This window comes from Hibiscus syriacus, unplaced genomic scaffold (assembly GCF_006381635.1).
Source record: "Hibiscus syriacus cultivar Baekdansim isolate YM2019G1 unplaced genomic scaffold, ASM638163v2 tig00116959_pilon, whole genome shotgun sequence".
Classification (NCBI taxonomy): Eukaryota; Viridiplantae; Streptophyta; class Magnoliopsida; order Malvales; family Malvaceae; genus Hibiscus; species Hibiscus syriacus.
Window position 1 is genome coordinate 4,682,448 of NW_024063485.1, and position 144,179 is coordinate 4,826,626.

Genomic DNA, 144,179 nt, shown 5'->3' on the forward strand with positions numbered 1-144,179 from the left:
CGCGCATAGTCCTTCCCGAAACGACGTCGTTCGGGAAGGCCTATAAAAGGTCCAAAACGGCTGGCCGAAGGGCCAGCCTTCATTTCATTCTTTTTTCTTTCTCTCTCAAGCAGAGAGAGCTCTGGCTTCTCTCTAGCTTCCCTCATCGGAGGGAAGCCGGTCACCGGACGGCAACCGTCTGCCGCCGTGACCGTCACCGCCGGCCACCGCATCCGGTGGCCGGAAAATTTTATTTTTACACCGTTAAATAGATCGGGATGTCCTAAGGACGTTTCCGGTGTTCTTTTTCCTTAAAAGGCTCTTAATCGGAGCAAATCTACAAAATTACCTTCGGTGTTTCGAAGGTTTCGGTGAGATCCGGTGATCAGGGTTTCCTCGATAAGCTTCTCTCCTTTTTCTTCTATTTTTGGTTGCTGGTTGTGAGATGTTGACTGAGATCGTTGGTAGTAGTTTTTTTTTATATTGTTTTCTCTGTTTTTTTTCTTTCTCCGGCTCTGTCTTCTCTCCTTTTTGCTCGCAGATGGGGTGATGGCTTTATAGCCATCACCGGTGTGGTCATCGGACCGGTCTGAAGAATTCCCCTTCGGTGAGTCACCGGACTCCCAGTGGTGACTCACCGTTTGGGGGAGACGTGTGCGGTTACGGCCGGCCTTCTGGAGTCTTTGGTAGACGTGGTGGAAGCTGGAACGTTGGTGTGGCGGTGGAGTCTTCTGGAAGCAGCAGCAGCGGCGGCCGCGTGGCCCTAGGGTATCATACCCTAGGGTTTGTGCTGGATGAGTGTGGGCCGTTGGATCTCTCAGATCCAACGGCTGTGATGATGAGGCGGCTAGGGTTAGAGATCATACCCTAATCTGGGTTTAGGGTTTCTGAATGGGTTTGGGCCATTGTATTTGGGTTAACTGATTGGGCCAGTATATTTTTTATTATTATTTATATATGTATTTAATAATAATAATAATAATAATAATAATATTTATAATAATTATAATAATAATAATTATAATTATAATAATAATAAATTAATATGGGTAAAAAATTAGTATCTTCACTAGGCTTTTAGAATAGTCTCATGGAACTTTGAATAACTCTTAACTTTTATATTATTTCATTAACAAATGTCATTGTGGACTTCGTTTCCATGCTATCATCACATTTCCTTAGCTGAAATAGTTTTTGAACATTACACCTTTAATTTGTGATGATTATTACGGTTATCATGGATGTATGTTCTCAACCAGGATGACATACATGCATGAGTGGTTAGTGACTAGTTTATAGGAATTAGGAAATGGATCAAAATGTGAAATTCAAATGATTTATTTGCAGGAAGAGTTGGATAGCCTTGTCACCAATTACCCCCGGTCGCTTCAATGTCTACTATGTTTTGAACCAGGTTTGTCGCCTTTCTTATGTGGCTATCACCTAACATGTTTTCTTTCATTCTTATTTGGCCTCATCTTCCTGTAAATCTCATAGGAGCCAAGAAGCTTTATTGGCATCTGAAGTGCTAATATATTATGCTCTTTTTTCATGCATAGTAGCAATACTTGTACAAATATGATGGATGATACTGACAAGCTTTAGTAGAAATAAAGGATACTTAAAAAAATGAAAATGTGTCGCTTTGTCACTTCATTTAGCTGCACAGATACTACTTCCTCAGATTCGGTAATGCAAATGGTGTGTGGTTTGAACTACATGAACAATTTCATATGTCGCATTGTGTTGAAAATTATGATGGTCTTAGACTAATAAATGGTTATTCTTACATTCACTGAACTGTTCTGATGTGTTATATAACCTTCAAGTGCATTCCATATACATTTTCTTATAAATATTTTCCATTGGTGCATCTCTTTCCATAAACTTGCAACCTTAAAGATAATCGGTTGCAGTTAGCCTCTTTTTACATATTGCATGTTAACACTAATTGGCATTTTATTAACAAACTACATTATGATGTTATTTCCTCAGCCTCCTGAAGCCTGGGATGGCGGTGTCGGCTTTGTGTCAAAGGAAATGATTCAGGCACACTGCCCAGCACCCGCTCCAGATATAAAGGTACATTGCTTGTGTACATTATTTAAGTATTGCTTCATAGACAAACTTTTATTTTTGACAAATAACAAAATACATGAACTTGAATTTGATATTATGCCATGTAGATTCTAAGGTGTGGTCCTCCACCCATGAACAAGGCCATGGCCAGCCACCTTGACGGTCTCGGCTATTTACCTGAGATGCAGTTCCAGTTCTAATCCCTCTCAATTGAGGTTAAGCTGGACTCGGACTGCAATTGATCTTCATTGGCGAGGGCATCACCCCATTGTAATCGGAACTATTTTAAGCATTGGAATAAACTGGCTTATTATGATTCAGATGTTTTGAACTGTAATTAGAAAAGGTTGATCCGTGTGCTAAATTGAAGCAAGTAGACTTTTTCTCTTGTTTAACTCAGTAATCCTCATTTTGCAGCTTAATAAGTTTAACTTGTTATCCAAAGAGCTTTATTTATTTACTTTCTAAAGTTTCATTTTCTTGGGGTTTTTTTTCAGTTTTTTTTTTTTAATTTTAAATTGTAATTCTTATAGAAAAAGTCAAAGCTTTTATTTCATTTAGCAAGGAAAGCTAATTTCCATTACAACGCATAATTACATTTCACATTTTCAGTTGTTTTAAGATATTTATGAAGAGAGATGATTTCATTAAAATTGTTCTTGAGCGTGTGAAAAAGAAGACAGAACTTCAATATCAGTTACACCGGTTAAATATAGTAATATTTGATAATATGTGTATATATTTATAAAATAATGGGAAAATTACATCCCTCGATGAATTTTAGGGCCTGTCTTTTCTCTGTCATTAAACTACAATTTTTTAATGGGATAATTGCAAGAATGCCTACCAAGGTTTGTCAAATTTATCAATGTGGTGCTTGCATTTCCAAAACGTTCAGTGTCCCCCTTGAACTTTGCGTTTGTGTTGAGAGAAACGAATGAGAAGATTTGGGCAAGAAAATTCGAGTAGCAGATCGAGATGTTCAAGCTCCCATACAAAGAAAATAAAATGCTTTTGTGGTGTTAAATTTGATGTTTGTGTTTCAAAAACCCAAGAGGATCGTAGGCTATTATTCTACGTTTGTGGAAAACATAAAGAGATCAATGATGACGCTAGCTTGAAATGAGTATTGGGTAATGCTTGAATTGTTGTGTTCCCCTTTTACAAAGAAATTTATATATGGCTAACGACATTGGTTTGTTTCGTAGGAGACGAAAAAGTAGATAATTTTTTAATAGAACAAGGTGATTATAAGACGGCATTGTTTATAATCTTTTTTAACTATTGACAATGCACACTCTTACAGACGTAACTGCTCGAACCCAAAACCTTTAGCAAGAACAACACCTTCTTTAATCATTGAGGCCACTTAATGGGTTCAAGAAAAATAATTTTTTTGAATGAATTGATTCATTCAGTTGTTTTGACGACATTCAATCTGAAAATTACTATGAGAAATGTGTGTGAAGTATCCGAGCTTTGGCTTCAATTTTTAGGTCGTACTCCATTAATTTGCTCAAGTTTGTCCTGGTTATAAATCAAAAGCAAACAAAAATTAGTAATTTTGGCGAAGTCCCCGGTAACAGTGCCAATTTGAAAATTGTCGTTTTGATGTCAAAATAAATTCCTTATTCTCAATGAATAAATAAATGAAATACGTAGTAAAGAGAAGTAAGGGTCGATCCACATGGACTTAGGAAAATCCCAAATTTCAGTTTGAATTGCCTTGACCAGGCGATATGTAGTAGATAAAAAAAGGTTTTGGTAAATATATTTAAATAATAAAAAGTGATATAAAGTAAAAATAAAAAAAATAAAGAATGTTTATTGTTCCTCGTGCGAACCATTGCGAGCAGTAACGGATGGGTAAAAGTACGTTGGATCAAATGCAACGGCGCGGTAAGGTCGGCGACAATGAGCACGGCAGAGAGTAAACAACTATGGATGGGTTTTCGAGGGAAAGATAACTGATTTGGGAAGATAAAGGAATTGAGTTTAAATTGAAGGGCATGTGGGGGGTGGGGTATTTTAATTTGAGTGAAATTGGTTAGGTAATTAAAATAAGGGATAAGTGATGTAGAAAAAAATGGTTTTAAGTTCAAAAAGTGAAGCTGAGGAAGAGATGGGGGCCCATGTGAAAGGAGACAAAGAAGGGGAGAGGCATATGCGGAGGCATAATGGTAAGTTTGGGTTTATGTAATGTGCACCGGCCAACTTAAGGGGAATGCTAACGTGCGCCGTTTTTAATGAAACGGTGTGCACGACACTGGAACAAATTTTTTCATTTTTTGCACGATTGCTACTACTCTTGGCGTCCGAATTTGTCACGATCGAATGAAAATTTTGAATATCTTCCTCGTGTAAGCTTGATTGAAAACATTTCGTTCCTGAAAATTAAAAAGATATAATTAAATTAGATTTGCTTAACCGAAATAAAATAAAATAGAATAAAAATGAAATTGAAATTAAAAGCAACGGGTTGCCCCCCACGAAGCGTTTTTGTTTAATGTCGTTAGCTCGATAACCTGGTTCAGACTACAGGTTCTAAGAGAAATACTTTATCCACTTCATACACTTTTTCTAACTAAGAACTTCCTCAAGAGAAATTCTACGATCGTATAATTATTTTATTTTCTCCTTGTAGAATTTGGCATTCTCACAGATTTTTCTTCGAATCATTTTTAGCTTTGAAAGCTTATCCGAAATAATAACTTGTGAAGTATCATTTTCTCCTAAAAAGGCATTCTTTAAGTGTTTCGACATTTGTTTCAGTTGTAGCTCAGGTGCCTGCAAAACAGAAGGCAGAACTTTATACTTGGAAGAAATCAATTTTAAATCGGCACAAACTGAAAATATTTTTTCAACTTACTGATTCCCTCATCATGATCTTTTACTGCATAGATCAAAAGAAAAATTATTTTATACAAACTCATTTGCCAAAGGATCGATAATATCAACATAATTTATGATCGCTACTTTGTCTAGGTGATTGATTTCATTATACACATCAAATTTAACGATCTCACCATCAAACTCCATGATTGAAATCCTATTTCTTACGTTAATTTTTTGTGCACTGTTCTTATAAAGGGACGCCCCAATAGAATATCAGAAGAAGTACTTGTGTGATCATTCTCCATTTCAATTACATAAAAAACAATAGGAACTATTAAGCCGTTTACCAAGAGTCCTTCCGGGTAATGGCATACTTGTCGATAAGTTGAATTGATATTTTTATATTCTTCAAGGGCTCATTAGTAATCATATTGTAAACAGAGAGAGGTATTACATTAATAGAGGTGCCAAGATCACACATGGCTTATTTTATCCCAACTTTTCCAATTTTACATGGTATTACGAACATACCCTGGTCTTTCAGTTGTGGTGGCAACTTTGTTGGAATACAGCTGAGACATGTTCTCCTAGATTTACCTTCTCGTTCCCGATAATTTTTCTCTTTGTTGTGCAAAGGTCCATAAAAAATCGGGCATATCTGAGAACTTTTCGGATAACCTCAAGGAGAGGTATATTTAATTCCAGCTTCCGAATTACGTCTTGTATTTCCTTTTCCTAAGCTTGTTTATCCCTTTTTACTAACCTTGATGGAAAAGGTGGTGACACGTTATAGGAAGATGGCGTTGGATCCGTTTATAGTTCGTTGCTCTTCTTCTGGGATCTTGAGTCAACAATCTTCTTTCTTTTTTGGATTGCCTCATCTTCTGGAACAGGTGTCGCGACCACTGTATCACTCTGAAGAGTGATGGTGCTGACATTTTCCCTTAGATTTACCTTGGTTTGAGATAGAAGTTTACCTTGTGATTCCAAGCATCATACGGTATGAGCCATTATGCTTATCTTCTTTTCCATGTCTTGGAAGTGGGCTTCAGTACTAATCTGGAACTTTTCCTGGGAAAGAGCTAATATTTCAACAATTGATTCTAACGATGACTTCTATGGCTATTGGGGCGGTGGAGGTGGCCTTGGTTGATAAGCTTGATTTGACCTTACGTTTTGAGCGTAATTGAAATTTGGGTGATCCCTCCATCATATGTTGTAAGTATTGTTGTAGGGATTATAAGCCCTCTATGGAGGTCCTGGAAAGTTTTGTACTGTATTAACTTGAGCTGATGTGTCATCTTATATCAGTGGACAGTCGTCCGTTGGATGATCAGGTATTGCACATATTCCATATAATCTGTTGGGTCATATTTTTCCAGAAACAATAGATTTAAATACTTCAGTTAATTTACCTATCTTACTTTCTAAGGAAGATGAACTTATCTCTTGAACCCTCCGAGGAGGTTCATTAGTTGGGTGAAACTGTTGAGAATTTATGGCCATCGTGGAAATTAAATCCCTAGCCTCAGTAGGAGTCATGTTCACTAAAGCTCCTCCACTGGAAACATCGATCATCTTCATTTCCAGGGGAGTTAATCCTTCATAAAAGCATTGAAGGAGTGTTTTCTCAGTTAACCCATGTTGTTGACAACTAGAACATAACTTTTAAAATATCTCCCAGAAGTAACAGATTGAGTCTCCCTCTAGTTGTTTGATTCCAATTATTCTTCTTCTTAACTCGCTTGTTTTCTTGTAGGGAAAAACATGTCAAGAAAAAGGCGAGTCATTTGAGCCCATGTAGTAGTAGATTTTGGGGGTAAATAAAATAACCATTCCTTTTTCGAATCAGCTAAGGAAAAACGAAAAGCTCTAAGTTTGATTTGGTCCTTAGTTACTCCCTGTAGTCTCATGCTGGAGTAGACCATGTGAAATTTCGTGAGATGTTTATGTGGATTCTCGTTTGGTAATCCACGAAAGGTAAGGAGGAGATGAATAAGACAAGTTTTTAACTGGTATGGAGTTTCTCCTTGGGGAAATTCAATGCACAAAGGCTCTTGTTCAGTAGGAGCTAGGACTAACTCTCTGATAGTGGGACCGAGCATTTGATTTGGTTCTGTATTAATAGATTCTCTTGAACTTGATTTTGAATTAAATTCTAGATCTGATTGTTATCTCATTCTTTCTCAAAGTGTCAGTGCTTGAAGTATCTGAGTTGTGGCTTCAAATTCCAAGTCGTACTCCACTAATTTTCTCAGGTTTGTCCTCGTCATAAATCAAAAGCAAACAAAAATTAGTAACTTTAACGAAGTCCGCGATAACGACGCCAATTTGAAAATAGTCATTTTGATGTCAAAATAAATTCCTTATTCTCAATTAATAAATAAAGGAAATACCTAGTAAAGTGAAGTAAGGGTCAATCCACAAGGACTTAGAAAATTCCTAAATTTCGGTTTGAATTGCCTTGACCAGGCGATATGTAGTAGATAAAAAAAGGGGGTTTTGGTAAAAATGATTAAATAATAAAAAGCGATTTAAAGTGAAAATAAAGCAAATAAAGAATGTAGAGTTGAAAATAAATATGGTAAAAATAACCTCAAGCCTTGCTTTGACTCAATTTCTTTCCGATCATCAAATTAGATTTTCCTTTTGGGATTCAAGTCGAATACTTTGTCTAGAAGGGAAATCCTCGTGGCTTTACTTTGTATACCTAATAACCAAGGCAATCTTTGATTCCGGCTTCAAAAATTAATCTGATCAACATCAATTGTCGTAGATCAATAACCATTTAAGTTCGTAATGACTCAATCAGATTGTTGTTTCAATATTACTAATTCCGATCTCAATTTCCTCTTAGCAAGCCAATTATCTTCTCAGGAAGTCGAATATGCTTTGAATAAGTCGATCCTTCCTCCCACTCATTTAATCACAACAACATCTTTACCAAATTCAATCTTTGATTTTGAAAATTGTTTTATTTTGAAAATTGTTTTGATTTTGAAAATAAGCGTAGAGATCGAGAGAGATATTTCGAAGTTATTCAATTCTCACATTGGAACTTGTCATCGCTTTAGCCCTTGGCTTATGATAAAATTAACTAAGCATGACAAAAGTCATATTTAGCATGTATAAAAATAAAACTTAAAATAAAAATGAAAACTTTAAAAGAAAATAAAACAAAAAACTTTATAAAACTAGAAATAAGAAGAATAATGAAATATGAGTTGTGTGATTAGGCTTACCCCAAGAAGGTATTAATAGCCTCTAAAGTCCTAGAGATAAACATATAAATTAAAAGAAAAATAATCCTAAAGATAATTTCAAATGTTTTCTAAATTCAAAATTTAAAATTAAAAATAAATATCCTAAGATATCTCTGTCTGTCCACCTTCCAGAAGGGTCTGACTAGATCCTCTAAAATGCTGTTGATGGCTGGACCTTCTAGAAACTACCACGTTAGACCATGTCATGCCCAAAGTCGTGCCCATGTCTCCAACATTGACCAAATAAATAAAAAATGCATAATGGATCCTTTTTACTGCTAATTCTGGAAAATAAGATCCTGGACGAAAATATGCATAATACAACCAAATCAGCAATAATAAATCCATAATATTGAAGAATAGACAAGAAAATATTATCAAATTAGAACGCTCATAAACTATGTAGCCATAGTTCATAAGCCAGTAAATCAATAAATTAGTAATTTCATAAAACCACGGTTTAAAAAAGGTAAAACATTTACATATCACTTAAGGAACACACTAGAGGATCCATATATTCTTCGAAGGTACTTGGTATTTATCATGTATGGAACCATGAAACTTTTGTAGATTGTTTGGATTTCAGAATCAATATCATATAGTAGTCGGGTATATTTGGAGGCATTAAGTAGTCAGGAAGGTACTCAGAATCTTTTGCATCAGAGTTACTTAAGATTTAAAGCATATCAAGAACGATTCCATTATTCTGACAAATAGGGGTATTTCAGACATTTTGATTCTTGGAAGATTCTCAGTAATTTAACTCAATAAGGGTAGAGAAATGATTCCTGGTAATTAAGATTCATGTCGATTTATCAAGATATCGAGTCAGCTCGAACTGAACAAATCCTAGCATTGTATACCTGCCAACCAGTCAAACCGATGCATTTCAAGAATATTCACATTTTAATACTGACATCACTAGACGAACTGATCATCTTCCGAATCATTGTTGAATAGATCTTAAGAAGACGAACACGTATTCCCTCCCCAATACTGATTGCATTAGTTGAACGAACCTCCTTTATAATCAACATCGACCAGATCTTCACATGATGAACAAATATTTTGGTGATGTTTAACTTATTCATGAATTGCAACAATAACCACTTATTTTCAAGTCGTTACAAAAAAATAGGCCGCTTCAACAGTCGAGGTTAATTCGATCATCTTAGACTTCAAGGTATTTTGGTTCCTTTAGAGTTCAGGGTATTTTGATCATTTGAACATTGGAGGTTATTTTAGTTATTTCACAACTTGAAGACATTTCAGTAATTATGGTCAATTCAAACATATGAACCTTTTTTTTGGTAATTTGGTCAGATATATTCATTCAACGTTATTTTTCGCTTATAGGGGTAATATTGGTCTTTTAGTAGTGCAAGGGAATTTTGGTCAAATTATAATTCAAGGGTATTCCAGTCATTTTCTTTCGTCCAATCTTACCATTTAATTCAATTTTTCTGAATAATTCAAACATGAATAATATTTCCAATATTTTAGTCTTTACGTGCTTGCTGAAAAATCAACAATTATAGGTCTTGTACCTTCACGAATGTTAGGATTCAATTATCAGTGACTATCCGAGCAAATCGGGAATTTAACAGATGAAACAATGATTTATCGAATTAAAATACGAATTCTCAAGGTACTTTCGCTCTTAGGTCAGTCTCGGTCATTTTTACCTCATAGGGACAATTTCATAATTTTGTACTCAGGTAATTTCGATATTAAAGCTTTTAGCGATGATAAATTGAATTTAGAGATTCTAAGGTTATTTGATCTTTAGACCAATCACTGTACTTGAAATAATTTTTTATCAGTCTTCCAATTCCTTTATGTAATTCAATCGAGTTTGAGCTTTTGTTTTGTCTTCAATTGGAAGTCATATAACTAGGTTTTCTGCAAAGATAGCAAAATGTTGTTATATATGGTAATTTAATCCTTTTAAGCTGGTCAATACTTCAAAACATTTCCACAGACTATTTTTAATTCATAGGTATGATTATTTAAGGTTCTTTGTTTGGTATAGAATAAAAAGCTATTGGCACGACGAAAGATCTCAACGTAATTTTCTCACTTAATAGATGATCTCTAGTAAGAAAGAATGGTTATTAGATGAATTGAAAATTTTTCCACAAAAACTATTTTTAATTCATAGGTATGATTATTTAAGGTTCTTTGTTTGGTATAGAATAAAAAGCTATTGGCACGACGAAAGATCTCAACGTAATTTTCTCACTTAATAGATGATCTCTAGTAAGAAAGAATGGTTATTAGATGAATTGAAAATTTTCCACAAAAATGTAGATCTTTCACTTAATAGAAAACCTCCTGTATTTCTTATAGAGAAAATCGCCTCAGTGACCAAAAATGCCTTATAATATACGATTTTAACCAACTTTTTTTGGATTTGCCAAAATGACCAACAAAATCGCAATGCGATCGCTAATTCGCAACGCGATCCCCAGAATCGCAAATCAGTTTCAAGAATCGCAACGCGAATCTGGAAAATCGCAATGCGAATTTGTACTATCGCATTGCGATTTTCCAGAATCGCAACGCGAATATGAAAATCGCAACGCGAACATATAAATCGCAACGCGATTCTGACTATCGCAACGAGTACTCGTAAAAATCGCAACGCGTATCGTAAATCGCAACGACAATACGTAAAATCGCAACGCGTATCCGTAAATCGCAACGAGAATACGTAAATCGCAACGCGATTCTGATTATCGCAACGAGAATACGTTAATCGTAACGACAATACGAAAAATCGCAACGCGTATCCGTAAATCGTAACGCGATTTTTAAAGCGCCATTAGAATCGCTACGCGTATTTTATTTTCAAATTCCAAACACGAAGATTTTCGTCCCCATCCCTCACAACCATTCACGGTCAGAAATCCCTCACAATCATTCAGAAATGGAAAATCAACCTCGAAGGTTAGTTTTTTTAATTATTTTTATTTTGAAAATTTTGCATTATTTTAGGTTTTTCATATTGAAACTTTTGATTAGTTTACTAGTAATTTCAATAATAGATTAACCATTTCACTTAGATTTCTTATTAAATTCATTCGATTGCTGCCAATACTGCTAAACTGTTTAGTCCTTAACCCTGTGAAGTTAATATTTGTCTTTGTTTTGTCTTTTGGTTGAAGTAATGCAATCCATTAAAGTTTAAATTTGCAGAAGAATCGCAACGAGAGAAATGAAAATTGCAACAAGAGAATCTAAACGCGAAAATGACTATCGCAACGAGAGAAATGAAAATCGCAACGAGAGAATCGCAACGCGAAACCAAAATCGCATTGCGATTTTCATTTCGCGTTGCGATTCTCTCATTGTGATTTTCATTTCGCGTTGCGATTCTCTCGTTGCGATTTTCATTTCGCGTTGCGATTCTCTCATTGCGATTTTCATTTCCGCGTTGCGATTTTCATTTCCGCGTTGCGATAGTCATTCTCTCGTTGCGATTTTCATTTCAACCAAAAGACAAAACAGTGTTGCAAATTTTAGTTTCAAGAATAAACTACTACTCTTTATCTTCACAGTGTAGTTTTTGGTATATCTAACTTGGTATGTTTATTGTTTTTGTAGAAATTTTTTTCGGCTTCATTGACATTAAGGAATAAAGTTAGCCTAGCCACTATAATTGCTTCGAAGCTTTCACCTGCACAAAGACAATTGTTTGAGGAAACCTGCTTCGGGCCATGGCTGAGAGTACAACATCTGGGTGGAGATGCTAATTTGACCCATTTGTGGCTTCACACCATGACTAGCGATCTACCCGACAGTATACAACGTGGTGAGGAAGAGATATGGTTTCATTTTCCACCGGCGTATACTTGTTTTGGGCGGAATGAGTTCTGCTTAATTACTGGTCTACGATTCGGACACGATGATGTAGGCCGGTACACTTGTCATATCGCCCGCCCATCATGGTTATCCCGGGTTTTTCCTAATGAGTCAATGGAGAAGCCGAACTTACATGTGGACGACCTGAAGAAATTGTTTAATAAGAAAGATGGTTTTACTCGGATGGATGACGTCGATGTTGTCCGAGTATGCCTTCTAGTACTTTTGTATGCCGACTTTTTAGGCAGAGAGGCCAGACAACTAATTCCTCAGGAGCTAATATTATTGGTAGAGGACCTAAATGCATGGAATCTGTTTCCGTGGGGTTCGTATATATGGAAAGCTACCTGGACTAAGTTGTCTACTGCCTTTGATGACCGCAAAAGTTTGCGTGGCGACGGGTCGAAATACACTTTGTCAGGCTTTGTTTGGGCCTTTAAGGTAAGAATTTTGTATATAATGTTTCCACAATTATAATTAATTATTTAACAATTACTAATGTTTGTTATTATATTGTTTGTAGATTTGGATATTCGAGGCTTTCCCCAGCATGCGGACATATGCATTAAAAACTTCAGATGATATTCCTAGGGCTATTTCCTGGAAGAGGAAACGTCTGTTGGATTGGGAAGACTTAATACCAAATGCGACAATAAATAATGTAAGTTAACACAAATACTTTCATATATAAGCAAGTTATTAATAGTAGACGTTTAATTTTGTTTGAGTTTTTATATTGTTAGGAGGCCAACACTCCATTACAAAGACTGACACCCACGGAGGATGAGCTTGCCACTGATTGGTGGCAAGCTAGTCAGCGTTTTTTTGATGGCACGGATGATGAGCAGCATCCACTACCTCCACTTCGAGAGCCATCACTTCACCCAGAGCCATCACCTGATCGACCCGACTATACACCTCTAGAACGAGAGCCATCACCTATCCCGTCACATCATCGAGCCTATTCTATACCATCAACTCATGATAGGCGACCGGCAAAGATGCCACGACTTCTATCTCCCTGTTCTCCACCTCCACCTCCACGGGATGAGTCAAGGGAGTTACGTGATGAGGTCAATACCTTGCGTGAGGAGATCGTACTCTACGCGATAACGATGGTGCATGGCGTGTGGAGGTGTCTACTTTACGTGGTGAGGTTGTCGCTCTACGTGAGATGGTAGTATCGTTACAGAATGAGGTTCATACTCTACGCAACGAGGTAAGTTTAAGATTTTCCATATTTAACTTATGGTAAATTTACTCGTAATTTCACTTAGATTAACCATTTCACTTAGATTGCTTAGTAAATTTATTCGGTTGCTGCCAATTCTGCTAAACTGTTTATTCTTTAACACTGTGAAGTTAGTATTTGACTTTTTTTTGTCTTTTGGTTGAAGTAAATTTATTCGGTTGCTGCCAATTCTGCTAAACTGTGTATTCTTTAACACTGTGAAATATATTTGTCTTTGTTTTGTCTTTTGGTTGAAAGTAAATTTGTTCGGTTGCTGCCAATTCTGCTAAACTGTGTATTCTTTAATACTCTGAAGTTAGTATTTGTCTTTGTTTTGTCTTTTGGTTGAAGTAATGCATCCATTCAAGTTTCAATTTGCATAAGAAGAAATAGTTTACTTTCGCAACACGAAACTTAAAATCGCAACGTGAAAAATGACTCTCGCAACGCGAAATGAAAATCGCAACGAGAGAATCGCAACGAGAAATGAAAATCGCAACGATAGAATCGCAACGCGAAATGAAAATCGCAACGACAAAATCGCAACTACCGGCTTATTGTCACAATTTAAAGCTGAAAAATCCCAGTTATTATAGTTGACGGAGCACATTTGAAAGGTCGATACCTTGGAGTAAACTTATTAGCAGTAGCCATGGATGCTAACAATGGGATATTGCCAATAGCTTACGGGGTTGGCAAATCTGAAACCTCTGATTCATGGACATGGTTTATGGGGCATCTTAGGGATTGCATAGGTCCTATTAGCAATCTGACAATCATATCCGATAGGGCAAACTCAATTGACAACGCTGTTAGAAGGTGTTTCCCAGATGCTTTTCATGGACTTTGTGGTGTTCATTTGTATAGAAATCTAAAATCAAGGACGGCTGGTATAAAAAAAGCACAAATGGACATACTGGAAGGCTGTAAAAGCTTATCGGGAAGTGGATTTTAATAAGCATATAAACTTGGAAGATGGTCAAATACTAGAAGATGTCGGGTTTGAAAGATGGTCAAGAGTACATCAACTTGGAGCAAGATATGGTTTCATGACGTCTAATAGTGCAGAATCAATCAACGCTCTAAGTCGTCATTCCCGGAAATTACCCATTACTATGTTAATGGAGTTTTTTCGAGCCTCTATTCAACAGTGGTACTACAAGAAAAGAAACCATGCAGGTATTATTTCTTTGAATTCGTAACTTATCATATATTTTACTAAGTATTATTTATTTAAATTTACAGGAACATTGGAACATCGTGTTACACCATGGACTGAAAAAAAGATAACTAAACGTGTTGTGAAGTCAACGTCATGGAGAGTTGAACCATGTTCAAACACTTTGTTTGAAGTACTGGATAATAACTTAAATGGGCTTGTCGATCTAAATGCAAGGACGTGTAGTTGTATGAAATGGCAAACATCTGGTTATCCGTGTGGCCATGTTATAAAAGTTGCTCTTCATCTAAACCAAGATGATTCAAGCACATACGCTATGGATTGCTACACTACAGAAGTATATCGACAAACTTATGCCGAGATTGTCTACCCTATTCCACATCCTTCTGAGTGGGACATACCAGATGACTTACAAACAGTTTTTCCACCAGCAATGGACAGAAGGCTACCTGGCCGACCAAAAAGTCACGATCGTATACCGTCTAAGGGTGAAGAGAAGAAGAGATCGACATGTAGTCGGTGCAAGGAAAGTGGTCATACAAGGTTGACATGTGGTTCACTAGTGCCATCACAATCATCTTTTCCTCTACCAAAATATGGATCCTCATCAAAATCCAAAGCTCATATGGTGTCAAGCAAAAGGCAATCAAAATCGCAATCATCTTCAAAATCCCAATCACAACCGGCTTCACCTTTTGGGACCGTTAACTTAGGTGATTTTTAAATGCAAACTTTGTATTATGTGTATTTTATGTGTGCACTTTTAACATTTTCAGTTAGGCATGTATTAGTAACTTGAGTTTGAACATTGCTATGATATGTTCAGTTGTTATCACTTATTAGACATTTATTTGACTATCGCAACGCGAAAATAGATATCGCAACGTGAAAATGGCTATCGCAACGCGAAAATGGCTATCGCAACGTGAAAATGGCTATCGCAACAAGAAAATCGCAATGCAAAATGAAAATCGCAACGACAAAATCGCAACGCGAAATAAAAATCGTAATGCGATTTGTGTTTCGCGTTGCGATTTCATTTCGCATTGCGATTTTGTCGTTGCGATTTTCATTTCGCATTGCGATTTTTTCGTTGCGATTTTCATTTCGCATTGCGGTTCTCTCGTTGCGATAGTCAGTTTCGTGTTGCGATAGTCTGTTTTGCCTTCAACATAATGCAGATTGAAAATCAACCAATCAACTATTACATTTCAATCAATTAAACAAGCACAAATAAGAATTATGTACACATCAATTAAACAAATCAACATTTTACAAATCAAATTTTACAAATCAAATAAACAATCAAAAAATAATAATAATTCTTATTTCTTCATCAATTATTGAATCAATGAATCAACAACTTTGTGACCCCGTACATCCATTTCACGCAGCTCACTTAAGGATTAACCTGCAGAAACCAAACATTTGCTCAAACAAGACTTCCTACACATCTAAAACCTACAAAGAGCAAATTATTGAATTCTAGGTACTTAACCAAACATTTTCAAACCAAAAGGAGTATATATGTTAACAAAACCTGCATTTGACTTACCAATTAACAATGGACACTTTCATAACGTGGATGCAGGTAGGCAGCATCTCGAATATATTGCTCTAGCCATATAATGCCGAAACCACAAGCCTACTGCAGCTCTATCTCTATCGGTGGGAGGTAAAAACTCTGTGCTTCCCGTCGTCAAACGCGCCAAGCACAAGCATACGAGAGGACCACAATCCCCTCTGGCTCTCGACGATTGCTGTGGCACGGTCTCGTCTCTGACAACTATGACATTGAACTTCTTTGGCTTCTTGTGTCCAGAATGAGTCCAATAATTAATCCCATCCAAGAATTTAGCCAAATGAGAGCTCCATCCCTTGATAATATCTCTCAAATCAGACAGTGATATGTAATTGATCATGCTGTCATACACTATTATCTTCAGGGATGGGAGCTGAAGTTGGACGAGAAGCCAGTGACGACGTTCCAAAACAGGGATAAACACCTGCAATCACAAGTAATAATTCATTTATTTGCGCACTTATTTATGAACACCTTTAAAAAATTTAAAAAATTAACACTAACCTTATCGACCTCCCACCATGCAGGATAAAGTTTAGCTTGTCCATTGCCCAACAAAAATGATTCATCTCGTTGATTCTTCAAGTGAACTGCATGAAAAGCCGCCGGCATTATTGTATATCGCGAATTTTTTTTATTTTTCCTAAGCTTCCTTATTATTAGTAGACGTGACACCCACGCATCGATATGCTGTTTTACAAAAAAATACATATATTAGTGAATTACATTAATTTTTAAAAATATTAATCAAAATCATATATAAGACAAATATAAGACTTACCTCCCCATCCAAATAGCCACTGCCTTCAACCCCTAATAGCACACCCCACCAAGACCGATCAAGCAACAAAAACATTTCATCGTTGAGTTTGCTTATGTCAGTGTAACACCCTTGGCTCCGCTCATGTAGATAAAAATCAACTGTGGTCTTAGCCCAAAGGGTATTATCCACAATTGTTTCTGGTAGTTGTCTCATCTCCACTTCAGATACCGGAAGGGTACTAGCCGGTAACTCATACGAGAGCCAACTCTCATCCATCATGTCCGGAACCGGTGGGGGTTTCTCAATACTTCGATATATTACCCCATGTGAATCGGGCTCTGGAATGGTGGGAGGGACCTCTTCAACGATGACAGTGGCCTCTTGAATGGTGGGGGGACTCTTGAGGGAGGACAGGGGCCTCTTGAACGATTGGAGGGGACTCTTGAGGGATGACCGGTGAGTCGGGCTTCTTCTTGCGGAATCTTCGCACCATTGGGGTGAACGGAGACGTAATAGCACGTCCACGCCGTCTGATGCGTGAACTCCGTCGTGCAAGGAAAACCCGACGTAAAGCATCCACCTTATCGGGCCGATAAAAAAATTAATACATAAATCAGTAAATAAACAAACATGATATTAAACAAAGACAAATATGTTTCAAACTAGCATTGTATTCACCCAAGTCATTATTCTATCATAGTTCACAAAATGCTCAGATAACATTCCAGAAGTAAGCACTTATATAAACATTTAAAATGACAACATATATAAACATTCCAGAAGAAGAATAGTTTACTTTCGCAACACGAAACTTAAAATTGCAACGCGAAAATGACTATCACAACGCGGAAATGGCTATCGCAATGCGAAATGAAAATCGCAACGACAAAAATGAAAATCGCAACGACAAAATCGCAACGCGAAACACAAATCGCATTGCGATTTTCATTTTGCGTTGCGATTTTTTCGTTGCGATTTTCATTTCGCATTGCGATTTTGTCGTTGCGATTTTCATTTCGCATTACGATTTTTTCGTTGCGATTTTTATTTCGCATTGCGATAGCCATTTCCGCGTTGCGATAGTCATTTTCGTGTTGCGAAAGTAAACTATTCTTCTTCTGCAAATTGAAACTTGAATGGATTGCATTACTTCAACCAAAAGACAAAAACAAAACCAAAAACAAATACTAACAAAAACAGTTTAGCAGTATTGGCAGCAACCGAATGAATTACGAGTATGAAAAATCTTAAACTTACCTCGTTGCGTAGAGTATGAACCTCATTCTGCAACAATGCTACCATCTCACGTAGAGCGGCTACCTCACTGCGTAATGTAGACACCTCAACACGCCATGCACCATCGTCTTTGCATAAAGTATCGACCTCCTCACGCAAGGCATTGACCTCATCACGTAACTCCCCTAACTCATCCCGTTGAGGTGGAGGTGGAGAAAAGGGAGATAAACGTCGTGGCATCTTTGCCGGTCGCCTATCTCGCGGTGATGGTGGAGAAGAGGCTCGATGATGTGACATAATAGGTGATGGCTGTCGTTGTGGAGGTGTATAGCCGGGTCGATCAGATGATGGCTCTGGGTGAGGTGATAGCTCTGGGCGAGGTGATGGCTCCCGAAGTGGAGGCTGCTCATCAACCGTTCCATCAAAAAAACGCTTACTAGCTTGCCACCAATCAGTGGCAAGCTCAGCTTCCATGGGTGTCAGCCTCTGTAGAGGAGTGTTGGCCTCCTAACAATATAAAAGCTCAAACAAAGTTAAACGTGTACTAGTAATAACTTGTTTATAAACATATGGTAGTATTTATGTTAACTTACATTATTTATTGTCGTATACCGTAGTAAATCTTCCCATTGCAAGGTCCGTTTCCTCTTCCAGGAAATAGCCCTGGGAATATCATTTGAAGTTTTTATTGCATATGTCTTCATGGCGGGAAAGGCCTCAAATATCCAAATCTACAAACAATATAATAACAAACATTAGTAATTGTTAAATAATTACTTATAATTTTGGAAACATCATAAAAAAATTCTTACCTTAAAGGCCCAAATAAAGCCTGTCAAAGTGTATTTGGAACCATCGCCATGCAAACTTTTTTGATCATCCAAGGCAGACGATAACTTATTCCATGTAGCTTTCCATAAATACGAGCCCCACGGAAACAAGTTCCACGCATTTAGGTCTTCTACCAATTTGATTAGATCATTTGGAATAGGTTGTCTGGCCTCTCTGCCTAAAAAGCCGGCATGCAAAAGAATTAGAAGGCATACTCGGACAACGTCGATGTCATCCATCCGAGTAAAACCATCTTTCTTATTCAATAATCTTGTCAGGTCTTCTACGTGTAGACTCGGCCTCTCCAGCTCAGGAAAAACCCGGGATAGCCATGATGGGCGGGTAATGTGTCTAGTGTACCTACCTACATCATCGTGTCCGAAGCGTAGACCGGTGATTAAGCAAAACTCCTCCCGCCCAAAACACGTATACGCCGGTGGAAAATCAAACCATATCTCTTCATCACGACGTTGTATAGTCTCTGGTAGATCGCTAGTCATGGTTTGAAGAAACAGGTGTGTCAACATCGCATCTCCACCGGGATGTTGTACTTTCAGCCATGGCCCAAAGCATGTATCCTCAAACATTTTTCTTTGTGCAGGTGAAAGCTTCGACGAAATTGTTTTGGCCAGGCTGACTTTATTTCTTAAGGTCAATTGAGCCGAATAAAAGTTCTACAAAAACAATAAACATACCAAGTTAGATATACCAAAAACTACACTGTGAAGATATACCAAAAACAATAATAAACATAAAGAGTAGTAGTTTATTCTTCAAACTTAAATTTGCAACACTGTGAATTTCGTATTTGTCTTTGTTTTTTGGTTGAAGTAATGCAATTCATTCAAGTTTCAATTTGCAGAAGAAGAATAGTTTCTGAAAATGAAAATCGCAACACGAAAATGACTATCGCAACGCGAATTTGACTATCGCAATGCGAATTTGACTATCGCAACGAGAGAATCGCAACGCGAAACTAAAATCGCGTTGCGATTTTCATTTTACGTTGCGATTCTCGGTTGATTTAATAAGCAATCTAAGTGAAATGGTTAATCTATTATTGAAATTACCAGTAAACTTATCATCAATTTCAATATGAAAAACCTAATAATAATGCAAAAATTTCAAAAAGAAAATAATTAAAAAAACTAACCCTCGTTGGTTGATTTGGTTGATTTTCCATTTCTGATTGTGAGGGTGGCTCTGAGAGATGGAGATAGACGGATTTCGCCGGAGATGGGGACGGATTTCGTCGGAGATGGGTGAGAGAGTGAGAGATGGAGATGGGACTGAGTTGTGATTTTAGGTTTTAGGTTATGAGTTGCGATTACGGGATATACTGTGGACGGTTCAGTGTTCCAATATATTAATATTCGTGTTTGGAATTTAAAAATAAAATACTTGGCCAGATGCTAATGGCGCTTTGAAAATCGCATTGCGATTATGTATTATCGCGTTGCGAAAGTCAGAATCTCGTTGCGAAAGTCAGTATCTCGTTGCGAAAGTCAGTATCTCGTTGGATTTTGTATTATCGCATTGCGATAGTCAGTATCGCATTGCGATTTTCCCAATTCGCGTTGCGATTTACTTATTCGCATTGCGAATTGGGAAAATCGCAACGACACTGTAGACCATCGCAACGCGATTTTCAACTATCGCAACGCGAAATGCAACGCGAATTTGCGATAATGGAGATCGCGTTGCGAATTAGCGATCGCATTGCGATTTTGTTGGTCATTTTGGCAAATCCAAAAAAAGTTGGTTAAAATCGTATATTATAAGGCATTTTTGGGGCGATTTTCTCTTTCTTATATGCTACTACGAATTGTTTTTAGCATGCATTTCCTTCACATTTCTTCAGCATTGTCTCATTGGTGTATAACTAACCGGAAGAAGGCAAAACAGATTGTTGAAACATGGGACAAATTGTTTAACTCTTCCCAGAAAGAACGGTGCGTTTCTTTTCTGTATTTAGCTAATGACATTTTGCAAAATAGTAGGCGAAAGGGAAGCGAGTTTGTAAATGAATTCTGGAAAGTTCTTCCAACAGTTCTCAAACATGTGTACGATGAGGGTGAAGAGTATGGAAAGAAAGCCGTTACAAGACTGGTAAGTTTCCATTCAATTTTGATCACTTTTCTTTCTGTAGCTTTTATCAAATGGGTTAGCTACTTCAGGTTTTGACTTCTGGTCTGGTTCTGTGATAACATTTTCTTTTTTAATGGCTGCCCTTTGTCACATTTCCAGGAAGTTAATGGCTTGAATGTAACAAGATTGTTACTTTTGATTAAATTTGGTCCCTCATCTTGCTTTCTCTTGACATGTGATGCATTGCTTTCAATAGCATCAGCAGTTTATAGTCCACTTTCATGTGCCAGTCGACATAATGATCAATCCAGTCTTTGTTTGTTTGTTTATTTATAATAATCTTGGTTTTGTTACTTAGTGGCGTTCTTGCATTTTGTTTTGTTTTGTGTGTGTGTTTTTTTGAAGTGGCTTTATTTGGTGGAATGGCTATTGTAATAAATTCTAGGATAGTGTAGTTATATGTATGGTGATGAAAATTTTCAGTATAACTTCAAATAGGCAAAAAGTTGTATTTCTAATGGTGATTAATTCCACCCAAAATAGTATTAATGGTAGACTGGTTCCTTGGAGGCTCATTTAGATTATAATTTCTTTGATTTGAAGAATATGATTCTGTGGTCCTTGTGGAACTATTGCCACAATTTTGCTTATAATCTTGGTATTACTAATTGTTGCCTGTGTTAGTTACCTCTCTTCTTAAATGGCAGTAGTAACTTTCCTTGTTGCTACAATAAAGTTTGAAGGACCTTAATTGTGCGAGATGTTTTGTTTGTTTTCTATTATTTTCCTCCATTGCTAGAGAATTTTTCTAAAAAAAAATCAAAATTTCTCTCGTCTAAACGTGCCCATAAAGATATCACGTTAGATATGACATTAGGTTCTTTGCATGCTGGCACTTTTACTGTTCTGGCAGATGAAACGCTTTTTTGGTTTGTCGAAATTCGTTGATTATAAACACAAGGGTCGACCTGGATATGCGTAATAGATTAGAAGCTTTCTCTAGATAGAATAGGGACTCATTTAGGAAGCTAGAGAAAGTTCCAGTGCTTTATTTAGTATTTTGCCCATCTATTTTGTACTTGGGAGTTTGGACGGTATATCCTAGTGTGTTTTAGTAGATTATCCTTTGTTTACTGAAAGTGTTGTAGTGGTTCATGTTGTTTTGTTATTATTATTATTTTTTTTATGATTTTCCCTTTTCTTCCCCTCTTGCTCTTGGGTTTCCCACTTTTCCTTCTGGGGTGATGGTTTTGGGGGCTTGTTTGCATCGTAACTGTTAGGTTGACATATGGGAAGAAAGAAAAGTTTTTGGTTCTCGAGGACAGAATCTTAAAGATGAAATGTTTGGGAAGAATCCTCCTCCTGCTGCTCCTGCTGCTGTGAATAATGGGAAAGGCTCAAATCCTATCAAGATAGTGAAGAGGGATGCTCATGCAGTAAGACTTGTATGAGTTTACTTGTTCAGTTCTCCTTTCTACTTTGATCTATTAATTTGATTCTAACCATTTTATTTATAATCTTTTGACTTTGGACGCTTTCTTGGGCTATTCTTTTGTATCTTTTTGATATGTTTCTCTTTCTTAATCTTCTTACAATGAAAAGATACTAACTGCATACCAATCTGTGCTGGAGGACAATCCAAATGAGGATACTGTTTTAAACAAGTGCAATGCTGCTGTACAAAATTTGAGTAAACTTGGGGAAAATGTTGAAAGTAGTTTACCTCAAGGTATGAGTTATTCTATGAGATTTTTCCACAACTGTAAAAAAGAATACTGAAGCTGTAAAAACTAGAAGAAAATCTTAAATCAACTCTACGTGTGAAATTCTTGTTTTTTTAGATGTATGAAGATTGAAATCTCATAAGTGCCTGGGATTCTTAATTCTGGAACAGAGGTCTATTGGTAGGGTGAATTCCTAGTTTTGCTGGGCATTCAAATTATGTTTGCAGTCGGTCATAAATCATTCTAACAAGATGATACTTCATGGTTTTATTCTCTCAGTCCATTTCTAAAGTTATTTCATGTTAACCCCAAATATTAGAACTGGAACACACGCAGTTTAGTCTAAGGCCCATCTTTCGGCCAAAAGTAAAATCCTAGGAGCACAATTTTTGTGCTTCTCTCACCCTCATCTATTTATGTATGTAATGTTGCTTGAACTTCTTCTCACATCTCAGTGGCAAAAGGTTCTTTTTAGAGTTCCAGGATAGTTAAAGCGCTTAAGGTCTCTTAAGGGTTTTAGTGGTGATACTTGGCTTCACAAATAAGGAGTTGCGCCTTTGTTGACAATTTAATGCATAATACTCTTGATTGATCCAAACCAATCCACCAATGAAGCGTAAGAAATAATAGGCTTGATTTTGGATGCATAGTTGAGGACTGGTGCGGCTCTGTTTTTCTAAAATATTAGTGATTCATATCTCTAATGAACATTTGAAACTGCGCTGAAGGGATAAAAGAATTTTGATGCATAAGATTGTTATTCTTCTCCCCTACAATTGAACTACTACTATTATTATATTTATTTTATTTTTTATGTCTTAATATGTTTTAAGTGTATTAAATCTCTAGTGCAGTTTATCCTGACGAGTCCCTCTAATCAATTGATTCTTCCATTAAGTAGCTATGAAAGAGAACATATATTTGAACTTTTTACTTGCAAAATGTTATTGATTTATAGGCTAAATCTTAGGCATTAGAAGACTAATTACAATAGAATACTATGTTACCTAGTATAGGGTCTCTACACTTGTATATATACCTCCTATACAATTGTAGTAAATAATACAAGAGAAATTATTCTCTCTTTTTCATAGTTCACATGGTATCAGATGATTCATAGCTATATTTTTTTCTTTTTTTCGTTGAGAAATTTTCCTGGGTTTGGTAAGGGAGGATACTGCCCCTTTTCTATGGACAACATTTGGATGCTCCTCTATTGACACTGCCTACTTAGGAAGGTCTGTCGTGTGATGATCGGTTAGTGTACAGCAACCAGTCCTCGGAATCCAAGCATGTACATCCCACGTGACGGCTCGTGAGAGCGCATTGAAGGGTTTTCCAGTTCCATTTTCTTCCTCCGATGTCCGTTTCTGATTCTGACCACATCCCTGTGGTCGGTTCCTGCTTTCGGTTTGATTTGGTGTGGGCTTTTTCTTTTGGTAATGGTTGGTTGTAGATTATGTGGAGTTGCATTTGTTTGGATACTGGTTTAGTATAAATCTGCGTGTGGTTTAGTACCGTTCGATGCAAGTTCTAAAAAGCTATTCCTTCCACTTGGATGCATGATATGGGTTGTTTTAGCCTAGTTCAGCAGTATTTGTCTTGTTTTGCTGTTATAGCATTTGCTACAATATTAGACCAATTTTCGTCCCATTATTTGGAGATCTTTTGCATATTTCGATTTGTATATCTGTTGTTGGGTTGACATTAATAGTGGTGTGGGATTTGCTACAACGTGTTTTGGTTCTTTTGTGCGTGCTCTGTTAATTTTTAGATATTTTTTGAAAGTGTATCTGATACCTTTGCTAAGTTTGTTACGCTATCTGGAGATGGATCTAACAAATTTATTCAACTTTAAGAAATTATGAAATAGTCATCAGATTTCTGTTTTTTTTATAAAGATATAGAAGGCCTCGTTAAAAACCCCCTTCATAACCTCCAAACTACAATTGTAGCTTGACGGACATTAGAAGGAAGAAAAGGGTGCCTCAAAATTTATTAACGAAATACTTATAAAAATACCTGAACAATACAATCAATACCACAACAATACATAATCCGACCAAAACATAAAACACCCACTACATCAATCACAATAAAATCAAAGACTAAACATAAATACCCCGACCTACGGGACAATATCAACCAATTCCAGTCTTAGTCAGCCCATCCGCCTCCCAATTGGCGGATCTCAAAATACGCCTAACTATAACATCTTGTTCAACCACTATAGAAGCAACGTCTTTCACCAATGACTCGAACAAGAGAGTGCAGCGAATTGGATTTCTAATCCACTCCAAAGCAATGGAATAATCCGATTCTAAAATAAGCCTCCCCTGAAACGCAACCGGACTCCACAAATAATATTTCTTGTTGAGTCAGATAAACCTAATATATTTCTGGAATAAAGTATTATCCATTCTGGAAGTAAGGTATTATCCATCATACTTCTTGTGTCAACATCACTTCTCAAAATGAGGTTGTTGAGAAAATATAGGCATCTTCTTGAGACTTTCAGAACTTTGTTATTTCAAATGTAGGTTCCTAAATGCTTTTGACCTGATGTCGTATCTGTTGCTTGCTTCCTAATCAATCATATGCCTTCAATTATTTTGTTCGGTAATACCTTTTTTATGCCTTCTTTTTAAATAAAAATTTGTTTTCTATTGCACCAAAGATATACTTGTTCTGTTCGGGATGATCATCTTCAAGTTACAAAGCTTGATTCCATGTCCATAATATGTGTGTGTTTTTTGGCATTCTTGTGTTTAAAAAGGGTATCCTTGTTATTGTCTAAGCCTTGGTGAGTATCTTCTGTCTGTCGATGTTACCTTTTTGGAATAAACACCATTAGCTTCCAACTTCCAACTCAGGTTCTGAGTTAGAGAGAGGATGAGTTAGCATTTTTGTCAAGTTGTCTTAAAATCAGGTTCACCATTCTCTGCACTAGTTAAGACTCATCATATACACCTACTCAAGTCGCCCACATCCGTCTAGTAATGAGACTCCAAAATCATGTCCTAACTCTTAATGAACCAATATATTTGTCATTAGATCTTATTACCACAAATGATTTTTGATCTTCCTATTGCTTTTCGAAAAGTTAAATGTACATGTGCGTATCTAAATATTTAATTATTTTCTATAACCATTTATCTTCCTCTTATGCTTTTCTTACATCCCTAGATATTGTTTATGTGCCTAAAATTGTTGGTAATGAATTGGTTATTCTTAGATGGCGTATGACTATTATTGAGGAAATGGATGTCCTAGACGTAAATAGTAACTAGAATTTGGTTCCCTTAGTTTTAAACAAGCTATTGGCTGTAAATGGGTGTTTACTGTCAAATTTAATCTTATTGACTCTACTGCACAATTAAAAGATAGACTTTCTGTCAAAGGATTTGCTCAGACTTATGGGGTGGACTATCATGATACTTTTTATCTCGTTATTAAACTTACTACTGTCAGGTTATTTCTCTCTTTTACGAAAACTTATGACTGGCCTTTGCATCAACTAGACATAAAAAATGCAATTTTTCATGGTAATCTTCAAGAGGAGATGTATATGGAGTGGCCACTTAGTTTTGTTTCCCAATAAGAGTATGAGAAAGTATATTGTTTGATAAAATTCGTATGTAGCTTGAAATAGTCTTTGGGATTGGTTTGAGAAATTTAGCAAGAGTATTGAGAAGTATGGGATGCAATTGAGCATGTCAAGCCATTTTGTTTTTTATAAACAATCCAATGGAGGCATTAGTTTGTTGGTTGAATAATTGGATGATGTTGTTATCACTAGTATTTACTTAGAGGATTTTTATCTTTGAAGTCATTTTTCCATACTTAAATTCAAACCTTTAGAGGAAGTTAACAAGAGAGAGAAATGAAGTATTACTATAAGAGTCGGAAAAGGTCAGTGCTAAACCATACAGTACTCCAATGGTTCTCAATTTATCATTAATAAAGATGAATTATTTGTGATCTTGAGTGTTACAGAAGACTCATTGAAATATTAAATTATTTTGTCACATGTCTTGATATTGCTTATCTTAGGAGTGTGTTGAACAAATATGTCATCACTAACTGTTGATGATTGGAAGCTGGTAGAACAAGTTCAATATTATTTAAAAAGTACTTGTGGCCATGTATATCTACTTCAAGACAATGTTTTTGTTGGAGAAAATTTGGTTTGGTGAAAAGTAAGAAACATATTGTCATCTCACGGTCAAGTGTGGAAGTTCGCTAAGAAGCTATGGCCAAGGTTGTTTGTGAAGTCGTATGGATATATTGAATCGTTAATGAAGTAGGATGTGGTCTTAGTTCCTGCAAAGTTATGATGTGATAATCAAGTTTCACTTCACATCGCTTTTAATTTGGTCGTTCATGAACAACCGAAACATATTGAGGTTTATTGCCATTTCATTCATAAAAAGATCCAAAAGGGTTTGGCTACTATAGGATATGTGAAAACTAGATAACAAGTTGGACATAATTAATATTTGTACTCCAACTTTAGGGGGAGTCTTACTGATTTATATGTTGAATCTTAGGTATTAGAAGACTAAATAAAATAGAATACTGATCGCTTGAAAATGTATATGCCAAGGCAAGCAAATATGTGCAAGTATACACAGTCGAATCAAGTAATAAAGGGTAAGTGAGTTATCGTCTCCTCGGGGATTGGTAGGCCTTTTCAAATTTCAGCACAACTAGAACTAGTTGTTATGAGCTAGTTCCTGAAATCTTGTCAAACTAGAAACTTATTAGTAATAGATTAAACAAAATAAAGCAAGAAAATATTATAAAGTATGGTTATAGAAAAGTTTGGTCGAGGTAAAGTAAATACGCAAAACTACCGAATTAAAATAAGCAAGGCAAAGACAAACGTTGATTCAACTATATTCAAAACAACCTCACATATTCAGACTCTTCACAGAGCACTCATGTTTGTCTTTTGGTATGACAAGCAATCATTCTAAGTCTGGAATAATTTGTTAAGATATGCTTTAACTGCCCGACATGATTACTGAGTATTCTTAGACGGTTGTTATGGCAATACTACTCAACGTTAACTACAACCCTTGGTTTGTCAGATTGTTGTTGTAGCAATACCTCTCAGTGTGAACTATAATTGTTGTCTATCCTACTCTAGCATCTATCCCTTTTAGTCGATTGAAACCCTCTCCTTATCTCTAAGGTAGACAGGTTAGAACATCATCATCTCGGATCCATTCTATTGTTCACATAGATCTATCTTAATTCTCTCAAATCTAAGAATCAATATCTAGACAAACGGTAATCTCTCGAAGCTCTTACAATGTCAAGACGTGTTTCACCTAGACCCCATGTAATCTCTCGAAGCTCTTACAGTGTCAAGGAAAAATATTTAAACAATGAACAAAACATACATAAGCAAAATCATAATGCGTCGTTCATAAAACATAAAATAACTGTCTTGGAAAAAAGAAAAACTAACACCAAGTAATGCAGTTCATGGTTTTGTCAAAAAGTCATCCAAAGTATCATCGTTTAATACAACCCCAAGCAAAGTAAAGAAATTAAGAACAAAGGAAGAACGACTCCCAACAGGGGGAACTATCATGATATCTCTGACCAGCACCGCATGTGCCCTGGCGGCCAGCCTCTCTCGAGGCCTGACCGCCGCTCTGCTATAGCTTGGCTATGGAGGACACCAAGGACAGTCGGGTGGGAAAACAATGGAAAAGCACTGCATTTGCTCGCTCTACACTTCAGTTAAAGCTCATATTGCTTCCTTGCCTCATCTCTTTTGACGGTTGTGATTGGGTATTTATTAAGGGAAATCTCCTAGGGTTTCTCATAATTAAAGATTCCCTAAATACCCATGTTTTCTTTTCCAAGTTAAAAAATGAAAGGCGGCTGGCAGTTGTCAGAATCGTGAGGGTTTGATTGCACGTGAGGGTAGTCGTACAACTGGCATGTGACATAAGCAATTCGTCAGATCCGCTTCAGACTCGCAAGATAAACCTTGCCTTGGCGAGATAAATATGCTCCTCACTGTCTTTGTCTTCTATGTTCCACTGGCCCTTGTAAAATACATTGTCGTGACTGAAATGTTCCTTCTTAGTTAATTTCATGCGCACACACAATCCACACAAGCCCTTTCTCCTCAGTAGCATCAGTCAAACCAAATAAATTTGCTTAGGCAAAACTTATCCACCACATGCAATTATAACTTAAATGCAACTAAATGTGACTAATATGCTATGAACACTTTGTTTAGACGAGCAATAACTTAAGTAAAAAGACTACAAAAAGAGTCTTTTTATGGATTTATCACACCCCAAACTTAAGCTATTGCTTGTCCTCAAGCAATGGACAATAGTTAGAGAAAAAATTAAAATTTCATGGCAAAGTAATGTTACGAAAATCATGTGGTTTTAAAATTTCAGCCCTCAGCATGCTTGACTATCATTTAATTCAAGTATCTTTTTAAGTCAGGATTCCTTACTAGTGCGTGTGCGTTATTGTAATCAATTTATGCATTAACATAATTAGAAAACTTCAAGTAAGTACTTCTATTTTGTTAAGGCTTCAAATTATTTGTCAAGCGCAGTTTCCACTCTTATTTATTTATCATTGTTTTTACAGGGAGTAAGCTCATCAGACCTACCCTTCCTGTAACACCCATATTACGTATACATTTTTCTACACAAAATACAGATGTCACATCACTTTTAAAGCATTTTTTTCTTTTGAAAAACCTTAAAAATTTGTTTCGAAAATTCTTAATTTAAACATTTAACTATAATTATAAAACAATCATTTAACTATAATACCATAATTTCACATTACATACATTCCAGAGCAATTTTCTTTTAATTCGATTACATGCAAACAATTGTTCAAAATAAACATGATTGTCCTACCGTTATTGATAAGGGTCAACCTTAATTGATGATATCCATTGCTACTGCTGCACTCCTTATTTGAGTTGTCTCTTCTTTTACCTACGAGTGGAAGCAACACACGTTAAGTATTTACTTAGTGAGGCACAATATTTTAAGAAATCTTTATGAATACATAAGTATGTCATATTTATTTGGTTAATACTAAATTGTATATTCTTTAAGGATATTATAATCCTCCTCAGTTAAACCGTATTCCATTCACAATTGCCTAAATTATTTTTAGTATGCCAAGCATACCTATCTTTCTTTATATTTTTTTCCAATTATCTCTTTAGTCATTATTCTTTATTCTCATTGAAAACATCTATAAAAACACCTATTTTAACATATCATTTAAAAACCCATTTTCTTCAATCTCAATTATCTCATTCTTCTCTTAGTTTTAATCTTATTTAACACCTCCTAAAGCCTCTATAATCCTTAATGGTTCAAAACCAACCAAAAACGAGAGGAAAAACTAACCAAATGAAATCTTCCCTTTGAGCTATGGAGTAGTTCTTCCACTGGAAAGAAGAAGAAAAGAGAGATGAATATATTAGCTTTACTTTCCCCTTTTGTTTTTCATTTATCCTTAAAGGACCAAAATACCCTCTATATTCATTCATTTATACAAATTGGTCTTAAACACTATTCAAATCATTTCCTATCTTTTATCATTATTCAATTAAATCCTCAAATTTTAAATCTTTTAAATGAAGTCACTGGCCTAATATTTGGGGTATTACAACTTAAGAAAATTCGCCCTCGAATTTAAAGACTTTATGTTTTTACCACAACACTTCAACTAGAAGAATCGTCTTGTTACGTGGTTCTTGATTTCTCGAGTCCATATCTGTATTGGTTCTTTTCATAATTCAAATCTAATTAAAACTCTATTTTCTCCCATGTAAGAACATGCGATGTACTTGATCGGTAATTAATAAGCAATAACACACGAAGACATTCTAGGTATTGTCCATTTTGAAAGGCAAAAGCTAACTGATAAAACCTCATTATATTTATCCATCGACTACTATGCTCGTACCCAAAAAGGAAGTGATTTATTTTAGTAAATCTATCAATAATTATCCATATTAAATCTTTCTTGATAAGTGTTAAAGGTAGCCTTGTAACAAAGCCCACATTGACTCGTTTCCCTTTTTTATTCATGAATCGAGATTGATCGAAACAATCCATAAGATACTTAATGTTCAACTTCTCCTCTAATAATACATCAAACTCTTTGCTAAAATTTTCGTGATGGCTCTTTTCAAACTAGGCCACCAAACTAACTCTTTAATTCTTGTCACCTCTTGTCTCCACCTGAATGCATAGTCAACGAACTTAATACCTTAAAAGAATATCTTTCTAAATTCTTAATCATCGGGAATACAAAGTGTCCCACGATAATATGAACATCCGTCGAACCTGACCTCGAAAGTCCTTAATCTCTTTATTTTCTACTTATAAAATTCTTATCCAGAAATTTTCGTTTTCCCTTTATAATTGTTTTTATCAGATCTAATAAAAACATCGTCTTCATCTTTGATTCAGACCACAATTCCATTTTCATTCAACACTAATCGCCTATCCATAGCTTGCAAAATTGTAAAAGGTTTCTGACCAAGTACCTCTTTAACAACATTGGCCTTTCTTGGAAATTAATCAATGATTACGTCATAATCCTTTAAAGGCTCTTTCCTTCTTTTGTGTTTCAGGTTCAACTCTCTTTAATTCCACCAATACTTTAGGCATTTTTAATTAGCACAATTACAACATCACTCACCATACATATAATGGCGTTAAATGCTTTAAGGTAATCTCAATTGCTGTCAACTCTAAATCATGCGTAGGGTAATTCTTCTTGTTAATCTTTAACTTTATCGAGGCATATGCCTCAACCTTACCTTTTTGTATAAGCACCTTTATCCTTCCAACAAAAGACACACCTTTCTTTATAAAAACTCGATTAGCAGCAAAGCTAACGACTAAAAGTTTTTCACTAACCTTAAATAGTAACCAACAAGCCCCAAAGAAATTCGAACTTCAGGATCATTCTTCGGGAGTTTCCAATTTTACCACAACATAAGTTTTTCTTAGGATCTACTCTTATACCTTATTCCAAAACAACATAGTTAAAGGAAACCATCTCTGCTAACCAAAGTTTCACATTTGAATAGTTTGGCAAACAAGTTCTTCTCTCGAAGAGTCTTATTTAACTGTAAAAATTTATGTATAACCACATAGATTTATCTTTATTTTCGCTAATAACACATATACTTTTTAAGATGAAATACTCGAGTTGATAAAACTTTGATCAATCAACTCTTATAATTGAGTCTCTAATCCTCTTGACTCACTTAAGTCATTTAATACTAAATCATAGAAACATGTTCAATACCTTAATGACTATTAACCATAAAAGCTATATGTATAAATATCTTTCTGACATCTTTTTTCTTCATAATCATTATCGATATCATCCTTGAGCGATGATTTTACTTTCTCACTAAAAACACTATAATTTCCATACCCTCCGCATCTTTCTGAAATAACTATCTCTAGAGACAGACAACTTATATTCAATATGATTTTAACTCATCAAATGGTAATTTCATCAAGTTCACTGAGAACATATCCCCTGGAATCTATATCTATTATTTATAACCTGTCCAACTCATCTTTGCACCATGACCCACTAGGGTTTACTGTTATCATCTCACTCGAAATTAATTTAAATAGAATACTTTTATTCTAAAATTTTTCATTTCCTTCTCGAGAAAATCCATGTAACTTTCCAGATATATTTAAAATATTCTTGAGCAATTGAAACATTTTATCTCTTGACTATGAAAGTCTAATTATCCACATTATTAAATAATAAGACTTGACAACTTTGTAGCAATAACCTCATAACAGTTAATGCAAAAATTACATTAGTAACTAAATTTACTCTTAAACAAACTCATAATCACTTGATCCACTAATAATTCATCTTTCTATAGGCTTTTAGCGGTCAATGTATTTACAACTTACTCTTTTCCTCTTACTCAAATTAACAACACTTTGAACAATTTAATGTTTCACTTAAATATTTCTCAATTAATTAAGCTTACCTGAAGAAATTTTGGAATCATCACTATATTCAGAACCTCCTCTGGATCCTTATTTGATTCAACTTCTCTTGTAAACCATTCAAACTTTTTAATAGATTACCCAAATGCAGGATCATTGTTAAACACTGGGGTATTTCTTCCACAGAATGGAGGAAAATCCCTAGCAACTTCTACACTTTTTCGGCATGAAACTAAAATCATGTCGAATTATATTAGGTCAATTTTTATCTCAACCTGGTTTTCAATATTATCTACTTTCTTACTTTTGTCCTTGGTTTCCCGACATATATTAGGACATACATAAGAATATCAATAAAACTAATAAGGAGTGATATCAATCGCCCTCTAATTGACACCATATCAGTAACTTTGACAATCTTAATGGTATGTAATCCTTTTTACTTTAAAAAACATTCGATTTCGGCCGAGAATCGGCTAAACCTGTAGCTCTGATACCAATAAATATAACACCCATATTCCGTATACCTTTCCGTACATGAAATACAGATGTCACATTATTTTAAAGCATTTTGTCTTTTGAAAACCTTAAAAATTTGTTTTGAAAATTCTTAATTTAAACATTTAAGTATAATTATAAAATAATCATTTAACTATAATACTAAAATTTCACATTACATACATTCCAGAGCATTTTTCTTTTAATTCGATTACATGCCAATAATTGTTCAAAATAAACATGATTGTCCTACCATTACTGATGAGGGTCAACCTTAATTGATGATATCCATTGCTACTGCTGCACTCATTTGAGTTGTCTCTTCTTTTACCTACGAGTGGAAGCAACACACGTTAAGTATTTACTTAGTGAGGCACAATATTTTAAGAAATCTTTATGAATACATAAGTATGTCATATTTATTTGGTTCATACTAAATCGTATATTCTTTAAGGATCTTATAATCCTCCTCATTTAAACTATATTCCATTCACAATTGCCTTAATTATTTTTAGTAGACCTAGCATACCTATTTTTCTTTATATTTTTCTTTTTCCAATTATCTCTTTAGTCATTATTCTTTATTCTCATTGAAAGCATCCTTAAGCACAATTATTTTAACATATAATTTAAAAACCTATTTTCTTCAATCTCCATTATCTTATCCTTCTCTTAGTTTTAATCTTATTTAACACCTCCTTAAGCCTCTATAATCCTCAATGATTCAAAACCAACCAAAAAACGAGAGGAAAACTAACCAAATGAATTCTTACCTTTGAGCTATGGAGTAGAGTTCTTCCACGGGAAAGAAGAAGAAAAGAGAGATGAATATATTAGCTTTACTTTCCCCTTTTGTTTCCTTAAATCCCTAATAAGGGATAAATTTTAAATTCATTTATCATTAAAGGACCAAAATACCCTTTATATTCATTCATTTATGCAAATTGGTCTTAAACACTATTCCAATCATTTCCTATCTTTTATCATTATTCAATTAAATCCTCAAATTTTAAATCTTTTAAATGAAGTCATTGACCTAATATTTGGGGAATTACACTTCCACACTCTAGGTGAAAGGGAGCATACCTTCCACCCCCAAGCTAGTTGGGTAGAGCATCCTGTGACTACTTTCATTCACCATATGCCTAGGCAACCCTTAATTTTAATGGAGTTTTCCGGTTATGCCATTACATAGAGGAGTGTCACTGTTATTCAACAAAATTTAAGTACTAAGGAGTTCAACTTTAGCCTTACAATTCTTCGATGTCTCGGCATGCAGAGAGTTCTTTCCTAAAAATTTAGTAATCGCCTTAAACAGAGACGTCATACAATCGTGTTTATCAATTTGCAAAGAATCAAGCCTAAGGTCGGTTCTCTCATTTCGATAGTCTTGTATAATAATTCTGGCCTAGGCAATTAAATTATGCTTTCATCATCTGGCATCCTCAATCTATTCCACTCAATAGACTTAACATACTTATATCATGACAACTAAAATTTGTACCAATTATCATCAATTGCTCTTAACAAAGTGTAAGACGCAATTCCTCTCCTCAATGCATGAAAAATGAAACTACAATAACTAAATGTAAATGCAAATGCAGAGTATATATATAAACTTAATGTGGTGGGGCAGCTTGACTAGACACGTGTGTTCTGCGTTATTTTGGAGTAGGGGGACTCTTAGATCCCGTATCTTCTGATACAATCTGTGAGGAAGAGGGCTGAAGGACACGACCTACTGTTCGCTTAATGCATCACTTAGTGCTTGGGGAGCGTACTAATGTCTTTTGTTCTTCAGCTTAGGTGGGATGTGCAGGAGTTGATCGAGTCTGACCTTGATCTGGTTCAAGAACTGGCGTTTTGTGACGAACGGGGGACTGTTCTGGTGCTTGCTAGATTGCAGGTTAATCGGGGATTAGAATGAAATCATTGTCGAAAAAAATTCGGGTGGAATTTCCCGAGTGCTTCTAGAGGAAGAGAACGAGGAACTCATATATTCATCGGTTTCACTATGGCCTTCTTCAAATACAGGAGAGCCATGAGTGGCAAGTAGAGGGACGTCTGTAGGGAAATCTAGGGGAGCATTTTGTGCCGAGGCATTGAATGTACTGTCGCTTGCAATGTGTTTCAAAATTACAGTAGGAAAGGGCGACAGAACTTCATTGGTGATTGGAAGCAACTCCTTGAAAAAGGCATTGAGTTGTGCATCACTCGCCTTGACATAGCCAAAGAAAATCTCCATGTGGTTTTCCAGGCACTCGATCCTCTCGCGGGTCTCTCTTGTATATGTAACCACGACTTCTATTCTGGTCGTGGCAACATATTTGGCTCCTCTTTCCAAGCCCTCATGTGGGGCATTATCATTGAAGCTCATGAGTTCTAGCACTTTCTTTTTGGTTATTCCTTCATTTGACTTGATAAAGTCCTCGAATAGTTCCTCGGTGACTTTTTTCTTCATGCACAAAGCAGTTATCAGGTTAGGAAAAAGAAGATTACCTCGGTTTCTCTTTGCACAGTTGTAGATTTACTCGAAGATGATTTCTCCCACATCAATTGCTCGTCCATAAATAATCGAATGTAGAAACAAAACCATCCTCCAAACATACTTGCCATTTTTGGAGGTTTATGAATCGTGCTTCGGCTTCAGTAGTCCTGATGATGGGGCTGGATTTTTCTTTGATATAGCCATGGTTTTTGCTGCTACAGGGTATTTTACGGCGGTGTTTATAGGGAAAATATTTAGGGGAAAATTAAAGGAAAATAAACTATGTAGACGATAAGGAAGATGGAGTGTAAGTTGGTTTTTTAGGGAAGAGAATGGGTGGTTTATTTGGGGCAAAACAGTTAAAATGATGGGGAAAAATATGGTATTAATGACACAATATCTTGTTTGACATAAAGTGGGAAAAAGATATCTTTCCCTCTTCACAATTGCCATTAAAACCTTTTATATTAGGGTTTCTCTTCCTCCAATGCGTGAGTTCTCACCCCATATCGCCACGTGTACTCTTGCGTGGCAAAAACAAACAAAAACATAAATAAAATAAAATAAATAACTAGTGCATACAATAACTTAATTTATTTATGTACATAATTTAGAATTTTGTTGCTAGGCAACAAAAATTGTTTAGGTAAGGAAAGCAAAATCTTGGGCATCGTGTTTCGCTGATGCTAGTTTATCACGCATGACTGGTGCTCCTTCGTATTCCTTTAGTCTCTGACCATTCACCTTGAAGATGGATCCATCATCTCGGTTCTTGATTTTTATTGCTTCATTCCTATGGACTTGGTGTACAATGAACGGTCCTGGCCATATGGATTTTAGCTATCCTGGAAACAATTTGAGTCATAAAATGTAGAGCAACACTTGTTGTCCAGAATAAAATTGCCTTGGCAAAATTTTTGTATCATGCCATCGTTTTGTTTTTCTTTGTATTGGCGAGCATTTTCGTAAGCATTAGCTCTGAATTCATCATTTTCCTTAAGTTGCAGGAGTCTTTTTTCTCCAGCAAGATGAGCATCAATGTTCAGTTTCTTGATGGCCCAATATGCTTTATGTTCAAGTTCCACAGGCAAATGGAACTCCTTACCGTAGACTAGTTTGAATGGGGACATTCCTAGTGGTGTCTTGAATGCTGTGCGATAGGCCCATATTGCTTTATCTAGCTTTGACGACCAATCATTTTGGCTTGGGTTGACCACTTTCTCAAGGATCTATTTGATTTCCCGGTTAGAGACTTTGGCCTGCCCATTGGTCTGGGGGTGATATTCCATGGCTATTTGAATCTTTTCAGCGCCTTTGCAATTAATTTGATGTCAAAATACATGCCTTCACCATTGATAATAGCTCGTGGTGTTCCAAAAATGCGTGAATATGTTCTTGTACAAGAATTTCAGCATGGTCTTGGAATCATTTTTAGGTGTTGCGATGGCTTCTACCCACTTGGAGACATAGTCCACTGCCAAGAGAATGTATAGGTCACCAAAAGATGAAAGAAAGGTCCCATAAAATCTATCCCCATACATCGAAAAGTTCCACCTCCAGAATGTTTTCCATGGCATCTTATGTCTATTTGATTGGTTCCCTGTGCGCTGGCATCTATCACACATCTTATAGAATTCATGTGCATCTTTGAACAAAGTGGGCTAATAGAAACCGAATTGAAGAACCTTCGCTGCTGTCCTCATTCTACCCAAATGTCCTTCGTATGGTGATGAGTGGCAATGAAGTATAGTTTTATGTTCTTCTTCTGGGACACATCTCCTGATTATTTGATCGCCAAATTGCTTGAATATGAATGGTTCATCCCAGCAATAGTGTCGCACATCATGTCTGAATTTTTTCGGCCTTGGCTAGATAAATCTGGAGGTATAATACCACTAACAAGAAAGTTCACTATGTCTGCATACCATGGCACAACCGCAACAAATAATATTTTCTCAACAGTGAAATCATCCTGGATGGCCTTCATGTCATGACAAATGTTTTTGTTTTCCAGTCTAGAAAGATGATCTGCTAATTGGTTTTCAGTACTCTTTGTATACTTCACTTCTAAATTAAACTCTTGTAGTAATAATATCCATCTGATGAGCCTAAGCTTTGCATCTTTTTTATTGATTAAATATTTAATGGCAGAGTGATTCGTATACATAATGACTTTAGTTCCTATGAGATTTGGCCTAAACTTATAAAATGCAAATACTACTGCAAGAAGTTCTTTTTCAGTTGTGGTATAATTTATTTGTGTTACTTTTTCGTTGTCCTAGTACTGCCCCAACTGCATAATCTCTAGCATCGCACATGAGCTCGTAATGTGTGTTCTAGTCTGGTGGAATAACGGTTGGTGCAGAAGAAAGTTTTTTCTTCAAATCTATAAAAGCATTTAAACATTCATCATTAAACATAAACGATTGATTTTTTGAACCAAAAGACACAAAGGTTTTGAGATTTGAGAAAAATCATTTATGAACCGTCTATAAAAACCTGCATGTCTAAGGGAACTGCATATGCCTTTTACGTTAGTGGGTGGAGGTAGATTATCAATTACTTCTACCTTGGCTCTACCAACTTCAGTGCCTTGACAAGAAATCTTGTGTCCCAACATTATTCACTCGGTTACCATAAAATGGTATTTCTCCTAATTTAGTGCTACGATGGCTTCTTCACATCACTTCAGCACTTTAGATAAGTTGTTAAGGCATCGGTTGAAGTCGTCGTCCGAGACTGAGAAGTTGTATATAAATATTTCCATGCAATCTTCAACCATATCCGAAAAATGGCCATCATACATCTCTGAAAGATTACTGGAGCATTACATAGCCCAAACGACATTCGTCTAAATGCATAGGTACCATATGGGCATGTGAAAGTAGTCTTCTCTTAATCCTCCGGTGCTATGGCTATCTGATTGTATCCCGAATATCCATCAAGGAAGTAGTAAAATGCTTTTCCTGCTAACCTATCAAGCATTTGATCAATAAAAGGAAGGGGAAAATGGTCTTTCTTTATGGTTTTATTTAGCTTCTTGTAGTCCATACATATTCGTCAGCCCGTGACTGTTTTCATAGTTAAAAGCTCATCATTTTCATTCTTCACCAGGGTCACACCACCTTTCTTTGGCACACACTGCACCGGACTGACCCATTAGCTATTGGATATTAGATAAATTACTCCCACATCCAGCTATTTTATGATTTCCTTCATTACTACTTTCTTTATGATCGGGTTTAGTCTTCTTGTGGTTCTATGAAAATGCTATGATTATCTTCTAGGTTGATCTTGTCCATGCATATGGTAGGGTTGATTCCCTTCAAGTCAGTCATGGTCCACCCGAGACCTTTTTTGTGCTACGATAAAACATTTAACAAACTGGTCTCCAGTTCAGAGGTTAGACTGGCATAAATTATTTCTTGTAAAGTCTCATTATTACCTAAGTATGTGTATTTTAAATGTGATGACAAGGTTTTAAGTTCCAGTATGGGTGATGATGTAATGATGCTTTAGGGGTACTAACTTCATTAAAATCTAAGGGCTCAAATTTCATACCTGGTCTGGCATGAAGGAAACTAGATTCCTCATCTGATATACCTTCATAGTTTGCCTTGGTGTTATTGTCAAAGACTCCATCAATTATTTTATTCAAACAACTGTTGTCGAGGCAATATTTATCAAAATCATCTTCTGATAATTTTTCGAGTGGGCCACGATTGTCGTGTTCATGCGTCAGAGAAATCAAGTCTTGGCACAGAGTGTCGTATTCATTGATTTGTAAAAATTCTTATTGGCCAAGATTTTTTGTTTCCTCTTCCTACATTGATTCCAAGTCTCTAATGTATTGGCATTCTTCTGAATCGTCCATATATTTCATGGAGTTGAAGACATTGATTGGGACTCTTTGATCTCCTGTCCGCATCGTGAACTCTCCATTCTCACAATCTATTAAGATTCGTCCAGTGGCCAAAAAGGGTCCTAAGAATGATGTGTGCATTTTCACCAGCTTCACAGTCTAATATTAAGAAATCAATTGGAAATACAAATTTGTCCACTTTTATAATGACATCTTCAATTTTTCCCTCCGGACGAACATAAGACCGATCAGCTAACTATAAGATAACTGTGGTTGGCAGGCGTTTCACATTTTTAGTTTAAGAAATATGGACTTTGGTATCAAATTTACGCCTGACCCTAAGTCAACAAGAGCTCGTCCTACAAAGTTGTCACCGATTGAACATGGTATCACAAAACTGTCAGGATGTTTTTGCTTTGGTGGGAGTTTGCTTACTGTGGAGCAGATTTCTTTTCTCGTGGAAATATTTTCTATATTCCTCTTTTTTGTGACAATATCTTTTAGAAACTTAGCATATGAAGGCATCTGCTCGATGGCTTCAAGTAGAGGTACATTAATATACAACTGATCCATAACATCAACAAATTTCTTGAACTGAATTTTGTTATTGTGTTTATTCAATCGTTGAGGAAAGGGTGGTGGATGTCTCACGTCATCTGCAATAGTTGGTGAGGAAACTCTAGCTTTGGCTATAAGTTTCCCATGATTTGTTTGATGAGTTTCTGAACCTTCATCATCGTCTTTTTCCTCAGGAAATCCCTCTTGTTCAATAGTTTCAGCTTGATCCTCAAGTTGTATAATGCCTTGGCTAGAATCTTCGAGCTACTTTCCCCTAAACTTGTTATTCTGGTTAATCTATGTACTACTCCTCAGTGTAAGTACGACACACTCTTCCTTTCCATGATGTTTAATGACTTCAATATCACTAGGGAGACTTCCTTATGGGCGAGAATGTAATACCGTGGTGATTTGACCCACCTGGTTTTCCAATGCTCTCAAGCATGAACTATGGCTTTGCAAAAGAGTAGCTTGACTTTGCAACAAATTACCTTGGTTTTTTATTGTTGATGAGTGTTCATGCATCAAAGTCTTTGTTGAAGCCATGAAATCTTTTTTCGAGGCCATAAATTCATGGAGTAAAGCTTTCAAGGAGTTACAATTAGAGTTTGTATTAGTGGAAGAAGTTGTACCTTTAGTGTGTTGCCAGGGCATCTGCAGATGTTGATTCTAAAAATTTTGATGTTCTGAATTACTCTATTGTTGTCTATTGTAATTTCTTGCCTGATTGTTGTTGTTTATCCCTTGATTACCCCATGAAAAATTTGGATGTTGTCGCCATCCAGGATTATATGTATTCGAGTAAGGGCTATTATTGCTTCGGTTGTAGTTGCCCATAAAATTGATGGACTCATGGTTTTCTGGATATTCACTCTCATGATGGCTGTCGTGACAGAAAATGCATGCGTTACTAGTTGTTTTTTTGACTTTGGTCACCTCATTAAGACGCTTCAAAATTTTCAACATATTAGTTATGGTAGAAAGTTGAGCGGCTACTGAATCCTTACCCTCAATTTCATATGCCCCTGACACTTTTCTACCGATTCCCAACCTTGTAGTTGGGAGTTGATAGTCATTATTTGCTATACTGTCAAGGATATCGAAGGCTTCCTCGGGTGACTTATCAAGTAAAGTACTATTTGCTGAGGCATCCAACATCATTCGAGTAGGTGCATTAACTCCATTGTAAAACATCATGACTTGAGTCTAGTCATGAAATCTATGGTTTACACACTTGCTAAGCAGACTTTTATATCTATCCCAACACTCGTACATGGATTCATCGTCGCCTTGGAGAAAACTTACAATGTCATTACGTAGTTGTGTGTTTATATTGGGTGGATTGTATCGAAGTAAGAAACATTTAAATAAATATGCCCAAGATTCCATTGAGCCCGAAAAACTCCACTGAACCCGAAGGAACTCCACTGAGCCAAGCTCTCGCTCTGTCACGTAGGGAATAAGGAAAACGTTTAAGCTTTAGAACATCTTCATGCAGTACTTGTTGCTGGAATGAATCACACACTTCAAGAAAGACACGTATATGCTGTCTAGCATCCTCATTAGGCTATCCACCAAATTAACCGATGGAGTTTATCATGTTAAACATCACCGGTTTAAGCTCAAAATGGGTTACCTGTATTTCAGGTGCCACGATGCCTGGATAAAGATCATCAACAATAGGGTTAAAATGGTCTCGTATAGCTCGTGGTCTTGCAACTTCTCTATGAAAATTATTCACTACTACATCAGGATCTGTCTGATCTCCCATATTGTTATTGCCTTGAAATTGTAGTTGGTTCATATACTCTCTGGCTCGTTGGTTACATCGCCTTTGCCGGAATGATTGTTCAATTTTAGGGTCAAATGTCTCTAATGGTTTACTAGTAGATCTCAGGGTCATATAATGATAAAAACCTTCAAAATAAAATAAATAATAATTAAACGAGTTAAACTACTAAGTAAAATGTGAAAAGAAAAAAATTTGTTATGGAAAAAATTTAAAAATTTCGTCAGTTGCCAATCCCCGGCAACGATGCCAAAAACTTGATCGCTTGTAAATGTATATGCTAAGGCAAGCAAATCTGTACAAGTATACACAGTCGAATCAAGTAATAAAGGGTAAGTGAGTTATCGTCTCCTCATGGATTTGAAGGCCTTTTCAAGTTTCACCACAACTAGAACTAGTTGTCACGAGCTAGTTCCTGAAATCTTGTCAAACTAGAAACTTGTTAGTAATAGATTAAACAAAATAAAGAAAGAAAATATTCTAAAGTATGGTTATATAAAAGTTTGGTCGAGGCAAAGTAGATATGCGAAACTACTGAATTAAAATAAGCAAGACAAAGACAAACGTTGATTCAAGTATATTCAAAACAACCTCAAATATTCAGACACTTCACAGAGAATTCATGTTAGTCTTTTGCTATGCCAAGCAATTATTCTAAGTATAGAATGATTTGTTATGATATGCTTAAACTGCCCGACAGGATTACTGAGTATTCTTAGACGGTTGTTATGACAATACTACTCAGCGTTAACTACAACCCTTGGTTTGTGAGACTGTTGTCGTAGCAATACCTCTTAGCGTGAGCTATTGATAACTCCGTAAGAAGACTATATTTTAGGTATTTTTACTTAAGTTATTGATTGTCTAAAAGCCATTGATGTAGCATTTTAGCTGCATATAGTTGTATTTATGACATATTTTCATGTGGTGGATAAGTTTTGCCAAGGCAAAGTTTATTTGATTAAACTGATGCTGTTGATGAGAAAGGTTGTTTGTTGATTATGATACAGGAAATGACTGAGGAAGAATTTATTTGTCGGAGCAAATTAATTTGATAGGGCCAATGGAACACAGAAGATGAAGACAGTAAGGAACAAATTTTCCTTACCAAGGCAAGGAAAATGTTGCAAGTCTGACGCGAATCTGACGAACTGCTGACATCACCTACCAGCTGCCTAATTGACCTCACGTGCAAGAAAGCCCTCAAAAGTATGAAAACAACCAGTTGCCTTTCCATTTATAGCATGGACAAGAAAAAATGGTTATTTAGGGAGCATTCAATGCTGTGAAACCCTAGGAAAATTCCCATTTTAAATACCAGTCACAGCTGCTAAAAAGAGGAGGAGATGGGAGAATCATACAGAGAAAATTACCCATATTTGGAAAAAGGCGGTTGCGGCGTATGTTTTTCCACAATCCCCACTCATCCGTCCTTGGTGCTCTCTATAGCTTGGCTTCGCCGAGTCGACGGCCAGGCTCTCGAGAGAGGCTGGTGCGCTGGAGCAGTCATGGTGGTGGTCTGATGTCACGATAGAGCTCTGTTCTGGGAGTTTTTCTTCCTCTTGTTCTTCATGTTTTGTTTTTCTAAGTGCTTGTACTTAATGAATATTTTTGGGATGATGTTAACCACACCATAAACTATTTTATTTGGTGTTGGGAATGCTTGAATGATATTTTATTTTACCGTTAATGGATGATTAAGTATGTTTTTGTTAAGTGTTGTTTTGTTCATTGTTTTAATATTTTGCCTTGACATTGTAAGAGCTTCGAGAGATTGCCTGGGGTCTAGGTGAAACACATCTTAACAATATAAGAGCTTCGAGAGATTGTCGTTTGTCTAGATATTGATTCTTAGATTCGAGAGAATTAAGATAGATCTACGTGAACAATGGAATGGATCTGGGATGGTGATGTTCTAACATGTCTACCTTAGAGATAAGGAGAGGGTTTCAATCGACTAAAAGGGATAAACGACGGAGTAGGATAAACAACGACTATAGTTCACGCTGAGGGGTATTGCCACAACAACAGTATGACAAACAAAGGGTTGTAGCTCACACCAAGTAGTAGTGCCATAGAAACTGTCTAAGAATACTCATTAATCCTATTGGGCAGCCTAAGCATAGCATACCAAATCATTCTTAGCATAAAATAACTTCTAGCCATAGCAAAACCAACCTAAGTGCCCCGTTAGAAGTCTTATTGTGAGAGGTTTCCAGTTTATTTATAGAGTTTTGATAACTTTAGCCTTGACAACATTTGTTTGTTTACCTTTGCATATTTTTCTTTCCTCGACCATACTTTTCTCGATCTGTCCTTACTATTTTCCATTGCATATTTTCCTTGTTTATATCATTAGACTTATATACTTAGGATTAGTTAGTGACACCTATTCCTAGTTGTAGCAATCTTTTAAAATCCCTCCAATCCCTGTGGAGACGATACTCACTCACTAATATATTACATGCATCGATTGTGTACACTTACACAGATTTACTTGCCTTAGCATATATATTCACAAGCGATCAAGTTTTTGGCATCGTTTTCGGGGATTGGAAATTGGTGTTTTTAAAAGTTTTTTATAGCATTATTTACTTTCTTAATTATTATTATTATTATGGATTTATTCACTATTTTTGTTTACCCTTTTAAGGTGTTGTGTTGTTTCATAACTTGTAAAAGTCCCAAGGAACCATTATCTCATTTTGAACCTTGGATTGAAAAAAATTTATGTCAAAGAAATTATGTTAAAGGAGCTCAAAAAGATATATACAAAGTTCAAAGTGGAGGAACCTGAAGAATTAAATGCCACAAAAAATAAAAAATGTGAAGAATGTTATGAGACCACGAACTATTAGAGATCACTTAGCTCCCACCTTGGATGACCTTAAGCCTGCTATTGTAGCTCCCAAGATTCAGGAAGACCACTTTAAGCTCAAACCAATTATGTTTGACATGTTGGATTTGATTGAAAAGTTTAGTGGTGCTCCTCATTAGGATGCAAGGCAATATGTTCGAGCATTTTTGGAGGTCCGTGACTCCTTTCAACAATAAGGTGTGCATGAAGATGTGCTGAAATTGAAGTTATTTATGTATTCTTTGAAAGATCACGTCAGGGCATGGCTTAATGGACAACCTTCCGGCTCGATAAGGTCCTGGGTAGACTTGTGCAAATAATATTTTCTACGGCATAATCCACCCAATATGAACAGTCATCTTAGGAATGACATAACATCTTTTTGCTAAGGCAATGAAGAGTCTATGTATGAGTGTTGGGACCGATACAAAAGTTTACTTCGAAAGTACACCAATCATGGATTCCACGACTAGACTCAAGTTGTGATGTTCTACAATGGAGTCAATGCACCCACTCGCATGATGTTGGACGCCTCGGCAAATGGTACTCTGCTTGAAAAATCACTCGAGGAAGCCTTTGATATCCTTGATAGGATAGCCAATGACGATCATCGATTCCCTTCTACAAGGCTTGGAACCGGAAGAAAAGAGTCTGGGGCATTTGAACTTGATGTCAAGGATTCAGTGTCTGCCCAACTTTCTGCCATAACAAATATGTTGAAAAATTTACAACGTTCTAGTGAGGTGAAAGAAGTCAAGGTAACCAGCTCAGCATGCAATTTTTGCCACGACAACCACCATGAAAGTGAATGCCTAGAAAACCAGGAGTCCGTCAATTTCGTGGGCAATTTTAATACAACCAACAACAACCCCTACTGTAATAAATTCAGTCATGGATGGCGACAAATCCAAATTTTTGTGGGGTAATTAAGAGACCAATAACAACCATGCATGCAACCTTAACATGCCACAACAAAATATTTCTGAACCTACAAAGTCTAAGCATCAACAAATTCCCTGGAAAAATATTAACAAGGGTTAACATCTTTCTCAAATTTTAATTCCCTCGAAGATTCACTGCAAGATTTTATGGCCTCGACAAAAGATTTAATGACTTCAACTAAGGGCTTGCTGCATGAACACTCTTCAATAATTAAAAGCCAAGGCATATTATTGCAAAGTAATACAACTTTATTACGAAGTCATAGCTCATCTTTAAGAGCATTGGAGAACCAAGTGAGCTAAATTGTCACGGCATTACATTCTCGCCCGCAAGGAAGCCTCCCTAGTGATACTCAGATCATTAACCCTCATGGAAACGAGCAATGCAGTGCGCTTACACTGAGAGTGAAACCAAATTAATCTGGAAGATAAGTTTGGGGGGATGAAGCAAGAAATTTCACGCCACGACATTACACATGAAGAATCTGAAAGTCAAGTTAAAACTGTTGAACAAGACGGGTTGCATAAGGAGAAGAAAAATGATGAGGGTTCAACAAGTCATCCTAATGATGGTGAAAAATTTATTGCCACGAAAAAAGTTTCACCCCCACCTGCAGCAGATGAAGTCAGGCCTCTCCACTCTTCCCTAAACGATTGAAGAAGCATAACAAAGAGATTCTATTCCACCACAATTCAGATTCATACAGAGAACAATTTAAAGGAGAGAAGACTACAACAAAGGTCATACAATTCATATGTGAAAGACATGAAATGCCAGGGAAAAATATTTTGAAGGTGGAACTGTTATATGTGTGGGGCATATTATTCTATATTGGTGCTCCGATTGAACATGACAAAACTGTCATATCAATTCAGGATGTTTGGAGTTTGCATCCCTATAATCCTTTTTAATTTTTTTGTCATGGAAAATTTATTATTTTTTATGTGTTTGTTTTTCTTTATTTTATTTCTTTATTTACTTTTAATACTAGTTTTTTTGTAAGAACATACTCCCAAGCATGTGGATAAGAGTAAAACCCCTATGGAAGTTGCACCTATTTAGAAAGAAGACTCAATTGTTGTTAGTACAAACGATGACATTACTGATGATGTCCACCCATCTGAACAATTGCCATGGCGAATTGCAACACCTTTGATAAAGCATCACCTGAAGAGGACAACCAACCACGTTTAAACCTCTCCACTTTAGGAATCTACGCAAAACAAATCCACCACCATTAAAGTAGATGTTAGTCAAGGTACCTTGCATTACATTTCATCTTTACTTTAGTCTTCATGCATTGAGGACAATGCATCTCTCAAGTTTGGGGGAGGTATTGTACTCCATACTTAGTTTTTTTTTCATTTTTGATAATAATTTATTGAAATATTTGTTGTCATGGCATGAGTTTCATTAGGATAGTTATTGGAATGAGTTGATGCCCAATGATGAAAGAAAATTTTATAGCCTAGGCCAGAATTATTTTACACGACTGTTGAAGGCTAGAATCGACCTTAAGACTTAATTCTTTGTGACTCTTTGAACACGATTGTATGTTTTCTCTACTTAAGGTGCTTAGAAAATTTTTAGGAAAGAACTTTTTGCGCGTCATGGCATTAAATGTTTGAAAGGATAAATTGAACTCCTTAACGTGTTGAATTACAAATAAATGATCAGCATAACTATGGAGGGACACTCCTCTGTGCGATGGCATGACCTGAAAAAACCCCTTAAATAAATGGTTACCTTGGCATATGAGTGAATGAAAGTAGTCACGGGATGACTCTACCTGACTAGCTTGGGGGTGAAAGGTATGCTCCCTTTCACTTAGAGTGTGGGATGGTTGTGTGATAAACTGACTCCCCTTAAAAAATGCTTAAAAAACTCTACTTGACTAGCTCGGGGGTGGAAGGTATGCTCCCTTTCACTTAGAGTGTGGGATGGTAGTGTGATGAGCTGACTCTACTTGAAGTATGCAAAAAAAAAAAAACAAAAGTTGAAGTTACATGTTGAAAAAAATAGGAGTGAAACTATGCTTGATGAACAATTTGATGTCTTGGAAAAATATAAACGCTTACTTATGAGTTTTCTAACTACGTTAAAGCATAGACTGCTATACAGTCACGCACACACACCGACAAAGAATCCTCACCAAGGAAAGGTATTTGACCTCTTGTACAGCCTACCATGTTGAGGCTAAACTTTTTGCTAAGCGCTGAAATTTTAAACCACATGGTTGTCCTAATTTTTTGCTTTGCCATGGAAACTTATTTCTCAACTGCTTATTATTCATTGCTTGAGGACAAGTAATAGCTTAAGTTTGGGGATGTGATAACTCCGTAAAAAGACTAGATTTTAGGTATTTTACTTAAGTTATTGATTGTCTAAAAGCCATTGACATAGCATTTTAGCTGCATATAGTTGCATTTATGACATATTTTCATGTGGTGGATAAGTTTTGCCAAGGCAAAGTTTATTTGATTAAACTGATGTTGTTGATGAGAAAGGTTGTTTGTTGATTATGATGCAGGAAATGACTGAGGAAGAATTTATTTGCCAAAACAAATTAATTTGATAGGGCCAATGGAACAAAGAAGACGAAGACAGTGAGGAACAAATTTTCCTTGCCAAGGTAAGGAAAATCTTGCAAGTCTGACGTGAATCTGACGAATTGATGATGTCACCTGCCAGCTACCTGATTGACCTCACGTGCAAGAAAGCCCCAAAAAGTCTGACAACAGCCAGTCACCTTTTCATTTATAGCATGGACAAGAAAAAACAGTTATTTAGGGAGTATTTAATTATGTGAAACCCTAGGAAAGTTCCCATTATAAATAACCAGTCACATCCGTCAAAAAGAGGAAGAGACAAAAGAATCATACAGAGAAAATTCTCCATGTTTGGAAAAAGCGGTCACGGCGTCTATTTTTCTACCGTCCCCACTTGTCTGTCCTTGGTGCCCTCCATAGCTAGGCTTCGCCGGGGAGGCGGCCAGGCCCTCGAGAGAGGCTGGTGCGTTGGAGCAGTCATGGCGGTGGTCTGATGTCATGACAGAGCTCTGTTATGGGAGTTTTTCTTCCTCTTGTTCTTCATGTTTTATTTTTCTGAGGTTTTGTACTTAATGAATATTTTTGGGATGATGTTAACCACACCATAAACTATTTTATTTGGTGTTGGGAATGCTCGGATGATATTTTATTTTACCGTTAATGAATGATTAAGTATGTTTTTGTTAAGTGTTGTTTTGTTCACTATTTTAATATTTTGCCTTAACATTATAAGAGCTTCGAGAGATTGTCTAGGGTCTAGGTGAAACACGTCTTGATAATATAAGAGCTTCGAGAGATTATTGTTTGTCTAGATATTGATTCTTAGATTCGATAGAATTAAGATAGATCTACGTGAATAATGGAATGGATATGGGATGGTGATGTTTTAACTTGTCTACCTTATAGATAAGAAGAGGGTTTCAATCGACTAAAAGGGATAAACACTGGAGTAGGATAGACAACTACTATAGTTCACGCTGAGGGGTATTGCAACAATAACAGTCTAACAAAACAAGGGTTGTAGCTCACGACGAGTAGTATTTCCATAGCAACTGTCTAAGAATACTCAGTAATCCTATCGGGCAGTCTAAGCATAGCATACCAAATCATTCTTAGCATAAAATAACATATCGCCATAGAAAAACCAACCTAAGTTCCCCGTTAGAAGTCTTAATGTGTGACGTTTCCAGTTTATTTATAGAGTTTTGATAACTTTAGCCTTGACAACTTTTATTTGTTTACCTTTGCATATTTTTCTTGCCTCGACCATACTTTTCTCGATCTGTCCTTACCATTTTCCATTGCATATTTTCCTTGTTTATATCATTAGACTTATACACTTAGGATTAGTTAGTGACACCTATTCCTAGTTGTAGCAATCTTTTAAAATCCCTCCAATCCCTGTGTAGACGATACTCACTCACTACTATATTACTTGCATCGATTGTGTACACTTGCACAGATTTGTTTGCCTTAGCATATACAGTCACAAGCAATCAACTATAATCGTTGTTTATCCTATTCTAGCGTCTATCCCTTTTAGTCAATTGAAACCCTCTCCTTATCTCTATGGTAGATAGGTTAGAACATCACCATTCCAGATCTATTCTATTGTTCACGTAGATCTATCTTAATTCTCTTGAATCTAAGAATCAATATCTAGAAAATGACAATCTCTCGAAGCTCTTACAATGTCAAGGTATGTTTCACCTAGATCCCAGGCAATCTCTCGAAGCTCTTACAGTGTTAAGGCAAAATATTTAAACATTGAACAAAAAAACATAAGCAAAATCATAATGAGTCATTCATAAAACATAAAATAATTGTCTTGGCAAAACAAAAACTAACACCAAGTAAAGCAGTTCATGGTGTTGTCAAAAAGTCATCCAAAGTATCATCGTTTAATACAACCCAAAGCAAAGTAAAGAAATTAAGAACAAAGGAAGAACGACTCCCAACAGGGGGCTCTGTCATGACATCTTTGATTAGCACCGCGTCTTCCAAGGCGACCAGCCTCTCTCAAGGCCTGACTGACGCTCTTCTATAGCATGGCTATGGAGGACACCAAGGACGGTCGGGTGGGAAATTGATGGAAAAGAACAGTAATTGCTTGCTCTAAACTTCAGTTAAAGCTCTTCTTGCTTCCTTGCCTTCTCTCTTTTTATTGTTGTGACTGGGTATTTATTAAGGGAAATCTCCTAGAGTTTCACATAATTAAAGATTCCCTAAATAACCGTGTTTTCTTGTCAAAGTTAAAAAAGAAAAGGTAGCTGGCTGTTGTCAGAATCATGAGGGCTTGATTGCACGTGAGGGTAGTTGTACAATTGGCATGTGTCATAAGCAATTCGTCAGATCCACTTTAGACTCGTAAGATAAACCTTGACTTGGCGAGATAAATCTGCTCCTCACTGTCTTTGTCTTTTATGTTCCACTGGCCCTTGCAAAAATACATTGTCACAACTAAAATGTTCGTCCTTAGTTAATTTCCTTCACACACACAATATACACAAGCCCTTTTTCCTCAGCAACATCAGTGAAACCAAATAAATCTTGCCTAGTCAAAACTTATCCACCACATGCAATTATAACCTAAAAGCAACTAAATATGACTAATATGCTATGAACACTTTGTTTAGACGAACAATAACTTAAGTAAAAAAAATAGAAATAGAGTATTTTGATAGAGTTATCAAATACTATGTTACGTAGGATAGGGCTTAACACTTGTATATATGCCTAAATAATTGTAATAAATAATACAATAGAATAAACCATTCTATTTTTTTTAGAGTTTATGCAAAATAATTTAATAGGGCATCTCTTGGTTGAGGTTGTAAATTGTTGACTGTATTTCTCGGTAACCTAAAGTTTGATGTGATTATATTATAATACCTCACCTTAAGTTTTGATTTGTTGTGTTCTTTTCAATAACTGTCAGAGATTAGATTCCAAAATTAAGAAGATTAAGTAGGATTTGTAAATATTTTTTATTATTTAGTATCCCTAACTCCAAGGTGAGAATTAGTCACTTACCTAGTTTACGAGTTTCTTAAGATAAGGCATCAGCTTGTATATTTAAGTGTAAGTTCCTTTCATGTTTGATTTATGAGAATGACAGTAAAATTCATGTCATTGAACATGGTATTAGACCCTCTTTTTTTAGGGTCCTGATTTTCGTATTGAGTAGTTTTTTCTTAGTTCTTATCCTCTCATAAGTGAGTATGGTACCTGTTTAGTAAATATAGGTGATGTGGATGATTATAACAATACTGAAACTGCTCATAGAGACACAATGAGTGAAAGAAATCACTCAAACTAAATGAGTGACTTATAATACATACAAGCTTCCGATAGATTGAATGGTAAGAACTACCTTAAGTGGTCCCAATTGGTTCGAACATTCCTAAAGGGAAAAGGTAAGCTCAGTCATCTCATTAGAACGGGTCATTAGGAATGAGATATTAGATTTGAGGCTTGGGTTGAACAAGACTCATTAGTTATGTCTTGGTTATGAAATTCAGTGGTGCCTGATATTAATGATATATGCATATTTCTTAGGACAACCCACGAGATATGGGAGGTTGTAAAACAAACTTATTCGAAGGTTTGAGATGCTGCCTAGATTTATGAAATCAAAAGCAAGACTATAGCCACCAAACAGGGAAGCAAATCAATTACAGAATAATCTAATCTACTGTAGAATCTGTAGCAGAAAATGGACCACTGTCAATGCATCCAAATGAGATGCAATGAGGATGCATCAATTCTAAAGAGGTTTGTCGAAAAGGATAGGATTTATGATTTTCTTACTGGACTAAATATAGAGTTTGATGCAGTGATAATTCAGATCCTAGGAACGGAAGATCTACTCTCACTGAATGGGACTATTGCCAACATTCATGATAAGGAAGGAAGAAGAGGAGGGATGGTTGTAAGTAGTGTTTGAATCAAACTCTGTGTCCTAACTTATCTATAAAACTATCTCCTAATTTATAGAAAATATGACTCATATTTTATCTAGGTCTCTAATTCATGTGTATAAAAATCCTATCTATCATCTTGTGTAAGATGGAATTTTTCTTTGAATAAAGAACTTACTGCCTTCATCAAAAAACCATATTTCACATGGTATCAGTCGCTGCCATCAATCCAAGCTTTGTTGCTGCCGTCATTTGATAGAAATTTAACCAGCAATGTGCTTTACTTGCACAGCCGCTCTCTCGACCATAAAAATCCCCATCGTGAAATTCCCATCACCAGGGTTTTAAATAGTGGTATGCGAGCGCGATAGCACCCGCGAAATAGCGGTAGCACTGCCTTCTGATATACCCATAATAGTGCCCACTATGGTCACAATCGCGGTAAATGGGACATGATTGAAAATGAGACCATGACCGTAATTTGAATCCCTGAACATCAAAAAATTGACCTCCTTGCTGCGAAAATTCTATCGCAACATTACTTTTCTCGTAGTGCCGCTCTCCTCACAGTACTATTCTCCTTAATGTACTACTCGTCATGCCGCCAGGGCAACACTTCCCAATCAGATAAGTTTTCTTCATCGCGGTGTCTCCCTTACAGCGCTATCCTCATCACAGTGGCAACACACTTCGTTTATTACGACCATTCAACAAGACTCATCTACTTCTATCGCTGTTTGGTAATTATCCTGCCAGCCCTGTCTCATCGCCGCACAACCCATACAACACTCATCATAGCACCGATCTCCTTAAGTCTCTTAATGTCACTTATAGCAGTGTTCCTTGCTAGCTCGCACCATATCCCAATCCCGCAATTCCTCTTTCTTGGCAGTCATGGCATATTAGTCATCGTCCAACCTACCACCCGATGTTGAAACTTCCATTGTCCATCTGACTCATTCCAACTCAGTTTACTCGTTCGTTACTTGTCACATTCAAAATAGTGAGAATTACATTGCCTGGCTTCAATATGCGCATCTGTTCATCACCAGTCGTCGGAAACAACAATATCTCTCTGATAATATCCTAGTCCCTAATCCCTCCGACCCCTAATACACTTGGCTCACCGAGAACACCATGATTATGTCTTGGCTCCTCAACTCTATAATGCCTGAAATTAGCACGAATTTCAAGCTCCGCATCATCACCTCAAAAATTTGGAATGTTGTCAGGGACACGAACTGTAATTAGAAAAACTCGTCTGCTCTGTTTGCCATTGAATGCCAGATTAACGACTTGAAGCAGGGCGATATCATTGTTATAGAATACTTCACTTAGTTGTCTCTCTTATGGTAGCAAATTGATCTATTTCAGTCTCCTTCTTGGAAAATCGGTGCAGATGTCGAACTCTACAAATGGCTGCTTGAAAATGACATATTTTTCAATTCCTGTTGGGGTTGTCCGTCTTTCTTGATGATGTATATGGCCAAATTTTGGGCATCATGCCTCTTTTTTCTCTTCATAAGGTTTTCTCTAAAGTTCACTTTGAAGAATATCGTCGCTCTCTAATGCTTTCTCCACCTGTTGAAAGTTCTACCTTAAATAACCATTCATCCGGTGACACCCGTGTCAAGAAAGGTCATCCCTGGTGTGATCACTTCCAGAAACCTAGTTATGTTCGTGATAAATACTAGAAGATCCATGGCCCTCCGTCTAACTGGACTCCATCAAAATCATCCTCACATCCATCTCACGGTAACTCTACTATAACGACATTGGAAGGCGATGATAACTCCGTAAAAAGGCCATATTTAGGGCCTTTTCACTTAAGTTATTGAATGTCTAAAAGCTCATATAGAATCATATAGATGCATTTAGGAGCATATAGTTGTATTTGGGGGAAATATATTTTGTTGTGGCATTTTATGTTGAAAATAGTGTTGCGTTATGGGGAAGGTGTTTTGCTTGATGATGTGCAGGATTTGGGAGTAATGATAAGCAAGGAGATTTGTCGTGACATGCTGGGAATGTTGAACAGAATGCAAATGCCAACTCGGACTACATTTCGAAAGCGAAAAAGATAAAAAAAAATATATTTTTAAGAGGCAATTGTCTCTGTCTTCATGTGTCTTTAGTTTCCAGACACCTATGAGGGAACATCTGCCACCTGGGTTGGCTGATCCTGTCTGCACGTACGCCCAACTGCAAGTCTCCCAAAATGGACAACTAACAGCTTCCCAGGATGGGACCATTGCCACCTCTGCAGCACCCCTCACGTGAAGAAAACCAACTTGTGGTATCCTAGGAATTTTAACACAATTTACTAGGTTTATTCCCCACTATAAATAGAAGATGAAGCCACCAGACTTAGAGACTACCTACACACGCCGTTTAAGCTTAATTTCAAAAGAGAAAAAGTCACTCATTTTTCTCATCAATCATTTTTGCTGTTGCATTTATCCATTAATAAGCTAGAGGGAGTGGTGAGCTAGGCGCCCAAGAGGAGCTAGCGAGCTAGGGCAGTTCGTGGTGGTCGAGGGGAGCTCCGGCAGTGAACATCGAAGGCTTTTCCTCCATCCCTTTACTTTTTGTATCACTTATTATATTTAGGTTGTATAGATCGAATGAACTTCATGCTTTGTTGCTTAGAATGTTCGAACCCCACCATGAACTAGCCTTATTTCGTGGGAGTTCATTATGGATACTTAAGTTTTATTTTAATAGATTGTTGTTTTAGTATGCTGTTATTTGTTTTACATATGATGCTTAATGCCTTAAGGTTGTAGTAGCTATGAGAGTAGCCATTCTTTAGGATAATGCATAGTGTTTGAGAGAATAGCTAAGTAGCATATCTTTATTATTCGAGAGAAACTAGGGAGGATCCACATAAGCAAGGGGTTCTAGATTGTAACTAGACCTAATCCAACCTTAGACATAAGGCTATGATTTCAATTGACTAAAAGGAGTAGTGCTCGGTTGAGAGGTTAGATGCTAGTGTTGACGCTGAGTGGTATTACCATGACATATTATGTTGATCTAAGCCAATAGGATCCCTGCACCTGCTAACATCGAGAGGTATTGCCATGGCATCCTCTACCTGTCGAGTCCCTTGACTAGAGATAACATAGGGAACCTTTGTAAACTTTGTCGGGTAGGTAAGACATAGAAGTAAGACCATCTTTAGAAGTTAGACTTAAGTTTCCTAAGTAACTCCTATCATTCATTCCCATAATAGCTTGTTGTGTGAGGATTCTAAAGTTAATTTATTCAAATCCAGTGTTTACATTTCGTTTTGCCTTTACATTTTCAATTGATTCCTCTACACTCAATTTATTTTGTTAAGACATTTCCATTCATTTTGCCACGACATCCATGTTTGCTCTCACATTGCACTATCATTTCACTCCCACCAACATCCATTTTATTTTGCCTCAGCATTCTCATTTGTACATACCATCACTAACTATACCTAGGAGAAGTAGTTCTTTGCTGTGATTAAACTTATAGATTTCCTCCAATCCCTATGGATACGATACTCACTCATCACTATATTACTTGTTCGATTGTGTATACTTGTACATATTTTACGACCATATTTAGTAGTCATAAATCACAGATAAGTTTTTGTCGTCATTGTCAGGGATTAGCAACTGGAAGTTAATTTGTTTTGTCATAGCATTTTTATTTTACTTCTTTATTTTTTTATAGTTTAACTTGTTATTTTCCTTGTATCTTTCATTTTTTTCTTGGTGTATGACCAGAAGACACTTTAATGAGTCATTAGAACCAATTGAACCTGAGATTGAGAAGTTGTTTAGGCAAATAAGACGTGCTCAACACACAAACATGTATCAAATTGGAAATCAAGGTATTGGCCAAGAGGAAGATCAGAATGTCGAGGTAATTTCGAATGCTGGAAATGAAGCCAGACCTCGTGCATTCGTGATCACTTAAATCCTATCTTGGACGACCTAAATCTAGGAATTGTGGCAACCCAAGATTCATGAAGTCAATTTTGAGCTCAAATCTTTCATGTTCAATATGCTAAATTCCATAGGACAGTTTAGGGGCATGCCAAATGAAGATGCCATATAACATATCTGTAACTTCTTGTAGGTGAGTGATTCTTTTAGACAACAAAGAGTACACGAAGATGTATTAAAGTTAAATTTATTTCCATATTCTCTGCGTGACCGGGCAAGGGCTTGATTAATTAGTGTTCTAACAGGTTCGATGTAGTCTTAGACTGATCTGTGCAAAAGTTTTTTATTTCGTTATAATCCACCGAACATGAACACTCAACTAAGGAATGACGTCACTTCTTTTCTTCAAGCTGATGACGAATCAGTGTATGAATGTTAGGATCGGTATAAAGGATTGCTCATAAATGGTCGAATCATGGTTTTCAAGATTGGACTCAAGTAGTAATGTTCTACAATGGAGTAAATGCACCTACGAGAATGATGCTAGATGCCTCAGCAAATAGGACATTGCTCGATAAATCACTTGTAGAGGCATTCAACATTCTAGACAGGATTGCCAACAATGATTATCAGTTCCATCTACAAGGCTTGGAATTGGACGAAGAGCATATGGGGCATTCAAGTTAGATACTAAGGATTCTGTGTCCCCCCAACTTGTTGTTATCACCAATATGTTGAAGAATTTGCAAAGAGTGAGGGAAGTGAAGGCAACCAATTCATCATGTTTATTATTGCATGGCAATCACCACGAGAGCGAGTGCCTGACCAATTAGGAATCCATCAACTATGTAGGAAACTATAATTAAGGAAACAACAACCTCTATTCTAACATCTATAATCTTGGAGGGCGTCAACATCCAAACTTCTCATGGGGAAACCAAGGAACCATTAATGTTAGTCAGCTCGCTAGGAAGCAGAATTTAAATGACTCCTAGGGTTTTCAAACGAATATGCCATGTCATACTTATAATAGGGGAGTGTTATCTTCATACAACATAAGTTCTTTGGAGGCCACAATGCAAGGTTTTATAGAAATCATGAAGACCATGTGACCTCAATAAAAAAACCAAGGAGCTTTGCTTCAAAGCCACAACTCATCTCTGAGGGCGCTAGAGGATCAGGTTGTCAAATTGCTACAATATTACAAGAACGTCAACCAATTCTCTACTAAGTGACACTTAATTCACTAAACCTCATGGCAAGGAACAATGTAGTGAACTCACTCTACGAAGTGGCACCCAAATAAATGTACAAGAAAAAATTAGGGGAAGAAAGACTAATGATTTACCCCCTGTAACCGTGCAAGCTAAGAGTGAAATGTCTGAAGAGACATAAGTAGAGGAGGATAAGGATGAAGGTTAATCTAATGAAGCAACTGAGGGAGCAAACAAAAATGCCATGATAAATGTTGTTCCCATCACGTCATTAGAGGAAGTCAGACCCCCACCTCCTTTCCCACAAAGACTAAAGAAGGAATAATGATGATATTCAATTCAAGAAGTTTGTCGACATTCTGGACCAAATCCACCTCAATGTTCATTTTCTTAAAGCTATAGAACAAATGCTGGCATATGCTAAATTTATCAAAGAGATTGTTACCAAGAAAAGAAAAAAAAATGAGAAATATGAGACTGTTTCCATGGCAAAAGCATATTGCTCTTCCTTAAGCAAGCTGCCGCCAAAGCGATAAGATCCAGGCAGCTTTATCATTCCATGTTCGATATGAGAAAATTATGTTGGGATTGCACTATGTGACCTTGTCTCAAGCGTGAACTTAATGCCTAAGTCAATCTTTGTGAAGCTTTGAATAAAAAATACAAGACTCACCTCTGTTATCTTGCAACTAGCCGACCGCTCCCATGTTCGTCCCGAAGGGTGAGTCGAGAATGTCATTTTAAAGGTGGGAAAATTTGTATTTCCAGTAGACTTCCTTATACTTGATTGTGAGGTTGATTCCACGTCACCCATAATCTTAAGGAGACCTTTCCTAGCTATTGGGCTTCTTCTTATCGACTGTGAAAAGGGTGAACTCACCATGAGAGTGGCCGACCAATGTGTCATTGTTAATGTTTTCTGTACACTCAAGTACATGGATGAGTCTGAAGAATGTCAGATAATTTTTGAAGTGGATTCATTAATAGTATGAGAAGCTGATCAATTTTTCCATGATAATTTCATTCAGTAGGAAAATTATGAGTCTTATTGAAGAAGAAAGTGTCGATGAGCTCAATGACTTTTCTTTGGAGGTGCAACATGCTATCTTTCTCATAGCTAGCCCAGATACATGATTTGAACCTATTGATTTAATGAGTTTGTTCCTCCTAAGCCCTCGATACAGCATGTACCTACCCTAGAGTTAAAGAATTTGCCATAACATTTTAAATATGCTTATTTGGGTAGTAATGAAACTTTACCTGTTATTATTTCCTCTGTCCTTACCCCTAACCAAGAATGTAGTTGGTTAAGTTTTTTATCACAGCACAAAAAGGAATTAGGATGGACTATAGCAGATCTAAAGGGGATAAGTCCCACTACTTGCATACACAAGATCCTACTGGAAGAATGGCATGGAAAATCCATAGAGCCGCAAAGAAGATTAAACCCAATCATGAAGAAAGTCGTGATGAAAGAAATCCTTAAATGTCTTTATGCTGGAGTGATTTACCCCATATCTAATAGTTCACTGGTTAGTCTTATCTAATGTGTGCCAAAGAAGGGAGGCAAGACTGAAGTGACTATCGAGAACAATGAGTTGTTACCAACACGTATTGTCACCGGGTGGTGGATATGCATGGACTATCACAAGCTAAACAAGGCCACCAAGAAGGACCACTTCCCTTTTCCCTTCAACGATAAAATGCTGGATTGATTGGTAGGTAAGGTATTTTACTGCTTCTTGGACGGATATTCGGGGTACAATCAAATTTTCATCACACTAGAGGATCAGGAGAACACTACGTTTACATGTCCTTATGGCACTTATGCTTTCCGGTGGATGCCTTTTGGACTCTGTAATGCCCGGGTAACTTTTCAACGCTGCATGCAAGCTATCTTTTTTGACATGGTTGAGGACTTTCTAGAAATCTTTATGGATGACTTATCTGTTTCTAGAGATGACTTTTAAAAATGCCTCGACAATTTGGCCAAGGTACTCAAGCGATGTGAGGAGGCCGACCTCTTGCTGAATTGGGAAATGTGCCACTTTATGGTGACCAAATGCATTATACTGGGCTATAAGATCTCTTATAAGGGCATTGAAAGGGAAAAATTCAAAATCAAAGTGATTGAGAAGTTACCCCCACCAACATCTATCAAGGGAATTAGGAGTTTCAATGGACATGTTGGGTTCTTTAGAAGATTCATCAAGGACTTCTTCATGATATCAAAGCCCTTATGTGCACTACTTCAACAAAATCAACCCTTCGTGTTCGATAAAAATTTCCATGGCACATTCACCGAGCTAAAACAAAGACTTATCTCCGGACCCATCGTGGTTCCCCTGATTGGATGTCACCATTTGAACTAACGTGAGATGCGAGCGATTTTTTTGTGGGGCTGTGCTTGGGCAAGGCCGAGGTAAAATTTTCCATGATATATATTATGCTAGTCATACCTTGAATGAATCACAAATGAATTAAACAACAACTGAGAAGGAATTACCTGTCGTGGTATTTTTATTTGACAAGTTTAGGTCATACTTGATATGCACCAAAGTTATTGTTCGCACTGATCACTTGGCTGTAAAATACTTAGTGAACAAGAAAGATGCCACGCCTAGACTCATTAGGTGGATTTACTATTGCAAGAATTTGACTTAGAAGTAATATATAGAAAAGGTACTCAGAACCAAATTACATATCATTTATCTAGAGTTAAGAACAATTCTGAATGCCATGACATTTTAGATATTCTAGAAGAATTCCCTGATGAGAAAATTTTAAATGCCACGATAATTATGGGGTATGCTGACATAGTCAACTTTCTTATTAGTAGTATTTTGCCTTCTGAAATGAACAACCAGGGCAAGAATAAGTTCAAGCATAATGCCAAGTTCTACTTTTGGGAAAAACCATAGTTATTCAAACAATGTGTCGATCCAATAATTTGACATTGTGTCCCTAAGGAGGAGTAAAGAGCATTCTACATCATTGTCACACAGCCCCCTGTGGAGGCCATTTCAGAGGTGTGAGGACTGTTGCTAAGGTCCTCTAATCAGGTTTTTATTGGCCTTTACTTTTCAAGGATACACATGAGTTTTTCAAATCGTGTGATAGAAGCCAACGCACTGGGAACATTTCTAGGCGATATGAAAGTCATTACAAAATATTCTGGAGATTGAGCTCTTTAACGTGTGGGGAATTGACTTCATGGGACCGTTCCCATCTTCCTTTGGAGACTTGCTCATCTTGCTTGTTGTAGACTATGTATCTAAGTGGGTTAAAGCAATTGCAACACCAAGGAATGACTCTAGAACAGTGATCAAGTTCCTTAACAATAACATCTTCACCCGATTTGGAGCACCTAGAGCCATCATCAATGACGAAGGAACTTATTTTGATAACAAGCTAATTGTCAGGTCATTACAAAGATATAGAGTACAAAAAAAATTACCACGGCATATCACCGACAAACCAATGGGCAAGCTGAAGTGTCCAACCGAGAGATTAAGCAAATCCTGAAGAATTTGGTGAATCCTAAAAGGAAGGGCTGGTCCCTAAAGCTTAACTAAGCACTTTGGTCTTATCGATCGACATTTAAAATTCCATTGGGACTGTCACTTTTCAAGATGGTATATGGAAAAGCATTCCACCTATATGTGGAGTTAGAGCATAAGGCATATTGAGCTATCAAGAAGCTTAATTTCGATGTGAAACTAGTTGGGGAGCAACGATTACTCGATCTGAATAAAATAGAAGAATTTAGAGCACAAGCATATGAAAATTACAAGCTCTACAAAGATAAAACCAAGAAATGGCATGATCGAATGATTTTACCAAGGCATTTTCATATTGACCAGTGTGTGCTCTTTTTTCAACTCGAGGCTGAAGCTCTTTCCCGACAAACTAAAGTCACGATGGTTCAGATCCTTTAAAGTACAGTGTGTCTACTCTCATGGCACTGTTGATATCAAGAATATAGATGATAAGACCATTTTCAAAGTTAACGGTCAACATTTAAAGGCTTATCAAGGAACTCCGCCCTTGCGTGACAAATCGGCACTATTCTTGCATGATGTCGAAATTGCAGAGCATTTTGAAGATGTCATGACATATCGGATTTACTCGTGTGCATAAATAAATTTTTATTTTATTTTTTTTACTTTATCTTCGGTTATTTCTTAGTTAATTAAGTATTTTGAATTTTATGGACCCACGCAGAAGGCATGTGAGAATCGTATGACTAAGAGCATAATCATAAATGCCACAATAAATCCCTCTGTGACAGAGTCGACATCGTTTGAAGAAGGCGGTTCAACGTGAGGAGCCTAAATTCACCCCGATCCCTAAAGGCCTTGGGACCTCCTACTAAACCACCATTAGATTCTGAACACTCTAACCCCACACCATTGTACAAGTGCCCGCGTTGCACGGTAGCCTAAACACCACCATAAATACTTAAGGTATCTTTCATTGCATTGCATTGCATAGCATGTAGTATAGTTTTAACTTAGTTTTTATTTAGCATTGAGGACAATGCTTCTCTCAAGTTTTGGGGAGGTAGGGTTCTCAAGTCATTGCGTGATACTATTAGTATAATGAATATGCCATGACATTAGTAAGTGTTCGAATTAGTTTTTTGGAATAAATTAATGATGCCCGATGATGATGAACTCTTTATGGCTAGAATTGAATGAACATGACTGTTGATAATGATAGAACCAACTCTAGGACTTGCTTCTTTGTAACTTTTTGATGCACGATTGTATGTTTTCCATGATTAAGAAACTTAGAAATCTTTTATAAGAGAACTCTTGCTTGTCTTAACATAAAACTTTGATAATATCCTCGTATGATGAAAACCCCACATGTTCAAAAAAATGAAAAAATGAAAATGATGAAAAAAATTGTGAATAAATGCTTCGGCATAACTGTAGAGGGACACTCTGCTATGCCATGACATTGCTTGGATACTGCATTTAAATAAATGACAACCACGACAAATGAGTGAATGAAAGTAGTCATGTGATGACTCTAACTGACTAGCTCGGGGTGAAAGGTATGCTCCTTTTCACTTAGAGTGCGGGATGGTTGGTGTGATGAGCGGACTCCCCTCATATCAGTGTTAAAAAAAGAAAGAATAAGAAAACAATGTGGGAGTAAACTTGTAAATGTCGTGGAAAAACAATAGAGCTTGCTTAGAAACTTTTTAGATTTGTTAAGCATGGACTTGATACAATCACACACACACACAAAGAATCTGACCCTAGAGAACAATACTTGATTTCTCAAACCAGTCTAGCATATTGAAGATAACTATTTTAAGGGTTGAAATTCAATCCTTTACGACTATCTTGAACCTGAACTTGCCATGGTATTTTTATTTTGCTTATTACTATCCATTGCTTGAGGATAAGCAATAGCTTAAGTTTGGGGGTATGATAACTCCGTAAAAAGTCTATATTTAAGGCCTTTTGACTTAAGTTATTGGCTGTCTAAGAGCTCTTACAGGATTATATAGATGCATTTAGGAGCATATAGTTGCATTTGGTGGAAATATATTTTGTCGTAGCATTTTGTGTTGAAAACAATGTTGCGTTATGGTGAAGGTGTTTTGTTTGATAAAGTGCGGGATTTGGAGCAAGGATAAGAAAGGAGAATTTTCGTGACATTGGGAATGCTGAGCAAAATGCAAATGTCAACTCGGACGTCATTTCAGAAGCGAAAAAAAGGAAGATATTTTTAAGAGCCAGTTGTCCTGTCTTCATGTGCCTTCAGCTGTCATACACCTAGGAGGGAACATCTGCCACCTGGGTCGGCTGATCCTATCTGCACATACGCCCAGATGCAAGCCTCTCAGAATGGACCACGGTCAGCTACCCAGGAGATGACCATTGCCACCTTTGCAGAACCCCTCACGTGAAGGAAATTAGCTCGGGTTATCCTAGGAATTTTAACACAAATCCTAGGTTTATTTCCAACTATAAATAGGAGATAAAGCCACCAGACTTAGAGACTACCTACATACGCCATTAGAGCTTAATTTCAAAAGAGAAAAGGTATCTCCTTTTTCCCATCTATCATTTTTACCCTGGCATTCTTCCATTAACAAGCTAGAGAGAGTGACGAGCTAGGCGTCCGAGAGGAGCTAGTGAGCTAGGGCAGTTCATGGTTGCCGAAGGGAGCTCCGACAGTGCATGTCGAATGCTTTTCCTCCATTCCTTTACTGTTTGTATCACTTATTATATTTGGGTTGTATGGATCAAATGAACTTCATGATTTGTTGCTTGGAATGTTCGAACCCCACTATGAACTAGCATTAATTCTTGGGAGTTCATTATGGATACTTAATTTTTATTTTAATGAATGGTTGTTTTTGTATGTTGTTATTTGCTTTGCTTATGATGCTTAATACCTTAAGGTTGTAGGAGCTATGAGATTTTTCGTTCTTTAGGAGAATGCTTAGTGTTCAAGAGAATGACTAAGTAGTATATCTTTAGTGTTTGAGAGAAAATTATGAGGATCCACATAAGCAAGGGGGTTCTAGATAGTAACTAAACCTAATCCAACCTTAGACATAAGCTAGGATTTCAATCGACTAAAAGGAGTAGTGCTCGGTCGAGAGGTTAGATGCTAGTGCTGACGCTGAGTGGTATTATCGTGACATATTCTATTGATCTGAACCAATAGGATCCCTGCACCTGCTAACGCCGAGAGGTATTATCATGGCAACCTCAACCTGTTGAGTCCCTTGACTAAAGATATCATAAGACACCTTTGTAAACTCTGACAGGCAAGTAAGGCATATAAGTAAGACCATCCTGAGAAGTTAGATATAAGTTTCCTAAGTGACTTCTATCATTCATTCCCATAGTAGTTTTTCGTGTGAGAATTGTTAAGTTATTTTATTCAAATCCAGTGTTTACATTTCGTTTTGTCTTTATATTTTCAATTGATTCCACTAAACTCAATTTATTTTTATTCCCATAGTAGTTCTTTGATGTGATTAAACTTATAAATTTCCTCCAATTCCTGTGGATACGATACTCACTCATCATTGTATTAATTGTTCGATTGTGTATGCTTGCACATATTTCGCGATCATATTTAGCAGTCGTAAATCGCAGACAAGTGGTTCCTTTTCTCGTCAACAGTTGGATGATCTAGATGTTTGGTCATTTACAGATTTCTCATGCTACTGAGTCCAAGTCTGTCTACACTGTTAGAGAAGGTAGTTCTCCTTTAGCCTTCGTATCCCTTTCACCCGGGTGTTTCTCTTGGATTGTTGATTCCGGGACAAGTGATGACGGGAAACTTTATTTTATTTTCAACATTTCACAAAAATGGTGTCTCATGCAGTGTTCGTACTAATGATGGCTCCCTATCTCCAGTTAAGGGAAGTGTCTCGGTTTGCATTAATAGTTGCATTCTTATGTCTAATATTCTCTTTGTTCCAAGTTTGACTTGCAAGCTTCTTTCGATTAGTAAATTATCTACCGATTTGGGTTTTACTTCTTATTTTACTCGTGATTTTTGTGAATTTCAATATTTGACCTCGGGGATGGTGATTATAATGTCAGCCGTCGTGGTGAACTCTACATCCTTGAAACTCCTCATTCTCTTCTCGTTCCCAACCGCTCACCTACACCATTTATCTCTTACTTTTTTCAGTTTCTCCTTCAAATATGGCTGCCGACAATGTTTTATGGTATTTTAGGATAGGTCACCCAAGTTTTCCTTATATTGCAAAATTGTTTCTCAAATTATTTATTAATAAAAATCTTGCATCATTTTCTTGTGACACTTGCTCTATTGCAAAGCACATTCGTAGCTCTTATCCTCCTTATCCCTCGCTCATCTAAACCTTTTTCCTTAATTCAAAGTGACATTTGGGGACCTTTACGGGTTTCGAGATTACATGGAATTCATTGCTTTATTACTTTTATTGACGACCACTCTCGTACCTCTTAGACCTTTCTTATTAAGGACAAGTCTGAGTCTTGTACCATCTTTAAAATGCTTCCAAAAAATGGTTGAAAATAGTTCCAAAGTTCCATTGGCATCCTTAAATCTAATAATGGTGGGGAATACCTCTCTCATTCGTTGGGATCTCTCTTCCACGAAAACTAAATAGTCCACCTCACTTTCTGTGTCAACACTCCACAACAAAATGCGGTCGCCAAGCGTAAAATCGTCATCTTTTTTAGGTAACCTGAGTACTCTTTTTTTCTTCTAATATTCCAAACTACCTTTGGGGTGAGGCTCTCTTAACAACTATTTTTCTAATCAATCATCTTCCTAGTAAGATTCTTGCCTTTAAGTGTCCCTGGGATATCTTTTCCACCAAATTCCCTCATTTTAAATTTACCTCTTTTGTTCCTATTCGTGTCTTTGGTTGTACTGCCTTTGTCCATAACCATAATCCTCATAAATCTAAACTTGATCCTTTAACAATTCAGTGTGACTTTGTTGGTTATTCATCCCTTCATAAAGGTTATTGTTGTTGCTCTCCTTCTACAAAATGGTTCTTCACTTCTATGGTTATCAATTTTCAAGAGCATAAACCGTTCTTCTCAAAAACAGAAATCCAGGGGGAGAGTGAGTCTAAATTTCAATTTTTATCGATTATTACTGAGTTACCGATCAGTCCATCTTCTATTAAAAAAAATACAATTCCACAACCTCTTAACACCACCACATCTGATAATGAAAACCAATCCATTAATCCCACTGACTCTTATGAAACACCCAGTCCATATATTGATATTCAAACCTACAAAATACGAGCCAAACAAGCCCTACCTTCCACACCGCAACCAATGCATTGTCAAGAGCTAGAACCGGGTTTAAATCCATTGACAGATAGAGGAGATGGTGACCAAAGTAAGTTGGATATGGTAATTGATACTAGTGAGTTGCCAATTACTCAAAGAAAGAGAGTTAGAAGATGTACAACTCATCCTATTAGTAAATTTGTTGCTTATGGGAAACTAATATATGGTTTTAAGACTTTCACATCTCAGTTTGATTATATTCACATTCCAGAGACCATAGAGGATACATTAAAAAGTCCTTAGTGGAAGAAGGCAGTTAAAGAAGAAATTTCAGCTCTAGAAAACAACAAAACTTGGGTCATCATTGATCTACCTAAAGATAAGAAACCAATCGGCTGCAAATGGGTCTTTACTGTGAAATTCAAGGTAGATGGAAAAATTGAGAGATATAAGGCTAGACTTGTGGAAAAAGGGTTCACTCAGACTTATGGAGTTGACTATCAGGGGACCTTTGCTCCAATTGCAAAACTCAACACTGTTCGAGTTCTATTATCATAAGAGGTGAACAAAGATTGGAGACTTCACCAACTAGACATAAAAATGAATTTCTCAATGGCAATATTGAAGAATAAGTCTATATACAAGTTCTACCAGGAATTCATTCTGGAAATAATCGAGTATGTAAATTAATGAGAGATTCTTTCGCAGGGATTATTATGCAGGGATTAATTCCCGTTACAGACGCACATATGATTTTAATGACTGCATATGAATACTGTTTAGCTATGTATTTATGTATTTATTTATACATGCATTGCATTTTATCTAAATTTTTAATTTTCTGACTGCCGGAGGTCTTCCACGGAAGCTACTCTCAACCTGGCGTTGGGGGTAGCCTACTACCCTACCTCCCCCTTACCCCATACATATGGGAATTGGGTTTTGTTGTTGTTGTTGTTGTTGCTTATATGGTCTAAAATAATCACCTCGAGCTTGGTTTGATAGATTCACAAAGGTAATGTTAGAAGACAACTACAAACAATGTCAATCTAATCACACTCCAAAAAACTTCTCCTGATAAGAATAAGTAAATCTTGATTGTATACGTTGACAATATCATCATCACGGGTGATGACTTAGTAGAAATCGAAAAGTTGAAGCCATTACTAGCAAAGGAGTTTGAAACCAAAGATTTGGGAACTCTAAGATATTTCCTAGGCATGCAGGTAGCGAGATCACGAGAAGGAATTGTCATAAATAAAAGAAAGTATATTCTAGACTTAATTTTTGAAACTGGAAAGACTAATTGCAAGCCCTTGAAAACTTCTATAGAAGTTAACTTGAAATTAAACAAAGATGGAAACCCGGTAAACAAGGAACATTACCAAAGGCTAGTTGGTAAACTCATTTATCTATCTCTAACTAGACCTGACATTGCTTTTCCTATTAGCATTGTTAGTCAATACTTGAATGATCCCAGAGAAGAATATTTGGAGGCAGTTAATCGAATCTTAAGATATTTAAAGATGGCACCAGGACATGGGTTGATTTTCAGAAAACATGAAGATCGAACAGTTAAAATCTTCTCATATTCAAACTGGGCTACAGAAGTAACAGATAAAAGGTTAACCACATGATATTGCTCATTTATGCGGGGAAACCTAGTGACATAGAGAAGCAAGAAACAATCAGTGGTCTTCAGGAGCAGTACAGAAGCAGAATATAGGGCGATATCACTCGGGATGTGTGAAGAAATTTGGCTACAAAGACTCGTAATTGAACTAGAGATGTAGAAAACAACTATTTTGAACTTTAGAGTGATAGCAAATCTGCAAAAAGCATTGCAAAGAATCCAGAACACTACGACTGAAAAAACATGTGAAGATCGACAGACACTTCATTGTAGAAAAAGTAAATGTCATAACTATGAAACTAAACTACGTCTCTTCACAAAACCAGCTAGTTGATGTATTAACCAAGGCACTTCCAAGGATTACATTTGACGAAATTACATCCAAGCTGGGTCTTTACAATATTTACTCCCCAGCTTGAGGGGAAGTGTGAGTAGTGTTTGAATCAATCTATGTGTCCTAACTTATCTCTAAAACTCTCCTAATTTGTAGAAAATATGACTCATATCTTATCTAGGTCTCTAATTCACTTGTATAAAAATCCTATGTATCCTCTTAATATGGAATTTTTCTTTGAATAAAGAACTTACTGCCTTTATTAGAAAACCCTATTTCACAATAATGGCTGAAAACAATCAAGTAGAGAGTTCATTCTTGGTTACTAGGGTTGTTCCTGAAAGATCATCACGTCTGGAATAACAGACTATTAAAGGCAGACCAAAAGCAACAAGAACAATAAATAGGGAGTTACATGAGAAGCCTTAATAAACAAGTAGGAATTTCACATCAGCAAGAGGACAAAACAGAGCTTATATAACCAAACAGATGGCTAAGGAACCATAAGACCAACTTGTTGAGTTCAATAAAGAAGTAGAAAAATTGAAAACTTTACTGGAATCATTAGAGAAGCCTTCCTCTGCAGGTACATGCAATTTTGGTTTTCTCGTGTATATCATCTTCATCTTCTCAAGATTCTAATGCCTTATATTCATCGAACCATATGCCTACATAAAACTCCTAGGTAATCGACTCAGGAGCCACATACCACATGACTAATTCCTCACTAAAATTCCTCACCTAGACACCCTATCCTAGCAGCAAGAAAATCATAGTTGTAGATGGTACTATGGTAACGGTTGCTGGCCAAGGAGATATTGCCAATAGTAAAACCCTATTGCTTAAAAATGTCCTACATGTGCCAAAACTATTTACTACCATTATTTATATTCTAAAGCTTATCAAAGATATTAGTTGTAGTGTTTTGTTTCATCCTACACAATGTATTTTTCAGGAGCAAGAAACGAAGAGGATGATTGGCGTGCTAGGGAAATAAACAACCTATACTACCTTAAGGACCTTAGTGGACCAACTAGAGTTTTGAATTCCCAACCATTGTCTTTTTTTATCTAAATCTACAACCAATAAAGACAAAATGTGGCTACATCATTTTCTCCTTGGACACCCACCTTTAAGACTCTTAAAAACTATGTTTCCCTCATTGTGTAAATCCTTAAATATTGAAGAATTTCATTGTGAAGTTTGTGAACTCACAAAGCATAAACTTTCATATTTCCCAGCAAGTAATAAATGAACCAACAATCTATTTACTCTTATTCACAGTGATGTTTGGGGGCCTTGCACTATTCCTAACATAACTGAAGCTAGATGGTTTGTGTCTTCTATAGATGATTGTACTTGAGTTACTTCGATTTACTTAATGAAACAGAAGTAAGATGTTACATATACTTTTAAAAACTTCTATATCATGATTAAGACTCGGTTTGGGGATGAAATAAAGCGAATTAGATCAGATAATGCCAGTGACTACTTTAATCAAGTCTTATCCCCTTATTTCTTAGAAAAGGTATTATATATTAGTCCTCATATGTAAGTACTCCCCAATAAAATGGGGTACCAGAAAGAAATAATGGATATCTTGTTGCCATAACTAGAGCGCTTTTGTTTCAAAACAAGGTCCCTAAAAGGTAGTAGGGAGAGGTTGTGTTAACTGCCACTTACATGTTAAACAATCTACCCACCAAAGTTATTGAAACCCAAATTCCCCTTCAAACCCTTACAAAATTCATTCTAAATTTTAGCCCATCTCTTAACCTAAAACTAAGGATATTTGGGTGTGCTGCTTTTGTTGACATCAATTTTCAAAACCGAGGTAAACTTGATCCAAGGGCATTAAAATGAATCTTCATTGGCTATTCCTTCACTCAAAAGGGCTACAAGTGCTACCACCCACCTACAAGGAAATACTACACCTTTGATGATGTCATTTTTATGGAAAAAAGAGTTATTTTACAGTTCCTTGTCTTCATGGGAGATATCATTTAAGGAAGATAAGGATGCAAAATTGTTTTTATTTCAAACCCTTATTGATCTTCTTACACATATCTATTCTGCAAAGAAACAACCTACATAGCCTCATCGACTCAATTTTTCTCCCTAGTCAGGACCTAATACTCCTCAAACTCCTCAACTAAACATTAATACACCACAACCCAATATTTAAGATACTACTTGTCCCCTAAGGGTCTATTCGAGGAAGAAGGCACCTATGCAGATTCAATCATTCCCTTCTCCAACTTCTCCTTCTATACAGCTTGAGGTACATTATGAAACTCTTTCTGAACAAAATGATGTTGCAAATACTATATCTACTTTTGATTTTGAATTTCCTATTACTATTAGAAAAGGAAAAAGAGCATGCACCACCAAACACCCTTTTTATTTGTTTATGACCTACAAAAACATGTCACCCAATCACAGAGCCTTCCTTACTGACCAAAATGAAATCACTATTCCTAAAACATTATTTAAGGCATTAGAAAATGAGAACTGGAAACAGACTATGAAAGAAGAAATGGAGGCACTAGAGAATAATAAGACATGAGATTTAGTGAAGCTGCCAGAAAGGAAGAAAACAATGGGATGCAGATGTGTGTTTACTGTCAAGTATAAGTTAGATGTCTATCTAGAAAGGTACAAAGCAAGATTGGTGGCAAAGGAGCACTCCCAAACCTATGAGATCGACTATCTTGAAACATTTTCCCTTGTTGCAAAGATGAACACAGTGAGGGTCCTATATTCCTTAGCAGTTATTCAGGGATGGAAATTACAACAGTTTTACATTAAAAATGCCTTCTTGCATGGTGACCTTGAAGAGGAAGTGTACATGAATATTCCACCTGGATTTAGTTTTAAATTGGAAAGGCAATATGTAGATTCAGGAAAGCTCTATATGGACTAAAGCAATCCCCAAGAGCTTGGTTTGGGAGGTTTACTAAAGTAATTCTAAGAGAAGGTTTCAAATAGAGTCAAGGTCACCATACTTTGTTTGTGAAACACTCTCCTTCAGGGGGAGTAACTGCACTGTTGGTGTATGTAGGTGATATAATTGCTACATGTAATAATTCTGAAGGAATTGGTAGATTAAAAAGGTGTCTTATAAAAGAGTTTGAAGTGAAGGATCTTGGAAGATTAAAATACTTGGTATTGAGGTGGCACACTCACAACAAGGAATTTTTATATCTCAGCAGAAGTATACTCTGGACTTGTTGAAGGAAACTGGAAAACTAGGATGTAAACCAATAGAAACCCCTATAGAAGTCAATCACAAGCTTTGAAACTCAAATGAGAATGATGTGGCAGTTGTTAGACGCTCATTTCAGAGACTCATGGGAAGACTTATCTATTTGGCACACACCAGACCAAACATAGCATATGCTGTTGGGGTTGTGAGTCAATTCATGCACAATCCTAAGGAATCAAACCTAAAGGTTGTAGTCCAAATTTTGCAGTACTTGAAAGGCACACCAGACAAAGGAATTCTATTTAGAAGAAGGGGAACTTAACTCTGGAAGCATACACGATGCAGACTATGCATGATCCATAATTGATAGAAGATTAACCTCAGGCTATTACACTTTCTTTGGAGGAAACTTAGTTACTTGGAGAATCTAGAAATAGAACGTGATTGCTAGATCCAGTGCAGAAGCTGAATTTCAAGCTATGGCATTGGGAATTTATGAGTTATTATTGCTGAAGATTATTTTAGAGGACTTGAAGGTCAAATGGAATAGACCAATGAAGCTATACTGTGATAATAAGTCGTCAATCAATATTGCTCATAATCTAATTTAACATTACATAACAAAGCATGTTGAAGTGGATAGACATGTCATAAAAGAAAAACTTGATAGTGGCCTAATCTGTACTCCCTATGTGACCACTGGAGATCAAGTTGCAGATATACTTACCAAGGGACTACCTAGTAAGTATTTTCAAAAGTTAACAGACAAGCTGATGATGTAAGACATCCATGCCACAACTTGAAGGGGAATGTCAGAGATTAGATTCCGAAATTAAGAAGATTAAGTAGGATTTGTAAATATTTTTATTATTTAGGATCCCTAACTCTAAGGGATTGTATTTATTAAGAGAATTAGTCACTTACCTAGTTTAAAAGTTTCCTAAGATAAGGTATCGGCTTGTATGTTTAAGTGTAAGTTCCCTACATTTTTGATATATGAGAAAGATAATAAAATTCATGTCATTTAACAACAACACTTAGTGCATGCGTTTTATTTTGGTCAGGGAATCAGAATGCCTTGCTAGATGAGCTAGAGCAACAAGAAAACGCTCTACAACAATGTGTTGAACAACTTGAAAAATTTGAAACAACCATGGCTGATTTGATTTTTCAGCTTAAAGAAGCACTTCAGGAACAAGTATGCTTTCGTTACTATCATGTCTTCTTGAGTTGGAAATTACAGTTTACAAATGTTTGTCCTCGTTTTGTACTCAATAGTTTAAAGTCTTTCAGGAATCAAAGCTGGAGGGTATTCGTATTCAACTATAGGTAAGAATTTCATTTTGCCAACAAATTTCTTGAGTTGATAATTTGCCTCAAATAAGATTTTAAATCTATAGGTTTGTCTGTTCAGATATTCTAAAGCAGAAAATCCATAACAGTTTGATGTATTTGCTATTGTTGAAGCCGAACAACTGGGAGACATTTTCTGTCGCTAGATGGGAATAAAACTGGTTGGATTTTGTGTTAATAAATTTTCCTAAAACCAAGTCCCATGTTTTATGTTGAATATTCAAACATTGAGAAATAGGAAATTAGATGATGTCCCAGTTTTTATGTATATTTAATGAAAAAAAATAGAAGTTAAAAAGAAGGGTAAACTACATGTTTCTATCACTTTTGTTCCCTTTTTGGTCACCCAACTATTTTGTTTCAAAAGCATACCTAACGTTTAGTTTCGTTTTGGTCACTCATTGTTAAAAAAATTAACGGTAATGCTGACGTGTTTCCATAAAATAATACCATATCAGCACTTCTGTTAATTTTTTAACGATGAGTGACCAAAATAAAACCAAAATTGAACGTTAGGTATGATTTTCAAATAAAAATAGTTTGGTGACCAAAACGGAACAAAAGTGATAGTTGAGGTACTAAACATAGTTTGATGTTAAATTACAGCAGCTTGGTAGGCATGACTAGGAGTGTGTACCTTAACGACATTGGATATAAATGCAGCTTGTACAACATTTGCTATTTTCTCAAAATGAAGTGAAAGCGATGATATCTGCAGGTTGCTCGTGGTCAGATCGAGCAAGGAAAAATTTTAAGAAACAGGCTGAGTTTACCCCACTTGTGTGGCCATCCGGCAGTTGAGGCTGTAACTGTGGTGAACAGAACCTTCCTTCAGCTCAGCCGTCTGGCACTCCACTCAACCTCATCTTCAGCAACCCGTAATTTCTGTTGCGCCTTCAAAAATGACCGAAGAAGATAACAAGAAAGCAGTAGCAGCTGCTAAGCTTGCTGCTTCGACATCTTCTGCTCAGATGCTTACGTCTGTGCTTTCGTCACTCGTTGCTGAAGAAGGCTGCCTCTATGAATGATAGATTAAATTCCGGTGGGTTTGCATCGGGATTATTGATGTTTCCTCCCGAAAGCATCCCAAACTTGAAAAGCCAGTGCCTGTATCGGATGCAAGCAATTCAGACATCCCCAGCACTACTTATTTTAGCCCTCTGCAACTGCAAGCCATGAACAACATGCCACTTGCACCGTCGACTGGTATGCAACCGATGTCTCAAGGCAACCAGATTCAAGCTCCCTTCGCTTCTGCTCCACCTCTCTCCCTTTCACCCGCAAATCCTTCAGCAAGTCAATATATGCAGTCAACCGGTATAATGATGGGAGCTATGCCTTATGGTCTGCTATGGATACGGAGCAAACACGCACGCTGCCACAGCCACCTCCTCTTCCCCCGGATATAGCAATGAATTTAGGTAGGTCTGCTTCTCAGCCACTACAGCCTCCACAACCGCAACAGTCTCAGCCTCAGCAACAGCCACAATCTCAGCCTCAGCAGCAGCCAACCAAAGGAGGATTTAATCGGCCACCAGGTATTCGGTTCTATGGGCAAAACCCTCAGTCAACACCACCTGTACATTAGTAAAGAAGCATGAGCAAAGTTGTCTTCATCCCATTGGGTCAACTGAGTTTGTTCATTTCAGTAATCACCATGTTGTTCTAAAATGTTTCCCTGAAACTCTTAGTTTAGGCATATCTCGTATGTTGATGTACCAAAATAGCCTGTCTTAGATGATGGATTTAGGGACTGTTTTTGTTTGGTTTATGTAAACCTACTACTAGTAATTGTAGGGAGGTCATAACTTTGTTCCCATTGACTTCACCCAACTTTTGTTCCCTTAATCTCAATGATGATGATGATGATAATCCATGTTAAAATATCAAAAAAAATACTATAACAGTACAAATAATGAGTTCAAATATCCTATTAAATATTATATTAAAATATGTACTTAGACAAATGGTCATTCACTATATGAAGTCATTGAGTCAGTATTTGAAAGTAACGATGATGTTAGTAGACACTGTTAAAATATAATTTTATCACATCTCAATCAATATATTAACGTCATGTTCAAACTCGTTAATTTTAATAGGAAATGATGATTTTGAAAAATATGAACAATCATGAGATCATTTTGTATATTTTAATAGTCAGAAATTTGACAAAACAATATTCTATAATTAGAATATAATTTTGTAACTTTTAATAACTGAAAGACTCAATAAAGCTACGCCTTTAATCGAAATACCATTTTTATATAAAATCTACAATTAAAGGAAAATTAAAAAATTATTAATAAAATTTGATTTGATGATTATAATTATGTTATGATTGAAATAGAGTTTATGTATCTAGTTTAGAGATAAGACATTAGCCATTTTATTTATAAATGGCATGAATTTAATCTGTATAAAAATGAAATTTAAAAATAATAAAAAATAAATTGATTAAATTACAATAAAGGTTAAATTCACATAAACAAATAACATATTTTGACCATTCATCTGCCATTTCAGGAGTATAATTTTTTTTTAAAATTTAAGGGGATGATGATTATTAGCATCTGAATAATAATAATAATTTCCCAATTTAAATTGGATTTTAGAATCTCTGGTTTTCCCCTCCAATTCCGAGGTCCTAGCTTCCAGGAACTCTAATAATTATAAAAATGTTATCACCGGAGGGTTTGAACTTTCAGAGATTCAAAATTCTCTTCTTTTTCTTAATTATTAAGCTAAATATTCAGGTTTTTCTTTTATCATCTGTTTAATTTTTTTTGGTGGGTTTACCAGCTTTCCTTATAGTTTTCAGGGTTTCCTCTTATTGTACGTGAGGGCCTTCTCCAATCTCGATTTCAGCATTCGTGTAAGCTTTTTTCACTCTCTGATTTTCCTCTTTTTTGTGGGTTGTGGAAAATAATGAAAAGTATTTTATCCCTTTTCTAGATGCATATTTTGAACGTTTTCAATGGAATATGGATACAGAAATTAGGTGTTTCTTAGACATTTGAATTTCTGTTTGCTTGTTTAGTTTTATTCATTGTTGCCTTTTTGAAATTCAAATTTGTGGTAATTTTGTTGCCAGCCGTTTTTAGTGCTAATTGAAATTTTGGGCAGTTCCTTGTTTAATCAATTTTAGCAGTTTGGGGGATTTTTTCTTTTCTTTTAAATTGTTAGGGTTTTAAGAAGAATTGCTGCAAATAATCAGCTGTAATTAATGAGTGATGGTGCCTTGAGAAGCCGGCTTCATCACGGGTATGTTGGCAGGATGAGGGATGAAAAGTGTAAGATGTCATTAAATGGTTTACATGAACCTTTGTTAGATAATCACGGTTATGATGGCCGACATTCTGAGGTGATTATGCCATTGCTTATGTTAAGTATACCTTTTTATTTTTATTTTTTTGCAAGGAGGAAAGAAAACTGCAAATTTTAAATTTACCTTCTGTAATATGTCATAGGGAAAATGCTAACGGATATTTTGGACGAAGAGCAAAGAGACAGACATTCACATTGTTTGATTTTGTTATTTAACTTGATAATGCAATGGGCGAAATGGATAGGTGAGATATTAAAAGTGTGCTTTCTAGTTTCAGATTTGAGATTTTCTTGTTTGTAACGTCTATAAATGCAGTTGCAATCTACTTGTAGTCTTTTCTTTCGGTCTTTGGTTGCTAACTTCAAAAGACAAACCATTAAGTTAATCAGGTATGAATCTGTTGAGCATATCTGTTTACTAGATTACTATGCATATAATTTGGAATTTTGGATATACTTTGTCTATGTAGATATACTTATGCAACATGTGCACCTTTTTGCATATAATTTGCCGAAAATTTTCCCTGTCCCCTGATAAAAAGCACAGTTTTTGGATTCTCTCTCTATCAACATATTTCACAGAAACATAGGTGCTCCACCTGTTTTTGTATTTGGTGCTGTAAACTCATCACATGACTTTAAAACTTCACATTCATTTATATGCAAGTAGAAATGGAGAAATGATGGGTTCTAAAGGCTATTTAATTTAGTTATCTATGTGAACTAAAATGTCCCCTCAAAAACATTATTCAGTTTAATGAGAAGGTTATAGTTTGACTTTGAATAATAGAATTGTATGCCAAATTTTTTTTTTTTTGCCTGATACTTTAATGCTATATGGAAGTTGGAACTTTAGTTATTGCGTTATTTGCTTTACTTCCTTTTTCTCATAAATGGTGGGAGTCTTATAGCAATTTGGGTTACTTACAGATTAATTTTGGCTTTTCCAGCAAACAATTTCCTTGGATCCGTATCATTTATTGCACAATTTTTACCTCTACCTTCTAACATCCAAAGTGGATCAAACTGGAGTCTTATTGAGCCTGCACTTAATCCTTTACAGGTATAATCAGCATTGCACTTTTTCAGTTTATTTATCTGGACTTGAATAACCTTATTAATATTATTTTGTTTTGAACCGAGAAGAGGGGGACGTGGTCGGAGTTGGTGTGGCCATGTGGGGTATAACAAAGGCATGCTCCGATGATCAACTCCCCTCTTCATTTTCTTCTTCTTTTTCCTAAAGGGGAAGTGTCGAGGAGACCTTTAGAAAAGCAAGAGTTTTTCAATTTTATGTTAAGATCTGGAAGCTTATGTTACAGTCCTGACTGTAATTATATAAGTATTTTATCTACTTGCAGAAAACTGATAAAATGTCATTGGACTGAGAAAGAAATTGGTAATATGATCTGATTGATCTTGATTATTGTAAATCTAAATCAAATTCAGCAGGCTTTAAACTTCAAACTAGGTAAATAATTTGCTTTCAGCTGTTACAATTTTTAAAGACAACTTAATTCAGCATTATAGAGGTAGTGCACTAGAAAGTCGAGAGTTTGCCTCAGTACAGGATCCTGAAGCATATGGATGTGAAAGAACACTAAAGGAAAGATATTTCTTCCTCTTTTGTGGTAGTTGGAGTTTTAAACTGGTTTAAAGGATGAGCTTGGAGAAATAATTAAAGCTTAAAAAGATTCTTTCTTGTAAACCAGTTGAGTTGGCAAATAGCATGAACATAGTTTATTCAGTTGTTTGTCTTTTAAAAGAGAAAAAAAGTTTCATTGACCTTTGTGTTCCATTTTATTATTGGTAATCTAAGGTAACTTTTGTTTCCATTCTTTGTCCTTGTAGGAAGCTAGGTTGAGAGGTCTTCAGCAAAGATTAGGAGTTCCCTTTGATGGATCTCGGCTTGACCATCAAGTAGGTTTCACTATAATCATTGTGTTTCTGTATTTTTCTATCCTTATTTTGCTTTCACTTTTTTTTATCTGAATTATAGTCTGCAGATGCACTTTTGATTAAAGGAATTTGCCAATTACAACAGTTTTTTTTTTTACATTGAAAATGTCAGTCGTCATCCTTTCCGGTTTCTCTCTCTTTCCGCTCCCCACAAATACCAAATATATGAACTTGAGCAAAAGATTATCATACTTCGATTTGATTGGCAGGATGCTCTTAAGCAACTATGGAGATTGGCTTACTCTGACAGGGAGCTTCCATCTCTGAAATCAGAGCTTTGGAAGGACATGGGATGGCAAGGTCAAGATCCTTCAACAGATTTTCGGTATACCGAGTTTTGCCTTAATATTTGTTGTCATAGTTGGTTTTTCCTTCCTGATTATATCTATACACCTATCCATATTATCTCATTGCTATTTGAAGGGGTGGAGGATTCATATCATTAGAGAATCTCATCTTTTTCTCCAAGAACTATCCAGTTTGTTTCTTTTCCTTAAATTAATTGGAATTGTTTTTTTGATATCTATCATATATAGAATATGAAACCAGAGATTCAAATAGCGGAACGAAAACGCGATCGCATCCGCTATTTCGCGATTGCGTTACTGTCCGAAACCGATATTGTTGAGTTTAGCGGTGTGTTAACTTCCTAAAAAAGCTACTTTTAAGGCCTTTTTCACTTAAGTTATTGTTTGTTTAAAAGCTTATCTTAGGCATTTTAGGATCATGTAGTTGCATATAGTGCATTTGTGCTGGTTGTGTTATTTTATTTCTTAATGGTGCTGTTTGAGGGAAAGGTGCAGTTTATTTGTGGTGTGCAGGGAATAGCAAGAAAAAAAGATTTTTGGAAAATAATGCCGTGGCATCACACGTTGCTAAAGCAGATTGAAATGCCTTGGCATTTCCGGCACAGAAAAAGACAAAAAAATATTTCTGCATAAGGACAACTGGCACAGAACAGCTGTCTCTGCACGTGAATGACTGCTGTAACCGCCTGCCAGAGCTGCCAAAGGATCACTGCCACTTCGAGGATAAGGTTCACACCCAACATGTGATTCGAGGGGTATGAGGGGTATTTTGCACCCAACAACCTCACCATTACCCCTAGATATTTTTTATTATATATGACACCCCATGGGAGAGGAAAAAAATAGGAGAGGATGACACATACGGTAGTAAAAATCACATTTTTATTCTCTTTTCCATTCTTCTTCCTTGGGATATTCTTCCATTGATAAAGCTTCAAGGAGTGGCGAGCTAGGAGTTGAAAGGAGTTAGCGAGCTAGGTGGTTCACGGTGGCCGAGAGGAGACCTCCGGTGGCGCGTCGAAAGCTTCTTCTCAACTTCCCTTTTTGCTGCTATTTTATATTTATTTGTGGTTGTTGGAACAAATATTTTCATCACTTTATGTTTGGATATTTTGAATTCCACCATGAACTAACTTATTTGGTGGTGGTTGATTTAATGGTTGTTTGAACTTTATTTTTAATGGTATATTTAAGTTTATTTTGGTTTTTTATTTGCTTTGCTTATGAATGCTTCACCATATAGGCTTGTAAGAGGTATGAAAATGTTTATTTCTTAGATGAAGGTTAGATATTCGGAAGAATCCTAGACTAAAAATACTTGTAAGTATTCGGAAGAAACGCAAGATAAGATCCTCATAAGCAATGAGTTATAGTATTTTCAATGGGCTTTGAATCGGCCTAGGAATATTATAACTTAATCCCTTAGATCTCAGAAGAGGCTAGGATAGGATTTCAACGACTAAAAAGGGTGTCTTTATCAATAGAGTAGGCTGGCCAACATCGTTGGTCTGTTAGGTTCTTTAGAACACTTTAGGAAAGCCCTGTCGAGTAAGTAAAGACCAGTTAGCTTAAATATACTTGAGAAATAAGTTTAGCATTCGTAGATCAATCCCTACCATTCATTCTCTTGGAAGCTTGTCTCGTGAGGATTATTTTCATTTTATCTTTATTTACTGTTTTTACCATTTTTCATTGCCTTGACATTTCACCATACTCAACATCAAACATCCATCATTGCCATTGCATTTCCATTTGCTACACCATCAGACCATCACTACATATCCACCAGCATACACATTTACATTGCCGTGACATTTGTATATATCAAGACTAACTATACTTAGATAGAATAGTGCATTGCTTTGGTTAGACTTTTGTAATTTCACTCAATCCCTGTGGAGACGATACTCACTCATCATTATATTACTTGAGCGATTGTGTATACTTGCATATTATTTGCGTATAATTTATAGTAATCATAATACGCGAACAAGTTTTTGGCGCCGTTGCCGGGGATTGGCAGCCTGAAGTTATTTAGTTTTGCTAGAGCATTTTATTTTGTTTTGCATTTTTATTTGTGTATAATTTACTTGATGTTTTTGTTTTATTTTCTGGTTTATCTAGTGTATGCCTAGAAGAAATTCTGAAGAGCCTTTGGAACCAATAGAACTTGAGATTGAAAGACTCTTTAGAAGAAGAAGACGTGCTCAAAGAAATATGTATCAGATTGGAAACCAAGGCATTGGTCAAGATGATGGAAATCATAATGCCGTGGCATTAGGCAATGCTGATCATGCTGTTAGGCCGCGCGTTATTCGCGATCACTTAAATCCGATGCTGGATGATCTGAATCCTGGGATTGTGGCACCTGAAATTCAAACTGCACATTTCGAGCTAAAACCAGTCATGTTCAACATGTTGAATTCTATTGGGCAGTTTGGGGTATGCCAACTGAAGATGCCAGGCAGCACATTCGTAATTTTCTGGAAGTTTGTGATTCTTTTCGCCAAGGAGTGCATGAGGATTTTCTGAAATTAAAGCTTTTTCCGTATTCATTGCGTAACCGAGCAAGGGCTTGGTTGAGTGGTGTACCAGCCGGTTCTATGGAATCATGGGCTGATCTTTGCAAGAGTTTCTTATTGAGGTACAACCCACCAAACATGAATACGCAGCTAAGGAATGAAATATCTTCTTTTCGCCAGGGCGACGACGAATCCATGTATGAGTATTGTGATCGTTACAAGAGTTTGCTTCGGAAGTGTTCAAATCATGGTTTTCATGATTGGACTCAAGTAGTCATGTTCTATAATGGAGTCAATGCACCCACGAGGATGTTACTGGATGCCTCGGCAAATGGGACATTACTGGATAAATCACCTACTGAGGCGTTTGCTATATTGGACAAAATTGTTAATAATGATTATCAGTTTCATTCCTCAAGGCTTAGGAGTGGAAGGAGAACACCTGGAGCATTTAGGTTAGATACCAAGGATTTAGTGTCCGCTCAACTCTCAGCCATCACTAATATGTTGAAGAACTTACAACGTTCCACTGATGTGAAGGAAGTGAAAGCAACTAGCCTGGCATGTCTGTTATGCCAAGGCAATCATCACGAGAGCGAATGCCCAACCAACCATGAGTCCATCAACTTTGTAGGTAATTACAATCGAAGCAACAACAATCCTTATTCTAACACTTATAATGTTGGATGGCGTCAGCATCCCAGTTTTTCATGGGGAAATCAAGGAGCCCACAAAGGAGCTTCATCTTCAGCAAGCATGAGTTCATTGGAAGCTACAACTCAAGAGTTCATATCCACTACGAAGACAATGCTGCAAGACCATTCTACTTCAATTAAGAATCAAGGAGCTTTACTTCATAATCAAGGCGCCTTACTTCAAAGCCATAGCTCGTCTCTAAGAGCTTTGGAAGGTCAAGTTGGTCAGATTGCTACGACATTGCAAGAGCGTCAGCAAGGACGTTTGCCAAGTGATACTGAAGTCACTAGAGCACCTGGAAAAGAGCACTGCAATGTGTTAACTCTTAGGAGTGGAACACAAATCAATCGACAAGTCAAGGATAGTGGGCCACAACATGATGATTCTAATCCCACTACTGAAGTTGAATTACATGATGATAGAGTTACTGAAAATGACAAGGAGGAGGATTCTGCTAAGATACCAGATTCTGATGCCAAGGCAAAAGAAAATTCTATTCCTGCAGCTAAGGAAGCTAGACCTCCCCCACCCTTCCCGCAAAGATTAAAGAAGCATAATGATGAAGTTCAGTTCAAGAAGTTCGTGGACATTCTTGATCAGCTCCATATCAACATACCTCTCTTGGAAGCTGTTCAACAGATGCCGATGTATGTGAAATTTCTGAAGGAAATCTGTACCAAGAAGAGGAAAGTAGAGACTGTTGCCACGGCAACAGAATTTTATTCTTTATTGAGTAAGTTGCCGCTAAAGAGAAATGATCCAGGAAGCTTCATTATTCCTTGTTCAATTGAAGCTAATTTCGTTGGAAAGGCTCTGTGTGATCTTGGTTCAAGTGTCAACTTAATGCCGAAATCGATATTCTTGAAGCTTGGCATAGGAGATGCAAGACCCACCTCAGTTATTTTACAACTTGCCGATATATCCCACGTGAAACCTGAAGGGATAGTCGAGGATGTCATAGTAAGGGTGGATAAGTTTGTGTTTCTATTCCACTTCTTAATTCTGGACTGCGAAGTTGATGCCAAGGCACCAACCATTCTGGGAAGACCTTTCCTAGCCACTGGACGTATCTTGATAGACTGTGAAAAAGGTGAACTCACCATGAGAGTGGCTAATCAGTATGTGACTGCCAATGTTTTTCGAACGCTCAAATATGTTGATGACATTGAAGAATGCCAAGACATTTCTGAATTGAACTCAGTGATTGAAGAAGAGACTGAACATCTTTGCCAGAACAATTTTATTCAGCTAGCAGAAAATGAATATTGGGTGGATGATGAAAGCTTAGTGGAGTCCGACAACTTTCTAATGTTGGGGAACAATCTAGCTTACTACAAGCTAGATCAGGTATGAATTTTGAACCTCTAAATTTTGATGAATTTATTCCTCCTAAGCCTTCATTAATGCATGCACCCACTCTAGAACTTAAGACTTTGCCAGGGCATCTTAAATATGTATACCTAGGTAGCAATGAGACTTTACTGGTGATTATTTCCGCTAACCTTACTGCTAATCAAGAGAAAAGTTTGTTAAGTGTGTTGATGCAGCATAAAAAAGTAATTGGTTGGACTATGGCCGGTTTGAAAGGCATAAGTCCCACGATCTGCATGCACAAGATTCTGCTTGAAGATTGCCAAGACAATTCAATAGAACCACAAAGAAGACTCAACCCTGTTATGAAGCAAGTGGTGATGAAAGAAATTCTGAAATGGCTTGATGTTGGGGTGATCTACCATATCTCAAATAGCTCATGGGTGAGCCCTTTCCAATGTGTTCCGAAGAAAAGAGGCACAACAGTGGTTACTAATGAGAATAATGAGCTAGTACCCACTCGCACTGTGACCGGATGGAGGATATGCATGGACTATAGAAAACTCAACAAAGCTACAAAGAATGACCATTTTCCTCTATCTTTCATCGACTAAATGTTGGATCGATTAGCCGACAAAGCATTCTATTGCTTTTTGGATGGGTACTCGGGATACAATCAAATTGCCATCGCACTATAGGACCAGGAGAAGACTACATTTACTTGTCCCTATGGCACTTTTGCCTTTAGAAGGATGCCTTTTGGACTCTGTAATGCCCCGACAACATTTTAGCGCTGTATGCAAGCCATATTTTCAGACATGGTTGAGGATTTTCTGGAGATTTTCATGGATAACTTTTCTGTTTGTGGGGATGATTTTGAACGATGCCTCGGCAATTTATCAAAAGTTCTCAAGAGATGCGAGGAGGTTGAGTTGGTCTTAAATTGGGAAAAATGTCACTTCATGGTGACTGAAGGCATTGTATTAGGCCACAAAATTTGTCACAAGGGTATTGAGGTTGATAAGGCGAAGATTGAAGTGATTGAAAAGTTGCCACCACCAACTTCGGTCAAGGGCATAAGAAGTTTTCTTGGACATGCTGGATTCTATATAAGGTTTATCAAAGACTTCTCCAGGATTTCTAAGCCTTTGTGCACATTGCTTCAACAAAACCAACCCTTTGTGTTTGACGAATTATGCCTCGGCACATTTACTGAGCTGAAACGACAACTGATCTCGGCACCCATTGTAGTCCCTCCCGATTGGACATCACCATTTGAGCTGATGTGTGATGCAAGCGATTATGCCATAGGAGATGTTATGGGGCAACGCCGAGGTAAAATGTTTCATGTTATTTATTACTCTAGCCGCACTTTAAATGAAGCACAATTGAACTACACCACCACTGAGAAAGAATAACTTATTGTGGTATTTGCTTTTGATAAATTTAGACCCTACCTAATAGGCAATAAAGTTATTATTCACACTGACCATTCGGCTATAAAATACTTAGTGAACAAAAAGGATGCCAAGCCTAGACTTATTAGGTGGATCTTACTTTTGCAAGAATTTGACTTAGAGGTGGTAGATAGAAAAGAAACTGAGAATCAAGTTTCTGATCACTTATCTAGGCTAGAGAACAATTCTAAATGCCATGACACTGTAGATATCCAAGAGGAATTTCCTGATGAGAAAATTTTATATGCCACGGCAATCCCGTGGTACGCTGACCTTGTTAATTTTCTTGTTAGTGGATTTGTGCCTTTTGATTTGAATAGTCAGGCTAAAAAGAAGTTCAAGCACGATGAAAGGCACTATTTTTGGGACGAGCCATATTTATTCAAGCATTGTGTCGATCAGCTCATTAGACGATGTGTACCTGAAGAGGAGCAAAGTGATATTTTGTACCATTGTCATTCGACCCCAAGTGGAGGTCATTTTGGTGGAGCAAGGACTGTTGCTAAGGTCCTGCAATCAGGCTTTTACTGGCCAACTCTGTTTAAAGATGCCCAAGCATTTTACAAAGGATGTGATCGATGCCAACGGACTGGAAACATCTCCAGACGACATGAAATACCGCTGCAAAATATTTTGGAGATAGAGCTGTTTGATGTGTGGGGCATCGATTTCATGGGACCATTCCCATCTTCTGAAGGAAAATTATCTATATTGCTTGCTGTGGATTATGTGTCAAAATGGGTGGAAGCAATAGCAACATCAAGGAATGACTCCAAGACCGTACTCAAGTTTTTGCACAAGTATATTTTCACTCGGTTTGGAGTACCTCGTGCTATCATTAATGATGAGGGAACCCACTTTGATAACAAGTTGATTGCCAAGGCATTGAAGAGATATGAAGTTCGACATAAGATTGCAACAGCATATCATCCGCAGACAAATGACCAAGCAGAGATATCTAATCGAGAGATCAAGCAGATTTTAGAGAAAGTGGTGAACCCAAGGCGTAAGGATTGGTCGCCAAAGTTGGATGAAGCACTTTGGCCGTATATAACTGCATTCAAGACTCCTTTGGGGATGTCACCCTTTAAGTTGGTGTATGGTAAAGCTTGTCATCTCCCGGTTGAGCTTGAACACAAAGCTTATTGGGCCATCAAGCGATTGAATTTCGATGCTCAACTAGTTGGGGAGCAGAGATTACTTGAACTTAACGAAATGGAAGAGTTTAGAGAACAAGCATATGAGAATGATCGGATATACAAAGAGAAAACCAAGAAGTGGCATGACCAGAAATTGATGCCACTGCATTTTCATGAGGGGCAACAAGTCTTGCTTTACAACTCCAGACTCAAACTCTTTCCTGGGAAACTCAAATCTCGATGGTGACCATTTGAGGTGCATTATGTCTATCCCCATGGAGCTGTTGACATCAAGAGAATAGACAATGGGACGATCTTCAAGGTCAATGGCCAGCGTCTGAAAGCCTACAATGGAGTTCCACACCACACAACAAGGAAGTGTTACGTCTGCACGATATTGAAGCGTGCCCAAAGGAGAACCAAAATTCGATGCCACGGCATTGAATTTGTGTCTGTGCATAAATAAAAATTTAAAATTTAAGTTTTTCTTTATTTTTATTTTTATTTCATTTTGTAATTAATTTTTTATATGATTTGTAGGGACCACAGTACTACAAACTGTGCAAGGAGCGGTTACCAAAGGGAGGAAAGGACAATGCATTAATTTGAGAGATATTCTTTTGATTTGTTTCTTTTTATTTAATTTAATTTCTGACATTTCTTTTTCTCTTTACACTGACTTGTCCTATCACCATCATTACATTTTGGCAGTTTTTTTCCTTCCCCATGCATGCACAGACCCCCACCCACTCCTCTCTTAACCATCCTATCACATATTTCCCTCTTAAATTTTTAACTTTTTCTTTTCTCTTTCTTTATTAATTTTTCTCTTTCATTTTAACTTTTACTTTTTCTCTTTCCTTCATTCATCTTCTTCTTTTGTTATTCTCTCCATAGCTAAAATACATCTAAGTTTTTAAAGCTTTCAAAAGTTTCTTCCTTTATCATTTTTCTTGCTTCATATACACACGAAAATGGTGCGTTCAAGACCGGCTCCAACCGACACTACCGCTTAGCAACAGTTCGAAGATGACGAGGTCAAGGCTCGGTTCCAAAACTTCAAGAACCGGAAACTCTTTTTTGAGATAGGATTTATTTTTATCGAGAAAACTGATGGTGGTTTTGGACCCGATGTTATGGACATCGTGACACCGCTCAAGTGGAAGAAATTTACCCGTCATCCTGGTTCTGTGAATGCCTCGGTGGTTAAGGAGTTCTACGCGAATATTTCAAAGCCCAACCAACACTCCATCTTCGTTCGAGGTAAGCAGATCCGTTTTACACCTTCTGCTATTAATCGTTATTTTGATTTGCAGGATGTTGTGGATAACCATGCCAAGTACGAAGAGGAGACTGATAGCAACACATACGATGGGGTCTTGGAGGACCTTTGTTTTGAAAACACTGAGTGGAATGGGCGTCAAACGAGTCGATACTCGGTCAACCGAGAACGTCTTCAGCCGCGCGCCAAGTTATGAAATCACTTCTTTAAGCATAAACTCATGCCGACTTCTCACAACACGACGGTATCACTTTCACGCTTATTGCTTTTGCATTCTATAATGGATTCCCGTCCGATCGATGTGGGTCGTATTATTGTTCAGCAAGTTAACGACTGTTTGGGTAAAAAGGCAAGTGCTTTGGTGTTTCCTAACTTAATTACCGCTTTATGTCGTAAGAAAAAAGTTGAGGAAAATGCTTTTGATGAAATTTTACCTGGTTTATCGGGCATCACTAGAGCCAGACTCCCACTGCTATTAGGACTTGAAAATCCTAAATATAAAGAATTTGTTTATGAGCAATCTGCAGGTACTACACAATCAAATGCCGAGACAAGGTTACTTGCTCTCGAGGAAGCTGTGATGCAGACTCAGACACACCTGCATGCTTTACACGGTGACATCCGTAACTTCTTTGGATACGTGAAGCATAGAGAAGCTGAGGTGGAATCAATGTTTCAAGAAATTATTCCCCAGGGTCAACGGAATTTTCCTGGCTTCCCAGATGAAATTCTACTGACATTTAATGCCGAGGCATCTCTAGAGCCCGAACAAGATGCAACATATCCTCCTGCTGATGATTCGAGTCATACTCCGCACCGTTCTAAAACTCATGAGTATCCGGTCACTGTCCCTGTCGAAGAAACACCCAACCCTGTCCCAGCACCCAAACCTTCTCCTGCACCACGTCGTGGCAAATGCATCAAAACCACGGCTGGACGCTCCAATATTGCGCATTATTACTCCATTTCGTCCGAGTCCAGCCCAGCACCTATACGCAAGCGCACCCGACGAGGAGCTGCTAGCACCTCTAAGGCAACACCACGCACTCATTGAGGTACCTCTCTTACATCCATTCTCATTTAGTTGCATTTCATTGCATGGCATATAGTTTATATTTAGTATAGTTCTCTTTCAGTATTAAGGACATGTTTTCCTTAAGTTTGGGGGAGGTATGGTTCTTGGTAGGTCATATGCATGATAGCATTAGCATAGGTTTATGCCATGGCATCAGAAAATGGTAGGACAGTTAGATGAAATGTTTTAAGGATACCCGATGATGATAATGTTAGGCTAGAATCTGAATGTAAATGACTGTTGAGGATGATAGAACTCACTCTAGGGCGTGATTCTTTGTGAAAAACTTTTACACGTTTTGTATGTTATCTATACTTAGAAAATTTAAATTTTTTTTATGAAAGAACACTAGTTAGTTTTGGCATTGAAATATAGTTTTGTGCTTAAAAGAAAAATCAAAAACAAACTCCCTTAAAAATGGAACTGTGAATAAATGCTTAGGCATAGTTGTAGAGGGACACTCCTCTTTGCTGTGGCATTGCCTGAAACTTTCTTTAATAAATGGTAGCCTTGTGCATATGAGTGAATGAAAGTAGTCACGGGATGACTCTACTTAACTAGCTCGGGGTGGAAGGTATGCTCCCTTTCATCTAGAGTGTGGGAGAGTAGGTGTGATGAGCTGACTCCCTTCGTAACATCATTAAAAAAAATCAAAGAAAAGGGAGTAAAACTGTGCTTGATGAATAAGTAAATGTCTTGGCAAAAACTAGGGGCTTGATTAAAAATAGTCTAAGTTTGCTAAGTATAGATTGGATACAATCACGCACACACACTACCACAAGGGATCTTGACCTAGGGAAAAGTACTTGAATTCTTGATAAGTCTAGCATGTTGAAGCTTATTTTTTTCTGAGGGTTGAAATTCAATTTTGTTCTACGCCCCTACTGTAGAAAATTGCCATGACATTCTGCTTATGTAACTGCTATCCATTGCTTGAGGACAAGCAATAGCTTAAGTTTGGGGGTGTGTTAACTTCCTAAAAAGGCTACTTTTAAGGCCTTTTTCACTTAAGTTATTGTTTGTTTAAAAGCTCATCTTAGGCATTTTAGGATCATGTAGTTTCATATAGTGCATTTGTGGTGGTTGTGCTATTTTATTTCTTAATGGTGTTGTTTGAGGGAAAGGTGCAGTTTGTTTGTGGTGTGTAGGGAATAACAAGAAAAAAGGATTCTTTGGGAAGTAATGCCGCGGCATCACACGTTGCTAAAGCAGATTGAAATGCCTTGACATTTCCAGCGCAGAAAAAGACAAAAAAATATTTCTGCATAAGGACAGCTGGCACTGGACAACTGTCTCTACACGTGAAGGACTGCTGTAACCGCCTGCCAGAGCTGCCAAAGGACCACAGCCACTTGGAGGATAAGGTTCACACCCAACATGTGATTCAAGGGGTATGAGGGTTATTTTGCACCCAACAACCTCATCATTACCCCTAGATATTTTTTATTATATATGACACCTCATGGGGAGAAAAAAAAGAGGAGATGAGGACACATACGGTAGCAAAAATCACATTTTTATTTTCTCTTTTCTTTTCTTCTTCATTTGGATATTCCTCCATTGATAAAGCTCCAAGGAGTGGCGAGCTAGGAGCCGAAAAGAGCTAGCGAGCTAGGTGGTTCACGGTGGCCGAGAGGAGACCTCCGGTGGTACGTCGAAGGCTTCTTCTCAACTTCCCTTTTTGCTGCTATTTTATATTTATTTGTGGGTTGTTGGAACAAATATTTTCATGACTTTGTGTTTGATATTTTGAACCCTACCATGAACTAACTTATTTGGTGGTGGTTGATTTAATGGTTGTTTGAACTTTATTTTTAATGGTATATTTAAGTTTATTTTGGTTTTTTATTTGCTTTGCTTATGAATGCTTCACCATCTAGGCTTGTAAGAGGCATGGAAATGTCCATTTCTTAGATAAAGGTTAGGTATTCGGAAGAATCCTAGACTAAAAATACTTGTAAGTATTCGGAAGAAATGCAAGATAAGATCCTCATAAGCAATGAGTTATAGTATTTTCAAGGGGCTTTGAACCGGCCTAGGAATATTATAACTTAATCCCTTAGATCTCAGAAGAGGCTAGGATAGGATTTCAACGACTAAAAAGGGTGTCTTTATCAATAGGGTAGGCTGGCCAACATCGTTGAGTGAGAGTAAATGCCTTGGCATCCTATTCTGTTAGGCTCTTTAGAACACTTTAGGAAAGCCCTGTCGAGTAAGTAAAGACCAGTTAGCTTAAATATACTTGAGAAATAAGTTTAGCATCCGTAGATCAATCCCTACCATTCATTCTCTTGGAAGCTTGTCACGTGAGGATTATTTTCTTTTCATTTTATCTTTATTTATTGTTTTTACCATTTTTCATTGCCTTGACATTTCACCATACTCAACATCAAACATCCATCGTTGACATTGCATTTCCATTTGCTACACCATCAGACCATCACTACATATCCACCAGCATACACATTTACATTGCCATGACTTTTTTATATATCAAGACTAACTATACTTAGATAGAATAGTGCATTGCTTTGGTTAGACTTTTGTAATTTCACCCAATCCCTGTGGAGACGATACTCACTCATCATTATATTACTTGAGCGATTGTGTATACTTGCACATTATTTGCGTATAATTTATAGTCATCACAACACTCGAACACGGTGGGTAACGGATTCATGCCAATATGGTCCATCGCGCCCGCAATTTAACGGGGTAACTGTGGATAGCGCCAATAACGGAACGCTATTGCCATTTTTTACCGTTACTTAAAAAAATAAAAATAAAAACGTAAAAAAAACTGGAATTCTCACTCAAAATGTAAAGATCATACGGGAAAAAACTCACCATCAAGCAAAAAACGTAAAAAAACTGAAATTCTCACCCAAAATACTCAAAAAATCTAAAAAAATAGAGAGCACATCATCGGAGAAGACTCACCAGTCACTAAGGCAAAGATCAAACTGAGAGAGGGACAAGCCGACAAAACAAAGTTGTTTTGGGGGAAATCTTGAGTCTTATGAGATTCGTCGCCGGAGAAGAATATGGTAGAGTGTATGCTCATGTGAAAAACGAAATGTTGAAACTTGAAAGTGAGAAGACTTGGGATTTGAGAGGAGAGAATTATATTAGAATATGAATTAACTTCTGGATTTTTTTTTATGTTTTATTTTTAATTAAAAAATAATAAGTATATTGGGTCGTCCACTCCTTTTACCCATTTTCTATTTTTTTTTAATTTTTTTTAGATAAATTCTTAAATATTTTAAGGGATATATTAATTTAGCATCCCTTCCTCTTTTAGAATTTATAATTTAAACATTATTTTAGAATGTTAACTTTAGTTTTTATTTAATTTAATCCTAAGTTTCTGTTCTTTAAGTATATACTTTTATTTTAATTCTATTCAATTTAGTTGTGTTTATTCAATTTAGTCGTGTTGTTGCTTTAATTATTATACATCATAGTTCTATGTTCTTACTTTAATGATTGAACATCTTATTTCTTTTAAATAATAATGTATTCACAATGTCATCAACTCATTATTAACTATCTTATCCTATTATCAAGTTATATATATGTCATTTTCGTTTAAAAAAATATTATAAACATCATTAAAAATGACTCATTATAATTATAATTATATATATAGTTTAGGTATAATGATAAAATTACCCCCAACGTTTGCACAATTGGTCACTTTCCCCTTTTCCTAGAGCACTTACCTTCCAACGTTTCAATTTTTAGTCAAAACAGACACGGATGGGAACTGTTAGTTAGGTAACAATCAACTCATGTTGCCGATGTAACATTTTCACATGTTTAATTGATATATGTCATGTGCCACATCACTAAATGTGATGACATGGCATGTCACGTCACCAAAAATGATGGCGTGGCATGCACCACGGCAGAAAAAATGATAATATGGTATGTGTCACATCAGCAATTGGACACAGGAAAATCTCACGTTAGCAACATGGGTGGACCGTTAGTCAACTAACTTCCATCCAACAGGGTCTGCTTTGACCAAAAATTGAAATGTTGGAGGCTAAAATGCTCCAGAAAAAAAAGAATAAGGGGCAAAATAACCATTTGTGTAAACGTTAGGGGTGTATTTTTGTCATTATGCCTGTAGTTTATTAGCATGTACGAAACAATGAAACAATCATTTCTTTCATCAGCAAGAACTATAGAACTGTTCGGTCAAGCTCTGATTGGTCCTTCCTTGAACAGCAATCTTTTGGGAGGTTGTTGCACAAACAAGATGGGAATAGATCTGAATGGTAGTATCCATTTGCTGTAGCTGGCGTCAATGTTTCATTTATGTTGCTACAGATGTTGGATCTGAAATCAGGTAATGCGAATTCAGAACTGCTTAGATATTGAACTCATATTTTCGATATCACCTCTAGAGGCTAAAATATTCTTCTGGTATTACTTGAACAAAGATAATAGCTCTTCGTTTTACTGACGAGAAAAGCATCAAAATCTTATATTACTAACGATCAGGGTAAATTAATTATCTGCTGTCTTGACTCGATTTTGAGTTTTTTTTTTTCCTATTGTAATCATGTTATACCTGCGGAGAAACTGCCTTCCATGGCTGGAAGGCGATTTTTGGAACTACTCGCTGAAGATTAAATGGCATTTGATCATCTTTATTGTGTGGCATTTCAGATGCTGTGTGCACAATGGCTTGCGAAACTAGCTACATACATGGAATTTAATGTAAACCGTTCTAAATAAACGATTCTATTTCGAGTATTTCGACCTTTATATTCATTATTCTTCAAGTTTTATTACTTCACATTACTGTGCAGTTCATTCTATACTTTTTGCTTTTTTTTTTCTTTAGGCTATTCTGAAGTCTACAAAAACACAGTTAGAGCATGAACTCCCACTTCCAAACGTCTCCATTGTGAAGGATTTACCGGAATATAGTCTGTTAAAAAGGTAACCATTGTCTTGGTTTTTGAAACCGACCTTTGTTTTATTCATTTACATATAATCATTGTCATGTATAGTTCCTTCCAATGAACATTATATGAATTCATTATGAAATTGGAGTATATTTCCGGAATACAATGACTAATTTGCTTTGTAGTTTGCATAATTTTGGCTCATCCACGGGAGTGAAATGAGGGGAGGTTGGGCGGTCGTCCTTCCTATATATTTTAGATTTGGATAAACAGCACGTTTAGTACCTAAACTATTAATTTTAGTCCATTTTTGTACCCAAACTTTATTTTTTTTCAAAACTATACCTAACATTTAGTTTAAGTTTCATTTTGGTATCTTGCCTTTAAAAACTTAATGGTTATATTGATGTGTCATCATAAGAACATGCCATGTCATTATTGAAAAAATAAAAGAAAATGTCACGTTAACAGTTCTGTTAATTTTTTAAGGCATGATAGCAAATTGAACCCTAAACTAAATGTTAAGTATATTTTTGAAACAAATAAAGTTTGGGTATTAAAATGGAACAGAAATAACAGTTTAGGTACTTAATGTGTAGTTTTCTTTATATTTTCTATGGATAATCGTTTTCGCTCCTAAAATTTTATAAATTCGCCTTCTAACATAAAATTCTTACGTTCGTCCCAGTGTCGCTATACTATGGATAACATAAGACAGTCTGAACCCATTAAATACTCAGATTTGTGTTCCAAATGAAGGTTCAATCAATTTCATTTATGGCTATAACATAAGATGCTTGTCATACATCAAATCTAAACGTTTATTCTTTCTTGATATGGGATTGCATTAGATTTTTGTGAAGGCTGTTCAATTGCATTTTCCTGAGTTTGTTTCATTTTATATTATTCTAGTTAAGCACAAGTTCAAGGTTATTATTCATTTTTCGTCAATTAAAAAATTCAACCTGGTAGAAATAATTAAGTTGACGAGGTTTTAGTTTTAGTTTTTTTTTTTTAATTTTAGTTCATATTTTTTAAAATATATTTTTGTATAAATTCAAGTACATATGCACTTGTTTTTATGGTGGTAAATCATTTTTATATACATTTATCACATCATATATATTAGGATAAACGTATTTAGGCATTCACCAATTCCCGATATTTTTTTTCTCACCAAACTATTTTTTTTCCAAAATCATTACTAATGTTACATTTTGATTCCGTTTCAGTCATTTGTCGTTAAAATATTAACGATGATATTAATGACACAATAAGTTAATGTTACATCATCATTGGGAAAACAAAAAAATTATCACATTATTGGTTCTGTTTATTTTTTAATGACGGGTGATTAAATCAGAATAAAATCACAATGTCGATTTTGAAAAGAAAAAAATTTGAGTGATCAAAATGGAATCTTGAAAATAGATGAGTGACTAAATACTTAGTTTACCCTATATATTAAGAAGTTAATATTTGTCTGGTTCCTCCCAATTAGTCCCGCTCATAATAAAGGCAAGAGCAATTTTGTCACACCCCAGAGCTAATTTAAAATATAATTAATTTAATTAAGGAACTAAAATGGACCGTTCTTAAGATTTTTGGGCCAGTTTTGAAAATTTGGGAAGTTTAGGGACTTAGTTTTGAATTATCCCATTTTTCTGCTCAGTGACAAATAAAAAAATGGAGATTTGGTGGCTAGGCTATTGTTATTAAAAAAACTTAATTTTAATCTGATTGGTGTTAACCCATTTCCAACCCTCATTTTTTTACCCCGTTCACAATCCAACCCCAAAATTTTCCCAATCCCTATCCATTACCCTCCCTCCATCAATCCACCCCGCTCCGGCTATCGTTTCTGTGCTCCGTCGCCATCATCAGAACTAGCGTTCCCTGGTGATCCGTCCTCAACCGTCAACGACTTCGATTTGGCCACCGTTTGGCCTGAATCGAGAGCAAAGGATTTTGAAGGCCTCACTGCCCCTCATTCGTGACCACTCATCAGTTAGAGCCTCCGATCATCCCAATCGAAGCACCAATATCGTCTAAACGAAACCCCCAAGTCAATAGGTGCGAGCTGTCGCTGTTCGCATTGGGAGCTCACCAAAATATGTTGAATCCCTAGCCGCCTCTCGATTTTTCACAAAATCCAATCGTCTCGCTCATCGCCCTACCTCACTGCCACCACAAATGTGTTGAATTGCGATGTTTTTCTGTTTAATTACTCGTAGGGAGATCGACCGGTTGAAGTGACCCTCGTCGTCGCCACACATGTTGCCATGCACCGGTAGTGCGCGTGAGGCTCGTCCTCCAACTCTAGTTTTTTCTAGAAACGGTCCAGGTGGGCTGAATAGGCCCAACCCAAACTTAATCGAGTATGTTTGGCCCGAACCGAGTCAATCCGAACTAATTCAACTCGTCCGAGTCAACTTAGAACCCGGTGACTTTGACCCATTGACTTTGACCAAAAAGTCAAATTTTTCAAAAAGTCATATTTTATGTTTTTCGACGTCTTGAGTTCGAATCCGAAGTCCGTTTCTCCAAATTCGCACTCGGTAAGCCGGTTTTCAATGTTTTGTCTTCGGATTTAATTTACTTTTTAAATTAAGTTCAATTTCTGACGTAAATTCGTTTGCTATATATCTGAGGCATTATGAGACGTGGAATAAAAGTTCGAGGGCAATCAAGTTGAGTTTAAATGGTCGATCGATATGGCTCGTAAATTGAGGTAATACTCTACTAGTTTTTGTATGTTGTATGGTACAAATTGATAGTTGGTAAATGCATGAATGAGTTCAATTGATCTTATAGATACCGTTGATCGAGGTAAACCTGATATGATTACTATAAGTAGGTAGTAAACCATATAAAACTCGATTGACTCATGTAAGGAATTAGAAGATAGATAAGAAATAAATTCAAGTTCAATAGTTCAATGATTAATCAATAAACCAACTGAATTCAAGATCCTTAAACTTTGATTATTTTTGTAAAAGGTTAAATGTCGGATATACATGCGTAAGAAATTACAAAAACACCCTTAAGTTGTAAAAATGGTGTGTATTGACCCTGATAGTGGAATTACCTCGAGAATCTGTATTTTGACCCGATAAAAATTAATGACACACATGCTAATTCCTAATTTGTTTGGGAAAATATCTTATAATCAGTTTTAAACCTCAGAAAAAGCACAAGACCTATAAATTTTGATTCTTGAATAAACACTTGAAGCCTAAATTATCGGAAGTAATGCTACTGACAGAATTGAATGGAATGACGATAATACCCTTAAAGTGTAAATATGGATGACTATGATAATGGAGACTACCTGAGAACTCATATTTTGATCCACTTGAACCTTGGAATCATTGATTAAATTCTCGATCTTCATATATAGTAACTGATAATCGGATCCTAACATTCGAGAAGGTACAAGACCTATGATTGTTGATTATCAGCAAGCATCTAAAGACTAAAATATTGGAAGTACTATCCAGGTATGAATTATTCAAAAAAATTGAATTAAATGGAAAGACTGGATGAAAGGAAATGATGGGAATACACTTGGATTGTAATTTTTCCAAAATGCCCTTATATTGTAAAAAGATCAAGATGACCCCTAAAAGCGAAAAATAACACTGAATAGATATATCTGACCAAATTACCAGAAAATGAATATATATTTGGATTGATCAGAATTACTAAAATGTTCTCGAGCTATGAAATAACTAAAATAACTTCCAATGTTCAAATGAACTGTAACATCCCAAATTACGGGTTAGTGACCAAATCGTAAATTTTTAGAATTTGGTGATTAAAGTAAAATAGTTGAATAGTTTAATGATTTATTTGGGGATATTTCTTGAAAGTTTATAGTAATTATCCAAAGAATTAAAGGGCAAAATGATCATTTGTCATGAAAGATATTTTTATCCCTTTAATAAGAGATAAAAACGTGTGAAGATGAAAACATTTCATCTTCTTCCTCCTTTCTTATTCTCCAACCGTGGAAGACTAGGCAAAGGTGAGTTTATATTTTTGTTGATTATTTGTTGAATTAAAGGTTGGGTTTTGATCACTAGATGATAATTAAGCTTAAGGAAAGCTTAATTTGTTCTAAAACAATAAGATGAAAGGTATAGGAGAGATTAAAGATTTTGAGTTCTTGAATGAAATCTTGGAATATAATTGATAAGTTAAATTTTAAGTTGAATTTGACTTGTCATCTATGAGAATAAGAAGTTAGAAGTGTTAGAATTAAGTTTGGATAACATGAAAAATTTGGTATGATTATTGATTTATATATGGAGAAAAGAATTTTGAGGTTTAAGATGAAATAAATGGATATAAATTGGTTTAAGTATGTATATTTGAGTTAAGAATAGAAAAGTGAATGAAACATGAAGAAATTAAGTTGTTATAGTGAATTTTCGGGCATGAACAGTGATTTTCTGGGTTTAAACGAAATTTCCAGATTGTGCAGGGGGAACAGATTCCCCCCTGGGGGGGTATCGATTCCCAGGGAACAGATTCCCCCTGGGGGGTATCGATTCCCCCCTAAATGAAAAATGGAATTTGATTCATTAAACCGGTTTAAGTTACTAACATCAAGTTTAAAGTTTAGACTTCTAATAGTTGTTTTGAAATGATATATTTATGTAGATATTGAGCCTAAACAAGTTCCGGAATAATCAAAGGATTAGGATCGAATCAAAGCAAGGCTAAGGTGAGTGCAATTTAATTGTACTTATGCGATCGAAAAATATTGGCTTGCGATGAGCCAATGACGGAGTTACTATGGTAAGAAGTGACTCCTAAAATGTTATATGATTAAAATGATTTTTATGAGTGCATTTTAGTTTATATGATTATAAGAAATTGGACTTGTGATAAGTCTATTTCCAATAGTTATAGTGTATGGAGTATTGATTATAAGGATGTGAATGACATGAAATGTATACTTGATTATATGAACTGATATGTGCTATATGATATATGTGATGCATGTGAAGCATATGAGAACAAGAGATGACATGATTTGTATGATATATGAATTTGTGAGTAAAGGCAAATGTAAATATAATTTGTATGCATTATATGTCATGTGAACATAAGAGAATAAATCATGTTATATGATATGAGGTTAGGTGATGAAACATATGAAATATATGATGATAAGAATAAGACATGAATCAAATGATATATATGTTTATGTGAATCCATGCAAAGTGATACGAGCTATGTGACATATGAATATGAATTAATATGAAAAGGACATGAAAGTAAACTACGTGATTATATGCACATGTGATATGTGATCATAAGAGCAATGATATGAGTACATGAATATATGAAGCATAAGAATAATGCCCATGTTATATGATACGAGAGCTATAGGTATAGTTGGCATGCCAAGAGTAGAGGGTCTACGCGGTCCTTTGGGACAAATTCTACGTGGTCCTTTGGGACGTATATGTATTCTTTGGAGCATGTATGAGGTCTTTTGAGACATTTACTTGATCCTTGGTATATGTATATGATTCTTAAGGAATTTATATGTGGTCCTTATGGACAGTCATATATGGCACTACGGTGCAATTCTACGTGGCACTTCGGTGCATTTCTATGCGGTCCTTCGGGACAAATTCTACGTGGCACTTCGGTGCAATTTATATGAGCTGTGGTGACAACATTTGTGCACAACCTCAGTGTACTCACATACCTTCAGTTCTCATCAGTGTACCATGGGCTAATAAAGAGACAATAACAAATACAATATATAAGATGCATATGCTTGTGGTGATATGAACGGTATTGCATGGATTATAGGATGTTATGTGTTCTAAGATATGTATAGAAATGTTCAACACATGCTTATATGATCACAAGGAATTAGTAACAATAATATGAGTATTGAAAAGCATGTTAATGATATATGTTTTTATATGATATGATAATATTGGCATATGTATACCTTTTGTTTATATGAAATGATAGATGGTTATAGTTTATGTTTTGTATGCCTCACTAAGTCAACGACTTAGCGTGTGATTGTTTCACGCGTAGGTTCGGAGAAGAGGAAGATTGGTAAAAGTTATGCAAGACAGGTCAGTTTCTCCTTTCCAAAGATCAGATCAGAAAATAAATGTATAATATGTATTTTGTAACAATGATAGTGGTTGGCATGTAAATAAAGGTTTAAATACGATATGTTTTAATCGGTTTTGTAAAATCATATGATTAAGTCTTGTAATGTTTATATATAAATAGAGATGTTATACGAATTTATAAGTATTTTTCCGAAAGTACTGTAGTAGGTATTGTTCATACGGTACTGTAGTAGGTACTGTTATACGGTACTGTTCATACCATATTTTACTGTTCATAAATACGTTTTTTGCCTCAAAATTTTATACCAAACACAATTGAACAATACATGATCGTATCTTTCTTAATATAAGTTCAAATGTTTCGATATTTTACAAGAATAAAGGTTTTAAAAAGGTAACGTGACATCTAAAACTCGTATCCGGGTCGGATACGGGTTGGGGTGTTACATTTAATGGTATCAGAGCTACGGTTTAGCCGATTCTAGGCTAAAAACGAAGTTAAAAGTATTTTAAAAAGTATACATGCCAACACAAAATGAAAAATTTTCTGATCTGATAGGGTAAGGAGTGTATTGTCTTGCTAATATAATTAAAATGCTATGTTATATTATATGTATGATAATGAGAGCTTCTAAAGTGAAGCACAAGGCAATAGACTAAAGGTAATAGCATTCACCTGCCCTGGCCAGGCAGTGAGAAGAGAGAAAAACCTTAGGGAGTGCCTATACAAGATTAGAGAATGTTTCATGATGTTGAATGATATTATGATGTGTTTTTAATTTTATACTTATATATTTCATAGAAGGAATGTATTGAAAAGAGTTGAGAACACTGAAGTTCAAGGGTGAATTCGAGAAATGTTCTATTGTTATAGACATTTGATTAAATGATAGGAAGATAATGTGAGAAAGTGTTCATTTCTCCAAAGTGAAGAAGTTAAATTGAATAGTTTCGTTACAAAGTGGGTAAGCTAGATTATGGTAGAAAAATGTCACCATAAGGATGTTAAAATATCAAGTGATGTGATTATTGTTTGTAAAACATGTTGGAAATTTAGTGTGATTCTTGAATGCCATGTATATGATAGAATTTTGAGTTTAAAGAAGTGATTATGGAGTAGAAATGAGTTTAAGTATGTGTATAAAAGTTAGGAATATTAAAGGGAGTGGAGTATGAAGTGTTGAGCTGAAAATGAAGTGATTTTCGAGCTAAAAAATATGATTTCTGGGCTAGGGGAATCGGTACCCATTCAAGGGGGAATCGATACCCCTTCAAACGAACAAAAATTTCCAGAATGTCATGAGGGAACCGATACCCCCATAGTAGGGAACCGATTCCCCCCTAAAGGGAAATTATAATGCCTGAGTTTGAACCCAGGAAAATTGCATTGTGTATGAGTATAAGTTTAATAAGTTAAACATATTTATTGTTGAGTTGATTCTGATTAAGAGGGATACATGTGATTAATTTTTTAAGGCTTGTGCCTTAAATTAAAAGAGTTTTACTGGTTTTGAAATTGTTATCATTTAAAGAAATAGTTGATCGTGTTAAAGCTCTAGAGAGAGCTAAGAATAAAAGGATTGGAAAAAAAATCTCAGATGATTAAGAGAATTAGTGCTTCATAGAATTAAGCACCATTAAAGAAAGGTAGAGATTATGGTTTTCAACTTTAAACCAGACATGAATTAGTTGTATTCTCCATTAGAGAATCAAATCAGATGAGAGTTCGAAAAACTCCAGCAGTAGGTTTGATCTTGAAAGATTAAACAAAGAGTTAATTGATGATAAGTCAGAGTTAAAGACAACCCTTGTGAATTGGGTTAAAATCTATGACAGAAGTTATGTAAATCGAAGAAGAAAAAGTATTTTAAATGGATTAGATGAGTATTGAAATCTGGTGATTTTTGAAACAAGTGGAGAAAACATAAGAATAAGAATGATAAAGAATAAGGTTTTGTGCAAGTAAAGTTGGCTATCAAAGTCATGAAAATGTGATAAGGGGTGATAGTTAAGGATAAATATATGTGATATAAAAAAAACATGGGAGCATGAAGATATGATATGGATTAGTTATGTATAAGACAAAGGTAAAGGAAATGGTTGAATTCGAACCAAATGAATTGTATTATGGACGAATGAGAATGAAGGTTTGATAAGTGATGGAAATATCAAATGGATTATTTTGATTGGAAAGAATATATGTATAGATAGTTTGATAAAGGTTTATATTTCGATTGAAAGAAATAAGTTGAATAATAAAGTAGTTTGATAGAGAATGTATTAAAGATAAATGATTTGTATGTTTGACGGAAATAAAGATTGATAGAAAAGTTAAAAAGGAATAAAGAAGGAAAAGTATAAATGATATGAAAGGAATTTAAAAGCATAAGAGAAAAGGTAATGAAAGAATTAAAGTAATGAAGTGAAGTTTATGATAGCTCGAAAGATTTATTGAAGAAGTGATATATAAAAAGGAATAGTAGACATGTAAATAGTATTGGGTATAAGCAAGAGTGGGGATATGATGAGGGATTTGTATTATAAATGGAAAAAGTTAGCAGTGGCTAACAAAATTATGTGATGGAAATGTATGGGAAGTATAAGAGATTGTTAAGTTATGATAACCAAATATGAAGTGGATTTGAATACAATGTATACTTTAATTATGTAATGTGATGTAGTGAAGGAGATAAGGATTTGAATGTTCAAGAGAATATAAAGAGTAATAGAAAAATTGGAGAATGAGTTTGTCGGTGAACAATTTATAAGATAAAGAAAGTTATAACGTTGGATTTTGAAATGGAGGAATAATATTATGTGTGAATAAGAGTCCGAGTTTGAAAAGTTGAATAAGATATCGATGAGGGAAATTTTGATGGAAAAGAATTTATATGATCAAGTTGATAAGGGTTGTACCCTAGATTAAAAAGTTGAGCATTGTGTTCAAAAATATTTAATGTACTACCGAATAATATTAGAGGATCTCCACTATCCAAAAGTGGAAAAGTTAGATGGAATAATTTAGTCGCTATACGGTTGAACTAAAATATGGTAAACAAATATTATAATGGGAATAATGGAAGATTCATTGATGTGAATATTGTTTCGAGAAAAGTTCAAGAAATAAGTACGTCGGTGATTATTTTATAAGATGGAAGACGTTGAAATGTTGAGAGTGAACAAAGAAATTTCATGGTGCACGGGAATAAAGGTGGATTTGAAAAGTTAAGTAAACTATGGTTGAGATAATTCTGATTGAAAATATATATATATATATACCAAATAAATATATGATTAATTGATTAGGGTTTGTGCCCTAGAATGAACAGTTGTTATTAACTAGCTGTAAGAGTAAAGGTGATAGAGATATAGATTGGAAGAAAAGATAAGGTGAATTAATCAAGTATGATATGGTTCTGAATATGGTTATGTATTTGGATCATATAAATATGATGAAGGCAACGAGAAGATTATTTACAAGTTTTAAAGGGAGCTTTAAAGAAAAAAAATACAGGTATAAGAAATGGTGAAGAATAAGATTCTATATAAGTAAAGCTGATTATCAAAGTTATAAAAATGTGGTAAATATCAATGATTAGAGATGAACATAAGTGATAGGAAAAGAGTATGTAAACATGAATAAAAAGATATGATCTGAGTATAAGGAGATTTTGCTTTGAAGGAATAAAGGAATAATGGAATAAGGAAAGGAAATGATGAAGTATAAAGGATCAAATGTGATAAAGGTTATATGAAAGTTCAGATGATAAGTTTGGTATAGAAACACGAGAAACGTGTAAGGTAATGTGAAGGATTGTTTGATTCCGTAAGGTATATGTTTAATTATGTTTGAGGAAGATTTAAAGTTAATACTTTTTGTTATAAAAAGGTGATTATTATTTGAACAAATACATGAGATTATATGAAAAGATTTTGTGTATTGTAATACATACAAGAATTTAGGAATGAGTAAAGATTTGGTTTAAGGTGTAAAGTAATTAAAGAATGATGAAGAAAATCAATCGATTCATAATATTGAGTAGTAAGGATTGGATGTTACTGTTTACGTGATGAGTGATATTTTATGGAATTTTCAAAAGATCAAAGGAAAATATAGAATCAAAGGAGAAAAAAGATAGAAATGGATGAGGTTACTGGTTAATGTTTATATGATGAACAATAGTAGATGGAAAGGAAAAAAAATTAGTGGAAGAACTAAAGGAAGGAAAGAGTGAATAAAGGAAACAACATGAGAGTATTAAAAGATATGTTCTTATCAATGTGTGGAATAAAAATTCGAGGACGAATTTTCTTAAAAAGGAGGGGAGATTTGTAACATCCCAAATTATGGGTTAGTGACCAAATCGTAAATTTTCAGAATTTGGTGATTAAAGTAAAATAGTTGAATAGTTCAATGATTTATTTGGGGATATTTCTTAAAGTTTATAGTAATTATCGAAAGAATTAAAGGGCAAAATGGTCATTTGTCATGAAAGATATTTTTATCCCTTTAATAAGAGATAAAAACGTGTGAAGATGAAAACATTTTTCATCTTCTTCCTCCTTTCTTCTTCTCCAACCGTGGAAGACTAGGCAAAGGTGAGTTTATATTTTTGTTGATTATTTGTTGAATTAAAGGTTGGGTTTTGATCACTAGATGATAATTAAGCTTAAGGAAAGCTTAATTTGTTCTAAAACAATAAGATGAAAGGTATAGGAGAGATTAAAGATTTTGAGTTCTTGAATGAAATCTTGGAATATAATTGATAAGTTGAATTTTAAGTTGAATTTGACTTGTCATCTATGAGAATAAGAAGTTAGAAGTGTTAGAATTAAGTTTGGATAACATGAAAAATTTGGTATGATTATTGATTTCTATATGGAGAATAGAGTTTTGAGGTTTAAGATGAAATAAATGGATATAAATTAGTTTAAGTATGTATATTTGAGTTAAGAATAGAAAAGTGAATGAAACATGAAGAATTTAAGTTTTTATAGTGAATTTTCGGTCATGAACAGTGATTTTATGGGTTTAAACGAAATTTCCAGATTGTGCAGGGGGAACAGATTCCCCCCTGGGGGGGTATCGATTCCCCGGGAACAGATTCCCCCTGGGGGGTATCGATTCCCCCCTAAATGAAAAATGGAATTTGATTCATTAAACCGGTTTAAGTTATTAACATCAAGTTTAAAGTTTAGGCTTCTGATAGTTGTTTTGAAATGATATATTTATGTAGATATTGAGCCTAAACAAGTTCCGGAATAATCAAAGGATTAGGATCGAATCAAAGCAAGGCTAAGGTGAGTGCAATTTAATTGTACTTATGCGATCAGAAAAATATTGGCTTGCGATGAGCCAATGACGGAGTTACTATGGTAAGAAGTGACTCCTAAAATGTTATATGATTGATATGATTTTTATGAGTGCATTTTAGTTTATAAGACTATAAGAAATTGGACTTGTGATAAGTCTATTTCCAATAGTTAAAGTGTATGGAGTATTGATTATAAGGATGTGAATGACATGAAATGTATACTTGATTATATGAACTGATATGTGCTATATGATATATGTGATGCATGTGAAGCATATGAGAACAAGAGATGACATGATTTGTATGATATATGAATTTGTGAGTAAATGCATATGTAAATATAATTTGTATGCATTATATGTCATGTGAAGACAAGAGAATAAAGCATGTTATATGATAAGAGGTTAGGTGATGAAACATAGATGAAATATATATGATGATATAAGAATAAGACATGAATCAAATGATATATATGTTTATGTGAATCCATGCAAAGTGATACGAGCTATGTGACATATGAATATGAATTCATATGAAAAGTGACATGAAAGTAAACTACGTGATTATATGCACATGTGATATGTGATCATAAGAGCAATGATATGAGTACATGAATATATGAAGCATAAGAATAATGCCCATGTTATATGATACGAGAGCTATAGGTATAGTTGGCATGCCAAGAGTAAAGGGTCTACGCGGTCCTTCGGGACAAATTCTACGTGGTCCTTCGGGACGTATATGTATTCTTTGGAGTATGTATGAGGTCTTTTGAGACACTTACTTGATCCTTGGTATATGTATATGATTCTTAAGGAATTTATATGCGGTCCTTATGGACAGTCATATATGGCATTACGGTGCAATTCTACGTGGCACTTCGGTGCATTTCTACGAGGTCCTTTGGGACAAATTCTACGTGGTACTTCGGTGCAATTTATATGAGCTGTGGTGATAGCATTTGTGCACAACCTCAATGTACTCACATACCTTCAGTTCTCACCAGTGTACCATGGGCTAATAAAGAGACAATAACAAATACAATATATAAGATGCATATGCTTGTGGTGATATGAACGGTATTGCATGGATTATAGGATGTTATGTGTTCTAAGATATGTATAGAAATGTTCAACACATGCTTATATGATTACAAGGAATTAGTAACAATAATATGAGTATTGAAAAGCATGTTAATGATATATGTTTTTATATGATATGATAATATTGGCATATGTATACCTTTTGTTTATATGAAATGATATATGGTTATAGTTTATGTTTTGTATGCCTCACTAAGTCAACGACTTAGCGTGTGATTGTTTCACGCGTAGGTTCCGAGAAGAGGAAGATTGTAAAAGTTATGCAAGACAGGTCAGTTTCTCCTTTCCAAAGATCAGATCAGAAAATAAATGTATAATATGTATTTTGTAACAATGATAGTGGTTGGCATGTAAATAAAGGTTTAAATCCGATATGTTTTAATCGGTTTTGTAAAATCATATGATTAAGTATTGTAATGTTTATATGTAAATAGAGATGTTATACGAATTTATAAGTATTTTACCGAAAGTACTGCAGTAGGTACTGTTCATATGGTATTGTTTATACCGTATTTTACTGTTCATAAATACATTTTTTTGCCTCAAAATTTTATACCAAACACAATTGAACAATACATGATCGTATCTTTCTTAATATAAGTTCAAATGTTTTGATATTTTGCAAGAATAAAGGTTTTAAAAAGGTAATGTGATATCTCGGACTCGTATCCGGGTCGGATACGGGTTGAGGTGTTACATGAACAAAATACCCTAAACTCTAAAAGAACCAGAATACCTTGAAGTCTAAGATGGTCGAATTAACCTCTACTGCTGAAGCGACCCATTTTTCTAATGATTTAAAATAAGTGGATATTGTTTCAATTCATGAATAAATTAAAGACCACCGAAATATTGGTTCATCATGTGAAGATCTGGTCTATGTTGATTATAAAGGAGGTTTATTCAACTAGTGCAATCAGTACTAGGGAGGGAATATATGATCGTCTCCTAAGATCCATTCAATGATGATTTTGAAGATGATCAGTTTGGCTAGTGATGTCAGTATTAAAGTGTGAATATCCTTGAAGTCCATCGGGTTGACTGGTTGGCAGGTATCACAGTGCTAGGATTTGTTCAGTTCGAGTTGACTCGATATCCTGATAAATCGACATGAATCTTAATTATCATGAATCATCGTTTCACCCTTATTGGAATAAATTACTAAGATATCTCCAAGAGCCAAATGTCTAAAATGCCCCTAATTTCCTGAATAATGGAATCACTCTTGTCATACCTGAAACCTCAAGTATCTCTGTTGCAAAAGATTTTGAATACCTTTCCAATTACTTAGTGCCTCCGAAACATATCTGCATACTATATGATCTTGATAAATGACTTCCCAAGTGACTGATGAATCTGTTAGTTATCAAACCCCTTTTTATAAGGATCTTGATTCTGAAATCCTATTAAGTTAAAAAAGTTTCATGGTTCCCCTTGATAATTACTAAGTACCTCTAGAAATAACTGGATCCTCTAATGTGTTCCCTATGTACTACATGATTGTTTTATCTGTTTTGAAATGTATTTCACCAAAATTTATGATTTACTAATTTACTGGCTTATAAACTATGGCTATATGGTATGTGTTCTTTGGTTACTTGTTTTCACTGAAAAATATAATCATTCATGATTTATGGATCATGGAATCTACTGTTTATTGTATGAACCGATTACTGGGGTATTATCTAGGTAGGCTGGAGTATGGAGGTTCATCTCTGATCAAGCTGGTAATTCCTTACGGACCTAAGGTGACCTTGGATAGGCTTTAAGGCCCCAAGGCACTCCCTTGGGTAAATCATGGGACTACGTATGGCGTACGGGTAAAGGGCAGTTATGTGGTTTATTTCATTGTCACTCTTACAAGATATTTCTGGATCAAGATCATGATATTACAGTTTACTGTTAAATCTGATTTCTATTGGATGTTGTATGGGTAGGATTCTGGAGTATGGAGGTTTAGCTCTGATCAAGCTGGTAATTCTTTACGAACCTAAGGAGACCCTTGGGTAGGCCCATAGGCCCCAAAGTATTCCCTTAGGGTGGCTCATTTGTTGTGTGCTTAGGGTAAGTCCTTATGGATGCAGTTATGGGGAAACTGCATAAAGATGGTCGGTTTGAGGGTATTACTGTTGTTTTAAAATATGTTTTAAATTACTAAATTTTTTAAAGAATCTATATACATTACTCTGTTTTGTTGGAACACACTAGACATCCTATTATGCATTTCCTGAATTATGTCCTCTGAATGTTTCCTCTGAACTAAAATCTTCATATCTTTTACTCGAAGAAATATCAGTAGAACCACAGTTCATCCTAAAAACCTATAGATGTCTGAATCGATAAGGAAATTTTTATGCTTGCCTATTATATGCATGTCCTTTAGCATCACTTGGTAGTTCTGTATTACTGACCTTCCCAAAGTCCTTTTACTCTTCAATTCAGGTTAAAAGAATTGAACCAATACATCTATCGACATCAGTAAAGGAGTTCCACTGGCGTTGCTTGCGAAGAACAACGCATGTGATTATGGGGCATGTAGGTTGTATTATGTTTTTATATCCGAGTCTGAAACCTGTTTTCTTACTGGATATTGTTGAATTCTACTTTTAATATATATATATATATATATATAATGAACGATTTTCTAAACATGTATTTTAATTATAAATTGTTTTATGATTTTACGTGTTTTAACATAAATTTTAATTATTCTCGAATTTTTCCTTTGGGTCGCTTCGATGGCCTAATGTGACTGTATACGATCATTTTAATCCTATTCTTATTTATTATTATTATTACGATTATTATTATTATCACTATTATTATTAATATATATACTGAATAATTAAATTTTTTGTTACAGTCCCAAATGCAAAAAAAAAAATCTGGCTCGGAGGCCCAATTACAACCAAGATTCAATTACAACAAAACTTGAAGCCCATTTTACAAGTTCAACCCGATCCAGGCCAGACCCGATCCAGAAGCCTAGAACCCAGCAAGCTAGGGTTTCCTCATTTTCTCCAGCCGCTACTCTTCCACAACCATTGGATCTGGAGAGATCCAACGACCAAGATTAATTCAGCAGAAACCCTAGGGTATTATTAACACCCTAGGGCTATTTCGGTAGCCGCCTCCAACTGCTCCAACCAGCCGTTGCCACGCCACCACCACCTCAATGGAAGACTCTAGAAGAAGGAGGAGGACCGTACAACTCATCGACCCTAGGATGAGTCACCGCCATAGCTCCGGTGACTCACTAAAGCTTCATTATTGTAGTCGAGTTCCTAGGCCTCTAAAAGGTGATGGAACCTACAAGAAGAAAGGGGACAACAATGAGAGCAAGTATTATACAGTAACGAAAAGCAAGACGAAGGGACAGAGACGAAAAACTGAGGAATAGAATACAACCAACAAAGAGAAAAAATAGAAAAATAAGGAGAAGATTCCGAGAAACTTACCCAATGACTAGGAGCCTCATAAGGGGACAACAATGAGAGCAAGTATTATACAGTAACGAAAAGCAAGACGAAGGGACAGAGACGAAAAACTGAGGAATAGAATACAACCAACAAAGAGAAAAAATAGAAAAATAAGGAGAAGATTCCGAGAAACTTACCCAATGACTTAGGAGCCTTCATGCGCCCCAAAAATTGTCGTCTATTGGAAGGTATATTCCTAGTTCTAGGGAGTTTAGAAGACTTTTAGAATGAGGGAAGGCTAGATTTGGCTTTAGGGTTAAAAGAGCTTTGATTCGGGGTAATTTTCATATTTTTCGACCACCGTGGGTGGTGGCCGGTGGCAGCTGTCGGAGACGGTGTATGGTGGTCAACCGTTAATCGAATTCCCTCCGGTGAGGGAAAGCTAGAGAGAACCGAGAGCGTCTCTCTCCTTAGAGAGAGAAGCAAAATGAAAAATGAGGATGAGGAAGCATTAGGACCAGTTTTGGCCGATTTATACCCCTCTCCGAATGGCGTCGTTTTGGGGAGGGGTGTCTGTGTAATTTAGGGAAAGGGGAAAACCTCACTCGTGATCCCTGTTAGTTGTACTCTTCACATTTTAGTCACTAAAATCTATTTATGTGTCTTCTAATTCGATTTTTTAGTTTTATTTAATTTATATTTTATTCCCTGCCTATATGTTTATATATATTTAGGGTAAATAGCATATTTAGTCCTTATCATTTTAATAATTTATATTTTAACCCTGAATTATAATTTAGTTTAAATTACTTTGTTAATATTTATGTTTTATGGTATTTCAAATTATGGCCATTAGATTTGATATTTTACAATTTAATCCTTATAATTTAATGTTTTATATATGTAATCGGGTTATTTTATTTTATACAATACGTCCTAAAAATATTTCCTTAACTTATTAGGAATATAGTTTTAAATGATTATTAGTATAAAATAATATCCCTAATGTTTTTATGGGATCATAAGTTAAATTAAATACAAATTTGTAAATTTTACTGCAAATACATTAATTAATAAACAAATGTACCAATTTTGGGCATTGTGGGGGTATTAATCCTTCCCCACACGTAACCGACTTCCGAACTCATTTTCTAGTAAGCAGACCCTTTTTGTGTTATTTTAATATTATTCTTATGAATTTTATTAAAATAACATAGCATTTTTGGTGACCAATTACACCTCGATAAATGATTGGTGGAGACTCCTCAAATTGTGTTTTATCTGATTCAAAGAAGAAAAACACTTAAATTCTCGATATAAGATTTAGACAACAACGACAGCTGTTTTCACCGGACGAATACCATCTCGACAGATTAGCAACTCCGCTGGGGATGTTTTTTAGAGAGTTAAGCCACTAGTTTATTGATTAATTGTCTTTGCAATAAAAAATATAATTTTGTTTTAGTCTCTTGATTATTTTAATAAATAAGTTGTACTAACTTGTTTGTTAATCTTTTCAGAGTTAATTGTCTGTTTGTACTAACATGTTTGTTAATGTTTTCATATTTAATTATATGTTTTTATATTTAAAGAATAAATTTGTGTTGTACATTATTTTTTTCTTCTTTTTATGCTTTTCCTCACACACTGTGCACTGCATTATCATGACATGAGCTAAAACCCCGCTCTATACCATTTAGCCTGAATGAGAAACTACTCTCTCGTGTGGTTTTCACCTCCGTATGGGATAGGGGACCATTCCTTGAGCTCACACCTTATGATCCTCGTGTGGTTTTCACCTCCGTATGGACATAAAGAAGTGTGTTCCTTCGAATTGAACTCAATCCAAAAGTCTGTGATGAACCAGGATTGAAGGCTAGGCAGTCCAAGGGGCATCAACAAAGGACAATTCGATGACCCTTTTTACCTTAGAGTCGAAACTTAGCATATAGTAAACCTAGAACTTGAGTCTAGGCAGAGCTTAACCCAAAAGAGCTTTGTAAGGATAGCACACAAGGAAAAGCTTATTGAGTATTTTAATTTAAATATTATTATTTTATTTTCCAAACAAACATATGTGAACTAGAAATCATGCGGTTAGGTTTATTTTCCAAACAAAGCATGGAACTAGAAAGCACGAGGTTAGGATGTATATATAGATACCACGATGGATAGGATCCTTTCTTTCTATTAATTGGTACTAACCATTATATTTTTCTTATCTTTATTTATTCTGTAGATACATTTTATTTTCCTCTAACTTGTTTATATTGATTTCTTTTGTTTGGATTGCATAATCATGGCATAACTAGAAGGTGTTGATTTGTGAGTGGTCATCAAATTGAAAGATTTTCATTATGGAGAAAGGATTTCATGATCAATCAAACCATAACACAGCTGAAGAATGTCATTCTGAGGGAACTCTGAGGATAAAGGAGAACTATGCACCCAAAGATCGTATGTCTGTTGAAGAGAAAAAAGAGATACGAGAAATAAAAGAGCAAATGTAAAAGATGATGGATATAATATCTTCTCTGACCAAAGGAAGAGAGACTTATGCAAAAAAAAAGAAGGAGCTCGATGAAAATAATTCTTTGATGATAGGTATACAAGGGATTTCTAAACCTAACCAATCTGAGATATCACACATAGTCATCATTCGTATCAACAAGTTGCCTGGAGATACTAAGGAAATGTGAAAACTGTAGAAGTTCCCAAAAAATTCGACATAAACCAAGTTGGAGAAGGCATAAATCATTGGGGGTAAAGCTTCTAACACAAACGTTGAGCTTGCTTTAAAGAAGAAAAGCATGGAACAAGTTCAGGTGGCATTAAAGAAAGCTAAACATCTTGGTATTCAACCACAAAATCTTCAAGGTGATCTTAAAAATGGCAAGTAGAATACAAGGTCAAAATAGCTTCTACCCAATTTTCCTTCATTTTCGTGCAACAAGTTATATCCTAAGTTACTTCAAGCCCAGTTTATTGCTCCATGTCTGGCTAAGCCTCTACTAACCCCTTACCCGGGTTGGTATAATGAGAAAGTTTCTTGGGAATATCATGCTGAAGCTCGAGGACACTCCATCGAGAATTGCGATAACTTCAAACGACGAGTCCAAGATCTTTTGACTCATGGATTTATAGAAATGGAACGGTGGGCAATTCATAATTGTTGTACGTCTTCCTCGGAAGTTGCTCTCAACCTAGCATTGGGGGCAGCCTACTACCCTACCTCCTCCTTACCCCATTACATATGGGAATAGGGTCAGTTAATTTTTTTTTGATGTTAACAATCAATCCATTTTGGTCAGACAATTGGGTGTCAACCCCCAAAATAAAGTTAATAGGGTCAAAGCAAGTGAAGTTTATACAACAGAAGATGTTAAAAAGAAAAAAGACAAAACTAAGGAAAGTGAGGTATGTATGGCAGATTCAACTCTCGATACTTCTTTGATGCTAAAGAATGAGAAAGAGATGAGAAATGAAGAAGTGAAAGGAGAGGTAATTCGAGACTGACCCATAGGTTTAGGAATGAGCCTGCAATACCCCCAAATAAAACATGTTCTGTACTAAACAATATATCAAAATCAAACATAATTCAGTCAAGTATCAGATCAGAATCCATGTCAAGTATCATATCAGAATCCAGGTCAGGTATCATAACAGAATTCAAATAGAAAATTAGATAAAATATTCATGTGATTAGGGAACACACCAGAGTTTACGAATATTATTCAGAGGTACTGGATAATCTTAGCAGGCGGAGAAATACGGATCTTCAGTATACTGATAGAATGTCAAAATTTAGAATCATTATTGGAAGAGTTCAATAACTGACAGAATCATCAGTTATTCAGAATATGACTTGAGCTGATAAGGAAGAAATGAAGGTTCGGGACATTTACAGTCTATGTCGATTGATTTCATTATCAAGCAACTCCAGATGAATATTTCCAAGAATTAATGCTTGTCGATTGGTAAATTCATTGTCCTTCAAGGGAATTTATTTTTTAATACCAAAAATTCTTATCCATAGATCATCTTCGGAATCATCGCTGAATAGATCTTAAGGAAACTAACAGATATTCCAATGCTCTTAATTTCATTTCTACGCTTCCACGATATCATGAAATGCTGAAGTGCTTGATTTGTAGTTCAAGACCCATAAGAACATTACATCATGTACGTTCATTAACGTTTCCAGACTCATCCAAATCACTTATTTAATCCTTAGTCATTGAGGTTACTTATTTTATTTAATAGTCAAGTTTATCCCGGTTACTTTAGTGTTTTGCAGAGTAATTCAGACGTTTTTTGAATTTTGGATACATATTGTATTTTCGTTCAGCCCTGAGCACAAAGCTGAGGAGCCTGCAATTATTCTTCCTCCAATAATACCCACAAATAAAACATGTTCCGTCCTTAAACAAATATATCAAAAATCAAAACATAATTCAAGTCAAGTATCAGATCAGAATCCATGTCAAGTATCAGATCCGAATTCAGGTCAGTATCATATCAGAATCCAGGTAAGGCATTATAACAAAATTCAAATCGGAAATCAGATAAAATATTCATGTGATTAGGGAACACACCATAGGTTACGGATATTATTCAGAGGTACTGGATAATCTTAGCATACATAGAAATACGGATCTTTAGTATACTGATAGAATGTCGGAATTTAGAATCACTATTGGAAGAGTTCAATAACTGAAAGAATCATCAGTTATTCAGAATGTAACTTGAGCTGATAAGGAAGAAATGAAGGTCAGGACATTTACAGTCTATGTCGATTGATTTCATTATCAAGCAACTCCAGATGAATATTTCCTACTTGTCGATTGGTAAATTCATTGTCCTTCCAGGGTATTTACTTTTTAATACCAAAAATACTTATCCATAGATCATCTTCGGAATCATCGTTGAATATATCTTAAGGAAACTAATAGATATTCCAATGCTCTTAATTTCATTTCTACACTTCCACGATATCATGAAATGCTGACGTGCTTGATTTGTAGTTCAAGACCCATAAGAACATTACATCATGTACGTTCATTAACATTTCCAAACTCATCAAAATCATTTATTTAATCCTTAGTCATTGAGGTTACTTATTTTATTTAACAATCAAGTTTATCCCAGTTACGTTAGAGTTTTCCAGAGTAATTCAGACGTTTTCTGAATTTCAGATACATATTGTATTTTCGTTCAGTTCAGTTCGGTCTTCACGATTGATTTGTCTTAGAAACATCCAATTCTTAGTATTGAATGCGATCTAGAGTTGAGATGAGCTAAATACTTCCAAAATTATCATCAAGCCAAACTTGAGTAGACGAACACGCATTCAAGTAATATCTATGCAATTCAGGTACTGACATATCATTAAGGTTGATCAACTCGCTTAAGTTGTGTTCCATAACTTTTTAGGGTAGTACAACACCCATATTTACTTGGATTCCTTAATTAATCTAAAACATTTACTTAGTCTATGCTATAAGGGTATTTTGGTCATTTTGGTGTTCAGTTTTATTCCATTCATTTCAGAGCTTGAGGATATACAATCATTCCTGAGCTTGGTGATATTCTTGGGTCATTTCTATTCCATGGGTACTCTGGTCATTTTATAGATCCAGTGTATTTCAATCCTTTCCTTCCATATGAACTTATTATTTAATATAAACCTGTCATATTTTCTAGACCTTTCGAACAATTCTGACAAAAGAGCACTCTCGATAATTTATTCTTAACTTGGAGATTTTCAAGTCAATTGCCTTCTTAGAAGTTACAAACAGGTTATCAGGAATTTTATTTATAAAGACGGATCTTAACAATTAAACCTGTAATTTATCGAGTTATGTACGAATCCTCAAAGTACTTTCTCATTTAGGGTCAACGCATACTATTTTTACCTCTCAAGGGAATTTTTGTAATTTTTTAACCAGATAATTTCGATATTAACTCTTAAAGAAAATAATTATAATTTAGAGATCCTATGATTAATTGCTTTCTTAAACATTCTCTGATCTTGAAATGATTCCCTTAACATACTTCTAGCATCTTGCACAAACCCCCTTGGGGTTAAAAACCAAATATCCAAATTTTCTAAGCAAAACTAGCATTTCTTATGCACATATGTAATTTTACCGAATCAATATGTCTTTTCAGAGTTATTAACCAACTTCCAGGGACAATTCTTGTCATCTTACAACATAAGGGTATTTTTATACTTTTACCCCACTAGAGTATTCTCATAAATTTCCCATCCAAGTACCTTTGATGAAATAAATTATATGTTACAGATCCAAGCTGATTCCTTATCACTAAACACATAACTTGTAATTTTAATTCTAATAATCCCTCAATTTCTTATAAAAGTCATCTGAACCATAATCAGTTACCGAATTTTTATCGTATTCAGATCGAGTGTAGAAATTAATTAACTACACATATGAGACCAATATTATCTTATTCATGCATTTACCAATATCAACATATTCCAATAAGCATAAAGAGATAGTAAAGTATTACCTCGATTTTTGTGCCATACTGATCGACCATATAAATTCCATTCGAATGTCCTTGATCTTTAATCCAACTTCCAATAATTCCTCAAATACATAACAATATAAATTTCATAAAAAACGGGGCTTAATTTCAAAAAACAGATCGAATCGGATGATAAATCAGTGAAAAAGAGCTTACCAGGTTCGAATTTGGCAAAACGGACCCCAAAAATAGATTCAAGATGTCAAAAAATGTCAAGATAGGTATACCCGGAAAAGGTCAATGGCTGTTCAATGGCCAGTCAAAGTTCTGGTCAACGCCGTTCAATGGGTCGGTCAGTCGGGTCGGGTCAAACCGGGTCGGGTCGAACGGGTCAAACTGGGTTTTTTTCTGTTTACCTGCGCAGAACCATCCCCACGCGTAGGGGGCGGCGTGTGGGGGCGTTCATCATCCTCCGAGCCCCTAAAAATCCCGTAAAAATTTCTAAAAATTATTTTATGGCATTTTGAGACACTTACCAAGCTCGGTTCACAATTTTGAACAGTGGAGTGCTCGATTCAGAATCTTCAAAAACTTTGACTTCCTCACCCCTCCACGCGCCGGTGACGACGGAGACACGAAGATCACTGGTGGACTCGGAATGATGCAAGGAACTCGATGGTGTGGGAGGTGTCAAAAACGGGTGGCCGGATCGACATGAATCGACGGAAAACCAATGAAAATTTAGTTAAAACTGACGATACTTCCGACTGAAATTAACGATGAACGGTGTCGATTCATGACAAGAGGTTTAAGGGGATTTGTTCATCGGTCGACAACAAACACGATAGTGGTTTCGGTTCGTCGAACGGAGGCCGGACGGCGAGTAGATCGGAGATCAAATTCGTTGACCGGGGAGAGGAAAAATGAGAATTTTTCTGCAGAAATACACGGGGGAAGAGACTTATAATTGTCTAAAAAATAAAAATGGTTAAACTATGAGTTTAACCACTGAATTTATTGTACTTCATAAAATGGTTTGCCAACTTTAAAATTTTTCAATTTAATCCTCAATTTTCTTCCCAAAATACCAATTAAATCCACCACTTTATAATTCTAAAATTTAGTTCCTAAATTGGGGTGTTACATGATTTTACCAAGAAACTGCTCAGGATGAAGCAAAGATTTGTACATCTGAAGGTTTATCCAAAGAAGTTACCCAATAAATGATCAAGAAATGGGGGGGTAAATGAGGACAAAGATCCTGGTCCGATTATACACCCAATATTCTAGGAGTAATGGGGCATTCTAGATAAATAAGTGAAAGTTGTTATCTACCACTATAGTACCTTTCATTTTCAACATCTTGTTTGAACATGCTTTTATTCCTTTCTCCACCTTTTTTGTAATAAATAAATTTGTGTTGCTTTTAAGGTTATGAGCATTAAATCAATTTTACAATCTTGCAGATCTTTGAATATCACTGGATTAAAAACTCTTTATGATTAGAGTTATCTAACTTTGACAAAGTATCAAGGTTGAAAACTAGTAAAACAAGGACCCTTGACCTTACCTCAGAAAAACACACTCAAACACCATACCATCCTCTTACAAATACTAGATAACCTTCTCCTATTGTAAGGAATTAAAAAAAAGGCTTGGTATTTATATATAGCAGCGTACAACATGGGGCATATCTTGTGCATGACATTACAAAACCAACTAGACTACTTTTCTATTGATGATGTTCGATGTCAGTTACTTGGGAATTGAACTCTAACGATGAGATTTTCTGAATTCCACCAGAACACCTAGACTATAACAGTTTTCTTAACAAACTTAAGAACTTGGAGCCGTATACCCATATTATTATATACAATAAAGCTTGAGTTATCCCTCTAGAGCAATTGGTTAATCGCCCCGGCTTTATGGATAATATTCAGCTAGCCTATTATACTACTATTATAAAGTTGTCCCTCTAGAGCAATTGGTTAATAGTCCCAACTTTATGGATCAGATTCAACTAGCCTAATAGAGGCAAATTACAATAATGCTGAATTCAGCTAACCGAAAAGGCAAAAGGTTATTAAATATGAAGTTGCTATACATATGAACTAATGGAGTTAAGGAACACATGTTATAGTCAACTTCACATGAGCACTCAGAAATTTCGTTTTTAGACCGATATTTTCGTACTGCCTTGGCTAGAGGAGTATAAATGGAATATTTCAGAGATCCGAAATAGAGGTATTCTAGAAAGTCTAGTAACTGACTATGCTAGTTTCGTCATTTTGTCCGCATCCGGTTAAAATACCAAGCCAAGAAAGTGAGGCATGTGGCAATGTTCACAAAGAGCGAGAGAAGAGAAACCATAGAAAATAGGAAAGCCAACCGAAACTATCTTATCAATCTTGATACTTGTCAAAGAACTATAACTCTAAAACATTAAAGAACTGTTGATTCTTTTGATATTCTTTGAAGTAATATTTATGAGTTGATTCTATTGTGAACTTGTAAGGGGAAATATTTTATAAAATTCTTTCATTCTTTGATAAAGAAAGGAGGAAAAACATTTTCAAATAGGGCAATCTCAAATGAGAAAAGTTCTTGAAGCAAGTTGATGCCTATTCTACCTCTAATGGAAAAAAAGAATGAGCGATGCCAGAATGATGAAGCATTTCACATTCCTGAAAACAAGTGGTTCAAAAAACCAAAAATTCTGAAGAATTGAACTTATAAAATTCCCTTTGTGACAAAAGGTCAAGAAGAATATGATTACCCTATTCAAAAAGGGTACATCTTTCAATGCATAGCAAAAAGGCAAGAATGCGACCAATCAAGAAAAATATGATCACCACCTTTAGAAGAGGAACATATCTCAAACATTTATGTCAAAAGAATTGATCATTTCTTAAGTTTGTGACAATATAAACAGAATCCCTCAAGTTACTTAACAACAATGTTGTTTAGTAATACTAGAATGAGAGCATTCAAGATTAAGATATTCGGCATCAAGAAAGCCACGAGTACCCACAATGGGGCATTATTAAATTTGGACCTCGTGGGGATCATGAGATTCAAAGCCAATGAACATTGAGAGTAAACCTCACAACCTAAAATGTTGGAACATCTTAAAGGCTCACATTAGCATGAAAATATTGGGGCATTTTGAACGACCACATCAGCATGGAAATGTTGGGATATTTTGAAGGCCTATTTCAGACAAAAATGATCCATGTGGGGCATTGTGAACGTTCGTACTAGCAAATGATGGGGCATGTTAAAAGCCCATTTCAACCAGAAATAGAATGTTGAGGCATTTTGAAGGCTCACATCAGTATGAAAAATGTTGGGGCATTCATATCAGCAAATGTTGAGGCATCTTGGGATACCTATATCATTCAGGAATAAAGAGATCATTGAATTGAGCAAATGTCTCCAATAAGATAGAAAGATATGAAGAATGAAAATGGTGAAACAATGACAGTGGAGCTGACCATATATAAGCATTTTGTCCATCATATGGTTGCATGATCATGGTAATTTCACCTACATTGATGCAGACAAGCCAAAGCATTCTACTTATATTCCCAATGAGCTTTGTTCTTCGGTGTTCTTGTAACCATACAAAAATCTCTAAATATCATACAAAAAGTAGTTGAGAAATCTGGGCATAAGCTATAGGAAAGGATGAATGTGTTGTCAAATGTTCTCTGATTTAATACTGGAAAGCCAAAGTATTCCATTTGTATTCCCAATGATCTTTTTTCTTCGGTGTCCTTGTAACCATACGAAAAGCTTTGAATATCATACAAAAAGTTTCCCTGGTTGGAAAATCCAGTCAGAAGCCAAACATGAATATGTTGGCGAATGTTTTACGAACCAGAAACTATGGTGCTAAACCAATATTGCGATCATATGGTATTACCATTTTTACTTAAGATGAAGTTTATCTTCTTCAACTCCAAGGTTCAAAATGAGAAATTATGAAGATTTCTTTCCACATAGGGGCAATGAAAATTTTAAGAAACTAATTGAGCCAACTAAGATTAAGCGATGGGTGGTTGCTAAACGTCTCACATGATGTGGTACAAATAAACCTTGTTCGATATTTGATTAGATGTGGAGGCATGAAAGGAATTAGGATAGATCCTCCCTTAAGATGTGTTTCAAGAGTCAAATCAGAACATTCGATGTTTTCCCTAAGAGACAAAATCTTCATTTCAAAGATAAGAGCTTTACACAAGTTCAGGTAAAGAAAGCCAGTCTTATCAAGGGTAAGAATTTGTTGGGGAAAAAAGGAACTGAAACATATCAATAATGACAAGAGTACACATTAATGCAAACAAGGAAAAGAATAAAGATCGCTTTTACAGCCATCCCTTCACAGATCAAGAAAACATGCATTTATACATAATACATGTCATTGCACACATTTTAGGCATAAATAGGATCATGACATTCATAAATGTATGGTAGCAAATATAATATCATATCTACATGTTTCTCAAAAGAAAATTGAAGGTTGAAGATATTGAAACTCCAAGATTATATTAATTATTTCAAAATCCCTAAAAAAGAAAAAAAAAAGATATCCAAAGATTTTACAAGTCTGATCTTCTCTGAATGAATAGATGAGCAAATATGTCTTCAAATTGATCTGAATACCCGAAAAAGTGGCACATATCCAATATGATCTCCCCTGAATGAATAGTGGAGCAGAAACGTCTTCAAATTGATCTGGATACCTAAAAAAGTGGCACATGTCCAATTTGATCTCCCTTGAATGAATAGTGGAGCAAATACGTTTTCAAATTGATCTGAATACCCGAAAAAGAGGCACAGATCCAGTCTGATCTTCCCTAAATGAATAGTGAAGCAGACCTGTCATCATTCAGATCTGACTACCCGAAAGAGAGGAACAATCAAAGTTCGATCTCCACGAAAGAGTAGTGAAACAGATTTCCCATCAAAATATGAAGTCAACTGGACGAAAATTTATTACCTTTTTGTCTTTGCTCTATTCTTGTTAATACAAAAATAAGCAAAGAGGAGCAACTTTAGATAGACATTTTCGTCCTATTCTTATTTATTATTATTATCACTATTATTATTAATATATATATATATATATATATATTGAATAATTAAAATTTTTGTTACAACGCAAATGCAAAACAAATCTGACCCGGAGGCCCAATTACAACCAAAGTCCAATTACAACAGAACCCGAAGCCCATTTTACAAGTTCAATCTGAACTAGAAGCCCAGAACCCATCAAGCTTGGGTTTTCTCATTTTCTCCAGCCGCCGTTCTTCCATAACTATTGGATCTGGATAGATCCAATGACCCAAATTAATCCAATAGAAACCCTAGGGTATCATTAACACCCTAGGGCTATTCCATTTGCCGCCTCCAACTACTCCAACCAGCCACTGCCACGCCACCACAACCTCAATTGAAGACTCCAGAAGAAGGAGGATTGCACAACTCATCGACCCTAGGGTGAGTCACCACCGTAGCTCCAGTGACTCACCAAATCTTCATCATTGCAGTCGAGTTCCAAGGCCTATAAAAGGCGATCAAACCTGCAAGAAAAAAAGGGGACAATAACGATAACAAGTATCCATACTGTAACAAAAAGCAAGACTGAGGGACAAAGATGAAAAATAGAGGAATAGAAGGCAACCAACAACAACCAACGGAGAGAAAAAATAGAAAAATAAAGAGAAGAGTCCAAGAAGCTTACCAAATGACTTCGAAGCCTTCACGCGCCACCAAAAACTATCGTCTGTTCGAAGGCATATTCCTAGATCTAGGGAGTTTGAGAAACTGTTAGAACGAGGGAAGGCTAGATTTGGCTTTAAGGTCGAGAGAGCTTTGATTCGGGGTAATTTTCATATTTTCGGCCAGATGGCGGCTGTAGGCGACGGCGTATGATGGCCGACTGTTAACCAGATTCCCTCCGGTGAGGGAAAGCTACAGAGAATCGAGAGCTTCTCTCTCCTTATAGAGAGAAGCAAAATGAAAAATAAGGATGAGAAAACATTAGGGCCGGTTTTGGCCTATTTATACCCCTCCCAGAACGACGTCGTTTTGGGGAGGGGTGTTTGTGTAATTTCGGGAAAGGGGAAAACCTCGCCCGTGGTCCCTGTTAGTTGTACTCTTCACATTTTAGTCACTCAAATTAATTTTTGTGTCTTTTAATTCGGTCTTTTAGTTTTATTTAATTTATATTTATATTTTAGTCCCTACTTATATGTTTATATATATAGGGTAAATAACATATCTAGTCCCTATTATTTTAATAATTTATATTTTAATATCGAATTATAATTTAGGTTAAATTACGTTGTTAATATTTATGTTTAATGGTATTTCGAATTATGCCTATTAGATTCGATATTTTACAATTTAATCCTTATAATTTTAATGTTTTATATATGTAATTGGGTCCTAAAAATATTTCCTTAACTTATTAGGAATATATTTTTAAATGATTATTGGTATAAAATAATATCCCCAATGTTTTTATGGGATCATAAGTTAAATTAAATACAAATTTGTAAATTTTACTGCAAATACATTAATTAATAAACAAATGTACCAATTTTGGGCGTTGTGGGGGTGCTAATCCTTCCCCACACGTAATTGACTCTCAAACTCATTTTCTGGTAAGCAGACCCTTTTTGTGTTATTTTAATACTATTCTTATGAATTTTATTAAAATAACATTTTTGGTGACCAATCACCCCTCGATAAATGATTGGTGGCGACTCCTCAAATTGTGTTTTATCTGATTGAAAGAAGAAAAACACTTACTTTCTCGAGACGAGATTTAGAAAGCAACAACACTTGTTTTTGCCAGCGAATACCGTCTTGACAGTGACACCTCGGATCGGGTCACCCGCACTGGTATGTGGGTGTTACAAATTTGTTGCATCAAAAGTTCATAACACCAATTATAATTCCAATCCCACATGCCTTATAAAACCATTTAGGTCTTTGTAAAATCATTTAGGGCACGAACCAAGCGACTTTGGTGGTAAAGGAATTGTTGTTATTCTTTGAGGTTATCGGTTCGAACATCAGGAATGCTAGGGGTACGAGCGTTTAATGTCAAATGATTGAGAGTTATCTTTGAACAAATATTTCCTTATACTTGCTCCAAATTAATAAAAAAAGAATACTTTTAGAAATAAGGTAAATTCGGGGTAAGCCAAGAATAAATGTGAAATCAAAGATTAAATGCTTTGTTGAAAGTAAAAATACAAAAAAAAAAACCCAAAGAAGGAAAGATGGAGAGATGTTCATATACAGAAGAAAGATGATAAGAGGGTTCTCACCAAGCTTAAAAAAATCAAGAAATATTCCTAAGACCATGTATAATAGATCGTTAATATTACAATCTATAGCTATGTAGCACTCTTCGGAGCATAAATGTTAGTCATGCTATTAAATTCCTCCCATATGTAACATAATTCGAGAAAACTCATGATCTCATCGTTAAAAAAATATTGTTCTTTCTAAAAAAATTGATTTCGAACAATTGTATTTACAAGATATATGTACATTATCAATAAGTTGCAATCATCCCACACTATTAAAAGACTTCTAGAAACTAGAGATGAACATGTGGTGTCGTGGTTTGGACAAAAATAAAAATCCCTTGCGGTAGGAGAAATAGTTGCGTTGCTGGTGCATATGGATTAGCTTAATGTTGCCATGAAAAGAATATGGAATGATATTTTTCTTAACCTCTGAAGTCGCTCGATTGATTATGGATAGATATTATTAATAAAAAAATAAATCTTAATGAATACGATATTGTGATGATCAAATATTTTTTATTGTCAAAAATATTCCCTGGTAAGTATTTAGTGAAATGATATTTTATTGTTATAATCATGAATTTAGATCAAAAAATCCAAAACCACATAAAAGTTATATATTTGACTATGTTTTTTATCACAAATTTCAACAATTACCAAGTAACCAAATGGAACTAAACCTGAGGAAAATGAAGAAATTGAGTCTTCTGTGATCAAGAAGGGAAATGTTTTGGTGGAAGACAACATAGTTGAGGAGATTTTAGTTGTGGCAAACAACCTGTTTCAAGAGTGTGTACAGATAATGGTACCCTACCTGGGTAGGGGTGAGTCTTCCATTGAGTTGAGTTAAAAAAAAATTAAATTTTCAAATTAACGGATCTTATTTTACAATTTAAATTCGATTTGAATTTTTTTTCAAATTGAATTTATAAAATTCGAGTTGAGTCGAGTTGTTCAAGTTTCTGTTTAAATTTAATTACAAATATTTATAACATTATAGTACTATTTTATTCCAATTTAAATGGTTTTCTATAACCTTATACAATACATATATATTTCTTCATATTTTTTCATATTTGATATACATGTATAATATAGAATCGAAGGACTCAACTCAAACTTGAAAATAAATCCACTAATCACTATAAATTTTGAGTGATTCGAGTTTTATTTTATAACTCGACTTGAATTTGAAATTATTTGAATCAAGCCGAGTCTATAAAATTACAACTCGAAGTATTTGAGTCGAGTCGGGTTTTACTCACACCTAGCTTGAAGCCCTCCAAACTTTGTGAAAATTTCTTTTGAATCCTTTAAAAGTCTTCAAAATTTTATTTTGTTATTTTTGGAAAAAAATACTCATTAAGCATCTTAAAATTGAAAAAAATGGTTTAGATCTCTAAAAGTTTTCAGAAACATTCATCTAATTCAATAAATTTTCTTTTCACTATTTTAATTAAACCCTTCCAAAACTTGCTGGTCCCAAAGGAATAGTGGTACAGAAAATGAATCCTAGAATAATGATGATGCAATCCCATTTGGACCATTCTATATTACTCACAATGAATGGCGGGCCATCTTTGATAAAAAGTTTCCTGAAGGATTGTCTTCCTAAACATGCACTCAGCACTCAGCCCTCATGGCACCCCAAGTGGATGTTAGTGGGCTTGTTTTTATCACTTTTCATGAAGGAAATGAAGACTTGTAATGGGAGTTCAAATAATTTAAGGGAAGTAACTCAGATGGTAGGGTTCATCCACAAGAAGTGCATAGGACAAGACGATAAAAAGGTGACAACTAAATTCTCTATCTCGAGGTAGATTTTGGAGAAAAATGGATGTCGACAATAAGAAAAGTAATAAAAGGATAAAAATAACAAGAATGTTTGAAAGGGACAAGAGATCTCAAATTTGTCTGTCTTGTGGCGATTTTGTGAACCAAAACCGAAAGAAACACCAATGGATTTCATAAGGGAACAAAGAAGCCAAAGAAGAAAAAAAAAGGTGAAGAGCCAAAAGATGAAGGCAAAATTAGCAGGATGACGTTTAATGAGAGAAAAATGGAACGAATTTACGAAAGAGTGGATTGTGGGTCACGGATCAGCCTTTTGATGTTGGAAGCATTGATGAGTTTAAACTGGGTACGTAGTTGCAGGTGACATGATAAAATTGTTTATTTTCCTGTTGTTAACCATATTTTTTGCAATGCATCTTAATCAATCAAATTATTTTTGCGCCAAAAAAAATTATAGAGATACTCAACTCCAGTGTCAATTAGAATCCTTGTAAAGTTGTCACCTAATTGTTCTCATCTCTTCACATATGGACTTCTTGTTAGAATAATGCAGTAATAATCTAATAATAGTTGGGCGTAAATATTTTTACTATACATGAGTATTAATACAAAAGTATTAATTTAATACGGATGATCTTCCAGAAGTATAAAATAATTCAAATCATAATTAAGCTTCCAGTACAATTTGTTCAGGCAGATATAAATAATCTCCTTTATACATATTCGTCATCTCCTGCTCGAGGACATAATTAGACGTTTATCTCCTATGACACAACATTCGTTCACCGACACCGTAAAAATTATCATGTCACCTTATTTATTTAAAGAGACGAGAGTTGAAAATGAAAACACAACACATGAATTAGGCTATAACATATTAATGGAAATGAAGATAAATGAACAATAGCAAAAATTGCCAACAAGTGTTGGCACAAATAGTTTAGATTCAGGAATTTGAGCTTATAAGGTCAAATTTGAATCCTATCACCATCACTCTTAGTGGGCAATCTGTAAATTCCTAAATAAATCCCAATTGGATTTTAAGTATATCTTAGCCCGAATTGGGAAGCCACCCCTAACCTAAACTTTTTGTAAAAAAAAAAATCACGAGAATTATTTGTCTTTATCTTAAAACTTCTTTAAGTAACATAAAATCTACTTCTTATCCACCTAGTCTTACTGTACTTAACAACATCACCAAATAATTCACCTTCACCCATCATAAGATGAAATTTACAACTCATAGAAGTGTAAAATGGCTTAGCTCTCATTTCCCTTGTCTCTGTTAACAAATTCATTAATCCTTTCTTATTTCTTGTGCCTCAATTCCTAAGAAGAATTTCAACAACCCTGAGTCATTTATGTGGAACTTTAATGTTTTGATAAAAGTGATTCTCATGTTGTCAACTCCTATAATGTAATGTAATATCATCAAAATATGCAACAAGAAGAATGATGCATGCCTTAAACTATTTGTAAAATGTTGAATGATCACACTCCTTTTTCTTTAGTATGTGTCATACTGCAATTTGCTTCTGTTACAAGATTACATGTCAATAATATAATTACATATTATTGCATGTTGGAGAAATAATTAGGTTATATTAAGTTCCAGAAAAATCTGTTTGGAGATTAGCGGATGGATGGGTAGTTGTTAGTAATGCTAGAGAGAAACAAAAGGCATATATTCAACATTGGGAAGGGATGTACCTTTAGGAAGATATTTAAATGGTTGCCTTTTCTTTCCCATATTGAGTGTGGAAAGATAATTCTTTCACATATGTGCTGCTGCTTGGTTGGCTTAGTTTTTTATGGTCATGGTAATTATGTGGCCTGAACATGTATTCTTTAGAAAATGAATTATAAAAAATTTGAATGAAAATTATTTAATCATATTTATAGACTTATTTGAAACGTCTGAAGGAAACGTTTCAACACAAAAAATATTCTGCGGTTGATTTAGCGTGAACAATAGGATTTATTTTACTGTAACTAAACAACTGTTACAATTGTTATCTCTTGGAGGCAAATTGGTAATGAACCTGGACATGTTTGCAAGTAGATTCGTCCCTTTATTATTGTAGACAGTAGAGTTAATTCTCCTTCATATCAGCTGTTATACATGTTATGTAACACCCCTATCCCGTATACATACTTGAATATGAGTTAGAGATGTCACACCAACCATTTAAAACATTTTATAGTTGAAAACCGATCAAATTTGTTTCTTTTAAAATTGTCAATTAAACTTTTTTAATAACATTTTCTTAATCGCGTAAAATAGAAATATAATATTTTAACATCCATTTTAAAACTGATTTTGGGCAACAACTAGACAGTTCAATACTGTTTCATATAAAGAGTTTATCTATCTAAAAACTGCTTAAATAAAAATATAACTTTATCAAATTGAAATTAGAATCCATATTCATAAATATATATATATATATGCTGGGACCGTCGGCGCACCCCATGGCGCAGCGGAAACAAAACTCGACGGTCTCACCAGCGATCGAAGTACAAAAAACCGAAATTGGGAAGAAAGGATGGGAATACTTACAATGGGTTCCTTGAAAAACATCAAAGACAACAGTGACTAATGGTGATCATGAACGGTTCGAATCGTAAGCCTCCACGAAAACATGTCTCGGCCTCTACTTAGTTCACCCGATTGAGAGGAAAATTTATTTTTTTCAAAAACAGTTTTGAGAAAAATGGTTGAAGAAGAAGTGGCTGCTAGACGTTACCTCACTTTAAATATATATCAGTTACCCTAACATATTAGAGATTTTAAGTTATTTCAAACTAATTAAAATCTTGTTTAATTAATTCAAATTAAATATCCAATAAAGACTTATAATCTGAATTACAATTTTTAACGTTTATTTAAACTCTTATTTAATTATTCCGAATTAAATATATCGATTAAAAGAGTTGTAATCAAAATGATATTCTTTTAATGTTTACTTACTATACTCGGGATAATTAAAATCATATGTATATCAAATATACATATATTAACTCTATATATATTTTAGTAACTACAACAAATTGTTCATCTTTGCTCATTTCAATCCTAGGGTATGACCCTGTAGGTTCTTGTAATGTTAGGAGTAATAATTAGAACAATTCTAATATTACATACAATGAGTGACATCTAGCAATATATCATTGTCACCTAAGTTACAAGAAATTATGATTCGACATATCATCTTCGTGATTAACTCTTTTATGTATTACATCATTTTGTCCTTTATATCTAGAATAGGCACAAGTCTTGGAATAGTCACACTTGTATAATCCATCTATTGTTTCTTGATATCTAGAGTAGACTATAATTAACAAATAATTTGTGATATCTCATATCAACTTATTGAGCATGACCATGCATTTATAGTCTCACTCAATCAACTGGCTTGTGATATATTTTCTATTATGTAGGAAGGACAAATCATATCTTAATCATACATACCCCACTACATATATCGAGATATATTCAATAACAGTCTTTATAGTGCAACCAGTATCAAAACATACAACAATATATGTTGGGATAACATTGATCTCAAGTTTGAAGATGATACATATAGTCATCACCATGAGCTATGTTATGACCATTACATAATAATCCAAGACATATGCTCATGGTAGGTCAATCCAATACATTGTTCTCTAACAATATAATCATGTATCAATTCTGACATCTCTATGTCAATGACAACTCGTTGTCATAATCAATAACATGTTAATCTTAACTGTATTATTATTTTCCATACCCATAATAATACTTTACTATGGATCTTTTAATAATAATAATGTTATTATATGGACTTTATTATCTTTCAGTCTATGTTAAACACATACATATAACTGAAAATAATAGTGGCAATGTATTTATTCAATAAAATCGGTAAATAAATGTATTATTACAATCATCATATGATTGGTCTTTGGGCATACTCTAACAATCTCCCACTAGCACTATGACCAATCACTCACATATCTAATATCGAGTGATTCAGTGTTACGATCATGCCTCTGCTGTGTAAGAGGCTTCGTCAAGGGATCATCAATGTTGCCAACCGTGTGTACTCTGCATATTTCCACATCTCCTCAATCTATGATCTCTCGAATGAGATGAAAACGCCTAAGAATATGTTTGGAACATTGATGAGATTTGGGTTCCTTTGCTTGTGCAATGGCTCTATTATACGGTACAAGGTTAATTACGTAATTATGTACCAGGTTTTTTTATTATAAATAGAGATGTAAGCTAAACCTATGAGACATTGAATAAAACTTCTAGTGCCGCCTAGGAACCGAGGACGTAAGCACATTGTCGAACCTCGTTAAAAATTCTTGTGTTCTTTCGTTATCTTTTCCCGATTCTTCAACAATTGGTATCAGATGTCAGGAGAAAAATTCGAAGTTGTGTGAAATTTGATGGTCAGGGTAACTTCGGATTATGGAAAATGGATCTGTTGGCGCAGCAAGGGATCCTGAAGGCTTTGCGACCTACAAAGCCGGCATCAATGGAGGAGGAAGATTGGGAAGAATTGAAACAACGAACGGTAGGAACCATACGATTATGCTTGGCAGACGAGGTCATGTATCACGTCATGCATCTGTCGTCTCCAGACGAAATTAGGAGGAAGTTGGAAAGTCAATTTATGTCCAAATCCTTAACAAAAAAATTGTATCTAAAGCAGCGGCTGTATGGGCTGAAGATGCAGAACGATCATGATTTGGTGCAACACGTGAATGTCTTCAATCAAATTGTTTCTGATTTGGCTCAGCTTGATGTGAAAATTGAGGATGAAGAAAGAGCGATGTTTCTATTGTGTTCGTTGCCTCCCTCTTACGAACACTTGGTGACTACTCTTACATATGGGAAAGAGACTATCGACGTTGAGGAGATTACTGCAGCCTTGTTGCCTCACAACCAGCGGAAGTAGAATGCAGGGGAAAGCTCTTAGGCCGATAGCTTATATGTCAAGGGTAATCGAGACCGTGGACGGAACCCAGAAAAGACAGGGTCTGGCAAGCGGAATTCCAGATCCAAATCTAGGGATAAGAAGACAATTCACTGTTACAAGTGCAAGGAGGCGGGACATATGAAGCGAGACTGTCCGAAGTTGAAAAAGAAGACTGATGAGAAGTGTTATGTTTCATCCAAGTCTGTGAACGTGGTCGATGATGACAATTCTGATTGCAGTGTGAGGGTGATATGCTTTCTATTTCAACGACTCAATTGACGGATCTGTGGATTCTTGATTCTGGTTGTTCTTATCACATCACGCCAAATAGGGAATGGTTTTTGACATACAGGTCGGTTAATTTTGGTTCTGTTTATTTGGGTGATGATCGATGTTGCAATATTGTTGGTATTGGTGAGGTCAGAATTAAGATGTATGATGGCTCTGTTCGGACGTTGAGTGGCGTTCTACATATCCCAGATTTGAAGAAGAATTTAATTTCTTTAGGCACTTTGCAAAAGAATGGTTTTATCCCTAAGGCTGATGAGGATAGGGAAACCATTCGGATTGTTAAAGGAGCTTTGACTATGATGAAAGGAAAGATGACTGCAGGAAATATTTACAGATTGTTAGGGAGTACCGTTGTAGGTGGATTTCATTCTGTTGAGTCCTGTGATGATTCAACCAAACTGTAGCATTTCCGTCTTGCTCATCTTAGTGAACGTGGTATAACTGAATTATATAAAAGAAATCTGTTGCATGGTGTTAAAAGTTGTAAGCTCGACTTTTGTAAGTATTGTGTTCTTAGTAAATAGACTAAAGTTCATTTCAAGACTACGAAGCATACAACTGAAGGGATTATTGATTATGTGCATTCGGATGTATGGGGGCCTTCCACGACATCGTCTTTGGGTGGATCTAGGTATTATGTTACCTTTATTGACGATTTTTCACAGAAAGTTTGGGTGTATTTTTTGAAACATAAGTATGATGTTTTTGAGAAGTTCAAGATGTGGAAAAATGAGGTAGAAAACCAAATAGGATGAAAAATCAAGTGTTTGAGGTCTGAAAATGGTACGAAGAACACATTCACAGTTTCTATAGTTCTGTAAGGAGCATAGGATTAAGAGCCATTTTACAGTACGCAAGACACCACAAAAGAATGGTGTTGCGGAACAGGTCTTTGAATGAAAGAGCCAGATATTTGCAGTTAAATGCAGGGCTTCCCAAACACTTCTGGGCTGAGGCTGTTAAATGGCGTGTTATCTTATCAATAGATCGCCAAGGGCATCATTGTCTGGGAAAGTTACAGAAGAGGTATGGACTGGTCATGATGTTAGTTTTGATAAGTTACGAATTTTTTGTTGTCCTTCTTATGTGCATGTACCTGCTGATGAGAGATCCAAACTTGATGCAAAATTGAAGGAGTACATTTTTATGGGTTACAAGAAAGGAGTCAAAGGATTCAAGTTCTGGGATCCAGTTGCGAAGAAAATTGTGATCAGTAGAGTTGTTGTTTTTGATTAACAGTCCATGTTGCAGCAGAAGAAAGACATAACATTGGTAGATTTCGAGCAATTTCCAGTTGAGAAAACAAAAATTTCTCAACCGACTTCTGGTGGTTCTGCTACGGATGATTTGTAGGATTATAGTCTCGCCAGATACAGGGTGAGATGGACGAATATAAAGCCTCTGAACAAATTGGGTTTTGAAGACTTGGTCTCTTTTTCACTTACTGGTAGCAGTGATGATCCGATTACTTTTCATGATGCAGTTACTAGTCAGGAAAACAACAAGTGGATGGCTTTCATGGTTGAGGAGATGGAGTCTTTGAATCACAATCGCACATGGGAGTTAGTTCCCCTTCTTAGGGAAAGAAGCCTATTGGTTGCAAATGGGTGTATAAGAAGAAACCAGCAGTAACAGAAAAAGTGGGGGAGAAGTTCAAGGCTCGTTTGGTAGCAAAGGGTTTTTCACAGTAGAAAGGAGTTGATTATGATGAAATCTTTTCTCTTGTGGTCAGACATACTTCAATCCGAGTAGTATTTGCATTGGTGGCTAGTTGAGATTTGCATTTAGAGTAGATGGATGTTAAAAACGCTTTTTTGCATGGTGATTTAGAGGAGTAGATCTACATACGGTAACCTGAAGGTTTCACTCAACTTGAAGCGAACATTTAGTTTGCAGATTCAAGAAATCTTTGTACAGGTTGAAATAGTCTCCGATACAGTGGTATAAACGGTTTGACTCCTATATGATCAAGATTGGCTACAACCGATGTGAGTATGACTGTTGCGTCTATGTTAAGAGCCTTGATGATGGTTCTTTTATTTTTCTATTACTGTATGTTGATAATATGTTGATTGCTGCGAAGAACATGAATGATGTTATCGGTTTGAAAACTTTATTGAGTCAGGAATTTGATATTAAATATTTAGGTGCTGCAAAGAAAATTCTTAGAATGGAAATTTGCAGGGACAGAGACTCAAGGAAACTGTGGTTATCTCAACGGGGTTATGTTGAGAAAATGCTAGAAAGGTTTGCGATGAGCAGCGCAAAACCTGTGAGCACTCCATTGGCAAATCACTTTAAGCTCTCATCAGAACAGTGCCCGAAGACAAATAAGGAAGCTGAAGATATGGCAAAGGTTTCATATTCTAATGCTATTGGCTGCTCCATGTATGCAATGATATGTACTCGTCCTGATTTAGCTCATGTTGTTAGTCAAGTTTGTAAGTACATCTCTAAACCTGGTAAGCAACATTGGGAAGCAGTCAAGTGGATTTTTCAGTACTTAAAGGGTACTGTGGGACATGGAATTATTTTTGGTAGTCAGTGGGATAATCCTTTGGTTGTAGGATATGTGGATTCAGACTATGCAGGTGACTTGGATAATAGAAGATCTACAATAGGGTATGTGTTTACTATTGGTGGGGGGCCTATTTATTGGAAGTCTACTGTTCAATCTATTGTGGCACTCTCTACAACTAAAGCTGCAAAATAAGCTTTATGGCTTACTGGTTTAGTGAAGGAGTTGGGTGTTCAACAAGGTGGAGTTCAGTTGCTTTGTGATAATCAAAGTTCTATTCACTTAGTTATGAATTAGGTGTATCGTGCTAGAACTAAACATATTAATGTAAGGTTCCATAAGATCAGAGAGAGTTGGTTGCATCTGGAGAGGTTTTGTTTCAGAAGGTACATACTGATGAGAATGCCGCTGATATGTTCACCAAGCCAGTTACGACAGACAAGTTCAAGCATTGTTTGGACTTATTGAATGTTTCGAGTTGTTAAAGAAGTAAGGTAACCCAACCCACATTGAAGTTTCCAAGGGGCAGGATATTCGCCAAGGTGGAGATTTGTTAGGTATGGCTCATAAATATAACGGTAAAGAGGACAGGGGATGTAACGGTGTAGGGGGTTACGATTATGTGGGTTAGGGGTACGGGGGCGTAACCCCCGCGGTACGGTACAAGGTTATGTAATTATATACCAGGTTTTTATTATAAATAGAGATGTAACCTAAACCTATGAGACATTGAATAAAACTTCTAGCGCCGCCTAGGCACCGAGGACGTAAGCACATTGTCAAACCTCGTTAAAAATTCTTGTGTTCTTTAGTTATCTTTGCCCGATTCTTCAACACATATGATATGCTGAGAACAACCCTAGTTTCGATATGAACTTCTTGATCCAAACAACCTCTATTGTTGCTTCATTGGCTGCAATGTATTCAACCTCTGTTGTAGAATCAGCTACAGTGTCTTGCTTCGAACTTTTCCAGCTCACAGCACCTCCATTAAGACAAAACACAAAACCCGTTTGCGATCGTGAGTCATCATTGTCAGTTTGGAAGCTGGCATCAGTATAACCTTTTACACTAAGATCTTCCTCCCCTCCATAAACAAGAAATTTATCTTTAGTTCTTCTTTAGTACTTAAGGATATTTTTAACCGCAACCCAGTGATTTTCACCACAATTTGCTTGATATCGACTTTCATGCTTAAAGCATACGATACATCTGGTCGATTACATATCATGGCATACATGATAGAACCAATATCTGAAGCATATGGAATCTTATTCATCCGTTATCTTTACATTTCCTTCGAAAGAGAAATGCCATGTCTCATAGGCAAAAAACCTTTCTTGGATTCTTCCATACTTAACCTTTTCAGTATTTTGTCTATATATGTGCTTTGACTCAGACCTAGAAGTCATCTTGATCTATCTCTACAGAACTTAACTCCTAAGATATACGTTGTCTCATCGAAATCTTTCATAGAAAAATAACTATCTAACCAAGTCTTAACAGACTGTAAAGTAGGTATATCATTTCCTATGATGAGTATGTCTTCTACTTACAAGATTAGGAAAGAAACAATGCTCCCACTAGCCTTCTTATAAACACAATGATCATCTTCATTTCTGATAAGACCAAATTTTGATTGCATCATTGAAACGAAGATTCCAGCTTCAAGAAGCTTGCTTTAGTCCATAAATATACCTCTGTAGCTTACAAAACTTTCTAGCATTTCCTGGAGCGACAAAACCTTATGGTTGTTTCATATACACATCCTCTTCAAGTTTTCCATCAAGGAAAGCGGTTTTGACGTCCATTTGCCAGATTTCATAATCATGGAATGCAGCTATTGCGAGCAAGATCCGGATGGACTTAACATAGCTACAGGGGAGAATGTTTCGTCATAGTCTACACCATGAACTTGTCGAAAACCTTTAGCGACTAATCGCCCCTTGTATGTTCGTCTTAGTCACTTTAACCGCAACAGAATTTGGATAGGATGCTGGTGCATTACATGTGGTATATAACCCGGAAGGGAATAATGCTTGGGTAGTGAGTTTCGATAGATGCAAATAGTTGTTATGCTTAGTATATTTGTTGCGCTTCATATATCAATAGTCAAAATACTTTATCTAGCTTGTCATGTGCCTCGGTTTGTAGATCTCACGAGTGTTCCATTTTTATTCATTGATTTATATTCTTTTATTTTGCTTACTTTTATTTTTAACGCGTTACTTGCCTTCACAACAAACTATTGCAACTCGCACTATTTTAATTTTCTTTTTACAGAGTTAGTCTTAGCAACAGTAAAATGCTATTCTTCATTCTCTGTGGGTTCGACATCGCTGAATGGCTATCTCCACTATGAAATCGATGGGGGTGCACTTGCGCCTATTGCAGTCACATATCTGCCGATCAATAACACTCAAAATAAGCATGGACATTACTCTTATATCAATGAACAAATAAAGTCGTCTCGAACATTTTCAGGATCCCGAGTGAAAATTTTAAAATAGATCTTTATAAAACGAAAGTATATTCTATTACGTTTAGCAATTAATTTAATATTAGTTTAATAAATCTTAGAAAAATGCTTAAATTTTGTCAAACGTTATGTTCATTATTTTGTCAAGAGAACACCATAAATTCAACTAAGAGAATAAATATAAAAATTGAATGTGGGTATGATACGAAGCTTGATTTTGAACGGTAAATAAAGACTAAAGAATAGCATGTTATTTTACTATTAGATTGAGATTAGACAAGACTAAGAGTTAAAGAATATTTGATAAATTGAAGAATGAAATTTGAATAGAAAGAATAATATGATTAGATTTAATTCAAAACTAAATGAATTAATGAGAGATATGAAGAAAGGGATAAGAAAGTGACAATTTTATGGAATTTTTTATAGATTGAGGTGATTACAAAATTATATATGTTCATAAACTAATTATTCGAACCCACAATGTTTAAAAAGAATAACACTAACCATTGAAGTCATTCAATGTGTTTACTCAAACTCGTAAGTTTGATATCTATGTTAACAATGAACAAAATAATTGTCCATATATTACAAAAATATTAGATTAATTTTAACTTTTTACATAAAACTACAGTTATATTGATGAATTCAATGATTGATTTACTTAGGTACTAATCATATATAGATCTAATTTATTTTATAAAAATGGTAAAAGTATTAGACTCAAGAAGCACGAACAAAATGATTCAGTAGTCAAAGGGATGATTGTTATCTTTAGAGGTTTTAGGTTCGAGCTCCAACTACTACAAGGTATTGAGATTCGTTGTCAAATGATTGAAAGTTTTTAAAACATATATTACCACGTGTAATCATCCTAAATTAATAAAAAAAATAATCTCAAGAAAAGAGCAAAGTGGGGTTTTGGATACACTTAAAAAGACCAAAACTTAAGAGAAGGAACCCAATATGTTTATTAGATTACATGGAACAAATCCACATATGTTTCGTCACTGAGCTTATATAATTAAATGGATATCTCATATACTCATACTTTCATCAATAAGCTTTTCTTCTGATGTCTCTGAAGGTCTCAATGACCACTTGTTTAGCCTCTCTGATGCTTTATTAACCTGAAAAGACAAAAGAAAAATTATCATTGCAAATTCCTCCAATACATATGTGGAGCATAAACCATAGGTCAAAGTTAATTTTGAAATTTATAAGGTACTAACAAATTAATTAAATAAAAGAATTGAGGGTTGAAATATAATTTGTCTAATTTTAAAATTGACAAATCTTAGAAAGTAACTAAACTAAAAAAATTAAGTAGTCAGCGTTTAGTTATATTAATTTTAAAACTAAGAGGATTTTAACAAGTAATTAAAAAAATAGGTAACCGAAGTTTAATTTCATTGATTTTAAAAAGATATAAAACTAAACAGATTTTATCATATACAGAGTTTTAGATTGCGGTTGCGGCTGCATTTTCTATTGCGTTGCGTTTATTGCGATTGAGGATATAACGGATGATATTGCAGTCGGTGCGGGTATCGTGGTCGTGAAAATTTTCCAAATGAATTGATTTTTTCTAAAATTGAAATAACGGAAAATAGCATAATAGTGACCGCTATTGCTGCAATTCCCCTTTATCAGTTAAATTGAGACCACGATCCGCTACTGTTGGTGTGATTCCACTGTACACCACTATTTTCCGTGATAGCGGTCTCGAATACAGCCGTGATCGCAATATAACTATCGCAATACCGCTATCCGACCACTATTTGAATCCCTGATCATATATATAATCACCGTTTTATTTACCTGATCTTCCCAATCCGTCCTTGAGGTGATGTAAGCTAGAACAACTGTCTGCGTTGCAACCCCAATGATCATACCAATCCATAAACCCTGTAAAGATGAAAGGAATATTCATTTGTGTTAGTTTAATTCTTCAGATTGCCTATAATATATATATATATATATGCTAATGTTATGATGAACATATAACCTTAGCTTCCATTTTGGCTACATAAGCAAGAAGAATTCCCAAAGGCACACCGACCGCATAGTAGGAACATATGTTTACATATGCTACCATTTTTTGTCTACCAGCTCCAATTGCTACCCCTGCATTTCACCATTTTTTAACCTCTAATTCTGCTTAAAACCAAACATTATGACATGAAATGTGGATATGCTTTTGCCTGAGAGGATCGGCTGAACACTGTTGAGCAAAACCGAGATCGAAAGTAACACGGAGAGGTCTGCCACCGAGTTTGCCACTTCCGCTTCCCTTGTAAACAAGTACCCTATCTGATGACCAAAAATTAAGCACAGAGCCCAGAAGAACACTCCGATGCAAAGCGATGTACATGTTATAACTTTCACTGAAAATTTCGCAGCTTGGGCATTTCCTCTCCCTAGTTCGTTCGATACGCGCACGCTGTCGAAGGTAAAAAACCGTGTGTGACTAGGGTGTTCTCGACTTTTCTTTTTGAATTGATCCAAAAGATACTAACCTGGTTGCGGTTAGGAAGCCGAAGGAAATCATGAGTTGCCAAGCTATGATATTGAGGCTGCAATGTGATGTATATTCTTTGATTAAATTCGAATCAGAAAAAAAGGATGAAGGAAATTGAAAATCATACCAGATGGAGAAGGCATCTATGGCAACTGCAGCATTTTTCATGTACCCTGCCAACAGAACTAGAACGGCATAGTACCATAACTCTAAGCTGACAATGCCAACAATCAATGTTTATGTTAATAAGATTGAAGAAGCAAAGATTCCAAGATGTGGAGGGAAATGGGATTTCACCAAAGCATCACCCCGGACGATATCGAGAGCTTAAGCACGCCGAATAGATCGAGAAACGCAGCAGAAGTGAACCCGTTCCATGTGTTGGGACACCATCCACCAAATACATAAATAAACTCCCCAATGAGCACCAACCAAGTTGATATGATCATTGAACTCATGGCACCAGGGATGCCCCAATTCAATTTGCTCACAAAAATCCACGACAACAACAGATGAACGCTGAACGAGGCGGTGGAAATCCATCCGACAATCGTGTTCTTAAGCTGGCATTGCAGGTACTTTTGGATGGTGAAGTTGAAAACAAAGGAGTAGAGTATGGGGATGAACCAAAGAGAAATATATCCGGCGGCAGACGCGATATCTTCGTTTTCTCCAAGTAATTCGAAGATCGACGACGCGAAGATAAACACCGGCAGCAGAACAGCTGAGGTGAGGAGATTGATGATCCACGATCTTTGTAAGTAGATACCAAGCATGTGGTATTGTTTCGCTCCGAATGCTTGCCCGCAAAGCGTCTCGGTCGCACTCGACATCCCCAACTGCACAACAAGGCCAAATTAATCAATCTGCAGGGTCTAATGAAACAGAAACTGTGAATGGATTTGATCATAAGATATACCAAAATTCCATTTGAAAATCGAACCGCAATGACTTGTATAAGGGCGTATGCTGCAAGCTCCAGTTGACTAATGTGCCCAATGAAAGCTTGGGTCACTACGAACATGCCAAAAGCTGTAACCCTAGCTAAAATGGAAGGGAACCCAATCTTCCATAGCTGTTTTGATTCCTCCCAAACTCTGTTTCTCAGGTTACTGTTGTTGTTTTCCTTTGGTTCTTGTGACTTGAGAAGCCTCTCATCCATGTTGCTGCCGGTTTCACTGGTGCAATAATGCAAGAAAAAAGGACAAATACATGGGTAAAGTAGTGATTTACAAATACATGATGTCACGTCATATTATGATAGATATTGGAATAGGGTAAACTACACGTTTAGTACACCAATTTATTCTGTTTTGGTCACCACTATTATTTTTTCCAAATTATATCTAATGTTACGTTTTGGTGTTATTTTTGCCACTCGCCGACTACTAACATGACATTATTATCTTATAGTGATAGCATCATCGTTAATTTTTTAACGGTGAGTGACAAAATGAAACCGAACATACGTTATCTATGATTTTGAAACAAAAAATAGTTAAGGTAATCAAAATGAAACAAAAGTGATAATTTAAGTGCTAAATGTGTAGTTTACCCTTGAAATTATTATTTTTTTTAAATTTTTTAAAGAAAAGAAAGAAAAGGAGAATTGAGATCCAATTTCGGACTTAGTGAAACCTGGCATGTGAATCTTTTATTAGTGATATTTGATTCGATTCTTTCATATACGCATGATCATATACAGGTATAGTCAATTTTGATGATAATAAATAGCCTTTTTCTTTATCGTGTTTCTCATGAGAGTGGAAATAAAAGAAATATTTATTTATTCATATTTATTTGTAAGTTGAATGTGTAAATGACACCAGTCGAACTGAGTATTACTGATTTAACCCAATTCAAAAAATATAAAATTGAATTAGACTTGATTAGAATTCACGAGTTTATAATGATTAAGTTCGATTTAAATCTAATATAAAAAATTAAAACTAGACACGAATTTGAAAAGATATAAACTCGAAATACTCTCTTTATTCGATTAGAGCTCGAATTAAAATTCAGTTCAAACTCGAATTCAAGTCCGATTATAAACTTTAAATACATGAAAACCTAATTGATATTACGTAGGTTTTAGTTTATATATATTTCATATTGTGATAGTTTAATTTTCTTATAAGCATAAAAATGAATATTAATTCAATTACTAACTTAAATATATTTGTTTGATTAGAAAGATAAATGGATGAAGTTAAACAAATAATAAATTATGAGATTTAAATCTATATATTATTAAATTCATCTTACCGCTACAAATTTTAGACGGATAAAAGGTAAAAAAAAATGAAATAACTTTTTTCTCAATTAAAATTTCATAATATTAAAAGACATAACCTTTTTTTTCGTTAGAAACAAAAAGTAAAAGCAAAGTTCAATTATTGTAAGTGATATGAAAAAAAAATGCTTAGTGTCGAGTCCACTAACCAAACGCTTCAACAACTTTTATTCCCCTTTGGAAGATTCTTTTTGGTCTTACTGTTAAAGTTGCTTGCGAATAGTTAAAAAACAGAAAAAATCGAAACCGGTTTTTCGGTTCGGTTTTTTTAACGGTTCGGATTTTTCGGTTCGGTTTATCGGTTTTTTAATAAAAAAAATCACTTGAAACTATAATTTATTTTTTACAAAAATTGCCTATTCGGTTCAATATGGAACAAATGGGTTCCATATGAAAAACTCGAACCGAACCGAATAAAAAAATGAGCCTTTAATCGAACGAAACTAACCGTTAAAGCAACCGAACCGAAACCGTTTTACTCGATTCATTTTGTTTTTCAGTTTTCTCGGTTTCGTTGCTCTGCCCTAATAGACAAATGGGTTCCATATGAAAAACTCGAACCGAACCGAATAAAAAAAATGAAGCCTTTAAATCGAACTGAAAACTAAACCGTTTAAAGCCAAACCGAACCGAACCGTTTTACTCGATTCATTTTGGTTTTTCAGTTTTCTCGGTTTCGTTGCTCTGCCCTAATAGATAACCAAACCAATTACTTTTTCATAAACTAATGGAACTGAGTTAATTTCAATTACGTTGACTGGTTTTAGTTGGAGAATAATATTCTTAGGCTCAATGATTTATCGCTATATCTATTTTACATTCAATATAATTTTTAACTTGAGAAAAAATAATATAATATTATGACCAACGAGAACAGTATCATTATAATGTTAATATAAAGGTGCTTGTTGATATGATATTTCGTGATACTAATTTAGCAATTCATATGCGAATAATGACATGATACATGAAATTAATTGGTCTTTTAGAAAGCTCAAAGACCTACTTGATTTTTTTAGAAAATTTGATTTTTTTAGAAAATTTGTTTTTTTAATCTTTAAGAAACAATTAATATATATATATATAATTTTAAAAAAATAAAAAGGTAACATAATTAAATATTAAAAAACCATTAAAAAAATAAAAAATAGAGAATGGTTTAAAATTTTAAAAATATTAGAAGTTATAATAAATTATTAAAAAATTAAAAATACTTATAAAGTATTAGAAAAATAAAATATTCTTATCATAAATATCTTCAATTATCTCGTGTCAACCAGATTTACATTAACTGTATTTTCAATAGAATCAACCTTATATTAGAGTAATAGTACTTCAATTAGGATATTATTATATAATTACGATCCTAACATATATGTGTGTTTTTTATTTTATCAAAAATTATTTCTGTGGTACAAATGTTTAGGGCCCCCTATATGTTTTGCGCTAATTGTTCCTTTATCAGTATGACCTTTACTACAACGATGTTGTCTTGTCCACGTATAAAAGTACTTCTAGATTGGATTTCACTTGGACCGTTTACGATTCTATTACGTCTGCTTGGGTAGAATATTTGTATAAATGTATTATCATGTTATTAAATATTTTGATCTATGTTCTTTCTTTTCTAAAAAAGTGGAATAAAATAATTTGATTAAGTTGTAACGTCTCAAATTTTGGATTAATAGTTTTATGTTGACCCCAGTAAATCTTTGATGAACCTATTAGTTAATAAGAATCATTGGGCCAAGTTTGGGCTTGCTTTAGGTTAGGATTGAACCCAAAAGGTTATAAAAGGGTGTTTTTGGTTTGGAATCAAAGTATAAGGATCAAATGTATAATTTTACCATTTTCTCTCCCATTTCCTATCCAAGAGCCATAACTAAAGGTAAACCCTTCGAGCTTTTTTATGTTTCCTTTAAACCTAAAACTTGTCCCTAATCTCTCCAAAAACCTTGTATTAAAGATTCAAAGGTTGGTATTTCATGTTTTGCTAGAGAAAGTGGGGTTTATCATCCAGGTCTTGAAGGAGAGTGATAGCTAGCTAAAGGAATTCCATTTCGAGATTATCTTAGTAATGTAGTGCATTTCGAATGCTTAAATTGTATTTTTAGGGTGCGAGATAACCTTAAGTAATTTTCTTAAGCTTTAGCAAATGATTTGGGACCAAACTAGATTATTTGAGAGATTTTTTGGGTTTTTCTTGAGCCTAAGAGAGACATTTATGAGTTTGAGTATCGGTACTGGAATAACAATACTGATACAGAATACCAACTGTCTAGACGTTTCTCTGCCCGGCGATGGAGAGTGCAAATAGTACACCCCAACTGTATAAATAGTTTAAAAAAAGTAAGTATTATCATCCATGAATTAGATGAAACACCAAGTTGTAGAGTCGCCACCAATCTTTTAATTTGGTGAGATTGGTCACCAAAATATTATATTTAATAATATTCTTAAGAATAATATTAAAATAATACAACTCAGGTCTGCTTACCAGAAAAATGAGGGAGTCGGTTACGTATGGGGAAGGATTAGCACCCCCATAACGCCCAAAATTGGTACCGATATTTATTAATTAGTGTCTTTGCAATAAATTATAAATTTGCTCTTTAAAATTAAATTTACAAATAATTTAATATAGATAATTACTAAATAATATTTAACGTAAATATTGCTAATTCTATTGTATTTAATACTAAAACTATATAGATTAGATTTAAAATTAATCTAATATATAAAAGTGCTAATGTTATAATTAATCTTAAAATAATGATTAACATATAAAATAATAAACTAATTTACCTAATTTGAAATTTTACTAGAATAATGTACTAATACTGTAATTTAATATTTATTATGAATAGGGCTAAAATATAAACTACTAAAATATAAAGGACTAAATATATGATTTTACCTTAATATATATATAAAAATAAAAGTGACTAAAATGTAAATAATTAAAATATGAAAACAAAATTAGAATGTATGAAAAACCTGATTTCGGGATCAAAATGGAAGGATTACAAAAGGTGAGGTACTGTGGACATAGTTTGACCACGCGCTAATTACCCAGAAGCCCCTCTCCCAAAACGACACCGTATGAGAGAGGGTATAAATGGCCCGAATTTGGCCCAAAGAGGGTAAACCCTCTCATTTCTTTCGTTTCCCTCTATCTCTAGACAAGAGATGCTCTGGCATCTCTCTAAAAGCCTTCGTCGGAGGTACATCGGCCACCGGCCCGTAACCTTACGTCGTCGATCGCTGCCATGAGTGGTGGCCGAAAAATACAAAACTTACCTAAAATGTAGACCGAGACCCCCTCTACCCGATTCCAAGTTCATTTTCTCCTAAAAATCTCCAAAAATCGGTAGATCTAAGTTTATACCTTCGAAATCCCAACGTTTCGACGACGTGTTATGGCTCCTCGGTAAGTTTCTTTTCCTTTTTAATTTCGATCTGTTGATGACTATTGGTTGTTATTCTCTGGTTACTATCTCATTGTTGTCTCTATCTCTCTCTTGTTGTTGTATGTTCTTGCTTGTTCTTTGGTTTTGTTCCTCCTACAGGTTAGGCTATTTATAGTCCTCGATCCCCGTCCATAATGATGGCTCTACCCGGTGAGTCATCGGACCTACGGTGGTGACTCACCCTAGAGTGATGTGTTGTGCGGCACTCAGTGGCCTGGAACCTTCTGGATAGCTCTAGAGAGGCGGCAATCGTTGTGGCAGCATCTGGTTGGAGTAGTGGAGGCGGTGGTCGGAATAGGCCTTAGGGTGGCAATGATACCCTATGGTTCCTGCTGGTTGCACTGGTGACCGTTGGATATACATTTGATCGTGCGACTAGGATTTGTATGGGGCTGGAACAGTTGGTGGAAACCCTAGCTGCTCGGGCCTTCTCGTAGGTCTGCTGGATCTAGGGCTGAACTGGTTGTTGGGTCGGGTATGGATTGAGCCTATGAACTGGGCATTAATCTTTATGTTGTAATCGGGCCTTTGTGCCTTGCTTTGTAACCAGGCCTTCGGGCTTTGTAATTAGTAATATATAATATTATAATATTATATAATAATAATACGTCACACGAACGAAAACGATTATCGAAAGCTGCCCCTCTTTAGTTATTTTTGTGTAAACAATAATAAAGCAAAGATAAAAAGACAAGAAGTTTTCGTCGAGTGAACCTCTTGCTTTGCTGAGAGATTCGTTCCACTACTCTTTTGTGGAGACTGAATTTTGATCTAATCGTGTTCCTGCTTTACTACTCTTTGTGAAGGCTGAGGATGACTTGCAAATGATTTGCTTCGCTACTCTTTTGTGAAGGCTGAATTTGTATAACTTGAACAGAATCTGTTTCACTACTCTTCCGTGAAGATCAGACTCGAAATTGGATTACTTCACTACTCTTCATGAAGGTTTCATACTTTGCTGAAAAATATGTTCCACTACTCTTCCGTGGAGAGCGAATTTTGATCTTGCTCTTGCTTCTGCTTCACTACTCTTCGTGAAGACTGACAATGATTGGACTTGATAAGAATATAATTTCACTACTCTTTCATGAAGATTTTACTCGAGATTGGGTTACTTCACTACTCTTTAGTGAAGGTTGAATTGACTTTGAGAAGAATCTAATTCCACTACTCTTCCGTGAATATCAGATTCGAAGTTTATTTGATTACACTACTCTCCGTGGAGGTTTTATGAATGACTTTAAGGATTTATCATCTTGCTTGAAAGACTGACAGATGACCCGAAGGATTTACTAATGACCCCAAGGCTTTACAAATGACCGAAGCTTTACATATGACCATGGAGGCTTTACAAGTTACCCGGAGGTTTTACAAATGACCTGAAGGCTTTACAAATTACCCGGAGGCTTTACAAATGACCCGAAGGCTTTACAAATGACCCGGAGGCTTTACAAATGACCCAGAGGATTTACAAACTACCCGAAGGCTTTATAAATGACCCGGAGGCT

The 144,179-nt window shown here is 35.6% G+C and overlaps 1 protein-coding gene and 3 pseudogenes across 2 annotated transcripts in view; 3 read left to right on the forward strand and 1 right to left on the reverse strand.

Moving 5' to 3' along the window:
• Positions 1–2,296, forward strand: part of LOC120189721 — a 22,376-nt pseudogene extending 20,080 nt beyond the window's left edge.
• Positions 2,297–20,653: 18,357 nt separating this feature from the next.
• Positions 20,654–74,149, forward strand: LOC120189743 (annotated as a pseudogene).
• Positions 74,150–75,203: 1,054 nt separating this feature from the next.
• Positions 75,204–92,609, forward strand: LOC120189696 (annotated as a pseudogene).
• A 42,725-nt stretch (positions 92,610–135,334) lies between these two features.
• The window catches only part of LOC120189748 (protein DETOXIFICATION 24-like), a 14,214-nt gene continuing 5,369 nt past the window's right edge, over positions 135,335–144,179 (reverse strand). The window contains exons 1-8 of one of the 2 annotated variants that reach the window (XM_039192953.1): positions 137,828–138,075; positions 137,206–137,747; positions 137,036–137,122; positions 136,907–136,963; positions 136,592–136,830; positions 136,396–136,514; positions 136,209–136,295; positions 135,335–135,517 (exon numbers count right to left, since the gene is read on the reverse strand). In XM_039192953.1, coding sequence (XP_039048884.1) covers positions 135,425–135,517; positions 136,209–136,295; positions 136,396–136,514; positions 136,592–136,830; positions 136,907–136,963; positions 137,036–137,122; positions 137,206–137,747; positions 137,828–138,070 — 1,467 coding nt within the window. In that variant the 5' untranslated portion in view covers positions 138,071–138,075 and the 3' untranslated portion in view covers positions 135,335–135,424. Of the gene's footprint in view, positions 135,518–136,208; positions 136,296–136,395; positions 136,515–136,591; positions 136,831–136,906; positions 136,964–137,035; positions 137,123–137,205; positions 137,748–137,827; positions 138,076–144,179 lie in introns of those variants that run through there. The other variant, XM_039192954.1, reaches the window with a different exon arrangement.